The 129,782-nt window shown below is 53.6% G+C and overlaps 4 protein-coding genes and 1 long non-coding RNA gene across 9 annotated transcripts; all 5 read left to right on the top strand.

Moving 5' to 3' along the window:
• The first annotated feature begins 13,884 nt into the window (after nucleotides 1-13,884).
• PHLDA3 (pleckstrin homology like domain family A member 3) lies at nucleotides 13,885-19,894 on the top strand. Its single transcript, XM_042925926.1, has 2 exons — nucleotides 13,885-14,710; nucleotides 15,934-19,894. The coding sequence occupies exon 1, from the start codon at nucleotides 14,261-14,263 to the stop codon at nucleotides 14,636-14,638; it is 378 nt and encodes a 125-aa protein (XP_042781860.1). The 5' UTR covers nucleotides 13,885-14,260; the 3' UTR covers nucleotides 14,639-14,710; nucleotides 15,934-19,894.
• Nucleotides 19,895-44,796: 24,902 nt separating this feature from the next.
• Nucleotides 44,797-50,766, top strand: LOC122211756. The gene is made up of 3 exons (XR_006198813.1): nucleotides 44,797-44,892; nucleotides 47,818-47,902; nucleotides 50,712-50,766. It is a non-coding gene; the product is annotated as an uncharacterized LOC122211756 (long non-coding RNA).
• Nucleotides 50,767-54,260: 3,494 nt separating this feature from the next.
• Nucleotides 54,261-63,360, top strand: TNNI1 (troponin I1, slow skeletal type). Of its 2 annotated transcripts, XM_042925166.1 has the most exons (8): nucleotides 54,261-54,286; nucleotides 54,942-54,945; nucleotides 57,262-57,303; nucleotides 57,974-58,105; nucleotides 59,077-59,166; nucleotides 60,388-60,564; nucleotides 61,956-62,065; nucleotides 63,026-63,360. In XM_042925166.1, exons 1-7 carry the CDS (start codon nucleotides 54,276-54,278, stop codon nucleotides 62,061-62,063), a joined length of 564 nt encoding a protein of 187 aa, XP_042781100.1. In that variant the 5' UTR covers nucleotides 54,261-54,275; the 3' UTR covers nucleotides 62,064-62,065; nucleotides 63,026-63,360. The 2 variants fall into 2 exon arrangements, with proteins under 2 accessions (XP_042781100.1, XP_042781099.1); XM_042925165.1 differs by lacking the exons at nucleotides 54,261-54,286; nucleotides 54,942-54,945 and having other exon boundaries at nucleotides 57,079-57,303.
• Nucleotides 63,361-72,325: 8,965 nt separating this feature from the next.
• LAD1 (ladinin 1) lies at nucleotides 72,326-88,478 on the top strand. The gene is made up of 10 exons (XM_042925098.1): nucleotides 72,326-72,622; nucleotides 81,648-81,785; nucleotides 83,085-83,910; nucleotides 84,423-84,527; nucleotides 85,350-85,393; nucleotides 86,792-86,864; nucleotides 86,968-87,105; nucleotides 87,628-87,714; nucleotides 87,981-88,055; nucleotides 88,398-88,478. The coding sequence occupies exons 1-10, from the start codon at nucleotides 72,585-72,587 to the stop codon at nucleotides 88,401-88,403; spliced, it is 1,530 nt and encodes a 509-aa protein (XP_042781032.1). The 5' UTR covers nucleotides 72,326-72,584; the 3' UTR covers nucleotides 88,404-88,478.
• A 4,406-nt stretch (nucleotides 88,479-92,884) lies between these two features.
• Nucleotides 92,885-112,167, top strand: TNNT2 (troponin T2, cardiac type). Of its 4 annotated transcripts, XM_042925657.1 has the most exons (17): nucleotides 92,885-93,003; nucleotides 97,668-97,719; nucleotides 98,628-98,638; nucleotides 98,743-98,757; nucleotides 101,077-101,106; nucleotides 103,045-103,110; nucleotides 103,478-103,513; nucleotides 104,374-104,407; nucleotides 105,515-105,575; nucleotides 105,844-105,960; nucleotides 106,853-106,930; nucleotides 107,962-108,072; nucleotides 108,923-108,928; nucleotides 109,293-109,402; nucleotides 109,911-110,001; nucleotides 111,543-111,583; nucleotides 111,916-112,167. In XM_042925657.1, exons 2-17 carry the CDS (start codon nucleotides 97,682-97,684, stop codon nucleotides 111,959-111,961), a joined length of 891 nt encoding a protein of 296 aa, XP_042781591.1. In that variant the 5' UTR covers nucleotides 92,885-93,003; nucleotides 97,668-97,681; the 3' UTR covers nucleotides 111,962-112,167. The 4 variants fall into 4 exon arrangements, with proteins under 4 accessions (XP_042781591.1, XP_042781590.1, XP_042781589.1 ...); XM_042925655.1 differs by lacking the exon at nucleotides 101,077-101,106 and having other exon boundaries at nucleotides 92,886-93,003; nucleotides 97,672-97,719; XM_042925654.1 differs by lacking the exon at nucleotides 101,077-101,106 and having other exon boundaries at nucleotides 92,886-93,003.
• Nucleotides 112,168-129,782: the final 17,615 nt, after the last annotated feature.

Below are 129,782 nucleotides of genomic sequence, written 5' to 3'. Positions count from 1 at the left end.
GGTTCTTGGCCATCTTTTTGCTGTGTCTTCACATGGCGGAAAGGAGGAGGGAGCGCCCAGGCTTCTTTCATAAGGGCACTAATCCCACCCAGGAAGGCTCGGCCCTCATGACCTAACCACCTCGGAGGCTCCACCTCTGAATACCATCACCTTGGAGGTTAGCATTTCAACATAGGAATTTTGCGGGGGACACAGACATTTAGACTATGGCAGGCCCCCACAGGGCTTACCTTGTTGTAAATGAGCTCGTCTGAGGAGTTGCAGCGTCTCATCTGAAGGATGCCTGTCTGATGTTTTGGGGCTGGGCTTCCCTGCCCACACTGCGAATTTACAAAACACCAAGAAGCAGAGGCTTTAACAACAGACCTTGGATGTGTAATGTCCAGATGACCGGATCCAACAGTGGCCTTGACACACCCATCTCCTTGACCCTGGGAATAGTACCTAAACATGTATAAGACCAGTCAATGGTGCAGAACAGTGCAACATGCATGTAAAAGGGCTGGAGGAGAATGCCACCTGGGGTTGTGAGCTCCCCAGGCGAGGGCAAGGTCTCCTTCATCTTGATAACTTCTCTAGGTCCAAACCAGGATATAGCCAAAGGGAAGTTCTCAGGGAAGGGTTAGTGCATGGAGGGAGGATGAATGGACGGAATGGTTCTACAAACAGTGGGATCATGGTAGGCTCTGGAAAGGGCCTATAGGAATGGCCAGGATGGGAACTTTTAGGGCCCAAATCTGGAGATAGGTTGCCCTCTGCTGGCTGCTAGGGGTGGGTGCTGGCACCCCAGAACAAAGCCATCTGCCTAGCTAGCCTCTCCTACACTAGCTGTCAAACTGGGGGACAGTCGGTCTTCCAGAGCAGGCCCGTGGTGGGGAGGAGGCTGGACGCACCTCCTGGGAGTGAAACCGGAGTAAAGGCAGAGGCCTTAAGCAGAGGTGGCTGGCGCCGAAGCACCGTCTGGACAGCGTAGGATGGGGTGGCGCGGGAGAGCTCCGAGAGAAGGAAAGGGTCACCCGGAGGCGACGGTGCCTTGGGAAAAGGAGAGTCCACCAGCAGGGAGTGGGCCCTCTACCCTCGGGCGCAGCGCTGGCGCTGTGCCCGGAGACAGCAGGTGGCGCTGTGGGGTCGGGGCAATAGGCCTGCATTCCGCTTCCGCGTATCCCACACCCCTTCCCCCTTGGCCCTGGGGACCTTAATTTCTGCCGCGAGAGGGCGCTCGCCTCCAAACCCCAGATAATAGTCTCGGTCGGAAGATTTGCAAGCTACGGGGCACTGCGGTATATCCAACTGTGGAATTGACCCAAGGGCAGAGGGGGAGCAAGGTTATTTGTGCCTACTCAGGTATTTCTTTTCTCATATCTGTGATCTCTGAGCTATGCGTCCAGGGCGCCTTCAGGAGACCGATTTTGGTGGGAACAATGTCCTGGTTGGGGGTGTGGCCCTGATGTGGGCTCTTAGGGTGTGATGGGAAACAGCTGCCTGTCTTAATGGGAGGCCAGCCCAGCCCCCTGAGGCCTGCCTCCAGGAAGTGCCCTTGCAATCTGTTTGGGTCACCTGAGGGCCTAAGGATGCAGAAAGACCTGAAGGAGCCATGGGACAAGGGTGCAGGGAAGGGGGGGGGGGGGGGGGCGGTGGTTAGAGCTGCTGGTGGGTTTTGGGAGTAATCCCTGAATCAAGGGCACAGAAATCCTCTAGAAGAGGGCAGAATCCCAGTGAGGCCATGTCTTCCAGAACTAGATCAAGAAAGGGAGGTGGTCAAGATCGAAAGAGAACCCTCAGATCGTCACTCCTCCGGTTGCTCTCCCCTCCCCTAACCCCCTGGCCATGCTCCCCCCCCCCCCTTCCCCACAAACAAGAGAATCATTGGGGGAGGCTTTTAAAATGGATTCCCAGCCCCACCCTAGAGATTCTGATTCAGCTGGCCTGGGTGGGGCCTGAGAATCTGTATTTGGAATCTGTATTTGGTTAACCTCTCAGGTGAGGCCCCTGCCCCACCTGACAGCTGAAGCTGCCTCTGAATAGTTGTCATGATTGGAGAGGACTTCCCAAAGCTGCCTATTTCTGTCCCCCAGAGTCATCTAGAGCAGATCTAACTCCTCTCCAGTGTGACTGTGCTTCAGAGATTTCAAAACAGTGGCCCCACCTGCCCGAGTCTGTGCATCTCCAGGACAAAAATGCTCTGGCCTTTCTGAGGTTCCTGATCGAGGTACAAGGGAGCACCAGTGAGGCTATCTCAGCAGTTGAGACAGGAAAACCTGGAGGCACCTGGGTGGCTCAGTTGGTTAGGCGACCAACTTTGGCTCAGGTCATGATCTCACTGTTTGTGAGTTCAAGTCCCACATCGGGCTCTGTGCTGACAGCTCAGAGCCTGGAGCCTGCTTCAGATTCTGTGTCTCTCCCTCTCTCTGCCCCTCCCCTGCTCTCGTTCTGTCTGTCTGTCTGTCTCTCTAAAAATAAATAAACATTAAAAAATATAAAGAAAGAAAGAAAAGAAAAACCCAGCCAGGGGTTGGGGGCTGTCCAGGGGCCAGAGAAGCAGACTGGGGACTTGCCATAGGTCTGGGGGCCAAAGCAGAAGCAACTCCCTCTGAGAAAGACCCTTACCCTACCCGGGGCCTGGCTCCATCCAATCTAGACTGCCTCTTTTGGACCCTTTAGAGGTATCATTCATTCATCTCGCTCATTTACTATGTGCCATAGCCTATTTGGAGACCTTAAACGTATTCATTCATTTAATTCTCACAATAAGCCTGTGAAGTAGGTGCCATCATTATATCCACTTATGAATGATCTAACTGAAGCCAGGAACCAAAGAACAATTGAGGAACTGGGCTCAAGGTCAAATGGCAGAGCAGGATATAAACACAAGCAGCTGGGTCCCATCCCCTGCTCCTCCTTCTTTTAGAAGAAACTGCATGTGCCAGGAGGCACGAGGTGTGGTGTCAGAACAGTGAGTTAGGACCATAGCAATAGCTCCCATGTACCGAGCACGTACTATGTGCTGGCAGTGGTCTTAATGTCGTCTTAGTTGATTCCTACGTCAGCACTATGAAGGAGTTATATAATCCCTTTATCATAGAAGAGGAAACTGAGATGCAGTGAATTTTTAAGCGACTTGCACAAAATCACTGGCAAGCTCTGGAGCCAAGATTGGAACCAGCTGTGTCACTTTGAGCCGCCCTCCTCCCCTCTGGGTGTCAGCCTCTCACTCTGTGAAATGAAGATGTTGGCCTGAATTAATTCTAGTGAAGTGCCTCTCAGGCTTTAAGGTGCACGCGAATCTCCTGAGGATCTTGTTCAGATGCAGATTATAATTCAGTAGTTTGGGGTGGGGCCTGAGATTCTGTCACAAGCTCCCAGGGGAAGGTGGTGTTGCTGCTGATCCCGGGACCACACTTGAGCTGCCAGGTTCTAGGGGACCCACCCAGCTCTGATGTTCCAAGTTTATGGGCCTAGGAAGACTCGCCCCAAAGGCCATGGAAATTCAGGAAGTAGATTACGATAAATAAAGCCCTTAGTGGGCATTTTTCATGCCCAGACAAGCCCTTGGTGACTTTGCTGAAGCATCTGCCCTGAACCTTTTACAGTTCCACTCTGTTGACCTCAACCTGATTCCTCCAGAGGGTTCAAGGGCTTGGTGCTGGGCCGGGGCGGGGCGTTGATTCTCTCTAATCAAGGAGTGAAGGGAAGTCCCTGGACACCTTGCCTCATGGCCCTGCCTCCTGAGGACACCAACGGGTCCATGGTGGCCACACTGCTCTTTACAGACACTCCCCATCTTCTGGGCACATGATAGGGTTACACTTATCCTCTTCTGAAGTTAGATGTAGCCGTGTGGCTTGCTCTGGCCCCTAACTTAAGGTGAGAAGTAATTTGTGTCACCCGTGGGCAGAACTCTTTAGGACTCACTGTGGATGCCATTCTTTCCCTTTTCCCTGTCACAGAAAGTTATCATTTTTTCCATCTCTTGTATTTATTATGTGCCGTAGCTTATTTGAAGACCTTACATGTATTAATTCACTTAATCCTTACAGTAACCCTGAGACATAGGTGCTATCATTACGCCCATTTACAAATGACCAAACGTATCAAGATAGAGCCTCTGTCGATCTGGATCTGTGAGTGCCACAGTGAGCAGAGCCTCCCCTGAATTGGGGGAGGCTTTTATTGATTTAATTTTGTTTTATTATCATTATTATTATTAATGCTTATTTATTTTTGAGACAGAGAGAGAGAGAGCGTGAGCACGAGTTGGGGAGGGGCAGAGAGAAAGGGAGACACAGAATCCGAAGCAGTCTCCAGGCTCTGAGCTGTCAGCATAGAGTCTGACGTGGGGCTCGAACCCATGAACAACAAGATCATGATCTGAGCTGAAGTTGGACACTCAATCGACTAAGCCACCCAGGCACCCCTATTTTTTTAATTAAAAAAAGGTTTTTTTTAATGTTTATTTTAGAGAGAGAGAGAGAGACAGAGCATGAGCGGGGGAGGGGCAGAGAGAAAGGGAGACACAGAATCTAAAGCAGGCTCCAGGCTCCAAGCTGTCAGCACAGAGCCCGATGTGGGACTCGAACTCAGGAACTGTGAGATCATGACCTGAGCTGAAGTTGGAAGCTGAACTGACTGAGCCACCCAGGAATCCCTAGGGGGAAGCTTTTAAAATAGATTCCCAGCCCCATCCTAGAGATTCTGATTCAGCCGGACTGGGTGGGGCCTGAGAATGTGTGTTTGGAATCTGTACTGGGGATTTGGGGGGAATTTGTTAGTGACCCATAGCCTAGCCCATCCTGACTGATATGTGTACTCCTATCAGCTATGACATGGGGATAACACCTTCGGTAGACTGTATCCAGTACTGGGGGTCCGTATGTCTACAAAGTCAAGGTTGTGGCCTGTCAAAGAACTAATGCTTACCTCTTCAATAGGAGGGAAATCCTCTTCCTGAAGGTGGGAGGGGCTTCCCTAAGGATGTGAGCTCCACCTCCCCCTGTTTTACCAGTCCCCATTAAAAAGAGAAGTGTGATCCACTCATTCACCATTGTGTCCCGAGTGCCTAGCCCAGAGTGTGGCTTGGAAAACACTGAATTCACATCTGATAGGACTTACTGTGATGTTCCTTTCCATGAATCTCCCAGTAGATTATGTTCAAGAACATACCAGGAACTTCCCTCCCTTCCCTCAGCCCCTCTACACCCCTCTGCCCTGAGCCATTGGTTAACTTCTTGACCCCAGTCCCAGGCTGGACACCTCACTGCCTTCTCTGCCTGATCTTGATAATGGCACTACATAGGAACTTCTCAATGATCCAAGTAATACTCATGAAAATTCATAATCACTCACTATGAAACATTTGAAAATCAAGGGCAAGCAGGAAAAAAAAAAAACCCAGTATCTATAATCCCCTCTCACAGAAGGAACTGTTGACCCTGTGATATTACCTTTCCCTCCATCCTTTTCTCTTCTATGAGAACCCCCCACATCCGTGGCATAATTTTAGTGAGATCCCATGAATGGTTGCTCTTTAGGAGGAGAGAGAAGAGCCACCCACAGATGCAGAAAATGTCAGGGCTGGCAGGGGACTTATGAATTGTCCAACCAACCTCTGCCATTACTGATGACGACACCGTTTTAAAATAACCTGGGTGCAAATGTGTGTGAGGTCAAGACAAATGTCTGGCACAACCTCTGCCAAGCTCAGTGACCGTTGTCTATGGGGTTGGGGGCACAGGAAGGGCGATGAAAAGATACTGTACATATTTTGAATTTTTTTTTGCTACAAAAATGCATTCAAATATTAATTGCACTTGAAGCACATTATTCTTGTTAAAAAGAACAGGAAAACAGGGGCGCCTGGGTGGCGCAGTCGGTTAAGCGTCCGACTTCAGCCAGGTCATGATCTCGCGGTCCGTGAGTTTGAGCCCCGCGTCAGGCTCTGGGCTGATGGCTCGGAGCCTGGAGCCTGTTTCCGATTCTGTGTCTCCCTCTCTCTCTGCCCCTCCCCCGTTCATGCTCTGTCTCTCTCTGTCCCAAAAATAAATAAAAAACGTTGAAAAAAAAAAATTAAAAAAAAAAAAAAAAAGAACAGGAAACGAAAGCCATGAAATAGAAAGCAATTGATGTGTACAGTTTTGCCCAGCTCTTGCCGGCAGGTCTCAACCACTATATCCCTGGGCATCAGCCAGTCTTCTGCTGTCCTTGCTCTTCAGCCCATTGTTCCCAAGGACAAGGGTCACTCCAGGGCAGCCCCTTCGCTCCGACAGCATGGGCACCCAGATGCCGGAACGACGTGGGAAAAGGGAAGATTCTGCAGGCCCCAACCTGAAGCCCAGGCCCACAAGTCCAATCTCTGCCAGACCCAAGATGGGATCAAATGCCTTCAAGTCCAGACTCGGCCCCATCCGAGAGGGGGTTACTGGCCGCTCTCAAGACGAAAGGGATCCCTGGTGAATCAGGAAAGTTATTGGGCTGGAAAGTGGTTAAAGGGCTGAGCGTGGGAGGGGATTTCCACCGAGAGAGCCAGGCCCAGGAGCAAGCCTGGGCGGGTCGGCTGCAGGGTTGCTACCCACTTGATGTCTGTTGCAATGGTGCCCATAAAACCCAAATCGTTAGACTCGAAGCCTTGATCAGTTTTTTCTTCTGTTTCCCTTTAGAGAAACGGGGAGATCCGAGGAAACCCCAAAGCTCTAGAACAAAGGACTCTACACCAAAGGGGTGCAGGCAGGTCAGGATAAGTCTGGGGGAGAGGTCAGCTGGGGGAGGTGGGTCTCCCAGGGAGAGGAGGGCGGGGAGGGACCTGTGGACTGGAGGGTGTGTGCAGAAACCAGAGGGAGGAGGGGAGGGAGGAGCAGGGCTGTGGGCAAACCCATTTTCCTGTGTCATCTAAGTGATCAAGAGCTGCCTGACCAGCTGCATCTGAGAATGTGGAGGTTGAGAGGAAGTAGCAATGCTCTTTTTGTCTTACCTAAAGGGAAGACAACCAGTATAGATGTTCCATAGTTAGTTCCATGTACACTAACCAGGCTTTCTTGCAGATCTGACACAAGCTAGACAAGATGCGCAAGGAAACTGAGATGGACTTGTCCAAGGTGTCACAGAGCTGGGACTATCACACGGGTGCCCTGACTCCTGACTGAGTGCTCCTTCTTCTGCACGTGACATTCCCACACTTTCATATGCATCAGAATCATGCGGAAGGCTCATTAAAACACAGATTGCTGGGCCCCAAACCCAGAATTTCTGGTAGGTCTGGAGTCGAGCCTAGAATCTATATTTCTAGCAAGTTCGCAGGTGATGCTGATGCTGCTACCGCACTTTGAGAACCACTGCTCTAGACCCTGGATGTTCAAAGGAACTAGCAGCATCAATGTCACATAGAAGCTTCTAGAAATGCAAAATCGCAGATCCCATCCCGGACCTACTGAATCAGAATCCGCATTTGTAAGAGCCCCAGGTGATCTGTTTGCACATTAGAGTCTGAGAAGTACTTGTCTACACCGCACCACCTCTTCCTTACTAGGGGTCAAACCCAGGCAGCCTAGATGAGCCTTCCATTTCCAGTGACTAGGGGACAATGAGGCAGGTGCCTAGGGGCCTGTGGGGACACCTGCCTATTTCTGTGTTTTCCAGGGTAGGGAAAGGGCAAGGGAAGCGCAGATATAGGAGAGGCTGAGCCCCACGGCTCAGCCCCCCAGCTGCTCTGCTGTGGTGTACATGGCCCACTCCAGAAGGCCCCGCTGACCCTGGAGAAATCTTGTGGCCAGTGACTACCATTTACATCTCCAAACTGGCCCTTGCTTTCAAGCCAGCCCTGTGTTTTTGTTTTATTTTTAAAATATGTGCAATACATGTGTGCGTGTGACATCCAAACCATATACAAGCACAGCTTTGGAGATATTGTGGGCTGGGCTCCAGACCACTGCAATAAAGCATATGTTGCAATAAAGCGAATCAAATGAATTTTTTGATGTCCCGGTGCACATAAAAGTTGTGTTTAGGGGCGCCTGGGTGGTTCAGATGGTTGGGTGTCCGGCTTCGGCTCAGGTCATGACCTCGCGGTTCGTGGGTTCGAGCCCCGCGTCGGGCTCTGTACTGACAGCTCAGGGCCTGGAGGCTGCTTCGGATTCTGTGTCTCCCTCTCTCTCTCTCCCCCTCCCCCTTATGTCTGTCTGTCTGTCTGTCTCTCTCTCTCAAAAGTAAATAAACATTAAAACAATTTTTTAAATGTTGTGTTTACACTGTACTATATGTAGTCCATTAAGTGTGCAAACAGCATTATGTCCAAAAAGATACTGTACAGACCCCTCAATTCAAAAACATTTTATTGCTAAAACATACTATCATCTGAGCTTTCATTGAGCTGTAATCACTGATCACAGATCAGCATAACAAATACAATAATGACGGAAAAGTTTGAACTATTGCGAGAATTGCCAAAAGGTGACACAGAGACACAAAGTGAGGAAATGCTGTCAGGAAAATGGTGCAAATAGATTTGCTCGGTGCAGGTTGCTACCAACCTTCAACTGGTAAAAAGCACAATATCTGTGAAGTGCAATAAAACAGAGAATGCCTGTAGGAACATGCTTATAAAGTAACAAGCGTATTCATGCTGTTGATCCACATCCTGGAGATTCCATAGGCAACATATTGGTGTGAATCCTTCCAGATAAAACCTGTACCACAGAGAGACACACACTTTTTGTTCATTTGGGATCGTATTCTACACCTTCTGACGCTCACTGTACTGAAATGTTTTCCCTGCAAAACAACATATTTTAGATATCTCTCTCTGTTAAGAGCTGTAGATCTGTTTCATTATTGTTAACTGCTCCACTGTGTATGAACATCTGTGTATTGTGCATTTAACTGGATTTTTAAGAGAAGCCAAACATCGGGGTGCCTGGGTGGCTCAGTCGGTTAAGCGTCTGACTCCTGATCTCAGTTCAGGTCTTGGTCGGAGGGTCATGAGTTCAAGCCCTGCTGGGCATGAAGCCTGCTTTAAAAAAAGAGAGAGAGATTGGGGCACCTGGGTGGCTCAGTCGGTTGAACGTCTGACTTTGGCTCAGGTCATGATCTCGCGGTCTGTGAGTTTGAGCCCCAGCTTGGAGCCTGGGGCCTGCTTCCGATTCTGTGTCTCCCTCTCTCTCTGCCCCTCCCCCGCTCACACTCTGTCTCTCTGTCAAAAATAAATAAACATTAAAAAAAAGAGAGAGAGAGAAGCAAAACATGTATATAGTAAGAAAATAATAAATAAATAAAATCAAGCTGTACAGGATGATGACCAATGAAAAAGCAAAAGTCTTTATCTTCTCTCCTTGTCTTTTCCCAGAGGAACTACGGTTAACCATTTATTTTTGTTTGTTTAAATAACAGACTTGGTTTTTAGACCAGGTTTACATTTACAGAAAAATTGATCAGATAGTACTGAATTCCTACGTATCTCTCCTTGCCCCCGTAGTTTCCCCTGTTATTGACATCTTGCATTAGTGTGGTACATTTATTATAGCGAAGGAACTAATGTTAATATATTTACTACAACTAAAGTTCATAGTTTACATTAAGTTTACTCTTGGTGTTACACAGTTTTATGGGCTTAGACAAATGCATAATGTCGTGTATCCACCATTACAATGTCATCCAGAACAGTCTCTCCCTAAACATTCCCTATGACCATCTAGGGGTTATCATAATTCTTTTTTGAATGTTTATTTGTTTATTTTGAGAGAGAGGAAAGGGGCAGAGAGAGAGGAGAGAGAGAATTCCAAGCTGGCTCCTCCCTGTGAGCACAGAGCCCGACAAAGGGCTTGATCTCATGAACCCGTGGAGACCATGTCTTGAGCAGAAATCAAGAGTTGGACGCTCAACCGACTGAGCCATCCAGGCACCCCTTACCATAATTCTTTTAAATAATGTACTTAGACCTCTCTCTGTTAGTTCATTAACACTAGATAGCAGTTATTGACTCCTTGTAATGAAAGAAAAGGAAACTACTACAGTCTCCTTTCTCCAGCTCCCAATTTTTGTCAGTTCCATTACCATTTCGTTCACTCATTCAACAATGATTTACTGAGGCCCTACTGTGTACTGGGCAACATTCTAGGTGCTAGAGCCACAAGGAATGAAGAAAACAGGATAAAATTCCCTGCTGGCACAGAACTTACATTCTAGTAGAGGGGATAGATAACAAATAAGAAAAACATTAAGAATGTTAGATGGCGGTATGTGCTATAGAGAGAAAACCAGCAGGAGAGGGGCTTTACTCAGAGATGAAAGGCTCTGGTAGATTGCAGGAAAAGGAGTGACATGATCTTACTTCTGTTTTACAAGTTTTACAGTGTTTTTTTTTTAACTTTGTTTTTTAAGTCCCTTGTTTTAAAAGTTTATTTATTTATTTTGAGACAGAGAGAGAGAGAGAGAGAGAGAGAGAGGGCGAGAGCAGGGGAGGGGCTGAGAGAGAGGAGAGAGAATGACAAGCAGGCTCCGCACTGTCAGCGCAGAACCGGATGCTGGGCTCGAAATTCCAAACCGTGAGATCATGACCTGAGCTGAAACCAAGAGTCGGACATTTAACTGACTGAGCCACCCAGGCGCCCCAATTTTTATAGTGTTAATAGAAATTCTATTTTGTAAGTAGAATGATCTTTGATGCTTTTCCTATAGATTGAGTGGAACAATTGATGACCACTAAACAGAATTTATAAGATTAAGTAAATATTGTAGAAAACAAGAAGCCATGTTACTTTTTATGTCCCTCTGGGTCCCATTCTGGCCTCTGTCCCACCTTATTCCCATCTGCCATCCATCCTGTCCTGGGTCGCCACCAAGTGGATCCAGGGCTCCCTCCTCCCCACCAGGGATGGCTCAGACCTAGCTGGAGCATTTCTAGCACACTATTCCCTGGGGCCATTTTGTAGTCTAGCCCGTTCCAGCTGGACTCAGACTGCCTGACAGTGCAGATCAGCTTTCCTTTGGGCTGGGCAGAGGGCGGAGCCAGCTTTGGGCTGCAACCAGGGACATTCTGTCCAGCAGTCCCGTGTAGGGTAAACAAGCCCATAAGAATTGAGTGAGCATCTCCGGGGCCCAGCACTGCCCCCAACTGAGTGCCCCAGGAAGGCTAAGTTAGAGGTCCAATTCCCAGGGGCAGCATAGGGATACTCTGGCAAGAGGGGAGCACCAACATGAGCCTCCCCAGCCCAGCCCTGCTCCCCTGGCTCTAGAATGCTTATTGATCCTCCTGATGCACCAAGTTGGGTTACTTGGGCCCAAGCATCTCTCAAATGGGGCTACCAGGCAGAATGCCAATTCTGGGGAAGGATTTAGAATGAGTCACCTCCTCTCTTCCCAAGAGGTCATGAGATCGGAGGATAGGACTCCCAGTAAGACCTACACAGGACACCGAGGAGAGGTGGCGTCGGGAACTGGTTGTTTACTTGGTAAAGACCTTTCCAGCAATAGAGTATGCCATACTGAATTTCCGCCTCTGGCTTCCTCTTTACCCACTCACTCTTGCTATCCAGTGTTCCTGTCTTTTTTGCCCTTTCTCCTGTGTCCGAACACTTGGTACCACTCCACCCGGTACACCAAAGAGGAAAGTGTGGGTGGCTGGGTCATGTGTAAAAAAGGACCCCGGGTACTCAGATGATTATACAGAGGCAGGGTGGTGTCATCACAAGATCCTGGGTCCTCTTAGCTACCATGTGTTATCTTCCCAGCTTTGTCATCTACAGAGCTGGGTGACCTACTGTAGGTTGCCTGACCTCTCTGAGCTCACTTTCCTCATCAGGAAAACGAGCACAATAATAATAACAATACCGATTTATCAAGAGAATAAAAAACACGAGGAGCCCCTATAAAGTTTAAAAACGCGTACCTTTGTGAATTAACCTGAAACTGGAGAGTGAATCAGTGAGTTCCAGGCTCAGGGTAGGGAGAGGAGGAAGCGATAGAGACAAAACGGAGCGAAGAGCAGGTTAGCAGCCTGGTCTAGAGCCTTGTTTCCTCCTAGATAGAGCTTTGGATCATGGTGGGACTATGCCAGGTTGTTGGACTCGGGAGATTCTTATGGAGCAGGTGTGTGTGTGGGGGGGGTGTGGGCTGGCGAGAGAAGCCATGTGAGGGCATGGCTGGCAGACAGACTGAGACTTTGGGGGTCCCTAAGACAGGACTGTGGGTACTTTCGAGCTTTCTCTGTTGCTGCCCTCTGTGTCTCAAGAGACACCTATCTTGGCTGCTTCTCTTTCCTCGTGATGCTGGCCACTTCCTCTCCCCGGGGCGGGGGCGGGGGGGGGGGTACTCTGCAGGTTAGGGAGTTAGCTGTCCTGGGGCGTGGGTGCTCCTGCAGCACATGGGGCTGTAGAGCTGTGGTGGGACACTGACAGCTGCCTTCCTCCACCTCCTGACTTGGGGCACCCCTCCCCTCTACACTGGACCCTCTTTGTGCCCATCAAGCTCCACATCAATGGGCAGGAGGATGGAAACAGGGTGTGGGTACAAAGAGGTCTTATTACTGTCATTACTACATATTATTATTCCCATAATACTCTATTATTAACATGTCAATGAATAGGCCCTTATGAAACTGTGGGCCTGGAGGAGCTGACCAAGACCAGGCAGAATTAGGACCTAGAGGCCCCATCTTCCTGTGCCTGGCCTACTCTCCCGGTCCCCATCCTCCTCTGAAGGCAATAGAAGTGGGGGGAGCGGGGGGAATAACATTTCACTGGGACTCAGAGTTGCCAGGCCCGGATTTGGGGCTTTCACAAATGTTATCTAACTTATTCATCAGAGCTTCATGAACGAAGAATGAATAAATCTTTCCATTTGACAAATGAGGAAATTTTAGGAGGCTAATGGAGCTGCCCAAGGTGGGCGGGGACACAGCAGTCAAGGAGGAAGGGTTGAGGTCTGAACCCAACACTGCAGGGCTTTCAACTCAGCGCAAAGCCCTTAAGGCCAAAAAGGGAGGGAAGCCTTCTCCCTCCCCATCCCCCTTCAGCGAGGAATCCTGGGGAAGCGCGTTCTCTTAGGATGGCGGAGAGAGGCTGCTGGAATCCGCGGAGGGTCTGCAACAAACAGGCTAGCAGCTAACTCCAGGCATGGTCAGTCCACGTGGACTGGCCACGGGTGGCCCACGTGGGCTGAGCGACGGGCGTCTCCAAGTGTGTGCCACGAAGAACACTGCAGGAAGTGACCTCTCCAGATCACGATGGGGTCCCCTCTCCGCTACCACAGAGAGCCTGAGCGACCTCAGGTTTTCTCTCTGCTCAGTTCGCCCTGGCTTTTCTCTACCCTTCTCCCCGAGCTGGAGATGTGGGTAAGAGTAGGAGGGGTGGGTCGCCCACGCAGAGACAGCTGGGCAGCAGAAGGGGAGGGAACCCAACAGAGGCTTGATCCCTAGCCCCCACCCCCCACCCCAAGATCGTCCTCGTGCCAAAGGGGAGCCGGCCAAACTAGGAGAAGGGGCTCAGGCTGGGGGGCCAGGGCTCCCGCGGCCTGGGAAACGTCCAGCAGATGTCTGACGCCCACTATGCAAGTCCCAACGGGTGCACTGCGCGACCACAGAGCTACCCCCTCTCACCAGCAGCGACCCTCTCAAAGTAGGAGCCGCTCCCTACCCCCGCCCCTCCACGATCCCCTGCGTCCGAGGCCTGGAGGAGTTGTGGTTCCAAGAAGCGGCACACGGCAGGCCACGAGGTTACGGCTGCTGGGTAAGCAGCCCCCCTGTCGGTACCAGCCGTCCCCGCCCGGCGCCCAGCGCCTCCAGTGAGTGCCCGAGCCCCCGCCGCGGCCCCGCCCCCCGGAGCCCTGCCCCGCCGGGTGCGCGGCGCGGGGGGGGGGGGGGGGGGAGGGCCCGCCGGGGCAGGAATGCGCGGCGGGCGGCGCAGGAGGCGAGTGGAGGAACATGTAAGGGCACATCCCTCGAGCTGCCGCCCAGCGCGCAGGCAGAGCCCAGCGGAGCGAGCGGGCGAGCGTGGTGCCAGTGCGCAGCCGGGCTCTCGGACCGGGAAGCCACCGGGGCACCGGGCAGTGGCCGGGCGGGGCAGCTCGCGCGGGGCGGCGGAGGGGCCGGAGCCGGGCTGCGGACGCCGAGCGGACGGCGGTGGCCCGAGGACTGCGCGGCGGGCGCACCGGACAGCCGGGGCGCAGGTGGCAGGGCGCGCGGCCAGCCGGCCCCGGGCGCCAGAATCCGGCGCTGCCGAGCCGGGGAGGGCGCAGCGCCCACCGCAGCCTGCAGTTTTCCCGGGACGTCTGGGCGCCCATGACGGCGGCGGCGACTGTGCTCAAGGAGGGCGTGCTGGAGAAGCGCAGCGGCGGGCTGCTGCAGCTGTGGAAGCGGAAGCGCTGTGTGCTCACCGAGCGCGGGCTGCAGCTCTTCGAGGCCAAGGGCACCGGCGGCCGGCCCAAGGAGCTCAGCTTCGCCCGCATCAAGGCCGTGGAATGCGTGGAGAGCACCGGGCGCCACATCTATTTCACGCTGGTGACCGAGGGAGGCGGCGAGATCGACTTCCGCTGCCCCCTCGAGGATCCTGGCTGGAACGCCCAGATCACCCTGGGCCTGGTCAAGTTCAAGAACCAGCAGGCAATCCAGACTGTGCGGGCCAGGCAGAGCCTCGGGGCCGGGACCCTCGTGTCCTAAACCGCACAACTTGCCATCTTACCTTCATGCTCCGCACCCTCCCCACCACGTGGTGTACGGAGGTCAAGTCAGGTAGGCCCCTGGAGACTGAACCCTCCTTTCTCTCCTTCTCTTTCCCTTATGGAGAAAATGGGGGACTCCCACCAGCATTCCACGTCAAAGCTGAACGACCCTAGGGCCGACAGGGAGTAGGAGCTTAGGAGTCTGAGCAAGGGAGGCCAAGAGCTGGACTTTCCCCTGGGGCCCCAGGCAGGAGGGTCCTTTGTGCCCCAGGTGACAGAGAGAAAGATGGTGGGATGGGCCTCCCTACAGGTTGGTTCTGCCCTGGCTCTGGTGGAGGGAGGCTGGCCTGCGCATTCCCTTAAGGCTTTCCAGCAGAAAGACAGTCTCCTTCAGTTAGCAGAGTCATTGGGAACAGAACCCAGCTCCCAAGGTGGGCCCTTAGGGGGAGGGTTTGACTAGGCTGGGCCAGGGCTCCACTACCCATTCTTGACAGGGGATATCGGGTCCTAGGGCTGAGCTGCTGGCAGACCAGAGGTGTTGGAGGGTGGGCAGGCCAGGCCACCGATACCAAGGGGGAATGGGCCTGTCCGCCTGCCTCTGAGTGCCAGCCAATGCCCAGCTGGGCCAGAAGAGGAGAAGCTGGAGAAGGGGGTGGGGCATTGGGGCAGGGTGGGTGGAGGGGTGCAGGATGGGGTCATGATTTGTTATTTGTGATGTCTTAATCCTCCTTGAGCAGTAGGGCAGGGGGTGAGGGGCGGATTTGTGGTCAGGAAGGCCCAGGGGAGGGACCAGGAATAGAACCTAGAAGCCCTGGCTCCCAGCCCTGTGCCCTCTTCCCCAGATGCCACTCCCTCCCTGTGGGAACCACGAGTAGGGCCGAGGACGGAATTATACCACTCAGGTTTTCATTTCTCCGGTGGAAACCTATATCCCCTCTCATACCATCTCCCCCTCCAGCCCCGCAGTTCTCCACCTTGCCAGGGAGAGTCCCGGTGAGCCTGGAGCCCCACCCGGTGTCCTATACCCCTTTGACCCTCCTGTTGACTGTATTGAGGGTTAGCCGAGAGGGAGGGAGACCTGCTGTACTGAGAACTGGTCCATATTGATCCCTCAGGCCTCAGGGGGACTCGGAGGAAGCAGTTTCCTCCCCTGATCACAGTGTGTTGTACAAATACTATTTTCTAGCTTTCTCCTGATGTGGAGAAGGTCGGAAAGCTCTGCTGGAAAGCAGCTCATTGTGGATACTTACCTCAGTGTCTGCCCCTGCCCTGACTGCTCTTCTTTCTTGCCAGCTCTCCTGCCCCTTTTGGCTCCTGGGAGCGTGACTGTGCTCCATATGTCGAGGCGGAAGCCATGGTCACGTGGAGGAGACGCTGGAGCTGAAGGAATGGATGGGGCCCGGGGAGGAGGGCAGAAGGCCATGTGGGGCTGAGGATGAAGATTCAGCCCCTGGACACTCTCAGAGTCTCCGGACATTCCCAGCTCAGGGCTTTGCAGCCACAGCCTGACGTACAGATGGTGATGGAGAGCTGGCATCCAAGCACCCTCCCCTCGGCGGCCCCGTCATCTGGCTGCAGACTGTTGTTAGTCCCCAGCTTGTGCCGTGCCGCGAGGAGGACATTTCCCCATGGGGTGCCAAGCCAGTGCCTCAGGACTCAGGAGGCCAGCCTGGTACCCCGGGGAGGAACCAGCCTGGCATCACTTCTGGACTCACCTTGGTGGGGGGAGCTGATGGGCCCTGAGGCCCGCACTTGAGGGTCTCCTGCTGCTTAGGTCCTTCTGGGACCCCCACCCATCCAGGCCTTCTCTTTGCACACTTCGCCCCCCACCTCCTGCCCATCTTCCCCCCCACTGTGGTGCTAGGCCTGGAGGTGGTGGGGGTGGGGTGGGGGTTTGGCCATTACCATTTCATGCCTATCCCAAAATGAAGAGTCCCCGCAAAGGGCAGTGACCACACTGTTTGCTGAATGGAGTTCTTTGCCCACAAAGACCCAGTGCTTGGAGCATCCCTCTCCTACCCCCGCTTCTCCACTCCATAACCCATTCTGAGATCTCCGGCCTGGGTGGGGAGAGACACTGCAGCCGTAGGAGGCACGACCTCAGCGGTCCTAGGAAGGAGGGACCGTAAGGCCTGGACTGAGGGATGTTCTACTGGCCAACTCAGTCTATGTAGCTGCTTTTCCAGAAGGCCATGCCGCCCCTGCCATCCTGGGAGGTGGCTCCGCTTTCTGAGCAGAGTTGGTCTCCCTGTCATTTATATACTCAGGCTTCATACATTTATGCAGTAAGTATTCCTTGCTGGATGGTTTAAAAGGAATGATTATAGCACGGGAAAAGCTGAAGTACAGAGAAATAGCTGCCTGAGTTACACAGAAATTCATCGGGTAACCCTCGAGATCTTTCCATGTTGTGGTCAGCAGTTTACTCTGCCCTCCTTTCCTCCATTGCCCACCACGTCTGGCCTTCCCTGTGGCAAAGCAGTGGCCTACTTCAGAGTCTCCAGAAGGAACGAGGGGGCTGTGTGGCCCCCTTCAACAATTTGAAGTCTCTTTAATAACCTCTTTGTGCTTCTGACCTGTTTCGTTCCCCATCAGATTTCTCCTACTGTCCAGCCAAGACCACCCCATCCTATGTCCCAGTACCTTAGAGTCCTCGGGAGTACCTTGTTCATCTGCTACGAGCACGGCATCTCACAAGTGACAAAGAACTTACAGATTACAAGAGAGTTTTGACAAATATCTCATTTATTACCTCATTAGGCTGTATCCCTGTTTCATGGATAGCTTAGTCCCAGCATCGCAAACAAGCATCATCTTCCACGCCACCCCTGGTATGTGCTGAGCAAGATCTGGGCTCCCATAGCATGCTGTGGTCAATTGGTGATGTCTGTCATGGGCTTGGGGAGAAAGATGGTGACGATGGCCACACTTGGGTGGCTGGGGGGGGGGGAGGGGTTTGGCGAGAAGATGATGGGGTCTCCACCCCTTCTTTGTTGGAGCCATGTGAATGGGAAAGGGTTAGCATCTCTGTTCTATAAGACGGCCTCTAAAATAGAATCCTTGCTCTTCAAATCGAACTGAAAGGCTGCTGATGGTGGGGATTCAGGCATAAAGAAAGAAAAGAGGTATCCAGACCCTCAGAAGTGGGAGAGTGGGAGCAGGTGGGAGTGGATGCAGGCAAATACGTACTCCTAGATGCCTCTCCTCTGCCAGCGCTGTGCCTGGCACTGGTGATGCAGAGACGGGGAACACAATCTGACTCTGCCCCGAGAAGCCCTGAGTCTGGTAGAGAGCTAAAATGCCAACTGGTGCCTGTAGAGCTGGTGTGAGCATCCGGGGGAATGCTGGGCTCTGCCTCCTCTGCCCAGCACTGTGTTAGTCTCACTGGCGTTTGCCAGATCATTCTGAGAGCCTGGCTGCAAAGGACAGTGGGGGCACAGCCAGCATGGGGTGTCCAGGGGCAGGGGGCACACAGAGCAGAGGAAGAGGCAGGCTCTGGTTTCTGACACTCCCTGCCTTTCTGGAACACAGCCCTGTTGGTTCCACCTGTGCTTTCGTTCCTGCCCAAACCCAGCTTCAGTTTCTCCCCGTGCTGGGAGAGCCCCGGCCCCTCTGATGGGTGTGCTGCAGTTAGAACCCCTAGCACAGACCCTAGGATGTAGTAGGCCCTCAGGATACATTAATAGAGGTGGGGGTTGTTGCGATGGGGAAGATCACTTCCTACCACTTGTAAGAGAGTCCCATGGCTTCCCGAAGGCTCCAAGAAGTCATAGCACAGGGATTGGGACCTTACACCCTGAATTTATGTTTTTGTTTTTGTTGTTTTTAAAGATACGTGACCTTTGGGGAGTCTTTGTCTTCCTGCTGGGGAGGGAGACACCCTGCTTTGCGACTTCAGGGGTGTTTTCGCTGCTCTGGCAACTCTAGATTCTAAAAATGGATCATAGGCCCTCACCCTAGGAATGCTTGGCTGGACCACAGAGTAGGGTCAAGGCCTCTTTGGGGGCACAAACAGGCCCCGACAGTGCCAGCAGACATGCATGAGATGGAAAAACTGCTCGGTTGGGCCCGAGGATGCCGTGAGGCCAGGGAGGGGCTGCTGCTTTCTCTCCCCCTGCCCTGGCAGCCCCGGCCTCACCCCTGCCTGATGCGTGAGTCATCAATGGGAAAATGAGAAAGGGCAAGTCCCAGCCCAGCAACTGGGAGTCCTATGAGGCTAGGGGTGGGGAGACAGAGGGGAGAAGGGATGGGCTTGCTCAGGTCAGGGTGAGCTGAGGCTGGGGCTGAGGCTTTGGCAAGAGTGAGCCTGTTGCCAGGGTGAGAAGGAAGACGAGCGCAAGGAGCCAGAATTGGAGCCCACAGGCAGGCACTGTAGCAGGAGGGAGTGAGGCTAGATCTGTAGGGCATCCTGGTTACAAGTCTGTAATCTGGCCTTTCCCGGAAGTTAGGGCTGGAGAGGTGCCGTGGGCAGTTGTCCTACCAGGCCCAGGGACCCGGGTAAGACTGTGTGTCCCACTGTGCGCCAGGCTGCTGGTTGGGAGGCTGCATAGCCCTGGTTTGGCCTCCAGTCTCTGTTCCAGGCCGCATGCCACGGTCCCCTAGTGTGTTCTGTCCAGAATGCAATTCATTCTCCTGTTTCAAACCTCCAGGGGCTTGCCCACTGCGATGGAGGCAGTCCAGGCTCCTTGGAGGTGCTCTCTCCACAGTCAGGGCCCTTTGTAATGCACCTGTCTGCACGATCCCCACAGCCAGGGCCCCTGCGTGCAGCCGCCCCCATTCCAGGCTGGCAAAGGCTGTCTCACACTCCCAGGCCTTCGCACCCACCTCCTCCTGCACATTTTTGCAGTGCTGGCTCACCACCTCGGAGGGGCCTCCTCTACTCTGCCTAAGGTCCAGGCTGGGTAGCTGCTCTCTCCTCTGTGTGCTCATAGTTTTTCCATTACTCACCCTCCATTGCTGGCTTACTCGTCTGCCTGCTGTACTAGGTGGCCAGTGCCTGTCATTTGTGTACTCCTGCTATCTCACAGTATCTGGCACACAGCAGGTTCTTAATGATAATAATGGCAAACGGTATTAGTGCTTACTTTGTGCCCAGCATTGATCCAAGAACCGTACAATTATTGAATCGTGTCGTGCTTCAGCAACTCTGTGAGGTAGGTGTTCCTCATAACTCCCGTGTTTTGCGTTAAGAAACTGAGGCCCAGGGGCGCCTGGGTGGCTCCGTTGGTTAAGTGTCCGGCTCTTGATTTCAGCTCAGGTCATGATCTCACGGTTGTGGGATTGAGCCCTGGGCTCCACACCCAGCGCGGAGATTCTCTCTGCCTCTCCCTCTGCCCCTCCCCTGCTCACACCTACATGCTCATGCTCTCTCTCACTCTTTCTCTCTCAAAGAACAAGAAAGAAAGAAAGAAAGAAAGAAAGAAAGAAAGAAAGAAAGAAAGAAAGAAAGAAAGAAACTGAGGCCCAGAGAGGTTAAGTGCTTTGTTCAGAATCACACAGCAGCTATGAAGTGGGGGAACGAGGAGTCAACCAGGTCAGTAGGACTCTAGCATGTGCTTTTAACCCAATACCAGATGATTAGTCCTCACCTGATGAGTGAATGAATGAAGGAGTGAATGAGCCCACAGTGTCACTGGGAGAAAGTTGCTCGGGAGCTGGGGGAAAGGAGAAGTAAGCCCCGGGGAGTGGGGAGCACGTCCGTGTGCCAGGGCACGGAGGAGGCTTCGTGGAGAAGCTGGCCGCAGCCAGTCCTTGAAACAGTGGTGGGTCTCCCTACAGGAAAGGACACGGGGGTTGGGAGGGGGTGTCCTGGGGCAGGACTGGTCTGGAAGAGCGGAGAGACCCAGAGCGGGAAAGTACAGTGGGAATCTAGGGGAACAAATCATCTTTGGGCTGAGGGCCAGGCCTGTATTGGCCCCAAATGCCGTTTGTCTCATGACCTGGGCACAGGGCTGCCCCATCTGCAGGGACGAGGGCTGTGAGCTCAGTAGATGTGACCCTGTGTGGCAGCAGGCCTGGTCCCAGAGGCCCCCACGTAGGGTTCACACCAGCTAGGGTGACCGACCGTGCTGGTGTGCGTGGGGCTCTCCTAGTGTAAAAGCACTGAAAGCCCTATGTCCCCAGGAACTCCTCAGTCCTGGGCAATCTGGGGCAGGGGGTCACCCTACGCCCTGCCCCAGGGACAGCAAGTGCTGCCTCTCCCACCCTTTTATTTCACCGGTCAGCTCTGCCCACAGCTCTTGGCCCCAGCGAAGGGTCCAGAGCAACAGTGCTAGGGCCCAGAGGCGTCACCCGCCCAGACTCAGGCAGCATCGGAGTTTTCTGCCATCCTTGGAGGGCACACCAGGCCCCCAGCTCTAAGGAGAAAGGAGAGCCAGGTGTCCTCAGGGGCTCTTCAGTCAGCTCTGCTTCTACTGGTCCCCAACCTCAATGCAATTCAGTTCAACCCAACCTCAGCGCTTTGTGAAGCACCTAGTTTCTGCGGCACAGGCGTAGAAGCCTGGCCCATCTCGCGTGGTAATTGAGCCACAGAGAGTAGCCAGGGAACAGAGGGGACTGTTAGGTGGGGACAGTGCTGTGAGGGGTGGGTGGGGGATGCAGGTGGTCCTTGGAATGGAGGATAGGATTCTGACTATCAGAGAGAAGAGGGTAGGCAAGGCCTTCCAGGGGTAGGAATTATCTGTGCAAACGTGCCAGGCTGGAAACGGTGAGGTGGCTCAGGAAACGCGAGCAGGTTTGCACAGAACCTGGGCGTGCAAGAGCTGAGCACAGAGGAGTTGGGCCAACTTGGAGTCCCCTGACTGGCCAGGGCTCGGGACTTCTTTCATAGGCAGCGGGAGCCCATCACAAGGCTTCCATTCTTAACACACACACACACACACACACACACACACACCCCTTTACTTTTATTACAAAAATGTATTTGTTGGAGAGAAATGTGAAAGGACAGTACATTATAAAGAAGAAAACAAACATCATCTTTCATGTCCCCATCTCTCAGAGATCATCTTTGCTAACATTCTGGTGCATTTCTCTCTGCATTTACTTCTCTGAAAATAGATATGTGACATAGAATTATTATCCATGATATAATATGTAATTATTTTTTCACACATGGGGTCATACTGTGTGTGCTCCATTATAGCCTGATTTTTTATGTATAGTATATTGCGTTATGAGGCCATGATGTTAAGTAAGCATTTTAATGTCTGTATGTTACTCTATTGTATTTAGTATTAGTTGACAAACGAATCCCTTATTGTTGAACACCCATGTTCTTTTTGTGTTTTTCTATCATATACAAGGTGGTAGTAAACATTTGCATACCTAAATCTCTGTGTCTCTGCTGGTTTTTTCTCTTTTTCCTCCCTATTCTTTTTCTTATTCTTCCTCCTCCTTCTCCTCCTCCCCCCGTCTTTTTCTTATTAATAGAAGCCTAATTAGTTTTCTTTTTTAAAATGTTTTTTAAATGTTTATTTATTTTTGAGAGAGAGAGAGAGAGAGAGAGAGAGAGAGAGTGTTGACATGAGCAGGAGAAGAGCAGAGAGAAAGGAGGACAGAGGATCCAAACCCGATGTTGGATTCGAACTCACCTGAGATCATGATCTGAGCCGAAGTCTATGCTTAACTGCCTAACCGACTGGGCCACCCAGGCGCCCCTAACTGGCTTTCTTGAAGCGGAATGACTGGGTCTGCACTGGAGAGCAGGGGAGCTGTGGTGAGCACTGGGTTTTAGAATGGGTGTTGTGGTGGTCCTGGGGGAAGGGAGGGCCTGGGAGCAGGGAAATCCAGAGGTAATGAGGCCTGAAGAGCCATGGTGGGAATGGAAGGGGAAGGTGGAAGCCAATGAGGAGACAGTGACTAGTTAATAAATGCCCACTGTGGGGCAGAGACTTACTCCCGTGTCATCCACATGGAGGCATTCAGGCAGCAGCGAAACACTTAGGCTCTAATCTCAGACCTGAGTGTGAATTCCTGCCGTGTCTCTCATTAGCCGTGTTATTTGGCACCCCATTAACAAATGGGAATGATAATACCCTACTTCCTAGGATCATCATGAGAGTTAATTGCGGGAATGCCTGCAAAGTAGATAAGGCACATAGAAACTGCACAGTAAACTTTGCTACTGCAGTAGTGTGATTACAGTAGTGTGATAATCCTTCCAGCAACCTTGCTTGGCCTAATCCCCATTTGAGAAATTAACAATTTAAATTGCAATTAACAATTAACTGCAATTAACAACTTAAATTGGCAATGCTTGCCAGTGCTTTTACCTGATACCAATACCTAACCTTGATGGAGTGCAGCCTAATTGGGCTAGACCCACCTCCCTTCAGGATAAGTGTCCATCTTACAGACGACGAAATGGAAGTTCAGAGAAGTGAACATAGTGGCACAGTGTAAACTCAGGCCTCCCAACTCTGGGTCCCACAAAGTTCTCGTGAAGTCCTGGTGCCTCCCGGTGTTGGGACTTCCAGTTGGAAGGGAGGATGGAGAGGGGCACCTCTCATCGGTTGAGGGGCTGGCTCGGTCGGTTAAGCCTCCGACTCTTGATTTCAGTTCAGGTCATGATCTCCCGGTTTGTGAGTTCGAGCCCCGCGTCGGGCTCTCACTGATGGTGCAGAGCCTGCCTGGGATTCTCTCTCCCCCTTCCCCTCTCCCTGCTCTCCCCCAGCTCTGGAATGCTCTCTCTCTCTCAAAATAAAGAAGTAATAATAATAATAAAAAACCAAAACGTTAAAAGAAAACAAAAAGAAGTGAGGAAGGAGAGAGCAGGCGATGTTCCATCAAGATTCCTTTGTCATCGGAGGGTGCTGCACTTTCATTAACCGGGCTCCACTCCAGTGGCTCGGAGCCCTTCACACACATGAATGCCCCTTCCCCTGCCAGGGAAGAGAGGGCAAGTGGCACAACTTGTCTGAGTTAACAGAGCGTGTCGCTGACCAAGCCAGAAGGAGAGTGCGTGCGCGTCTGGCCCAGGCCAGCCCTGGGGAGCCCTTGGCTGGCTCCCCGTTGCGAGGGAGTTGAGCCTCTATGCTTACGAAGACAGTGGACAGAAACCTCGCTGGGAGAGCGCCTCTAAAGAGCTGACAGCATCTAATAATTAATTATACTTGACTGGGGTGGTCAGGGCTGCAGTTTGGAGTGTTTGGCTATTTATGCAAAAGGAGGCGTTAGACTCTGTGCTTACCCCACTTCCAAAACACGTACACCCAATGGCCCTTTCTCACAGTCCGGGTGGCCCACCCCACGGATCCAGCCCAGAATGGTCTATTTCTCTAGCAGGACAAAAGAGAACTCGCCCCTGGCAAGGTCTTTGGAAGCACCACCCCCCCCCCGCCCCGCCCCCATCTTCACCTCCTGGAATGTTCACCACTCCCCTCTGTGTTTCTCTTCAGGGCTCTGGCTCTCAAGGAACCGGCAGGTGTGATATTGTATTATCACTACAGGAAGAGCTTGGAATATTTCCTGATAGATAAGATGGTAAATGTAAGGCCCAGGGAAATAAAGCTTCCTCTGCATGGTTGAGCCACGGTTCCTGAGCAAACACCCAGTCTGGAATTGGACTGATGTTCCTACCCAGTTCTGCTGCAGCCCGTGGCATGCATGCATCTGGGCCACTTAAGAGTTTAGGGAGGGGACAGTCTCTCAGCTCTTTCTCCTGCGTCTCTACTGGGTACCGGGGAGCGGGGGGACTCCTCTCAGCTAGCCTACAAGTCCTTTTCTCTGTCAGCACCCGTACTGCCAGCACCTACTGCTGGGCTGAGATACCTTTAATGTAAAAGGCAGCGATAAGACCAGGGATGCCTGGGAGCAGGCAGGGGGACCTGGGTCTACCTCGCTTTGCCCAGTGTCTCCTGAGTTCCCAGATCCAGCCACGAGGTGCACCTGCACAGTCTGGTGAGAGGTATACCTCACCTCAGCACCCAATCACTTGTTCCTCTGCTCAGTTGCTTTTGAGCCTGGGCACAACCTAGCTGCTAGAACTGACTTGACACAGCCCCCTGATTCACTGTCCTGGGCTGGAAGGCACACGACGGCAGGGCCCTGTGTTTCCTCATTGTGCTTACCATTGGTGCTTCCGATGTTGCCTCCTCAGGCCAGTGGCTGGCATATAATAGGTGCCAGTGGCTGGCGTATAGTAGGTGCTCAGTAAAGGCTGTGGAAAGAGCAAATGTGAAGTTGTGTGTAAGTGGTTCTGTATGTGTGCATGTGTGTGTCTGTTTGTACTGCATTGAGGGCTTACTGGCTTTCAGGGCAAGCTCCTAGAATACTTCAAATAAATAGAGCCTGGAAGACATTGGGCAGAATCCACTGAGGGGACCCCTAAGTGGCTCTCAGTAAGAATGTTGGTAGCCTGGGCGCAGAAGACAGCCCTTCTGGATCCTTGTTCAGACTGGGCCATTACCCAGCCCTGTGACCTTGGGCAAGCCTTGTTTTCTTCACTTGTAAAACAAAGGAATAGAAGTAAATCAGTAGGTTCTAAATCCAGCAGATGGTCAGAATCCTGGCCCTACCTGCAACCCACTGAATCCAAATCTCTAGAGCTGGAGCCCAGGAATCAGTATTTTCACGAAGCTCCCTGACCCCACCCATAGTGATTCTGAAGTTGCCGGGTCGAGGGAATGATGCTCAATGACCTCTGACAGTTATCAAGAGCTCAGGATGCAGCAAACTCAGGGCTCTGTCCCTGCCCCTGCAGTTTGGGGCCCGGGAGCCTGGGGGAGGTTTACTGAGCAGAACCTGCTGAATGGTGTTACACACACACACACACACACACACACACACACACACACCCTGCAAGCTCATATACATCCACGTAGTCTCAGATGCCACAGTCCTGGGGAGTGCCATCTGGCAGCAAGGGTAATCTCATTTCTCCATTTCCTGTGTCTTCCTCAGACTCTAGCTTGGCTTGTGATTTTACTTTTCCCAATCCCACCCTTATCAGAAGAGTCCCTGGAACAGGGAGCCCACAGGGGCAATTGGCCTCTGGCCACGCTCTTACTGCCTGGGTCTCGGTTTTCATAAATGTAGAGTGGAAACAATAATCCTCCCTCCGCTGGGAATAATCTGCCGATGAATAAGGTCAAGAAGACAACGTAAGTGAGCATGTAGTGAGACGTAAGCACTCAGGCTATTCGCAGGGAGTGGATTGTTGATTCCCTTAGGCCCTGTCTCTCCAAGAGAGCGCTGTGTTCTTGAGCCTTCGTTCTGGACTTGGCCGAGCTGGTCCCTGATGTACCTTTGGGACCCAGTTTGGGAGTCCTGGTGGCAGGCAGACCCTGAAAAGGCCCCCAGTGGTCTCTGCCTCCGGATAAACTTCTATACATCCCTCCCCTTGAGAGCAGACTGGCTTAGTGACTTGCTCCTAGAGAATAGAATAAGATAGGGTGTCCCTTCTGTGATTAGGCTACATAGGATTGTGCCTTCCATCTTGTTCGTTCTGACCCTCTCCCTTGCTCATTTGCTGGAGCAAACTGCCATGTTGGAAAGGCCCGCGTGCTAGGAACTGGGGGTGGCCTCTGGCCAGCTGCTCAAAAGACACTGAGATCAAAAGATCTCACCAACACCCACTGAGTTTGGAAGGAGGTCCTTCTCCAGCCGAGCCTTCCAATGGGACTCTGCTCCTGGCTGACATCCTGCTTTCTGCCTTGTGAGGGGCAATGAAGCAGGGGACCCAGCCAGGCATTTCCGGATTCCTGAACTGTAGAAACTATGAGATGATAAATGGGTGTTGTTATATGCCACTTTATGCTGATTTGTTGCATAGCAATAGATAAATAATACAGAGGTCTTCTTCGGGAAGATTTCCCATGATTCTCTTCATACCCCCATCAGGGCCAGGTGCCCCTCCTCTGCTCACATTCATGAGAACCCTGCATACACTTTTACTGGTGTACCATTGGTTTACTGGTCTCCCTCTCTAGGTAGGGACCACATTCTCTTTACCTTTTATCTCTGGGGCCTGGCCCTCTGCCTGGCCCACAGTAAGAGTTCAGTAAATGCTTGCTGAGTGATTGAGATTCTAGAATCTCTATGCCTCCTTACCTCCCCACCCCTCTGCAGATTTGAGTTTGCTTTTTCAGAAAGGGGGTCAGGTCACCCCAAGATTCCTGACCAGTAGAAGACACCAGAGTGCTGTAGGAGGGCTGTAGGAGGGGACCGGGTGAACACAGAGAAGATGCTTACGGTTCAGTCCGGTGGTTTTGGAGACCACATGAGTCACCAGAGCGCTGAGAGCAGGGAGTGAGAAGCGAGGGGATCTACTTGGGCAATGCACCATCTCTAGCTGGCCTGCTTAGCACAGGACATCCTACCTTCCTACCTCAGAACATTCGGGGATATTTCCAGGCCGGAACGATGTCCTTGGTCAATTAAAAGTGCTATCCCAACGACAGGCAAAATAACTCCTAGAGAAAGAAATTCCCCAACACAAAATACAAAAGGGCTACTTTTGTAGCCGGGAGAGAACAACCAGTACTTTCCTGCTATAATAATTTGCCACAAACTTGGTGGCTTACAACCACAGAAACGTATTCTTCCATAGTCGTGGAGGCAGAAAGTCCAAAGTCAGTATTGGGCTGATACCGGGCTGAAACCAAGGTATTGGCAGGGGCGCGCTCCCTCTGGAGGCTCTGGGTCAGAACTGCTTCCTGGGCTTTTGCAGTTTCTGGTGGCTCCCCGTGTTCCTTGGCTTGCGGTGGCATCCCTCCAATCCCCGCCTCTGTGGTCACATTGCCTCCTCCTCTTCGGTCTGTAATCTCTATGTGCCTCCCTCTTACAAAGACCCGTGTGATAACATTTACAGCCTGCCCGCATGGTCCTGGATAATCTCCCCACATTAAGATCCTTCACGTATTCCCATTTACAATGTCTTTGCCATATAAGACAACATTCACAGGTTCCGGGGATTAGAATGTGCACATTTGGGGGTGGGGGGCATTACTGAGCCTACCCTGGAGGGTGTGCCTGGGAGAGACACTGAGGCGGAGAGCAGCACAGCATCATATTCTTGTCTAGAAATTGATGGCTGGGGTCTGAACTCTCAGATGAACTTCTCTGCCACTAACTCCTATCCCCGAATGAGGGAAGGCCCAGGACAGACTGGGCCAACTCTATGTTTGCCCGTCCTGGTATCTAGAGTCCAGTCCTGCCTTCTCCTGGATCCCCTGGTTCCTCTTTCCTGGCCGCCCCCCACCCCCCCTGCTGGCGCCTGCGTGGGAGGCCCTGGCTGCATGACAGGGGAGTCTGGCTACAGAGCAGCGACTCTTCCTTTTCTCTCCTGAGAGCACATCTTTCCCCAGCAGGGGCTTGGTAGCCTCATAGCGGGGGAGGCTGTAAATCCCCCCGCCCACCCACGGGAAACAGCTGGGTCCCAGGCACATCCTGTGGACTTAACCCTTTCCAGGACCGCTGACCACTCCCTGAGCCTGAGCTGCTCATGTGTGTAATGCTGGCAAATGGCCCCAGTATTGTTTATTGCGGGACTTACAACCGCCCATCTTGCCAGAAGCCAGGAAGGGGCAGGGTCTGGTTACCCCCTGGGGTGGCTGGTGCTGACCACAGCAGGAGGGGTGTTGCCTGGGGGCACATGAGCCTCCTCTTTGGTCATCACTAGCATCCAAAAGCCCTTTGTTCAGAACCAAACTATACCAGGCTCTGGGATGAACCCGGGACCAGCTGGAAATACCCATACTGGCCCCAGGGTGATTGCTGGAATCTGTTTACTTAGCTTTCTCCTCACCAGACTGTATGTGTCTAGGGAGTAGGGACTTTGTTTATCTTTGGCTGATAATAAATTCTTATAAATGGCCTGAATAATGCTGAACGTTTCCAGCTGTCCAAAATTATTCTCCTTCCCTACCTTTCCTGACATGGGATTCATTTGGGAAAGTCATTATGGTACGAAGGGTGTGAAAATGCTTCATAAAGTTAGGAAATTACACACCTCAGGGATTATTATTATTAGAGTCTTCGAGAAGTTGGAAGCAGACACACTTATCTGCAGGAGGGTGGGGAGGCCATCCATTAGCAAGTTGATGATGGTAATAATCTCTCTGCTATGTGTCCTGGTAAGAAAGTTTCATGGGACTTTCATAACTACTGCCTTATTTGATCTTTCCTACTGCCCAGAGCAGAGATGATCCTTCTCACTTGTGGATAAAGACATTGAGAATTCAGAGACAAATTTAGTAATTCGTTCCAAATCGCACAGTGATTGTGTGATGTTGGGGCCGGGATCAGAACCCAGGTCTGCGGGGCTGAGAATTGGCCAGGGCAGAGCAAGGAGATGCTGTAGGTGTCAGAGAAAAAGCAGGGCCGACAGGAGAGACAGCAGATAAAAATTGGAATCCAAGGCCCAGGATAAATGTCCGGTAGTTTTAAAATTCCTTCCCTGGGTGACCTAGGGGGGTAGCTGGGCAAATAGTAGTATTTTATTCAATGCTAAATGTGGGCCAGTACTCTGCTGGGTGCATCGTGTGAATTATGAATAACTCATCTAATAAAGATAGCAAAGGAACGGGGATGGAATGGAGGCTGTGAAGATAAAGGGTGGGAATTGAGGTTTTTCAGGAGGAGAAAGTGGCCTGGGGCAGAGTCATCATGATTAACAATACGCTTGCCCACCCAGAAGGCTGAAGAACAAATCCTGGCAGATGTGTAGGCCACTGTGGGCTGGGCGGGGAGGGGGGGGGGCGGGGGCGGTGGGGGGGAAGAGGTATTAAAACCTAGAGTCATGGGGCCCCTGGGTGGCACAGTCGGTTGAGCAACTCTTGATTTGGGCTCGCTCAGGTCATGATCCTAGGGTTGTGGGATTGAGCCCTGCATAGGGCTCTGAGCTGAGCATAGAGCCTGCTTAAGATTCTATCTCTGCCTCTGCCCCTCTCCCCCACTCGTGTGTGCGCGTGCTCTCTCTCTCTCTCTCCCCCTAAAAAATAAAATAAAATAAAACCTAGAGTCACAGCAGTCCAGAAGTGGGCTGGGGTGTGAGCCTGGGTACTCTGGCCTGGCCCTGATGGGCTCTAATTGGCCCCTCCCCCAAGTCTCAACAGAAAGACAATAGTCCCAGAGAGCCACCTCCTCGGGACAGGACAGGCGGGTGCCAGCCTGCCCAGCCGGACAAGGAGCCCTTGTGCAGGCCTCCGTTCCAGATCCTGCTCCACCCTCCTTGGCCCTGGGCGGTGGTCGGAAGTTTAGATCCTGGGGTAGGAGGAGGCTGGGAGCTCACAGTAAGGGCCAGCACCGGGGCTGGGGTCACCTGGAGGTCTCCAGGGAGCCAGGATGGGGTAGAAAGTTCCGGGTTTCCTTATTGGCAGCCCAGGGCAGCCTCTGGTGGAGCTTGAGGGGGTGGAACAGAGATGCCAGGTTTCCAGACCTTTCTCATTTGATCCACACAACAACCCTTTGGTGTGTAAATGGAAGGGATGATTTCTCCCATTTTACAGATGAGAAAACAGAAGTTCAAAGAGGTGGAAGCTTTATCTGGGGCCACCCAGGGAGTAAGAGGAAGCTCCTGGATTCCGGCCAGCACAGGGGAGTAGGGCTGGGAAGTGAGGTTTGAAGCGTTTACTCTAGGCTAAATGGATTCAGGCTCCTGTTAGCCAGTTCTCCACCTTTTCCATCCATTTTTCCATTGCATCGTCCCCCCCCTCCCCCTCCCCCCCCCCCCCCCCCCCGCCCTTCCCCCGCCCCTGGGAGCCTGGGCCAAGTCTGCAGCATTCCAGGAAGGGAGGCACAAGGTCCCAAATCTACTCAGCTTCGCCTTGAAATTCCACGCACCCTGGGCATTTGGCTGGAGCCCGGAATGCGCCTCATCTGAACAATTTGTCTTTCATGGTGCATTTGCATCAATCAGCCCATTGTTCCTTTCCCTTTTTCCTGGACCATTCGCGCCGCAGAGGCGCTCCTCGAGCACTCCGCGCCGGGAAATGCGCGGTGCGGGGATGGGCGCCCCCTAGTGGTCCAATCTGCACGCACACATCCTGATGCCTCAGCTCTGCTGGTAACGTCGCAGCCTCCTCAAACCTTCCAGGTGGCCACCCCAGGTCCCCACCCAGTTCCCAGGGCCCCTGGGTGGAGTAGGAGAGAGAGTTTATGGGAGGTGAGAAGGCACAACTCAGATGGGTCAGGCAGTTCATAAAAGGAGGGGTGCTGTTGTGAGAAAAAGGGACAGTCCGTGAATCCAGGGCCGGGCTTCAGCCCCCAGCTTCCCCCACACCTAGGTGGCCAAAGGTGATTCAGCTTTGGGCCTCAGGGCTCATCTATAAAATGAGAAGCCTGGCCTGGAGAACAGTGTACAATGGTGCTAAAATCCTGGGTGTGGAAGCCTGACATATGGGGTTTCAATCCTGGCTCAGCCCCTTGCTGGCCGGGTGCCAGGTGTTTCACCCTGATGAGCGTCAGTTTCTTGCTTTGTAAAATGGTGATAATGATAGAATCAATCCTCGTTAGCGGTGGATTCTGCGTTTGCAAATCAGCCTGCTTGCCAACATTTATTTGTAAGCCCCAAATCAATACTTGTGGTGCTTTAGTGGTCATTTGCAGACATGGGCAGAGTGGTAAAAAATGTGGATTGTCCAAAGCCCACGTTCCCAGCTGGGGCTGAGCAAGGTGACACTCTGACTTCTCCTCTTGGCTCTCAGACTGCAGACACACACTGTTCTTGCAGTCAATTCACTGCCATGTTTCTTGCATTTTTGTGTACTTTTTGTTGGTGATTTCACCGGTTTTCTTTAATTTCCTTAATGTTTATTTATTTCTGAGAGACAGAGAGAGAGACAGAGTGAAAGTGGGGGAGGGGCAGAGAGAGAGGGAGACATAGAACCTGAAGCAGGCTCCGGGCTCTGAGCTGTCAGCACAGAGCCTGACACGGGGCTTGAACTCATGAACCGTGAGATCACGACCTGAGCCGAGGTTGGACGCTTCACTGACGGAGCCACTCAGGTGCCCATGATTTCACTGTTTAAATTGGCCCCCAAGCATAGTGCTGGAGTGTTCTCTTCTGTCCCTAAGCACAAGGAGGCTGTGATGTGTCTTACAGAGAAAATACATGTGTTAGAAAGGCTTTGTTTGGGCACGAGTTCAAGTGCTGTTGGCCATGAGTTCAATGTTATTGAATATTTTTTTAATTTTTATTTACTTTTATTTTTATTTATTTTTTAAATAATTTAACTTTATTTTTTATTTTTAAAAATTTACACCCAAATTAGTATATAGTGAAGCAATGATTTCAGGAGTAGATTCCTTAGGGCCCCTTACCCATTTAGCCCATCCCCCCTCCCACAACCCCTCCAGCGACCCTCAGTTTGTTCTCCGTATTTATGAGTCTCTTCTGTTTTGGCCCCCTCCCTGTTTTTATATTATTTTTGTTTCCCTTCCCTTATGTTCATCTGTTTTGTCTCTTAAAGTCCTCCTATGAGTGAAGTCATACAGTTTTTGTCTTTCTCTGGCTGACTAATTTCACTTAGCATAATACCCTCCAGTTCCATCCACGTAGTTGCAAATGGCAAGATTTCGTTCTTTTTGATTGCCGAGTAATACTCCATTGTATACATATACCACATTTTCACTATCCATTCATCCATCGACGGACATTTGGGCTCTTTCCATACTTTGGCTATTGTTGATAGTGCTGCTATAAACATGGGGGTACATGTGCCCCTTCAGAACAACATACCTGTGTCCCTTGGATAAATGCCTAGTAGTGCAATTGCTGGGTTGTAGGGTAGTTCTATTTTTAGTTTTTTGAGGAACCTTCATACTATTTTCCAGAGTGGCGGCACCAGCTTGCACTGCCACCAACAATGCAAAAGAGATCCTCTTTCTCTGTATCCTTGCCAACATCTGTTGTTGCCTGAGTTGTTAATGTTGGCCATTCTGACAGGTGTGAGGTGGTATCTCATTGTGGTTTTGATTTGTATTTCCCTGATGATGAGTGATGTTGAGCATTTTTTCATGTGTCGGTTGGCCATCTGGATGTCTTCTTTGGTGAAGTGTCTATTCACGTCTTTTGCCCATGTCTTCACTGGATTATTTGTTTTTTGGGTGTTGAGTTTGAAAGTTCTTTGTAGATTTTGGATACTAACCCTTTATCTGATATGTCATTTGCAAATATCTTCTCCCATTCCGTCGGTTGCCTTTTAGTTTTGCTGATTGTTTCCTTCGCTGTGCAGAAGCTTTTTATTTTGATGAGGTCCCAGTAGTTCATTTTTGCTTTTGTTTCCCTTGCCTCCGGAGACATGTTGAGTAAGAAATTGCTGCCGGCAAGATCAAAGAGGTTTTTGCCTGCTTTCTCCTCAAGGATTTTGAAGGCTTCCTGTCTTACATTGAGGTCTTTCATCCACTTGGAGTTTATTTTTATGTATGGTGTAAGAAAGTGGTCCAGGTTCATTCTTCTGCATATCGCTGTCCAGTTTTCCCAGCACCACGTGCTGAAGAGACTGTCTTTATTCCATTGGATATTCTTTCCTGCTTTGTCAAAGATTAGTTGCCCAAACATTTGTAGGTCCATTTCTGGGTTCTCTATTCTATTCCATTGATCTGTCTGTTCTTGTGCCATAATGAACATATATGTGTGTGTGTGTGTATGTGTGTGTATGTGTGTGTATGTATAATATATATACACACATACATACATATACATATGTATTAACAAGGTGTCTTTAAACAGATGTACATATAAAACTAGATTCTGTATTGATTGGTTGATGAATATGCTGTGACCAGAGGCTCACAGGAACCTAACCCTGTATTTCCCCGGGAGCAGTGGTTCAGTATTTGCTAATTCAGTGTTTGGGTGACTTTATACAACATAACAATCCCGAGTAATAAGAAGCAACTGTTCTTACCTCATGGCCTTGCTCTGAGGTTTGAACATGTCATGTGTGCCCTTGCTGTTCTTATGGTTCTTCCGGTTCTGTGATGTGTGAGTCCGTGTGTGGATCTCCCGAAGCCCCTGAACCTAGTGGGGTCAGCCAACCAGGGGTGGGATCCCTCCATGTGCACACGCAGCAAGGTGGGAGGTTAGGCTCTGCTGCTCACGTCCAGAACGTCCAACAGGGACGCCTAATTCATTTGGTTTCACTGAAAGGTCCACATCGCTCTTGATGATTCCAGAAGACTTTCCGCAGACATTACCTCATTTGAAGCTCACGACAATACCGTGATGGCATTGTCATTCTTCCCATTTTGCAGAGCCTGACGTTCAGAGGCTAGGTACCTGGCCCAAGGTCACTGGAGTTATTTCGCTGTAGTCAGAAAACTTCCCATTCCACTGTCTTTCCACCACCAGGCTCTCTCCTATGAAAGCACGATGCTCTGGGGGCGGTAAGAGCCAGACCTTGCCACTGACATTTTAGTGTAATTAAGTGCACTGAGGTCCCCAAAGAAACTGGCCGAGAGTAAGTGGGAGATAAATATCTGAGCAACGCCTCTGACTCTGCAGCTGACCCAAATCACCCCGACTTCTCCTACCTCCCTTTGCCCGCAGCCCTGTGGGCTCTGAGTCACCTGCCCTGCTGTCACCATGGTTACCTTCCTACACATTATGTACAACACTGTTACACAGAAGCTTCCCTCGCCCATCTTGCCCACCCAACCTATCCCTCCCACATCCTCTCAATAAATTTAGTTTTAGTTCAAATTTCAGTTATTATTATTTTATTTTATTTTATTTTAGAGAGAGAGAAAGCGTGAGCGGAGGAGGGGCAGAGGGAGAGAGAGACTGCCAAGCAGGCTTCATGCCCAGTGAGGAGCCCAATGGGGGGGCTTGATCTCATGACCATGACAGCATGAGCTGAGCCAAAATCAAGAGTCGATTGCTTAAGCAACTGAGCCACCCAGGAGGCCCTCAAGAGTTTCAGTTAAATTAAAAATAATCTACATAGTTTTTGACCATGTAAATATTTTGCACCTCCACGCCACGTAGTATATTGTGATTAACATTTCCTTTTTACACAACTTGGTTCTCTGAAGTTTTGCCCTGTTTTAATTGCTTAGTGGGATGTGTGTGTCTGTGACTATATCAGCCTCCGGTTTTCTGATGGCAGAGTAAAGCTCAGTACATCCAGACCCACAAGGGAATCTGGGAATGGTCCTCCCCTCTCCTCCCCCTCCTTTTGTTCTTTTTCCTTTCATAACTTCCGAGCCTCCCCCACCCCAACTTCCTGCTCTGATCTGTGGTGGTTGTTAACTGGGTCTCATCCACAGCTGACAGTGATCTTGATACTTTCCTCCCCATCACCCTGGAAATTCCCTTGGCCTCTTCCCTATCCGTTCTGTTTCCTGAGCCCCATGCCATCCTCTCGTGGTTTGCTCCTTCATTTTGGTGACATGAACCATCTCCAGCAGCTTCCTGGGAAAAGAGGCAAGAGGATTTTGAGGCTTTGCGTATTTGAAAAGATCTTTCCTCTACCTTCACAGTTACCTGATAGTTTGGCTGGGTATCTACAGCATTCTACTTAGAAATTGTTTCCCCATAGAATTTTGAAGGCATTTTTTTTCTGTTGGATTCTAGTTTCCAGTATCGCCGTCAAGAGACCTACGCCGTTCAACTTTTCAGTCTTTGGTGTGTGACCCATTTTGTGTCTTTGGAAGCTTGAAATGCCCTTTGTCTCCTCTGCCTTAGGTCTTTGTTGCAATAGAGGTGGGTGCTTGGCGAGCCTTACTCCTTCCGTTCTGGGAGGTGTACGTAGGTGTGATTTCTTTGATAATCATCTCCTTCTAAATTCTCTCATCTGTCTTTCTGGAACTCCAAATAGTAAAATATTTGACCTCCTCGACGATCCTTTAATTCTCTTATCCTTTTTGATCTATTTCCCATCCTTTTTTTGTACTTTTAGGAAGATTTCTTCAACTTTCTCATCCAGCCCTCTATTGAGTGTTATATTGTTGCTAGCATATTTTATAATTTCCAAGAACTTTAGAAATGTTTTCTGAATGTTTCTTTTCCTTCTTACACAGCACTGTGTTCCTAGTTCATGGACAAAATAACTTCTTTCTATTAATTGCAGTTTTAAAAATTTTGTTCTGTTCCTTGCATTGCGTGGTTTTTCCAGATTGCTTTGAATCTGCTTGTTGTAGTTCTCTTTCCACTTAGACGTTGTCCTTAAATATCTGGTGATCCTTAAATGTCCGTGGATATATATGAATTTAAGACACTCAGAAGCTAGGGCACCTGGGTGGCTCAGTTGGTTGAACATCTGCCTCTTGATTTCAGCTCAGGTCATGATCTCTGGGTTGTGGGATCAAGCCTCTTGTTGGGCTCTGTGCTCAGCGTGGAGCCTGCTTGGGATTCTCTCTTTTTCTCTCTCTGTCTCTCTCCCCAGCTCCTGCATGCATGCTCTCTTTCTCTCTCTAAAAATTAAAAAAAAAAAAAGACACTCAAAAGCTGACTGGAAGCTCTATGTATCGGTGGGGCTGGTTTCTCATGGCTCCGACGCCAGGGTGATCAAGCTGCAACTTCGTGACCTTATGCAGGACTCTCAAATGTCAATGTCTTCTCTTGGGATGGTCTGTTTCCCTGGATCAGAATCTTCTAGTCTCCTGCTGGGGAGTACGAGGCTGGCTACCAGTGCTTCCGCTTCTGGAGCAGAAGTAGGAGGGAGTGGGTGCGTCTTACGCTTCCATTTGTCAACTTCCCTCAATCCCTTTGTTTTCAGTCAGATGTCCCTGTTCTCAGCTGTGCCTCTGTTCCTACGTCCCAAAGCTCTCTGGTCCAGTCTCCCTAGAGAGGACACCTTTCTTCTTCCACCAAGGCCTGAATCCTAGCATTTAGGTATTTGCACTGAAACCACTCCCACCAAGATAACCAAAGACTTCCCACTTGCCTGACACAGATGGTGGTGGTCTTCTAGGAAGTCGACCCCAGTGATCACCCCCGTGTCCTGGGACTCTCTCTTCCCTTGACTTCTATGCTAGCTAAATTTGTTCCGTCCACATTTCTTTTTCGCTCCTCAGAATTCCTTCCTCTGCCTCTCCGTCACATGTCCACTCCCCTCGGGGCTTCGTCCTCAGCTTTCTGCTCCTGCCTTTCCCTTCTCTTCTCTTCCCTTCCGCCTCCACATCTGCCCGTCTCATCCATGGCCATGGCTGTAACTACTGTGATAAATTGGTGATTCCCAGGCTGCCTTTCCAGCCACCATCTCCCCAGATGAGCTCTGGGGAGCTCTGTCCCAGATCAGCCAACCGACCAGCTACTGGATGTTGCCACATGTCTGTCCACTGAGTCTCGAGTACTACCTGTCCAGAATGTAACTTACTATCATCATGATCCCAAACCAGTTCTTTCTCTGTGATATATTTCCATTTTCAGTTTAAGGCACTGCGCCCATCCCATTGACTAAGCCAGAAAAATCCATCTAGATTCTTCTCCTTTCCCACCCCCGGCTGCCATTGCCCCCACCCCAACACACATCGACTCGGCTGGTGCTAAAGATTATCCTTCTAATTGCCCATTGCACCTGTCTCCTCTGCTCCATACTATCGTGGCTGTCTTAATTCAGGTCCTCCTCAGGAATCGCCCCTTATTATTATTATTATTTTGTATTTGTATGTTATTTATATTATATTTGTTTATTATTATTATTACCTCTGAATTGGGTCCCTGGGCCTCCAATTCCTCCACTCCGTAATCGTGTTTTTATGCTGCAGTCTTTCGTGAACTTTCCACAATTCACATCTGACTGCGTTACCCTGGTTTATAGCCCTTTAATGGACCTCAATTAAATGCATGAAGTCCAGGCTCCCTGGCACCTAACATGCAGATCGTGTTTTGTGACTTATCATCCCACATCTACTGCCAGCTTCATCTCCTCCTGCTGTCCCCAGCCTAGTCCTTCACACCCTAGCAAGAGCAAGCTGCCTGTCGTTCCCCATACCCCATGCCTTCTCATGTCATTATGGCATTCCTTGGGGCATAATGCCCTTTCTCCTTGGTTTCTGTGAACTATTATACTTCCTAAAAAACCTAGCTCGGGGTTACCTGGTCGGTGAAGCTTCTTTCGAGGCCCTTCTGAGAGAGTTCATCATACCTTGTCAGTCCTATGATGAAACGCATACATTGTTGTGTGTGTAACAAATATTTGGGGAGTTTTAAAAATCTATTCATGTGGGGGCGCCTGGGTGGCTCACTCGGTTAAGCGTCCGACTTCAGCTCAGGTCAAGATCTCGTGGTCCGTGAGTTCGAGCCCCACGTCGGGCTCTGGGCTGATGGCTCAGAGCCTGGAGCCTGCTTCCGATTCTGTGTCTCCCTCTCTCTCTGCCCCTCCCCCGTTCATGCTTTGTCTCTCTCTGTCTCAAAAATAAATAAACGTTAAAAAAATAAAAAAAAATCTATTCAAGTGGACAACAAAGCAGGAGATGAAGGCTATCTTCTCTCTGCATTTTAGTCTGAATCATGAAGAATTTGCAGTGATCAAGGCAGGGGAGGATAACAGGGAAGTTATGGCAAGTGTGCATTTTCACCCCAGGCTTAAACTCCCAAATTATTCTGAGCGGATTGCACGTGAATGTGGAGGTGTTGGGGAGAATAAATACTGTTTTGCCACAGGCTGTGAACTGTCTTGGCTCCCTGGGCTCCACAAGGCATTCTGAGAACCTCAATATCCTTAAATAGCAGAAATAGTAGTATGAATATTCTTCATCCTTCCATACCTGTATTCTATGCCTCCTGAGGAGTCAGGAAACGGTCCGATCACTCCCTGCTCCACACTGCCTTCTAGTGTTGGGTGTCTTGTCCTGCAGCTCCGTTTCCTCACCTCACCCCCCCCCCCCCCCCCCCCCCCCCCCCCCCCGCCATGCCCAGAGAGGAGCCAGGCCGGAGGTGCCCCTCCCTGGAAAGAGGATCTCTCTGTAAGTCCTTGGAGTCAGTTGTGTGTGCATTCCCCCCACCCCCGGCAATGTGGGTCCTTGAATGGGTTTTTGGAGGGTCTCTGAGCCCCTTGAAATCGGTGTCTGTGAAAGCTTATGACTTTCAAAATGTTGTATATGAATGTTATGGATTTCACAAGTTTTTAAAAAATGTTCTAAATGCCCCCCCCTCCCCAAAGTAAAGAACCACATAACCCCTTAGATCCTCCAGGAAGTTTCTAGACTGCAGGGAGACCTCGCTTTAAGAAAGAGAAACATTTTCAAAGCAGCTGTGTTGGGGTTACAGTAACTGTCCTGAAGAAACAAGTCTATCAGAGAAGCTGTATTTGGTGCTCTCTGAGCTGTAGTATGCAATGGACCCAGGTCACCTTGTGTGGACAAGGAGCCGGGAAGCCTCTGCCAGTGGTGGATACGGGCCTGGGGCTAGACACACTTTCAATTGTTTATCATCTGGGTGGAGGGGTGTGGGAAGAGATAGGGAAAGAAGGGATTCACAAATGATCTCATATACATAGTAGGTCACAAATAAATCACACACAGACACATACAGACACAGACACACAGACACACACACACACACACACACACACACACACACACACACACCTCCCTCTGGTGGCAAGGAGGAGAACTGCATCTCCAGCTCCATGAAATAGAACTTGAACTCCTGGGAATATGTCTGTCAGTGCCCCTTTCTTTCCTCATACAAAGAGACAGAGAACTGAAATAAATATCACAGTTGCACAAACCGTTTCATGCACTTTCTTATGACAATTTCCCTAACTTGTCATTTCAGGGACGTTTTATTGAACCACAAACCCACAAAATCCCCAGAGCTTACTAGCAATGGTCAATCCCACATTTAATAACTTGGATATTATGAACTTCTTGATTGATTGATTCCTGTCACTGGCTGTCATTTGACAAATTTAAAACCATACTTCATTTTTTTCTTGATCCTTTTTGGGTTTTTTTTTTTTAACTTATTTCATAGATAAAATAAGTGAATCAGGATAATAACAATAATAATCTAAAAACATAGAATAGTGGTTCCCAAATTTGGGGAGTTCAGGAACCCTTTACACTCTTTATTGAGAACCCTAAACAATTTCTGTTTAAGTAGGTCATAGCTATCAATATTTACCTTTCTAGAAATTAAAACTGAGACATTTAAAAAATATTGATTAATCCATTTAATAATTATAATAAGCCCACCTTACATGTTAACATAAATGAAGTATTTTAATAAATATAATGCTATAATCATATAAACAAGAATAAATATAAATAAAATAAATTATCATTATTTGTTTTCAATAGAATGTCTTATAATAAAATTCTAAAATGAAAGTACCTAATAAAAAGAGTGACATTATTATTTTACATTTTTACAAATCCTTTCAATGTTTGGCTTGACAGGAGACAGCTGCATTCTCATAGCTGCTTCTGTAGTCCATCTATTATAATATTTTGGTTGAAGCATTTACAAAATAGCCACCCCGACACAGATATGTAGTTAGAAGAGAGAGGTATTTTAATAGCCTTTTCAGAGAATTGTGGATATTCTTCTTTTTTTTTTTTTAGTGTTTATTTATTTTTGAGACACAGAGAGAGAGAGTAGCCAGGGGAGGGGCAGAGAGAGAGGGAGACACAGAACCCAAAGCAGGCTCCAGGCTCTGAGCTGTCAGCCCAGAGCCTGATGCGGGGCTCGAACCCACGAACCTTGAGATCATGACCTAAGCCGAAATGGGCTGCTCAACCAACTGAGCCACCCAGGCGCCGCAAATTGTGGATATTCTTCTTGGGCACTATATTAAAACTGACCGAAAGAGAGTTTTTTAAGGTTAGCTACCATGTGGAATTTGAAACCATATAATGAAGTTTCCATAGCCTGTTACATTGAAATCCAATGGCTTATGTCCCACTTTGAATGGATCTTTTGCCCATGCATGATTTTGTAGCACTACGTATTGGGCATTTGGAAAATATTGGAATTCTGATTTATGCAGATCTTCCAAATGTTAACACACTTCACAAATACAGTGATTTTTATTTTTTATTTTATTGTATTTTTTAAAGGTTTATTTATTTTTGAGAGACAGAGAGAGAGCATGAGCAGGGGAGGGTCAAAGAAGCGGGGTGGAGGGGGGAACAGAGGATCTGAAGCAGGCTCTGTGCTGACAGCAGCCAGCCGGATGCGGAGCTCGAACTTACGAACCATGAGATCATGACCTGAGCCGAAGTCAGACGCTTAACTGACTGAGCTACCCAGACGCCCCCTATACAATGATTTTTAAAAATCACTTTCTTTAATATCACTGCCGAGCTCACCAGAAAAATCTACCTGTTTGGGAAGCTCTCGCACTCACAAAGGCAGACGCAAATTTTGTAAGATTTGAACTTTGATCTGAAAGCTTGAATTTTATAATTGACAACAAATACACTGAGCTGTTTTCTTTGAAGCGACAGGCTCTTTTTTTTTTTTTTTTTGAGACAATATCTACCAATATTCCAGTTCAACTCACCATAGGTTTTCAGTTAGTTGTTCTCTCGAGTGAAAATGACTCGCCAGGGAAAAAGCAGTTAGCACATTCCATTCCACTTTGGCATACAGCTGATGAGCCCGCTGTATGCTCACCAGGTTTAATACAATACAATGAACACTTTCTCCTGTTTCCTCTGACTCTCCCCCCAGTGAACGTATGGTGGGGGAGAACACAATGACCACTGGTACAGTTCGGTGCCACTGCCCAATTCCTGCTTTGGCATCAGCAGTTTTCCCCACCTTTGCCTTTGCACCATTAGCACAAATGGCCAATGTGATGACAAAGGCAAGGGATGTACCCCCAAGAGTCAGCAGACCACACTTTGAGAAGCACTACCATGGTCAAGCACAGGGTGGCCTGTGATGGGGAAAGAGATGTCTTATAGGGCCCGGCATCACCTCCCCCTCTTGCTTTGACGGTGAGAATGAACTTCACTCCCACCCACACTGCTACCCCCAGTTTGGTTTCCTACCTCTGCCCCAGTGTGAAAAGGGGTGTGGGGGGCACCCATGGAAACCCAGCCTTGGGGTTTTAGAGAGGTTATTTCATCCTGGCTGGGGTCTTTTATTCTTATTTTTTTAATGTTTATTTTTGAGAGAAAGATGGAGTGTGAGCAGGGGAGGGGCAGGGAGAGAGGGAGACACAGAACTCGAAGGGGGCTCCAGGCTCTGAACTGTCAGCACAGAGCCCCACGCGGGGCTCAGACTCAGAAACCGCAAAATCATGACCTGAGCTGAAGTCAGATGCTTAACTGACTGAGCCACGCAGGCGCCCCCTGCCTGGGGTCTTAAAGGAACTTCACTGGAACCTCTGATCAGGAAAGGCCCCTTCCTGGTCAAGTCCTCCCCAAGATTCCCGCGACACAGTGATGGCGTGGGGGCAGGGCTGGAGTCTGCAGAAGGGGGTTTGGAGCCGAATGGAGAGGGGAGGGCGAAGCTGGCAGGCACCTAGGTGTTCACCAGGCATCGAGGCGGGGCCTTTGTGTTGGCGCCTCTTCCCCTGACGTTCCTGGCCCCAGCCTGGACATGGGGTGAGGAGGTGGTCATAGTTCAGGGTGACCTCTGAGAGGCTAAGTTTACCATCAACAAAGGCCCAGCTGTCCAGCTGTTGTTTCTATGTATGTCCGAGCACATTGTTGGAGGGGAGAGCAGTTTATCACCTATGTCAAGGTCAGTAAGTGGCTGTGGCTGCTTCTCCCAGGGGGAGGGTGTCCAGACACTTTGGGGTGCCAAGAACTTGAACAAGATGGCTTCCCAGCCAGCTCTTAACCTGCTCCCTTAGCCACGAGCACTCCAACCTTATTGGAGTGTTCCCAACCAGGGAACAAGCGAGGATTCTCCAGAGCCACGAAGGACTGTCTTTGGGCAGAAGGCTTCTCTCTCTGTGTTGTCCATTTGTCCATTCATTTATTCAGTGTTCATTTATTGAACACCTATTATGTGCCAGGCACTGTGCTGGGTGCTGAGGATACAAAAATGAGTAAGACATAGTATCAGCATTCAAGTTTGTCCAGAATATGTGTAATATGTGACTTCAACATCATGGGTTAGGTGCAGGGAACGAGGGACGCCCAGGGTCTATGGAGCCTGGACGAGGGCTGCTAATGCAGTTAGGGGTGGTCAGGGTAGACTGCCTGGAGGAGTCAGCGTGCTGCTGAGATTTGGAGGAGGGTAGGTGCAGTAGGTCTGGGGTGGGGTGGGAGAGAAAGGCCTTCTTTCGGAGAGGCCTCTGCTGCTCCAAGAGTTTTGACCAGCTCCGTGTGGCCGGAGCTAAGGGAGTGTGGAAGCCAGGGAAGCTTCAAGAGTGAGATCCTAGATGGCATGTAACTTGACCACAGGGTTTGCATTTCATCCTGAGGCCACTGATGGGGGAAACGGGAAGGGCCATGAGTGTTGCCTCGTTTCAGGAAGATGGTTCGGGCAGTGCGGGGAGCCCGGAGAGGCTGCCTCAAGCTGCACAAAGGCAATGGCCCAAGATGGCAGAGGCAGGTCGGAGACCCAGAGCAGCGAGCAGGACAGAACTCGGTGCTCAACCGATGGTGGAACTGGGGGGAGAAGAGGAGCAGTGGGTGACCCTGGGATTTGGGGGTGGGCTGAGTGGTGGTGGCTGTGCCATTTTCTGTGACATGAAGAACAGAAGGAGGGGTGGACGTGGGGTTCAGGTTGGGACCCGGGTGCGAGGAGGGGCTTGCAGACGGCCCAGCGAGCATGGTGAACAGGCAGTTGTGCACCCCGGTCTGATGCTGGGGTGGCCCTGGCACAAGACACAGATTTGGCACCAGGAAAGGACAGCAGGCTGAGATTCTGTCCCCACTGACTCACCGTCCCCTCTTAGCCCTAGGACTAAGTTCAGCCCTCTGACAAAGAAGAAAATAATGTCTTCTGCAGCATGGGAAGAAGGAATAGAGGGAAAGCAGTGAGAGAGGACCAGGACACAGGAAACTTGTGTCCAGGAGCCCAAGACTGGCTCTGCCAGGCCCAGGCCGTGGTGGGGGTAGGATCCGAGGCTTATTACAGTATCCCCAGTGCCTGGGACCCAAGGGCCTCCATCATGAATAGACGAATGATGAATAGATGGCAGCTGTGTGGGACCTCTAGAGTCCTCTGGGTCTGGAGCATGGTGGGGACTAGGGCAAAGGCAGGAGGCAGGGCAGGGCAATTCTGGGCCATGCCTTGTGTGAAGGGCTCTGCTGAGGGGTGGCACAGGTTGAAGTCGAGCCATTGACCCAGAGGGTTGTGTCTGCCCAGAGTGGGTGCCTTTGCTAATCCGTATAACTATAGTAGTTCTTAAATGTATGGTCTCTAGACCAGCAGTACCAGCATCACCCAAGAACTTGTTAGAAATGCTAATTTCCAGGCTCTACCCAAGACCCGCTGACTCAGAAACTCTGGGGGTGGGGCCCGGAATCTGCGTCTTACCAAGCCTGCAGGGGAATCTGATGCACTGTAAAAGTTGAAAACCATGGGGCTAGCAGAGGCCCGCTGACACCCACTTAGTCGGAGCCCCATCACCTGCCCCCGTCCCCAGACAACTTTCTCAGTGGGAAGGGAAACACCTGGAGAGAAGTGAAGCAATGCCTAGAACCAAGGCAGCTGCACTAACAGGAAGTCCTGTTCGGGAGAGGTACCTAGAACCTGGGAAGGCCTCCGGGAGGAGGTGGCTCCAAGCAGGGACTCCACCAACTGAGTGAAAGCAGAAGGGAGTAAGGTTTCTGCTTTGGAAGGCTGCGAGCCCAAAGGTGCAGAGGCGGAAACCCATGGAATGCGGGCTCGGAGGCAGGAATGGACTCACGTGGCCAGGATGGAGGTGCGGGCAAGCTGGGAATCGGGGGGCAGGACAGGCCCAGCTGGAGATGGTGCTGAGGGCTAATGGGGGGGGGGAGTGGGCAGGGGGAGGGGGAGGCAGAATTGGGCGAGAGACACAGTGAGCTGGCTTCCCGGTTCCAGCCTCGCTGACTGCTCACATGCCAGTGTGAAAAGAATTTGTTTCTCGAGTGGGGTCCACCCCTTGCTTTGCTAGCTCGCTCTCCGCCTCTGTCCCCCACTTCCCCTCCCAACCCCACAGAGTCAGCCCCAAACTCCACCTGCCTATTATGGGATTTCTGGAGCAGCAGCCCGTTTTTCAGGGACCTGTCAAGGCCAGGGCCGGCCCCAGGCTCTTGGGTGGAAGGCTTAGCTGGCAACATACCAGAGGTCTGGGGTGGGAATGGGCGTGGCTTTTTGTCCCCCTCCTCCATTGAAGCACTGGGCTGATAGGGGAACTGAGCAGAGGGGCTGAGGAGGACTCAGGGTGGCAATGCTGAGCTGGAAGAGAAGGGTGCTGAAGGGAGGACACAGTAGGTTTGGGCAGGGGTGTGGGAGGCAGTCAGAGGTGTGGGAAGGTGGTGGGGTAGGTGCAGAGCTGTGGAGGAGAGGGCGAGAGGAACACTAGTCGTTGAGCTGGAGGTCAGCCCCCTCTCTGCTCAGTGCTGGAGGCTGCTGGGCCTCTCCCAGCGAGGCCTCTCCCCAGCTTCCCGCTCGCCCAACTGTGCTGCTCCCATGCCTGGCCCCAGGCAGGCCTTCCCGGAGGGGAGGGTAGGGAAGAGCCTCCTCCTTACCGTTTCACAGCACTGGAAATAGTGGCTAATGCCATCTGTTGCTGCACAGCCAGACCGCTTACAATTAGGTAGAGAGAGAAGAGGGAATCAAAGCTTCACTTAATGGTTTTTAACGTTGCGATGAATTCTATGGGGCTTTGGGGGCCCCAAGCCTGGTTCATTCCAAATTCCTGGTAGAAGCCATCACGCTGGCTGAGTATAAGCATGGCTCCTAACTTATTAAGCACTTACCCTGCCAGATGGCAGGGTTAGGCCTGGGTAAGGAGCACAGAGAGGTCTCAGCTCTGCCTCTTCCTTGCTGTGGGACCTTGGGTGATTTGCTTAACCATTCTGAGTCCCCAGTTTCCTCATGGCTAAAACGGAGTTAATAATAGTACCTACCTCCTAATGTTACCTTGAGCCTTCAATGAGAATATACTGAGAGCTAACATTTGTGGGGCATTTGCTTTGTGCCAGACATTTGCAAAGTCCTCCAGACCCGTTACCTCATTGAGGCCTCCCAGCAACCCTCTGCGGTAGGCGCTATTATTATCCCATTTTACAGATAATGACATAGAGGCTGGGAAGGGCAAAATGGCTTAAGTCATACTAATGAGCGTTACTAGGGAGTTGTGTGTGGGTTCCCTGTACTAAGCTATGTCTCTAATGCCACAGGCCTTGATGGTGAGGTTAATGTGTGGCAGAAAATTGAGGGGTGATTACTCTTATGATTCTTTGTTCCTTCTGCTCTGGCGCCTTCTCAGCCCCCAGCCTTGCATTCTCTAAGAACTCAGCCACCGGAAACCCAGCCCTGGCTTAAGATGGGGTGGGTGGAGGAGGCGGGGAGGGGGCTAGCTGTCACCTCAGTGACGGTTGAGCAGTGTGGGGGAGGGCATGCAGGGGCAGGGCTGCCTGGAAGGCAGAGGCACTGAGCCTTGTCACTTGCTAATTTGGGCTCCTAGCTTCCCAGACAATGCCAGGGCAGTCGGGCTGACAGGTGTCGCCACTGAGGGGATGGGGCCCTGACTCCACAACTCACGGCCTTACAAGGCTTAGCTCCGCTGGCCAGACACTTCCTTCCTCGCCCTGTGTCCTCCCAAGCCCTGGGACATTGGGAGCCCATGGGACCAGAGGCTGGAATCCCCTCCTGGTCTTCTCCTGTCATCTCACCTACCCCCAACTGCTCCCTCTTCTTGGGTTGGCCCCTTTCTCCCTAGATCTGGCGAGTCCTGACTCCCATTCCCTCTCCTCCAGCAACTGTTTTCTTTTCCATTGAGCTCGGACCTCTTGGGAGATCTGAGAGGGCACGGACCACATGGGCCCAGCTTCTGGTCAAGGCTACCTCAGACTGTCCCTGAACTTTATTTATTTATTTTATTTTTTTATATTTATTTATTTCTGAGACAGAGACAGAGCATGAGCAGGGGAGGGACAGAGAGAGAGGGGGACACAGAATCAGAAGCAGGCTCCAGGCTCTGAGCTGTCAGCACAGAGCCCGACCTGGGGCTTGAACTCACAAACCCTGAGATCATGACCTGAGCCGAAGTCGGTCGCTCAACCGACTGAGCCACCCAGGCGCCCCTGTCCCTGAACTTTAAAAAGAGGCTAAGCGAAGGCCATCAGCTTCGCCCTAGGGAAGCGGAGTCCCCGTGGAAGCCAGGCTCACCCTTAGGTCACCGTGCACCGTAAAGTCAGTTTCCGAATGAGGAAGCCGAGGTTCAGAGAGGACACTGCAGCTGGGTCTGTCGCAGTGACCCTACAGGGGGTTCCAGTCTAAAAGGCCTGCAGCGGCATTATGTGAATGTCGGGGTGGGAGGGCCAAGGCTAGACTCACCGGCTCAGTATAGAAGCTGGACAAAGTACGTGAACAAGATCAGGCTGAGCATGTCACACAAAACTGGTCACAGAATGGATCACAGGAGGGCAAGGGCTACCTCTGGAGACCAAATGAGAGAACAGAGAGCAAGCAGATGAAGGTCCTGGCAGGTTAGGGCTGGGGCCTCCAGGTGCGGCCAGATGGTGGGTTCTTCAGCTCACATGGACCTCCGAGCGGCCAGGAGAAGGCCTGAAATGAAGGCCAGGCCTGGCTGTAGAAGCCACATATCTGCCCAATGTGAGTTGAGGGCACTTATGGGCCTCTGGCGAATGTTAGGGTCAAGGGTGGGGCCAGGGTTATATTAGAGGTAAAAGGAGGGATGGTGGGATGAGGACCGGGGTATACTCAAGGGGACAGACATGCTTTAAGTGCAATGTGACGGGAGCATTGGGCTGGCCATTAGGAGACCTGGCCCGCTCACCATGTGACCCCTTCTCTCTGGGCCTCTGTTTCCTCAAGGGCACAGTGATTGCACTGGACAATCTTCCTGCTCTGACATCCTGTGAACTTCTGAGCAAGTTCAGAGCTGACCTCTGGGAAGACCAGGCCTTTATGGGCTGGCCAGGAATGTGTGAGGGTCTGTTCCAGGCTGTCATGCCCAGACGACACTGGACCTGGGCTTATTCTTCTCACGGAGCCCCTCATCCCCCCAAGCCCACGGCTTTTCTGGCATGCCCCAAGCACAGCCTGAACCATGAAGTCCTGGGGGCCCAGGAAGGCATTACAGAGTGTATTAGTTTCTTATTGTTGCTATCACAAATTGCCACAGCTTTAGTGATTCAAAATAACACAAGTTTATTGTCTTATAGTTCTGGAGGGCAGAAGTTCAAAATCAGTCTCGCTGATCTAACAGAGAAGGTGTCAGCCGGCCTGCTTCCCTCTTGAGGCTTGGAGGTGAGAATCTGTTTCCTCGACTTTTCCAGCGGTTAGAGGCTGCCTGCATTCCTTGACTCATGGCCATGTCTTTCGTCTTCAAAGCCAGCAGCATAGTCTCTTCTTTTTTGATCTTTCTTCCTTCTTCAGGTGTCCTACTACTGAGCCTGATCCTAATGCCTCAGTCTAATAAGGACCCATGTGATTAGATTGGGCCCACGTGGATAATCCAGGATAATTCTCCATCTTCAACTCTTAATTTTATCAGATTTGCAAAGTACTTTTTGCCATATAAGGTGAAAGATTCACATCTTTTTCATTAGTACATGGGCAACTTTGAGGGGTCACCATTCAGCCTACCATGGGGAATTCTGCCTGGGGCTCCCGTGGGGCCAGGAGGACTGTTTCTTTCTCTGTGTTTGAGGAGGGTCCTCCCTACCAGGTGAGTGTCTGTGTCAGACATGGCCTCAGAGCTCCTGGGATGGCTGCTTCTGCTCCACAGGCAGAATGGCAGGTGGGCGACCTGGCCCCTGGGCAGATATGCACTGAGAAGGGGGTGACCGTTCATGAGGGTGACAATAAGCGAGGAGGGCAGGAGAAAGGCTGCAGAGGCACATTGGCAGGGGCAGAAGGTGGGACCCAGGGCCTATGCCATCCAGCACTGGCCCCTCAGCTGGGTGTGGGCAGCTCCTAGCCAGAGATCGCCAGCCTTGCAGGCGGGCTCTGGAGGCAGAGGCCTCCGGAGTGGTCCACACACAAAGGAAGACTGGGGCAGGTGCCAGGACAATAGAGCATAACAGTCCCATTTTTGAAGGCCACCTGTGAACACACAGCAGGAAAGAGGCCCTAGAGAAGCTGACAGGTTGGGGTGGACCTGAGGGCGGAGAGCTGGACCACATGGCGTGGAGGAATGGTGTCAAAGCATTCAGGACGCTGGGGTCCGGATGCGGTATCCCGGCCCCACTCTGTCTCACAGGGACTGAGGATGATAACACCCCAGAGTCCACGATTCATCGTGGTCCCTGAAGACCCTCTTTTGTTCTTCCATTCGTCAATCTGTTTTCTTTGTTTTTCCTTCCCAAAAAGCAGAATAATCCATGCAGATAATTCATTTTTGGGGGTGTGTCTTAAGTTCTTGTAAGAAAGTTCTTGGATAGGGGCGTGCCTGGGTAGCTCAGTCGGTTAAGCGACCAACTTCGGCTAAGGTCATGATCTCACAGTTTGTGAGTTCGATCCACACGTCGGGCTCTGTGCTGACAGTTCAGAACCTGGAGCCTGCTTCAGATTCTGTGTCTCCCTCGCTCTCTGTCCCTCCCCTGCTCACATTCTGTCTGTCTCTTTCTCAAAAATAAACATTTTTTTTTAAATGTACAAAAAAAAAAAAAAGAAAGAGAAAGTTCTTGGATAATTTACAAACATAATAAGCCAATGCAATAAACTCCAGTAGACTCATCCCAGCCTTCAAATCACTTCTCTGACCTCCAGCTGCTCCTTGGCTGATACCTGCCCTTATTTTCCATTCTAGCCCCTCCACTCAGAGTCCCATGCCCCCAACCCCTATGACTTTCTAGACCCTGTCCCTTCTCTCTTGGCAGCATTCCAGCATGGGGACTTTCCCAAATTGACCTGACCAGAGCTGAATTAGAGCAGCCTCTGTTGGGCACCAGAATGGCAATGTCCAGAGGGCGGAGCCTTTCACCCCTCTGTAGGCTCTGTGGGTGTGTCTCCTTAGGATACTCCTGTTCACCAGCTCTCTCCCCCACCAAACATGGAGCATGGTAGAGCTCCCTAACTTCCTGCCACGTGTGAGGCTCTCGCTGGCCTGCAAGAGGGGTCAGTATCCTGCTTGTCCTGTCCCGGCCTGGGATCCTAGCCCAGGAGATGACCGACAATAATAGCCACAGGATTAACATAGTAGGCATTGTCTTTCTCTGACTATAGGGTGGGTATTATGTGTTCATCAACTGTCCTAAAAATACCCAGTAAACAGGTGCAACCTCTATGGCACCAGCCCCCTGGACTCTGGAGACAGAGGGTAAGGCAGGGGAGAAGGTGAGTGAGTCTGAGTTCCAGGCATGGGTTGAGGGGAGCCATTTGGAACCCAGGAAAGCTGGATTCCTGGAAACCTGCTTGGAGAGGGGTGCAGAGCATCTGCGGACCCTCAGACTTCCATATGCTGGAAGCGCGGGCCCCGCTGCTCCTGCCACCTCAGCTCAGTCCCAGGAACGCTCATTGGATTCCGCCTGCTGCACTGTTTACGTCACCCCTTACATCACCCCCAAGCCCAGGCATCCTCCTCGGGCACGTGTACCAGAGCCACACAAGAGCCCCCAAATCCAGTCTTTAGCCCTCTTAGGCTTTTGGAGCATGGGCTCCAGAAGTGTGATCTCCACATTTCCCTGTGAGAGATGTAGGTCAGCGAGACAGTTCCCCTCCCCCACCCCTGCTCATCCCCCCCCCCCCCAGGCCTCCTGGCACCCTGCCCCCCACCAGAGCCCCTTGCTCTGCTATAGTCTCCTCGCTGCTCAGTGCCTCATCTGGTCTGGCCACTCATTCTCTCCCTTCTTTGGCTTGTGTCCCCCTAGGTGGGTGCTGGTTTTACTCAGCTGGTCACCTCTGTGTGCGCAGGATCTGGGTGCACTCCTGAGCCTGTACATGCGTGTCTTCAGCGTATGCCTGATGTGTGTGCTGCGGCGTGTGTCTGCTCTGTGAGGGGTGTGTGTGTGGTGGGAGGGGGTGGGAGGAGGGGCAGCATGTCTGTTCTATTTTTACTGGCCAGTTGCTGTCGCTCATAGTTTTCATAGCCTCCCCTCTGCTCTGCCCCTCACAGTCTGCGGTCCACAGCGAGACACGGGCCAGCCCAGCTCACAGAGACCGAACGAGGTAAGTGTCTGCAGCCCTGAACTTTGGATCGAGGTCGAGCCCAGAGAGAAAAACTGGGGCTTGAGTTTCAGGAGACACCCAGGGCCTGGGGATGGAGGGAGACATGTCTTGCTTGTGCAACTGGGTTGGCTGGTGGAACGGCCCCCAAATGTTCCCGCAGGGTTTCATCCTGTGCAATGACATCTCTCCTGTAAAACTGTGATTGGAGGTAAAATCCCCCCTGCCCATTTTAAGGCTAGAGCCAAGAGCAGAATTTCCCACAAGGTTGCTCAAGGGGCCCCAGGGCAGAGCCTAGCAGATTCTGTTTCACACCAGGCTGTCCAGCGGGCCCCAGGAGGGAGAGGGCACCGAGGGGAAGGGGGTGGCATTGGGAATCAGGGAACGGGGGTGGCAAAGCTGCATTTGGAGGTTTAGGAGGAGCCTGGTGAGCAATACAAGTAGGCAATGCCTGCAGCAGAAAAGAAAGAAGGTACTCCGGTGTGTGGAGCTCTGGGCGAGCCTGGAACACGGGACCCCAGCCTCTGCTGACTGAGGAAACCATCTTGTCTCTTTGTTCTTTGTCTTTGAGGGACGTGCTCAGTTCCCTTTGCCCACCTGTCTGTAGAGTAGGGCAAGAAGAGGTGAGGGCAGACTGCCAACACTGCTTGGCGAGGGTCCCACCCCTGTCCACTGCTCCTGGCTCTGAGGAGTGGAAGTAGTTGGGGTAGGGGGGCTCTAGAAGGGAAGGCCAATGGTGACAGCATTTGGGGTTGGGGCGTGAGAGTCTGAACGCATAACAGAGGGCTCCTTCTATTTGGATCCGTGGCTGGGGGTGGGGTGAGGGCTAAAGGCACCACCAGCCACCAGGTTTGGGAGACTGTCCCACAGCCGTCCTGAGATTAGGCTTTCCTGTTAAGAGCTCAAGATGGGGGTGTGGGAGTAACGATGCTTGCTAATAGTCAAAGAGGACTGGGGTGCCCTTGAACTGGGGTCCAAGGTCAGGGAATGGGGAGCAGAGGGAAGCACATGAGCCTAACCAGAAACTTGTGTCCCCGATGATCAGGCGTGCAAAGGGATCGGTCCCGTCCCTAAAGACACACACACAATCACTTATACACTTACACTTACGCGGACGCTCACACACTCAGCCTCATAGTCTAGTTGATATTCCTGTCCCACCCCACGGGGCCTCAGGGAAAGGGAAGCCCAGCTCTGAGTCAACCCCTGGCCATCTTTTGCTCCCTCCCTCCCTCCAGCGGTGGATTTTCTAATTATCTCCTTGCTTGCTACTTGTGGGGGTGAAGGAATGCTGGCTCTCCAGCCTCACATTTGCTGCTGCTATCTGCATCCTGACTCTGCTTATCAGGTTTCTGCTTGTCTCCCGTAGGACCTGTCAAGGGGTCCCGTCTGGTGGGTATCAGAGCACAGGCTGGGGACCCCTTGGCCTGGCATTCGTCAATGGGGCAAGCTGGGCAGCAGGGGGGGGAGAGGGGGCAGACCCTGGAGCTTGGCAGGGGGCCCGGACTGGCCTGGGCAAGTAAGGCCCCATGCTGGTGACAGTGGGGCTGTCTGAGGGAGGTGTGAACATGGCCAGATGCCCACCAAGGGTGAGCCACATCCCTACTCAGCTGAGACCTGGTGCCCTCTGCAGACTGGCATTATGGGAGGCAATGATGATGGATGGACAGACCTGGAGGTGTTTCTTTACCAGCTAGTGTTTCTTTTTGGACTTCCTCGGGAGTCTTCAGAGGAGAGGAGCCCTCAGAATAAACAGCTGGTGATAAAATCTAATTTCAGCCAAATATCTCTGGAATTTATGGATTGGCTCCTACCTCTCCCTCTGTGCCCCAGGGTGACAGCTGAGACTCTGGGGTCACACTCCCTTTCCCCCTCCTCCACCCTAGGCCTCACCCTCCCCAGGCAGCAGGGGCAGAGGTGGGGGGCCCAGAGGGCTTTCTGACAGGGTGGGGAGTTTCAGGACAGGTGGCCAAGTCCCACTCGTGGGGTGGGGGAGGAGGCTTCGTGGGCACAAAGGGAAAGGAGAGAATTAAGGCAGAGCCAGAAGGTGGCTCTGGAATGAAGTTACTGGTAGCTACTTTCCAAGTGTCCTTTAGATTTTGCCCTGCCCCCTACCAAACCAGGTTCTTGGACCAGATTCGAACTCCCGATCCTGTGCTCCATGGCCCCCGATGCACACACGCCGGTTTCCTCCTCACTTCACAACCCAGCTCGGGATTCCTGTCCTGCCTTGCACACCTGCTCCCACCCAAGTTGCCCTTCTTTCCCCGATGTTTTGCACAATCCCCACCCTCTACTGGAATGCTCTTTGTCCAGGCCCAGGCAAGATGGTGAGTCAGGTCTGGCTTTGGAGTATCCCCCTCGTGTAGCCTTGAGGACCCCCTTCTTGGCCTGGGTCCCCCAACTGTTGGGACTGAAGGGAGCCCCAGGATAACCCAGTCAAGGAGCTTCAAACTGTGCTGCACAGTCAGAGGTCCTCAAGAAGGCCTTGGGGCTCGTATGTAACCCGCTTCAACCTGGGCCGTTTACTCTTATTGATTACATTTGTGTTCCTTCCAAGTAAAATTTGGTTTGAACGAAGGCTTTAAAGGCTTTTTTAAGTGGACAATTTATCTAACCTTGATTTTTGCAGAGGGGAAAACTGGCCTGGAGAGGGTCAGGATAAAGAACAGAGTAGAACGCAGGAGCTGCCCTGCCTCCTGGCTTGACCCCCTCCAGGGCCCCCTCGCCGCCCTACCCCAGGGGTGCAGGTTGCACTGCCCTCTATGGGAGTAGCATGCCCGGGCCCAATTACATTGCACAATGTCGACAGCGCCCTCTGGAGTTGTGCTCTATGGCGGCTACCTGTATTCTGTCTTCACTCGGTGCCACTCATCTTTCAGACGCTTCCCCTCTCTGAGAACTTCATGCCCACGCTCATCCACAGGACAGACTCTCAACTCAGCACGTTGTTTAGGGCCCCGTGACCTCACTCTTCAAACAGAGTTCCATGGATTCCATTCTGTTCCCCACAGGGGTTGGTAAACTTTTTCTGGAAAGGGCTTGATAATAAGTATGTTAGGCTCTGCAGGTCACAAAACTTCCTGTTGCATATTCTTTATTTTCCAACCCTTTAAGCAAAAAGAGTTTGGGGGCCAGATTTGGCCTGTGGGCTGTAATTTGCCGATCCCCGCCCTACGTGCCCGGCCAACAGAGCCACTTTGGGTTCTGATATTGCTTCTTTGCTCTTCTAAGACTTCTCTCTCTTGTGAGTGAATGAGTAAGTGGACGAGTGAATGAATGAACGAATGAATGAATGAATGAATGAAATAAAGAATAAATGGACAAGTATTTATCCTATTCTGACCTGTTGGAATCCATTATGTCTGATTTCTTCTTCCTGTTGTCGGACACTCCCAGGCTGGGCTGCTGACACAGCCCCAAGGCTCAGCTGGGTTGGGAGGCAGCAGTCGTAACTTTCCCACACTGATGATTGCTTTGTGCCCGTAGGTGCTGCCCCCCCACCGCCACCACCATGCCTGAAGTGTAAGTAGCCCCGCCCCCACTGACACTCCGGGAAAGCAAGGCCCATTGCTACAGATTTCAGCCCCATAGTTGAGGTGCCATCTGTCCAACCCCTGAAGCAGTTCCCCAGGAGATCAGATTCTAAAGCAGAACCAGTCCTGAGTGCCTAGGTCCCCAGTGTTACTGTGCATCGTCCTAGCCTTTGAGCAGAACTCATGCTCCAGGTTGCTTAGGGGAGAGCTTTGAGGCCTGTTTCAGAGTTTGTCTCTGCACCGATCAGATGAATTGCATGTGCCAGGCCATGATTTGACGTTGGCCCAACAGATGAACAAAGCATTGGAAATTTGCCCACAAAGCCAGAGACAGAAGGTTTCACGTTGCTGGAACCCTGTGTTGAGGCTTCCCTGAACTTCCACCCCTCCTCCCTGGCTTACAATGACTAGTATCTCCCCGCGAGAACCTCCAGTAGCCCAGGGAGCCATTGGATTTTTATTCCGTTCTGCTGGTCCCCTTGCCTGATGCCTGATTTCCTTCCGGTGTGTGATTGTCACCACACCACCCCTTGTCTACATGGCTCCAAGCTTGTCTACATGGCTCTGCTGTTGCATATGTAATATGAATGGTTCACGCTCTGTCTTCTGTTCTCTCCTGTCCTTCCTGTGGTGGATGCCTGAAGCGAGGTAAGTGAGATTTGGGGTATCTTTGTTTTGGTTAGGTCTTGAGACTGGTAAAGGTGGCATAAGCAGTGTGTGTGGCAGGGGGCGGGGGGCGGGGCGGGTGGCCAGTGGCTAAGAAAGTCCCCGGAGAATAGAAATCTTGGGTGAAGATTCCGGGCAGCGGCTTCTTTGGGCCCAGGGTGGTGCCCCCGTGCACAGTCTCCCTGGAAGGTCGTCCTGGGGCTAGCTAGGGCCACGGCACAGCTGGGGGTGATTCTGCACCCATTCCTTGCTGTGCACCCTCGCCGAGCACGGAGCAAGTTCTTCCTCACTTGTTCTGCTCACTTGTCCAGCCCTGGGGGACCATCTTGTTTTTTGCAGAGCTGGTCCTATGCAAAGCCATATTTGAAGAGTAACAAGGCATCATCACTGGGCTATTCTACCCCTGCCCGGTGACCAAACATTGAGGGAGGAGCACAGAGATGTCCTTCCACTCCCCTCAGGTCTTAGGTAACTCTGAAACAATCCAGATTTATCAGGCTGCTGAGAACACAGCCTGTGTATTCAGCCCTGGGTTAGGAACTTCAGGGATAGGGCTGTGGACTCTGAACTGGCAAGGGTGGGAATTAGTAGCACCGATGGAGGGGGCATTTGGCACAGAGATTCTCAATGAGATTCTCTGTACACCATTTTTCAATAGCCATATGAATTTCTTTTTTTCTTTTTAATGTTTATTTATTTATTTTGAGAGAGAGAGAGCAAGAGCAGGGGAAGGGCAGAGAGAGAGGGAGAGAGAGAGAATCCCAAGCAGGCTCTGCGTTGTGAGGGCAGAGCCTGATACGGGTTCCATCTCCTGAACAGCGAGAGCATGACTTGAGCTGTAATCAAGCATCAGACGCTTAACTGACTGAGCCACCCCGGCGCCCCACCATATGAATGTCTAAGTTTTGCTGAGGCTCGTATTAAAGTGAGTCACCACTGATTGATGATGCAGCGAGGTGTCCCATAAGCTCACCAAACAGCGGGGGAACGATATTGCAACAAAACGTTTCCATGAGTACATTACAGTGTCTAAACCGTGAGTGGTAGTGATTATAGCCACGGGCCGTTTCTCCCACGAGCACACCAATCTGAGACGCAGTCCAAACCTCGCTTGAGAAGGTGAAGGGACAAACAGAACTGCTCTCGACAGTCGGATTAGAAGTCACACATTCCACGCACAAAATGCAAGGTCATTTTTCTCCCATTTTCTCCCGCAAATCCTGCTCACTTCTACTTTACACGCTAGCCTAACAAACCAGAGCTACGCTCTCCCGGCCCGCAGCGCAGTATAGTCTACGCTGCTCGCTGGTAACAATGAGAATCGACAACCTGTGGTCAAGAAGAGATACAAATGCTCAGGAGGCCTCAAGCCTCATCAGTTAGGAACTGCACAGGCCACCTCACCTTCGCCTCCCCCGAGGGGAACGCTGCCGTAGAGCTAAGACTTGTGAGAACATGTCCAGTTGGCAGGAATATATCAAGCATTTTTTAAATAAGAAAATAAGGTTTTAAAAAAAAATTTGTTTTAACGTTTATTTATTTTTGAGAGAGAGAGAGACAGAGCATGAGCGGGGGAGGGGCAGAGAGAGAGGGAGACACAGAATCTGAAACAGGCTCCAGGCTCTGAGCCGTCAGCACAGAGCCTGACGTGGGGCTCGAATTCATGGACCGTGAGATCATGACTTGAGCCAAAGTCGGACGCTTAACCGACTGAGCCACCCGGGCGCCCCAAGAAAACGAGGTTTTTATACCTGAGGAAGATGAATACGGCTGATGTTGACATTAAAAAAGCTGTGATGGCTAAAAAGATATACTTCTTCACGTATGAAATTCACAGCTTGTTCCTCTGACATAACAGATCACCAAGGTGTTGGTACATTACTATGTAGAGCACTAACAGGTGCCTCTCTTTCATGCCTTCCAAAGGATTTGCACGTCCACGATGTCGTTCTGTCTGTAATAACTCTGTGGACTGAGGAAGGTGGGTGTCAGCATCCTTATTTACAGACGAAGAAGGAGGTGCCCACAGAGGTCATGTGACCCACGTAGGCTCCCACCAGCGTTAGAACCAGGATTGAAAGCAGGGGCTTCAGCCTCTAAGTCAAGGTAGCTGACTACAGCATTCTCTGAATTTGAGGGGCTCAGTCACAGAGGTGAGGGACCTGTTAAGGGACCCTATGGCGAGGATTCTGGGTAATGATGGTGAACCTGGCTGGCACGCACGCATCCTGGCCTAGACCACATTTCCGGTTTTGCAGCCTCTACCTCACCACCTGTCTCTCCCCTTCTCACCCTCAGAGAAAGCCCAAGATCACTGCCTCCCGCAAACTGTTGCTGAAGGTGAGGCTTCGTGCTGGCTCTGGGGGACATCCAGTGGGAGACGGAGGAAGGCATGTGGTGCAGACTCTGTGGGGGTGTGGAGGGTCGTGGAGGGTGAAGAGGAAGGAGGCCAAAGTGAGGGTGATGAGGGGGCAGAGGGGACTCAGCCACTGCCTGAGACTGGTGGTCAGTGAGAGGGAACCTGAATCTATGGAGTCCTGGCACCTGCCCAGATTCCTGAGAGGAGGCAGTGACCAGCTTCAGGGTGGCAATCCCCTGGTGGCAGGCAGAGGGCCTTGCTTTATTTTGGCAAGAGTTTCTGTCTTTGGAGCTCTGTGGCCCAGAACAGACCAGAAGTGGGTAAGAGGGAGACTGAGGGAAAAACAAGTTCCGGGGTCCAAGAAATGCTGCGTGCGGTCTCTCAGTGCTTGCTCTCACATGGTCCTGCCTGCAGCCAGCCCACACACCTGCACACCCCGTGGGACTATCTTGTTCGTACTCTCCCAGGGCTGCCTGGGCTGCGCTCTGACCAGTATGAGAACACGTTGCTTGTAGAGTCAGAGGCAAGAGCAGAGCCTTCCCCTCTGGCCCTGATGCTGGGGGCGGGGGCGGGGGGGGGGATGCGGAGGGAGAGGATGTGGGGAATCCGAGGGCCCCAGGCCCCGGGGTCAGGAGGCTCTGTCCCATCTAGAGCCTGATGCTGGCCAAGGCCAAGGAGTGCTGGGAGCAGGAGCACGAGGAGCGGGAGGCTGAGAAGGCACGCTACCTGGCCGAGCGCATCCCCACGCTGCAGACCCGTGGCCTGTCCCTCAGTGCGCTGCAGGTGAGTCTGCGCGGCTGACCCCAGGGCCCAGCTGGCAGGAGCCTGAGCTAACACTGGCTCCAAGCTCGGTTCATTTACAAGTGGCTCTTCCCTTACAAGGTCTCATGTCATCTCATAGACCCCTGGGAGGTGGTGCTGGTAGATCCCATGTCACAAGTGCAGGAAGGGAGACTCAGAGCGGGGAGGAGCAGCTTTTTGGGCGGGGCCAGGCCAGGGCTGGGGCCCCACATCAGACCAGTGCCAGGGCCTGGAAGGTGTGCAGTGGGGTGGGAGTGGGGGGGATCTTGGGGGGGCCCATTTCTCCCCTTCTCCTGCAAATAGGTTTTTAATGTTTGTAAAACACTGATACCTGTTTACATGCCGGTGGCTGCAGAGAAAAGAGACTGGAAGGAAATATACCAAAATGTCACCAATGGTCATCTTCTACTGGTGACATCACTCGTTATTTTTTTTAATTTTTTAAATGTTTATTTTTGGGGTGGGGAGAGAGAGAGAGAGTGAGAGAGCAGGGGAAGGGCAGAGAGAGAGAGAGACACAGAATCTGAAGCAGGCCCCAGGCTCTGACCTGTCAGTGCAGAGTCCAACACGGGGCTCGAACCCACAAACCACAAGATCATGACCTGAGCCGAAATCAGACATTTAATCGACTGAGCCACCCAGGCACCCCACTCGTTATTTTTATTATGTTCTTTTTGTTTAACACATAGTTTTCAAATTTTCTTAATTGTATTAACTGATTTTTATAAGAAAACTTTTTAAAGAAAACAGTTACATGCAGAAAGGAAAACAAAGGGCTTACACACTGAGCTATCAGAAGCCACGAACCTCAGAGAAAAGGGGATGGTCAGGTCCTTTCCAGAATGTAAATCTTGCAAAGGTGCTGGGCATGGAGGCAGAAAAGAAAGGCTAGGGTCCCCAAAGCTCCTGTCCCCTCTTTTCTGTTTGTGCTTGATTAACCTTTCTTCCTCCAGGACCTCTGCCGGGACCTGCACGCCAAGGTGGAGGTGGTGGATGAGGAGAGATATGACATTGAGGCCAAATGCCTCCACAACACCAGGGAGGTGAGCCTGTAGGAGGAGAGGGCAGGCTGGGTGCGTGGTGGGGCGATGTCCAATGTCCGGGGCAGGTGGGGGGGGGGGGCAAGGATGCTGCAGCCGTGGACTAGGTAGGTCCCCCTTCTCCTGCAGGGTCTGGGAAGTGGCCACTTGGGAAGCTCTGGTCTCTTCACTCCAGCCCCTAGGACTGGAGATGGGCAGAGAGGATAATCACACAGATGAAAAGCACAAACTTCCTCCCAACCGGCCACACGGGCTCCTCAGCCTAAGAGGAGCTGCCCTCTTTGTTCACCCACACAAACAATCATATGCTTGTTAATAACATCTTCCCTTTGTGAATGGCTTTCATGTGCATTGCACCCTTTGATCCTCCCTACGCCCCCCGTGGATGAAGTAGGTGCTATTATCTGCACGTTACAAAGAGGGACGCTGAGGTTCAGAGAGGCTGAGAAATTTGGTCCAGGTCACACAGTGGTGATTGTGGGACCAGGTCTGGTCGCTGCCCCCCCGCCCCCACGCCCACCCACTGCAGTGCCCTGTGCTCCCTCGGTGTGGGGCGTGGGAGCATTAGCTCAGTCCAGACCCTGCTCCAGTGTGATGGGGCAGAACTCAGAAGGGCAGGACTCCTGATGCTGTAGTGAGCTGCTCCTGGGTGCTTGTTCAAACAGGGAGGAGAGGACGTAGTGGGATGGGACACCACTTTGTTTCTTCCTACTTCTCCCATCAGGAATGATGGTTTGTGGCATCACTAATCTTCCCAGAATTCCCTCTAGAGATAGCACCCTGGAGTGGAGTTCATCCGCCCCACTGGACCAAGGCTGTGCCCTCAATGAACTGCTTTGAAGGCTCACTGGGAGGGGCTACTTAGAAGCAGAAATGGGGCCACAGGAATAGGAGGCAGCAGCCCCCCCCCCCCCCCAAACAGGGCTTCCAAACCAGACTTGTGCTGAGTTTGGTGGGACTGCCCTATCTATTCACCCTACCCTGACAGAGAGGGCTAATGCGCTTTATCTGTCCATTTACTCTTTCATTCATTCGTCAACAAACACATTGTGGCTATTTGCAAAGTGATGAGTGGGTCTGAGTGTCCCAGAGGGTCTGGCCTGGAAGCTGGAGAATTTGGGGGGTGGTTTTGGCTGGAACTGTCGAAGTCTGAGGTCCTCAGAAAGGGTGCCCTGGGGGTGCACGCAGTCTCTCCAGTGAACCCTCGCTTCTTCTCACCTGCAGATTAAGGACCTGAAGCTGAAGGTACTGGACCTCCGTGGGAAATTCAAGCGTCCACCACTGCGTCGGGTCCGGGTCTCAGCTGATGCCATGCTCCGGGCCCTACTGGGCTCCAAGCACAAGGTGTCTATGGATCTGCGGGCCAACCTGAAGTCAGTGAAGAAGGAAGACACAGAGAAGGTGAGGAGCCCTCTTCTCAGAACCTTTCACTCCCTGTGCCATCAGCCTTTACCAGTCACTCCATCACATAGACTCAGGCAGGAGCTCCTGTTGGAGGCCAGGCAGCCTGTTAGAACATTCTAGAACCCTCTGGGAGACCAGTGATGAAGTCTTATTCTGTTTTGGAAGAAAGAAGACTTGCTCCCTTCCCTCAGGCTGCTCTCAATCTGAGGAGGAAACTGGGACATGAAGAAAGCCAGACCAAGCAATAAAGTAAAAACTCTACCCAGTGTGAAGAGACTGTGGAGTTAGGATGACAAGGGAGACAGTGACCTCTGTCGCTACTGGGGAAAAAGACAGCAGATCATTGTGGTCATAGGACCCATGAGCACAGAAATTAGAAAACTGAGTTCAATCACTCATTCAGGAACAAATCACTCAAAGCTGATTGAGCTCAATATATGTGCCCAGAATCGATGGGCTCTAGAAGGAACACGGATGAAAGACATGGTCTCTGGCCCTAGAAGCTTCATAAAGAGAAGAGATGGCCAGGCAATATGCTGATAAAATGGGACATGAGCCAATTTATGAGGAGGTAGGTTAGAAGGGGTGGCCTTGAGCTGCCTTGAGCACCAGACCAGGAAGTTGGTGTAGGTCTGGAGGCAATGTTGGGCTGTGAGTTCACTGGGGTGGGAACTAGCCCCAATCATCCAGAACTTCCAGCTGACACAGCCTCCTCCTTCCTGTGGAGCTTGATATGTGTCTGTCTCTGAATGTGTCCTTGGACCTCACCAGCTGGGTAGGGCTGTCAGCATTTCCTCTTCTTGAAGAGACTGACTTTCTTTCCTTCTTCTTTTTTTTAATGTTTCAATGTGTTTATTTGTGTTTATTTATTTTGGGAGACAGAGAGAGCATGCATGCACATGTGTGAGCAGGGGAGGGGCAGAGAGAGAGGGAGAGAATCCCAAGCAGGCTCCACATGGGGGCTCCCACATGGGGCTTGATCCCATGAACCGTGACATGACCTGAGCCGAAATCAAGAATCAGGCGCTTAACCAACTGAGTCACCCAGGGGCCCCGAGGAGTCTGACTTTCTTTCCTTTTCTTTTTTTTTTTTAAATGTTTATTTATTTTTGAGAGAGACAGAGACAGAGAGCAATCAGGGCGGGGCCGGAGAGAGAGGGAAACACAGAATCCGAAACAGGCTCCAGCTGTCGGCACAGAGCCCGACGCGGGGCTCGAACTCACAGACTGCGAGAACATGACCTGAGCCGAAGTTGGACACTTAACCCACTGAGCCAGCCAGGCGCCCCTGGAGTCTGACTTTCTAGCACCTAGTTTCTTTTATGTCTGGAGGGCCTGGCTGCCCTCTGGCTTGCTAAGTCTCTGATGTGTGTGTGGCCTGCCCACAGGAGAGGCCCGTGGAGGTGGGCGACTGGAGGAAGAACGTGGAAGCCATGTCTGGGATGGAAGGCCGGAAGAAGATGTTTGATGCCGCCAAGTCTCCCACCTCACAGTAGAGGTACCTAGAGACCAGCTCCCTTCTTCTTGGGCCCACCAGAATCTAACAGATAACAGGGGCTCCAGAACGATGGCTGGTGGGTTGGGCCCAGCGTGGTGCATCGAGGAGAGTCAGCTCTGCTCCAATCAGCCCTGGCTCTAGCAACCTAAGGCCTTGGGCACATCATTTCTGCTTTGGGGCGTTGTTTGTTACCCTCATCTATAAAACTGGAGGCTGTAGCAGATCAGTGTTCTCCAAGCGTGGTCCTCAGACCAGTGGTATCAGTACCACCTGCTAATGATCTGGCCCCACCCCTGAGCCATTGAATCAGCAACTCTGGGGTGGGCCAGCCCTGTAGGTATTCTCCTGCAAGACCTTGAGAGCCACTGGGTGAGACGATCCCTGGGGGCCCCCAGCCCTGACTTGCTGAGCATCTAAGCTTTTTAAAATACCTCCTGGCAAAGTACCCCAAATCACAGTCTCTGGTTCCAGGGGGGATTCTATTCAGAGAAGACGAGCCCCCCCACCCCGCCCCCTTCTCTGAGGAAGTTGCTGGAGAAAGCAGCAAAGTTAGGCCTCATAAAATCCCCATGGGAGTGCCAAGGGGATGTGCAGTAGGGCAGAGGTCTGCTAAATAGCCCTGGCAGGGCAGGCTTTCCAGAGCTCTGAGCTCCCTGAGGAAGTGATGGGCAAGGGTTAGTAGATGCAGGAGAAGGGCGTGTCAGAAGGCTGATGTGCAAGTAAGAGCCCAGAAGCAGAAATTAACCAGTGGTGGAGGAGGAGCTACAGTGGGGAGGAGCAGTGATTGGGCTTCAGGAAGGAGAGGGGAGGGAGCTTGGGCCCTGGGCTGCCAAGCTGAGGCTTCATAGGCGCCCCTCTGGATGGTGGTCCAGCCCTGGGTGTGCTAGGGGTGAGAAGTTCCAGAACTGTATCTCCTGCGGGTAAATCTGTAAAATGGCTTCTGCCTCTTTGTCCCTACAGGCCGGCTTGCTGCACTGTGCTCTGAGCTTCTGCTTCTCCCTCCTACCTCCAGCCTGCCTCACCCGCCTCTCTGCATCCCACCCTGCATTTCGGAACATCCCATCCTGCTCCCACCTCTCCCCTCCAGCCTGAGTGCCCACCTCTGGAAGTGGGATTAAACAGACACCCAAGAGGACAAACACACCAGTGTCTGAAGAGTTCACCCTAGCAGGGTATAGACCCTGGCTAGCCGTGGTACAGCCAAGCTGAGGAGGAAGAGGTGTGAGAGCATCTTCCCTCTGGCCCCGTGCTGCATCCCACCACTGCTTCTATGACATGTAGGGTGCCCCCAGGCATCACAGCTTCTCCATTAAAAACCAGGGTTCTGGTCATTTCTGTAGCTCTGGCTGTGAGTGCTCAGAAGAAAAGGAAAGACAGGGAGTCTGAAGAGATGGCTGTTCTGGGCTCGAGGCATGAGCTCAGGGTCCGAATGGAGGTCTAAGGAGTTGGCGGCTGCCTGCTAAGGTCCCTCTGGGACCCCTTTTGCGCAGCCCCAGTGACATCAAACAGCACCCCGTCACCATCCAGGACACTCAGATTACCCAGGCCCTAGCCTCTGGAACAGCCCCAGCCCCACCTAATGACTCCAGCCAGCAGAATGGGCTTCTGCATTCAAAGCCCCTTGCCCTGCTTGATTTCACAGTTCCCTTTCTCTGAAAACCTGAATTATCTCTCCCTGGAAGCTGCTGGATATTCCTGAGTATTCTGGGCTGAGAGGTCAGGGTGCTTTCAGCCCCTTACCTGGTCCTACAGGCCTGGGCAAGAGTTACTCAGCGCCCTGGCCCAGGCAGGAGGGACAACTCGCAGTTCTAAGTCTGGCCACTAGGTGGCTCCTTCCCCATCGCCATCCCTGGGGCTGCCCTTTACATCTGATCCCTGCTCCCTCCACCTTCATCCACTTTCCTCCCAGTTTCTCTTCACACTCCTGGACTGGTCATATCCTCCATATCCACTTGCCTCGGGGTGGGCCGACCAGTGGTCTGCCCTCTAGGTGAGGTCCTTTCTCCATTCCACTGATATCTGGACCCAAAGCCTGATGAGGGGTGTGAGCCTGCTGGGGTGGAATCAGGGGAGGGGACAGCCTCCCCCGCTGCCCTCCCACATACCAAGGAGAGTGGCTCCTATGGAACAGAGACCAAAGTTCTGGGTAGAGCAGAGCCTGGCTTTTCAGAGCGGTGTCCTGGTGACTCCTGAATTAAGCCTACAAAGAAAGTGGCTGTCCCCGACCGGGGCCCTTTGACTTTTTGATCAATTCAGCCCTGGTCCCAGAGAGGCTGAGCTGTCTGAGGAGTCCCCCTTCCTCCCACCCTGTGAGTCCCTGTTCTGCCCTCTGCTCCCAGGGTATTATCTGCCACAAATGCCAGAAGCTGAGTACAAAGTGCAGGGCCAGCTACTTCCTGGGGCAGGCCCTCGGACCCAGATCTGCTCAGCCTGCCAGCCCCTTGAAGGACCAGCAGCTTGGGATGCGTTTAGGGAAGGCAACACTCTGCCTGGGGTTCTTGCGACAGCCAGCTCAGTAGGCAGAAAAGCAGATGTGTGCAAAGAGCACAGCTCCTACCATACTCAGAAAGCCTTAGGCGTGGACACACCCAGTCTCTCTCATACGCACACACGAAGCTGAAGAACCTGATGGGGCCGGTCTGTACACAGAGGATGGGGTTGGGCTTCGTGCCAGGGCAGCCACAGAAACCCACCCTTCCCTGCCTCAGAGGGCTCCTCCCGGCTGGCCTGGGTCCAGAGCATGGTCTCCTTGCTTTGCCTCTTCTCAGCCCTTTGAGAGAGCCTGGCCCCAAGTTCCAAAGCCAAACATCAGTTCCACCAGTCGACTGTTAACCTGGGGCCCTGGCAGACTGGGGTCTCCACCCTGCCCTACAGAGGCAGGAGACCAGCCCCAGGTCTGACTCAAAACAAACACCTCGGTGCAGAGAGCCCTTGGGGCCAACTCAACACGCCCAAGGTGGGTGCCCTCTGGGAAAGGGCCACGGACATCCAAAGGCTTTCCGGAGGTCATCATTTGGTTTTTCCTGCTTCCCTGCACGGCTGAACCTAATCCACCTCCCGTGAGGGTGGACCAAGGGCAAAGAGGCAAAACGCTTCCAGAGAGCCAAAACCACGGGAACTGAGTGGGTGAGGGAAGAGGCAGGCGCCGTCACAGGGCTGCTTTGGGTGGGACAGCAACCTTGGGAGGGGGCTGCTCATTTCGTTGTAGCTGTGAACAGGGCCTGGGTGGGAGGCATGGTATCCGGAGAGCCACGATTCCACCCCTTTCCCCACGGAGGGCCAGCACGACCCGGACCAGATACAGGGGGAGCTGAGCTGGGACCTGGGCCTCCCACTGAAAACAGATCCCACATGCAGCTCATTTACTAAGTGCCAGGCACCACACTGTACACACCTTCACACTTGACCTTCACAACAGCTCTATGAGAAAGGTGCTATTCCTGGGGCATAGAGAGGCTAGCGTCTTCCCGTGGTCGCACAGGTAGGAGCCAGGATTCAACCCAGGCAGTCTGTGAGAGCCCGTATGCTTAGTCACTATTTTAATAAGAATAAATATGATGTTCAATGCTTTATCAGAATTATATCATTACATTCTCCCAAAATGCTAACAAATAGATCCTCTCGTCTTAGATTGGTGGGTGAGGACGTGGAGGCTTGGAGAGGTGAGGTAATTCACCCCAAGTCACAGGGTTTGATAGCTGCAGACCGGCAACTGGAGCCTCGGTCAACCTGCCTTTGGGGTAATGCTTCCTGGGGCCTGACTTACCACAAAGAGCCCAAGCAGCCACCTTCCGGAAGGGACACGGCGGGGGGGGGGGGGGGGGGGGGTCAGGGACCCACCCTATGCACCTGAGGAATCCCAAAATCCCTACCAAAAGGGAAGGCATTCAAATGAGATACAAATGTCCCCCAACTGAGCCAAGGCGAGGTCTTCCTCCAACACTAGGGCCAGAACTGGGGGAGCAGGGAGGGGCGATTTCTTGGGGGAGGCCTGTGGTTAAGCTGGGTAAACGTCTCCCCTGCAGCTCGAGATGGACCTGCTGCGCCTCTCTCTCCTTGGTAGGAAGGGCCAGGGCAGAATGCCACCTGCGAACGCCCTTGCCTGCCCCAGAGTCCTCGGGAGGCCAGCGGCTGCCTCTCCCTCCCCACGAGTGCCCTATCTCCATGGGGGCAGGAGGCCAGGCCCCCTGTCTGTCTGGAGCCCACCTCCAGCAGGTTGATCAGGGCAGGCCCAACGTCCAGGGCTGCCGGGGCTAAAGTGCCCTGCTGAAGGAGGGAGCTGAGTTAAACATTAGCCCCAGAGGCCCCCCACGAAGTAAGTCAGACTCCCCGCAGGGATCTGGGCTGGGCAGCCAGGGGGGCGGTTCCGTTCCAGCTGGGTGACCAAACTACTGAAGGCTGGGACAGGTTACTGGGACCGGTGCAGGCGGCAGCCTCCTCTCATGACCGCATCAGTGCTCTCTCCTCAAAACTCCCCAAAGCTTGCCAGCCTGAGGCTCCTTCACTGGAGCTGAGGAACAAGGGTATTCTCTTACTCCCCAGACACACTCCTAAGCTGGCCAGTGAGTCCCTTTGGCGGAGCAGTGTGAGTCTCTATAACCCCCTGGCACCGGCACAGAGAACTGCAGTCAACATCTGGAGGCCCAGAGAAGGAAAGTGACTTGTTCAAGGTCACAGACATAATTGGGGATGAAAACACAGGTCCTTGGACCCCCAGTCTACTGAGAAAACTGGATGTGGGTGGAGGTTTGCTATCCCAGCCAGAGGCAGAGGCCTGGTGACCTGAGTGGGTGGCCCACCTCTGGCCTGGCTCAGCACCCGTCTGGCTCCAGTGCCAACAACTACCCCTGTCACCGGCCAGCACAGGCTGGGTGAGCCCGACCCTCTAGGTTTCGGAGAGAAGCGTGGCCTCATCTGCGTGTTCCAAACTGGGAGCCCCTGGGGGAGGAGTGTGTGTGTGAACATTCCCGGCTGTTCATTTGAAGGTGAGCCAGGTACGTGTGCACACAGCATGCAGTGGCTTGCCTGTCACAGAGTGGGGTGGACGCCCGCGTGTCCCTCGTACTGGTGCTTCGCGGATGCAACTCTCCTCATGAGCTCTTTGTGACCCAAATTTCCACTGCCCCACTGTGCTGCTGAGGAAGCCAGGGCCCCTGGGGTGAAGTTTCCACAAAGCTAACTGTACTCAGTGACAAGGACGGACCTATGCATGCCTTCGCCTTACTATTTTAGTATTAAAATATTCTTTACTTATGGAGCAGAGGATGGTGGGTGGTAATTGTCTTTTAATGTTCTTTCTTTGCAAAATAAAATGGTAGCAACACCATTTGGGGATTCGTATTTAAAAAGTGTTATGAATTTGTAAAAACCCAAAGCCAGGGAACCACTGCTCTCTGTGTGTGTGTGTGTGTGTGTGTGTGTGTGTGTGTGTGTGTGTGTGATTACTTCACTTATTTGTTTTCTGCCTTCCCGGAGAGTGGTCTGGCAGTTGTTTAGCGGGTATATATGAATGAGAATAAAACTGAAATGTCAGGGTGTGACTTACAAATCTGATGGTTTGGGGCCAGGGGATCCCCCTAAATCTCCACTCTGGCCTCTTTAGAGAAGGGGAAGCTGCCCTAGGAGCTTTGTCGATAGGGGTTGAGGGTGGGGATTCCAGACATCAGTTCTGGCAGAGGAGGAGAGAGATGACCCCTTCCCCCACTGCTGGCTGGGAAGTCTTGAGAACCCCTTGCCTTTGACCTCGGAATTCCCCATGTGACATGCCCTACCTTCGCGGACTCTCCCCAGAGGAAGTGACCGGCACATGCCTGCGGTTTTTAATGTCTGTACATTGAAGAGCTATGAAATGAACACCCCTATGCCAACCACTCACGTTAAGATGGAGGGGATTGCAAATACTTTCAAAGGCCCTTCCTCTCCACAAAGATAAACACTATCCTCAACTCTGTGTTTACTATTCTCTTGGTTCTCTTCACAGTGCTGCTCCGCATTTCGGAATTGCTACACAAGACATCGTTTACTTTTGCATTTGCAGGGGGTGGGGCGTGTAAACCCGACAGAAATGCACGCTTCTTGCTTTTTCCACTGCGAGGTGAGGGTTGTAAAATTCACTCCTGTGGATACACTTAGCTGTAGCTCATCTCCAGTGCTGTGAAATGACCAAAATGCCATCGCTTACTCATCCGTGGTCCCGTTGATGACACTGAGGTGGTTTCCAGATTTTTGCTACTATAAACGGTGCTGCCTGGAATGCTCATGAGCCTCTCTTCTGCCGCTCCTGCTCGAGAGTTTCTCTCCCCAGGTGTGCAATTGCTGGGCCGCCAAGAATGATATCTTCGCTTTTGCTGGTCTGTACCACATGCACCCTCACCGGCAACTGTGGTAATTGCTGATGCGTGATATCCTGGTTTTGCCCCATCCTGGAGGCCAACGGATACTTAGAGTCCCCCCACCTCCACCCCGATCTCAGCTTCTCCCCGACCCAGCTCCCAAAGTTACGCTCGGCAGGGTTTTCAGACTATTTGAGTTTTCCTGTTCTTCTTCCCAAAGCCAGTGAGTGCAACTCTCCAATCCTTTACCAAGCACCCACTACACTAGGCATAGAGTTGAGGGGAAACTGAGGTGAAGAAGGCATTTGCTCTCTTCTCAAGACACTCACAAGACACTCAGGTTGCCAGCACATGGGCACAGATATCTTGAACATTAACACGTCCCTCCCCCGCCTGTCCTCAGGGATCCCTCCATCCTCCCGCCTGCCCCGCCAAAGAAAACAGGCGAAGCTGTCTTCTGAGCACCCACACTCCCGCAGCCAGCCATCTTTGGACAGCTCCCCCTGGCTTTCTCCAGGGACCTGAAATTCTAAGGAGTAGAGGCCAGGGATGCTGTTGACCATCTTATAATGCAGGGACAGTCCCCACCACAGAGAATTATCAGGTCCAAAATGTCAATAATGCGGAGGCTGAAAAACCCCCAGTGGTCTAAAGTCACCCTCCTCCCTAAGCCTCCTCCTCCCCCTGCGTCCCAGTCTCATCCATGGCACCTGCATTCACCCAGCCCCTCAGGCTAGGGAGGTGAGAGTTCTGGATTTCTCCTGGATTTCTCCTACTTCACCACCTGCCATCAGCCAACTCAGTCTTGACAATTCAACTTTCCAAGGCTCTTGCTCTCCAACACCTCTCCTCTCCCTCTCCCTTGGGGAGAGGCCCTTGCTCAAGCCCCTTTCATTTCTTTTGTGGACTGTAAAGAATGGCCTCCTCCTTCCAATCTGACCTCATGACCTTTCCCATTCAGAGGCCATGAACCCTTTTGCTTATATTCCACACGAAAAGGTAACTCCTGAGCACCACACACTGGGACCTCGCCAGCTGCCCCCCATCTTTCCCGTCAGCCTTGGAAGGCATTCGAAGCTTCAGGCATATGAGTCGTCTCTCTGTTCCATAAGCACCTTCCACTTTTGCCCCTACGTCTTCCACTGTGTCTGGTAGTTGGATGCTCGACTGCCTTTTCTGGAAGTTGAGTTCCACTTAACTTTCAAGGCCCGACCAGATGTTCTGTCCTCTTTAGGACTTCCCAATCCCTCTATTAATCTCTCCTGATGACATAATTTCCATTTTTTACGAAGGTCTCTCTGGCAAGAGGCCTGGGTGTGCGGACGTTTGTGGAAATGTGTGTGCGTCCCCATTGCTAGAGTGAGAATGTCTGGAGGTCAGGAACTGAATCCTTATCATCTTTGTGTCACTGAAATCAAAGCCACTTGTTGATTGTAGTGGGTAGAATTACGTCTCCCCGCAAGATACGTTTAATTCCTATCCCCTGGTGCCCAAGAATGTGACCTTATTGGGAAATGGGGTCTTTGTGGATGTAATTAAGTCAACATGAAGTCATACTGCATGAGGTGGGCCCCCGTATAATGGCTGATGCCTTATTTATTTAAGTTTTATTTAGTTATTTTGAGAGAGAGAGAACTTGAGTGTGCACGGGGGAGGAGCAGAGAGAGAGTGAGGGAGAGAAAGAGAGAGAGAGAGAAAGAATCCCAAGCAGGTTCCACGTTCTGGGCTGAGCACTGAGTCCAATGCACAGCTCGATCCCATGACCGGGGAGATCACGACCTGTGTCAAAATCAAGAGTCAGATGCTTAACCACTGGAGACACCCAGGCGCCCCATGACTGGTGCCTTTATTAGAAGAGGGCACTGTGGACACAGACACCTAGACATAGGGAGAATTCCATGTGACCATAAAGGCAGAGTTTGGAACGACACAACTGTAAGCCAAGGAACTCCCAGGATGGCCAGCCACCGCCAGAAGCTAGGAAGAAGCAAGGAGTGATTCTCCCCTCAGGGCCTGAGGAGGCAGTTTGTCTGCCAACAGCTTCATCTTGGACTTCTACCCTCCAGAACTGTGAGGAAATAAATTTCTGTTGTTCGAAGCCCCTGAATTTGTGGCACTTTGTCCCAAGCAGCTCGAGGAAACCACTATGCTGGCACAGCACCAAGCAGAGTGCCTGGCACATAGAAAGTGCCTAGTAAAATATACAATACCCGCCCCCAAAGAACTCTCTGGACTTTAAGATGTACCTAATTCACTTTTCCTTACTTCTAGAGTCATCTGCGTACCGACCTTCCGTGTCTTTGGGTTTTTTTTGTTTTTTTTTTTTTACATCCATAGAGAGGGTTTTGGATTTTGGACTGACAGATACCTGACTGTCCCCTGGCTTCATGAAGTGTCCCTGGAAGGGCCAGGCATCAAATGACTAGGAGTATTTTTCTTCCTAAGTTGAGAACCACTGGCAAACCCTGGAAGGAAAGTTCCCTTCCCTAGGCCCCCAGGGAGACAGCAGGCTGACAGACAGAAGTGTCAGACCTTGTATCGAAGTATCCAGGGACACAGCTTACGACCATCCCCTCCCTGTCTTTCCTTGGTCGAGCAAACAGCTCTGGGTCCTTCCTTGGCTTCTGTTCAGAACTCTCTGGGGCCTTGTCAACCTTAACGCTGCTCCCCAACACTCCGTGATGGACTCATTTGATCCCCGCAATCTGGAAGGAAGCAAAGTGTCATTATTTCCACGACATAGAAGTGATTTGGCCCAAGTCGCATGGCTCATAAATGGCAGAATCAGAGCTCAAAGCCAAGTCTCCAGGCTCCCAGTTCAACACTCACTCCTTAAACTTCACTCCTCACCTCCTATGCCAGGAAGGAAGGCTCCCCAGAGGAGGGGGTGTTTGGGGGGAAGGAGATGCTTAGCTATGTCTCTGTTTCCAGGTTTCTGCTCAGCAGCTGGCTTGCTGGTCACTGTGAGATCTCAGAGCTGGAGGGCACCGTAGAGACAGTCAGTCCTGGGTCAGCGCCAAAGGGAGGCCAGGCTGGGGAGCAAGGTCGGAGTGCTGGCAGTTGACTCTCCTCCATCTTCTTTTCCTGGCACCTGGGGCTGCTTCTCGTCCCTCTCAGACCAGGAACAGCTGCTGCTGACCTTGCAGTTCTGATCCATCAGGGGTGATAAGACTCTCTGTGCTCAGTGACTGGCCCTCTCTCTGCCCACCTGCTGCTGGTTCCTGGCTAGAAAGCACCGACACCCACCAGCTCAGATGGGCCCTTTAAGGGACCCAGGGGGTGCTGGTGGTGCCTGAGTTGCCTTCAAGTGGCTCCAAAATTCCAGTCCTGGTTATCGGGTTCACTCCTTCCGGGGGAAAAGCTGATCTGCCTCTGCCCTGTTCCACACCCTGCCCCTCCAGCCCAAAGTCCAGTATCAGCAAAGCAAGGACAGTACCTTTGACATCATTGTGTTTTCAGAGCTGTGGGCGCTCAAATGTTTGCTGAATTGAATCTTCTTAAATCTCATTTTGTGGAGATGCTGGCTTTACAGGGGGCGCGTTTGGCAGTTTTGGATGCGGCATAGCGAAAGCACGACCCAGCTCATCTCGGGGTGGGGGTGGGGGGGTGCTATTAGGGGCGGGGTGGGTGCCAAGGGCCCGGGAGGCACCCAGGGCTGCAGACCCGAGGTTACGGTGCCTGCTCTAACTTTCCCGCTCGGCGTCTGCTCGTAAGTTTCACGGGGCTAAGTCGGTTTACCGCCCGTATGCTCGGCCTGACCCTGATCTTCGGGTCCCCTCCAGCCGCCCCAGTCCCAGCCACCCCGGGCCCCGCGAGGCCCCTGCGAGAGAGGAGGCGGCCCAGCGCCGAGCTGGTCCGACTGGTTCTGAGCAGGAAGTCCCCCGCCCTCGCCGCGGGCGGCCGATCGACCCCGGGCCGGCCTGTGCGTCCGTGGGTCCGTCCGGCGGCCTGTCCGACAGCTGGCCGGCGCTGGCAGGCGCGCGGTCGGGCCGGCCGGGGCGGAGATCAATGCGGCTTTGTCGGGGCCGCCCACACCCCGGAGAGGCGGCTCGCGGCGGCGGGCCGGGCGGGCCGAGATAAGCGGCCATGTGACCCTACCTGGGCCGGGCGGCGGGGGAGGGGCGCGCAGGTGAGGCGGCGGCCGCCGGGCCCTGCACGCGCACACGGCGGCCCGCGGGCTCAGCGGCATGGCTGTCAGCAGGAAGGACTGGTCCGCGCTGTCCAGGTGAGCGCCGCGGCGGGCCCCGGGGAGCCGCACCGGGGTCTCCTCCGCGCGCCGGCCCCTCACCCCCCACCCCTTCCCGCCCGGGAGGCGGGCTCTGAGCCTTGATCCTGCTGGCCCTGCTGCTCCGTAAGGGGGGACGGCCCCGGGGGCACACTGGGGAACTCTTAAGTGACAGGGCGGTGTTCTCGCTCCCCGACGGTTTCCTTTCCTCCTCTTGGGGACTGTGGCCGCACACGGGGTGCTTGGGGGAGGCTGGGCCCGACCTGGAGAGCCCCCTTCAAACACGACCCCCTGCGGGGACGCGTTGGGGGTTTGGGTAGGTGTTTAAGAGTTACCGCCGCCGAGCCTCATTTCCAGACAAGCCTCCCTTGCTGCCACGTTTCTCTGGTAGAGACTGGGAGAGGGGGGCCCTGGGGAGGGGTCCCTCAGCCCCTCTTGCCGAGGAGGAGTGGGGGCACCACTTCCTCGGAGGGTGGGAAGTAGAAGGATCAGTGGATTGAGAGACCAGGGCGCAAAAGACACCGTCCCCGGCCCCCCCCCCCCCGCCCCAATGAAGCTCAGATTCTGAGTTTGGCATTTTCGGGTGGTGTCTGGGCTGGATCACCTAGGATAGTTGCTGTTCCCCTTTGTGCCTCGTTCCTTATTTGTAGGGAAGTCCCTCAAAGGGTCAGGAAACTGGGTATCTAATCTCTGCCTGCTGGGCATCCTGTGACGGTTAGATAAGACTGGGGTGTTGGGGGGTTGTCCTGGAGGCAGCGCCCCTCACTGTGGCTGGTGACCCCCGGTGACTCCTCTCGGAGCTACCCTGCACCTCTGCTCAGAAGTGTCCACATGAGCATGTTCACCTCCTTATCCCCAGCAGCATCTGTCACATACACCCATTTTGCCCTTGAGGAAACTGAGGCCCACGTAGTAGCTCTGAGCTGGATTCCTACTCCTTTGATCCCGTAGGCTTCAGCCAAGGAGAAATTGGCTTTTTTGACCCTCCCAGGTGGGCATTTGGATCCTGAGGCCAAGGCAGTCTCTGCAGGGGCAGACCAGCACCCTCCCCAGGCTTTCCCCATTAAGGCTGCTTTCAGGCATTCTCTAGTGCTCTAGAGTCTCCTTCCCCTCCCTCCAGAAGGGTCCCAGAGCTTCTCCAGCATCTCAGTCTCATCTCCCCAGGGCTGGGAGCCCACCTCCTCAGACCCTCAAGACCTCACACTGCTCTGAAGCACAGTGGCCAGGTAACCCCCCAGGTGGAGGGGCCCAAGGGATCTAGAAAGGGGATAAAGTAAGCCCCGAGAATGGAAGGAACTCAGTGCCCTGGAAAACAGGAACCTAGGCTGCCAGGGAGGTTGGACACACCCCAGGGAAGGTCTGTGCTGAGGGTGGAGCTTGGGGGTCCAGACCTTGGACTCTGTGTGTGGGTCAGTGTACATGGGGGTTGATGTGGGAGTGTCTTTTCTCCTAGGTGTGGGCATATCTGTGCCTATGGATGTGTGCCTGTATGTGTACATGCAGGTGTATGTGTGGGCGAGCATGTTTATGGCCTGTGCGGTGTGGAGGCATCTGTGTGGGTAGTAGGTTCTTATGTGGCTGAGTTTGGGCCTTAGGAGTCTGAGTCTGTTTGGTGTGAATGTTTACGGGAGACCTCCGTATAGGGCATTGGGTTAAAAATGCAAACCACACACAACTTCCTCAGGAGCTCACAGACGGTGGGTTGTATGTGATTTTGTGTCTGAGAGCATGCCTGGATCCGTATGGGGTGTGCGTGTGTGGTGGGTGGGCAGCTGGGGCATGAGAACTTTACAACTGGGAGCAGGGTCTGGTCTTAGCTTGTCCACTGCTCAGATGGACTTGTGGCTGCTGGGGTAGGGCCGAGTTCCCACGGGATGTCCAGGGTCAGTGCCAGGCACGCCCTGGAGAACCAGTCCTGCCACAGGAGCCCCTGGCCGGCCCTCCCTGCTGGCCCCAGCCCTCACAGAGCCCCGTGGGCAGACACAGCTGCTGCCAACAGTCACCCTGATGAGGCACCTGGAACAGAGGACCGCTCCTTCCCTGCTCCCTTCGTGAACAAGCCTCAGCGGGCAGGAGGGAAAGGGCTGTGAGTCACTGTCAACCGAGTCTCCCAGGCTGGGGAGGACTATGGTGAGGGTGTGACCCGTGTGGCTCCAGCCAGGGCCCAGGTGGGGAGCTGAGGGCCGGCCTGCAGCCTAGCCTCGGTGTGAAGTAGGAATTCAGATGCTCCAGCCCTGGGCTGGGGGCAGCGGTGAGCTGGCTGGCAGGGCGCCCTGGTTAGTGGCCTCGTCCTTTCCTCCCTTGGCTGGCTGGGTGACGGTAGAGGCTGGGCGGGGCCTGTCTGCAGGGGGTGAGGGGTGGGTCTGAGAGTGCCTGGGACTGAGTAGCCAGCGGTTAATCATTTCCCTACCTGGGCCTTGAGCAGACCTCCCACCTCCCAGCACTGCCCTCCCCTGACACCTCTCCCTAGGCCATCAGGGCTTGAGGGGACTTCAGTGACCACCTGTGGTGACCCCTCATTGTGCAGAAGGGGAACCAGAGACCTGTCTCCCTCAGGGGTTGAAGACTGGCCCAAAGTCCCACAGCCAGTCAGAGCTGGGCCTCCCAGCTCCCTCTTTCCTTCAGAGGTTTGCAAATCCTGCTCCTTGGGCCCAAAGTCCCACAGCCAGTCAGAGCTGGGCCTCCCAGCTCCCTCTTTCCTTCAGAGGTTTGCAAATCCTGCTCCTTGAGGTCCGGGGTTCTACAGATGCTTCTGGGGCAGCCTTCCCCCCCTCCCTTCCTCTACTTTAACCAGAGCCACTGAGCCTTGATCTGTTTTTCAAGCTTGTTTTGAGGTCCCCTGCAGGGCAGGGGCGAAGGGGTTTCTTCCTTAGATCTAACTTCTGTCTGGTCTGCAGCAGCTGATAGCGGTGTGAGTGCTGTATTGGGAAGGGTAGCAGCCCTACATGGAGGCAAAGACAGGGGTGTTGTCTCTGAATGAAGGCCAGGAGGCAGAGGAAAGGATTGTGGCGAAGGTGGGTGTGGTGGGGCAGCCTCCTAGGGCTATGGCATCAGCTGGTGAGGTGACTGGGACTCCTGGATGGTGGGACCCAGGTTCCATCCTGGGCCTGGCTCTGGTCAATGTGTTGGCCACCGGGCTTTCCCAAACCTTTGCTCTCCCATGACCTCTGGCCTGTCCTGGGGTGGGGAAGTGCACCAGGTCAGAGGCCCTCCCAGCCTCCCCTGCTCCTTCCTCTGAATATATACTCCGTTGGGCTCTTAAGAAGGTGGGGCCTCACTCTGGCTGAGGGATAGCCCTCCCAGGACATCCTTTATCAGCATTTGGTATTGTGGTTAAGGGTACGGGCTTGTGAGAGGCTGACCTAGGATGGAATCTTCTTCTTCTTCTTCTTCTTCTTCTTATTATTATTATTATTGTTATATTATTAGTTGTGGCATCTTGGGAAATTTACTAGCCCCAGTGACTTTCCATTTCCTCATCTGTGAAATGGGGATAACACCACCTTTCCTCACAGGGCTGTTGTGAGGTTTAATGTCAATGTTATTTGTAAAATACTTAGAACAGTGCCTGGCATTATAGTAAGCACTTCTATGTTACTGCCGTTACTTCTTGGTTCCTTCATTTATTGAGCTATTTACCATATTCCACAAATAGTTGTGTGCTGCTAAACGTTCTAAGGCCCTTCGTTACCATTTATTTATTACGGGGGTTTCGACAACTATACCTGCTGAGGCCCCTCCTGGATACTGACACCTGCCCGTCCTTCCCCCCAGTTCTATCCGTTTCCTCATCTGATAGCAAGTCATTGGCAATAGCATTTCTCCCCCGGGGTGGGGTGGTGGTGAAGGTGGTGAAGGTGAAGTGATTCGTGTTTTGCCAGGGGTTGAAGGCAGCCCCATGATTCGTGAGCAGCAGGGGAGTGACCAAGCCACCTTGGGTGCACTGTGGGGTCATGGCCTAAAACTGGTGGACATTCAAGGACACCTGGGCCCCACCTCCTGTAGTTCCAGCCCTGGAGACCCCTTAGGGTTAGGGCTGGCCTGGGGAGGGGTGGGGGGGTGGGTGAGTCATTTCTGAGGAGACCAGGCTCTGGCAGATCACACTCCATATATGGCCCCACTGGAGAATAAACAAATAAGCTGCTTCCCCCAGGGCTGAGAGGAGCGTGTGGGAACGGGGTTGCTCAGGACCAAGGAATCCTGGAGGCTCCAGCCCAGCCCAGCTGGGTGTGGTCAGGGGAGAAGAGCTTCCGGCTTTGTGGGGCACTTTCCCGTGGATGGATCCTTCAGCTTTGGAGGACGAGAGCTGGTTCCAAAGTGTTCATGGGGGGAGGGAATAAGTCCCGAGAAGGAGAGAGCTGAAAACATGGCCTCAGATGAGAGCCCGATGAAGTTGGCATTTCCACGTCTGATGGAGAAGGGCTGCAATCAAAGCCTTATGGCCTTGACCTCAGAACTTAAACAAGATTCCCATAGGCCTTCACATGACCCCTGTAGGCTATGTGTATCTGAAGATTGATCATTCATTTACCACACACGAATTGATGATCTCTCGTGAACCAACTTCAGCTGAGGAATGGGAGGGCATCAGAGCCTGGCTCGTAAGAGATGGGCAGGTTGCCTTTGGGGGAGCTGAGGATTTGTCCCTGCTTTGTTCTCTTCCTTGTCAAGACAGAGGCTTTCGGTTCTCAGGGAGGAGGAGAGGCCTGCACATCTGAGAGTCGACGGTCACACTTGTTCATTCCACATTCACTGGCGCTTGTGTGCCAGGAGCCGTGGTGCATGCTGGAGATGAGAGGTACCCTGGCCTGTGGTCTCTCCTCTCCCTGCAGGACAACAGCCTCAGACCTTCCTTCCTAACTTCTCATACCTTCTCCACTCCCCTTCATTTGCCTGGCTTTAAAAAGAAAACAAAACTTGATGTGTGTCTATTGTATATAAATTACACCTCAATTAAAAAACCACTCCTGGGGGCACCTGGGTGGCTCAGTCGGTTGAGCATCCAACTTCAGCTCAAGTCATGATCTTGCTGTTCATGAGTTCAAGTCCCTCCTCGGCTCTGTGCTGACAGCTCAGAGCCTGGAGCCTGCTTTGGATTCTGTGTCTCCCTCTTTCTCTGCCCCTCTCATGCTCTGTCTCTCTCTCTCAAAAATAAATAAATGTAAAAAAAAAAAAAAAAAAAAAAAGTCATTCCTTGAGTCCACATTCTGCTCTAGCACTGTCCCATTTTATTTGCTTTTCTCTGAGGAAAGTTTCTCCAAAGAGTTGCTGGCTCTCACCGGTCCCTCGGTTTTGACTCCCATTCTTCCCTTGCTGGTCCAGCCTGGCTCCGGCCCAATCCGTCGAGCTGCCTTCCTGTGGACCAGACACTTCTGTTCTCTCTACTCTGTGCTGGTCTTCTTGTCCCCACCACCCCCTGCCCCTGTGGTCTTGGACAGGACCTCATTCCTCCCTTCAGGTTCACATTCCGCCCTCCAGTCTCCTTGGTCTCCTTTTCTTCTCCTCACCCCAAACAAGCCGGAAATGGAATTTTCCTCCCCCCACCAGCTCCCTAAACTGCTTCCTCTCCTGATCTTTCCCATCGTACTAACAGCATCAGGAATTGCTCAGGCCAGAAATCTAGTTTTCCTTGTTTCTTCTTTTTTTCTCCTCTCCATCCACAATCCCCCTTTGGCTCTGTCTCCAAGATGTGTTCCCAGTCCATCCCTTTTTCCTTCTCTCTGTCGCTACCAAGTTCACCACCGCCAGCATAGCTCTCACCTGGGCGATTGCAGGAGCCTCCTGATGGGTGCCCCTGTTTCCCTTCTCCCTCTGCCACCCTCAATTCTTCTTCCTTCAGCAGCCAGAGATAATAATAATAATAATAAATTCTGTCATGTCATTCCTCTATGTAAAACTCTCCAGTGGCTCTCCAGCACACTTGAGTACAACCCACATTCTTTCCCTGGTCTATGAAGGCCTTTTCTCTGGCCTCTCCTCCCTGTCCAAGGTCCCTGCGGGCCACACTCTCGCTCTGGGTCTCCCTTCCCCCAAACAGCCAGCTGTCACACCCAGGGCTTGGCACTTGCTGTGCCCTCTTCCTGGGCCACCTTGCCTCCAGATCCGGCTCCTCTGGCTTCTTCTCAGAGGGCCCTCTCCTCCCAGTCATCGTCTCTCACTTAACCCTTACCTGGTTCTCTTGTCCTGTGTCCCTTGCTGACGTCGCTTTGTCCATGTGCTCATTTCCTTGCTCACTGACCGCACCCCGGCCCCCTGCACTATGTGCTCCGTGGCCGGAAGAACTCTGTCCGTCTTCTCTGCTGCACGCCGATCCCTGGAAGTATGCCTGGCACGTCGTCAGTGCTCAAAAATTACTTGGTGAATGTTGGATCAGCACGATGTTGGACTTAGAAAACCAGATCGGAGCCATCGTGTGGCTCCTTCTCCTCATTTTAGTAAAGAAAACCGAGGAAGAGGAAAGAGGGGGATGTGCACCAGGGGAGAAGGAGTAGACTCAGCCTTACAAGAGGCGGCCTTGAGGAATCTTTCCTTGGAGGCTCCATAGGTGCTTTTCATATCCGATTCTGTTTGCAAAATTTGTGGGTTTGCATGATTTTTTTCCCCCAGAAAACACGTCTGTTCCTTCAGTTGAGTCTTGGTTGCATGGCAATACTCTGCAAGAGGGGAGAAGGTCTAGAAGGTATAGGGCTGGGCAGAGGGATAGGCTGGGAGAGACACCTGATAGTGGCAAAAGGAAGGCCTTACAGTAACTCTGGGAGGGAAGAAGAAGGCCTTTTCCAGACTCTTCCTATCTGTAGGGCCCCAGATAGCACTGGGGGAGTCATAGGAAGGCTCCAGAGAGGGCTTGCTCTGCTGACTCTCAGGGCATGCTACTCTCAGCCCAAACTTTCTCCCAGGGCTCTGGGTGAAGCACATCTTCTTGCTCCGCCAACCCCCCTACCTCTAACCTCTAGGCTTGCTCAGGCCCTCCTTTCTGCCTGGACTGCCAGATTCTCTCCAGCCCCCTGTCACCTCTATTAAAATCCTGTTCACCCCCCTAGGTCCAGCCCAGGTTCGTTTAGTCTTGTCCGTGAGCCTTTCTTGGTAATCTTGGCCTGCACTAATCATTCTCTCCCCTGCAGAGCAATTTCTTTGCTTTGGTTGAGGGAGTTATTGGTGGACACGCTTTTCTTTCTCACTCGATAGTGGGTACCTTTAGGGCAGGGACATTGCCTTGTTCTGTGAACCCCCGCCCGTTGCTGACTTGCTGGTTCACTGCAGTTGCTTAGAGACGTATTTGCTCTTCGCTTGGGATGGAAGGGTGGTTGGATGGAAGATGGGGTGGGCTGGCAGCGAGGTGCGGGGGATGGTAGGGCAGGTGGCTAAAGATGATTGGTGGGTGGGTGGGTGGGATTGGGCAGGGAAGTGGGGGGTGACTGGGTGGATGGCTGTTTGGATTGACAGGTGGCTAGATGGGCAGGTGGTGAGTGCGGAAGGAGGTGGGTGGGTGGGTGGGTGGGTGACTGGCTGTGGGAGTGCCTGATTGGTCCTGTGAATGCAGGGTGACTGGGGGCGGGAACCCAAAGTAGAGTGTATGGAGTCCCCTTGCTCCCTGACAAGTGAAAGCTGGGTCTAGAAGGTGAGAGAGGCCAAAGAACTCCTGAGAAGGGAAGTGGATATTGGAACCTTTTCCAGGCGTAATTGTGAGTCTCCCCATTCTGAACGGCTGAGAAATCCTGCGGGATAAAATTCATCCATTGATGAATATTATCCAAGAATCCAGGACCCAAAAGAAAAAGGAACTTGTCAAGTTTATCTCCCTCCTTCAGGCAGAACCGTGCCCACCCTCCCATGTTCCTAGTCACCCCTAGAGAGGGAGGCCCCACCTTCCTACTCTGGATTCCAGAGTCAAGTCCAACCCAGTGTTTGTCATCCTGGGTGGTTTTGTCCCCCAGGGGACATGGCAAAGACAGGAGACATTTTTGGTTGTCACAAGTGGGGGGTGGTGCTAAGGTATCTCTAGTGGGTAGAGGTTAGGGATGCTGTTCAACATCCTAAATTCAGCACAGCCCCTGCACATGAAGTTACCCAGCTGAAATCTCAGTGGTACCCAGGATAGGAAACTCTGGTCTGATCCAAATCCTTGTAGTACCTTTATTTGAAACTTAATTGACATGTAATGTGAGCCACAAATACGAACCATGTTAAAACTGTAAATTTTCTATGAGACACACTAAAAAAGTGAAAAGAAATAGATGATTAATTTTCATAATAGGTCTCATTTATCCCAGGGTATCCAAAATATTATTTCAACGTGTAATCAATATATGGAATTATTTTTATTTTTTAAATGTTTATTTCTGAGAGAGAGAGAGAGAAAGAGGGAGTACAGGGGATGGGCAGGGAGTGAGGGAGACAGAGGATCCGAAACAGGCTCTGCACTGATGCGGGGCTCGAACTCATGAACCGAGAGATTAGTACCTGAGCTGAAGTCAGATGCTTAACCGACTGACCCACCCAGGTGCCCCAATAAGCAGAATTATTAACAAGATACTCTACATTCTGTTTGTCATATTACGTCTTGGGACTACCTGCGTGTGTTACAATTCCGGCACATCTCAGTTCAGCCCAGCCATGTTTCTTTCTTTTTTAATTTAATTTAATTTTATTATTATTTTTTTAAATGTTTATTTATTTTTTAGACAGACACAGAGCATGAATGGGGGAGGGTCAGAGAGAGGGAGACACAGAATCCGAAACAGGCTCCAGGTTCTGGGCTGTCAGCACAGAGCCCGACGCGGGGCTCGAACTCACGGACCCGGGGATCATGACCTGAGCTGAAGTCGGACACTTGACCGACTGAGCCACCAGGTGCCCCAGCCCAGCCATCTTTCAAGTGCGCCATAACCACCTACAGACGGCCCAGGCCTAGAGGGTATTTGTTCTCTTCTCCCAGCCCCGTAGGGGTCTGCCCTGGGAACAGGTATCCGGGGACCCAGGAGTCTTGCCTGGGCTGCACTGATCCTCTCCACCCCCCCTCCCCCAGCCTGGCCAGGCAGTGGACTCTAGAAGATGAGGAGGAGCAGGAGCGAGAGCGCCGGCGGCGACACCGCAATCTGAGCTCCACCACGGACGAGGAAGCTCCCAAGCTCACCCAGAATGGACACACACCGGCTGCCCAGAGGTGCTCGGGTCAGGGTGGGGGACGAGGCACCATTTCCCTGTCCCAGGTGACCCGGATGGACTTAGCTGCCCCAGACAGACCAAGTACTGGGGGTGCCCGGGGAATGAGATGAAGGGTCCGCAGATGTCCTTCAAGCTCCTCACCTTCCCTAGACCCTCCTCCACGCTGCCCGCCTCCACCCTCTTTGGAACCAGAATCACTATACGCTGATGCTATCCGTGAGCCGATACTTTGCTGCACATTTGGTGGATAGAAGTCATTTAATCCTTACAGTATCCCCGGGAGAGAGGTATCATTAACCCATTTTACAGATGGAGAAACTGGGTCAAAGAGCACACACAGGTGACTTGCTGAGATTGCGCACCTAAGGTTGGCAGAGCCGGACTCGCCATCCGGATCGGTCAGGCTCTGTGGGCTCAACTCTTTCCACAACCCAGGCTGTCTCCCCTGGAACCCGGAACCTCCATAATTCACTTCTGAGGGGAGGGATGCGGTGGCTACTCTTGCCGCCTGGATTTTAGGGTTATGAGGGAATGGAAGTCCCCTGTGGGCCAGGACTGTGCTGGGCAATCACGTGGAATGAGTCTCGTTTCACCCAACAGGCCTGGTTTGCAGATTTGGACGCTGAGGCCTAGACAGTGAATTCACTTGCCCCAATTCACATGGAAAGCAGGGTGGTGAGGAAGGAAAACAATCTCCTTTTGCTGGAGGCCAAGTGCTACGGGTTTAGGACAGTCCTCTCATGTTGCTCGTGTTCCCTTGGGTCCCCAAGAGAAGGGGGAACAGGGTGTGCGCCCCGAGCTGCCCCAGTGCCCGTGGCCGCCACCGTGGCTAACGGGAGTGCAGGATGGCGTGTCAGAGCTTAGCGCTGTCCCCTCAGCTCCACCACTGATCATCTGTGCGACCTTTGACAAGTCCCCGAACGTCTCTGGTCTTGATCTAAGCTCTCAGGGGGCGAGCACTGCATTTATTCCTTTTGACTTCCGCCACCCGGCACGGGGCCCAGCGCAGACAAACTTGTTCAGTCAGTGTTTGTTGACTGGGTCTCAACATGCAGAGTTGGACCTTATAGGGGTATATAAACTTTTTAAAAACGTGGTGTGCATTGTTCAAATGACTTAGTGGAAACCCAATATGTAAAGGTGGTTAAAAGTGATCTTTCTTTAAGCGATGGGGGGTGGGGTGCCTCCCCGGTGGCCCTGGAAGCATCCCCATTGGGTCAGGTACACCCCAGGGTGTCTCCCGTCTCTGATAGCCTCTGATACTTATCTCCCACCCCTTCTCCATCTTCTGGCCTAGACTGCCTGGCATGGAGGAAGCCGAGGTGCCCAAGCCGCAGACCTCAGCCTCTAAAGATGAGGACAGCCAGGCCACCCTCAGGACACGGCAGGAGCGGAGGCAGAGGCGGCAGGCAGTGGAGGCTGCACAGGCCCCTGTCCGGCGGGAGGCAGAGGAGGGAAGGGACAGCTCCGGCCCAGAGCAGGCCAAGCCGCAGCCCCTCATGCCCAAGAAGGAGGCGGAGCTGCCTCCTCGCCGGAGACTGAGCCGGGAGCAGCGGGGCCCTTGGGCCAGGGAGGAGGAGAGCTTGGCGGGCCAAGAGGCAGAAGGCGGGAAGAAGGGGGTCTCAGAGAAGCCCCCTATCTCAGAGAAGTCCTCCGTCCCAGAGAAGACATTAGCCCCTGGAAAGAGACTGGTCTCAGAGGAGTTCTCCATCTCGGAGAAGGCCCCGGGACCTGAGAAAACTTCTGTGTCAGAGAAAAGAGCCATCTCAGAGAAGAAGGCCATTCTAGAAAAAACAAGTGGCTCTGAGAAGTTGCCGGCCCCAGGGAAGACATCAGACTCAGAAAGGAGACTGGTTTCTGAGAAAGCATTGCTCTTTGAGAAGTCTCTGGTGTCCGAGAAGACCTCAGCGGCAGAGACAAAGCTGGCTCCAAAGAGGCTGGCAGCCTTGGGACAGCCCCAGGCAGGGGGGCGGCTGGCTTCTGGGGGAGGCCAGCCCACCACCACAGAGCAGAGGGGAAGTGCCCTCTCTGAGAAGAGCCCCCCGTCCTTGGCGGAGCTGGGAGAACAGGGCGTGCCAGACTCTCCGACTGTGACTTCCCGCCTCCCGCCCATCACACTCCAGGTTGGCAGTGCCCCCGCCCCTCCCATCCCTGCACGTGCCCCTCTCATCCTGCCCTGGGTGGTCTCTGGCTCCCTTGCTGTCTCCTGTCCTCTCACCGTGGGGCTGGATTTGGCAATTTCCTCTCTCCCTACCTGCTTCCAATCACTGTCAGAATAGGGGACGCTTGAGGCAAGGGCAGGCAGTTGGCAGCCGAAAAGGGCATCAGCTGTGTTGCCAGGGAGCACCTGCCACCCTGAACCCCCTCGTGATCCAGGGCCTGGATTTCAGGACACCAGCAGACTCTGGGGAAACCTCACGTCCTTCCAGAAGTTCTGCTGGAAAGTTCTGCCTGGTGGCCTGGCCCCACGGAACTGTGTCCACCGTCCCCACAGCAGAGGCAGAGGGGCAGGACTGTTTTCTTCTCCTCTTCCTCCTGCAGCTCTTGGGATGAGCCAGGCCACATGGGGTCCCCGTGGCAGCTTGGGCTTCAGGCTCCCCCGACCTCCCGTATGACACTCCCCCACTCCATCCAGGTGAAAGTCCCCAGCAAGGAGGAAGAGGTGGACACACCCTCACCCACTCAGGCCACCTACAGCAGCTCCCTCAAACGCTCCAGCCCCAGGACCATCTCCTTTCGGGTGAGAGCCCAGGGTACCTTTGTCTCCAGTCCCCTGGAGGGCAACCTGGGGAAACCAGCATCTATCCCAGCATTGGGGCCTTAGGTTAGATATCAAGCAGATCCTTTGGATAGAGAGGGGTTTTGGATTCCCATGGGTAGCCAAGAGCAGATGACTTGGGTTAAGTGAGGGAGAGCCAGTTAATGACCCAGAGCGTTGGTGTGGATGAGACTGAGCAGCCCCACCTAGTGGACAAGGCCAGAGCTGCAGGAAGAGGGCACAGGGCAGGCCCCACCCCTGCCTTCAGCAGTTCCTGATCCCACCCAGGAGGCTTGAGCCCCGGGGAAGGGTAGGAGCCAAGAGCAGTGGGGCTCTCCAAGCGCTCCCTACTCTGCCTCTGCCCCAGTGGTACAAGTGGTATGGACTGGGGACTCTCTTCTCAAATTCTGATAATTTACTCTTAGTTCCTTGGTTCACTGGGTGGTTCACTTATTTTTGACTGACTGTGCTTTGTGCCCCTGATGTGTGCCAGGCCCTGGGGAGGAAGCTGGATGCCTGATATTGATCAGGGCTGTTCCCTGCCTGGCAGGGCTCATGGGCAGTAGGGAGGCAGACAGGAAAACAGATGGTTGAACTGGTGGTGGTGGTGGGGCCAGGGAGGGGCTTCTGACCCGGCCTGGTGGGTGGAGGCAGGTGTCTCCCAGACAAGAGGAGGATCTTTAACAGAGGTTTGGTTGGGGGTTGGAGGAAGAGGAAGTGTTCAGAGAGCTGAGCCCTTGCCTCGAGGAGGGCCATGGCCTCCTGGGGACTGTCACTCATCAGAGACTATCCTTCTTGTTTCAGATGAACTCCAGGAAAGACAACTCAGAAACAACCTTAACACGCAGGTCAGGGGCCTGGAGGCTCTGGCTTTGTCTGATCTGGTCATGTTCAGTCTGTGTTTGCTGCGCGACTGCCACCCGTATTCCTTGTGCCAGGCTGTGCCATAGAGCACCCGAGGGGAAGGTGCAGTCCTCGGCCAGGGCTCCAGACCCTGCGGGGAGACTGGACCAACATGAGGGACCGAGGCCCAGCAAGATGGAACAGGGATGGGGGGGCGGGGAACGGGGAAGGCTTCTTAGAGGAGGCGGGGCTTGGGTGGGGCTCTGAAGGTGGAGGAGGTTGGGGTGGGGAGGGGGAGGAGGGCCTTCCAGGAGGAGGACCATGAACAGCGCAGGGAAGGGGAAGCCACGACTTTCAGCAGACCCAACGCAGGGGGGCCCGCAAGTCTCCATGCGCCATAAGCATCGCCGTGCCCCATAATTTTGATGCGAGTAGTTTGAGGACTGTGTTTTGAAAGAAGGAAGCTGAAATGGGGTCTGGAAAGCAGCTGTGCTCGAGCACGAGGAATCCTGTGCACTCGTGCTGTGTCCACCTGCCCCTAAACATTCGTAGAGGCCAACTATCCCAGGCGAGGCGTGGGGTGACGGTGGTGGCACGGGGTGCACGTATGAATGAGGCACGGCTGCTTCTGTTCGGCACCTCACATCAGACTATTAAACTTGCGAGAGCCGCCTCCCCCGCCCCGGCGGGGAGGTGCAGGGACAGGAATGGAACCCCAAAGTGGCTGCAGCCGCCCCGCCTGCGGGAGCTGGAGAGCTCATCACGGAGCACTCGACTCCTGACTGGGACTTGAGATGGAGGGAACAGCACAAGTAAAAGCACAGAGTATGAAAAGCGTGAGGTTTCTAGTTAACTGGCACATAAGCCCGCGGAGAAAGGGGTCGGGGGGTGGCGTGGATGCTGGTGTCCGGGAGGAGTCAGGGACCAGACCGTGAGAGCCTTGTATGCTGTGTCAGGGAGTTTGGTCCCTGCCCTGTGGCCTGCGAGGTTTGAGCTGTTGAGGACAGGCTGGGCTTTGTCTGGGGTAGGAGTGGTCTGGTGGCAGTGGGGGAGAGCTCAGGGTGGCCGGCAGAGGGGGTCGGGGAAGGGGACTGCAGTGCTGCGGAAGGTAGAGGGGAAGGAGATTCGGGAGATGTGTGTGAGGTCCAGTGACAAGAATCGGGGGGGGGAATGGCAGATATTTCTGACCCTGGGGGTGTCCTGCTGAGTGGGGATGTTTCTGGGGAGGTGACGAAAGTCCCTGGACTTTCCTGTAGTTTTTCACTTTGGCCAAGTCATTCTCGCCTCGTTCAGTGATGGGGGCCATCTTCTCTTTGCCAAAAGGGTAGGTGGGTACGGCTCGGGGCCCAGGCAGGCCCGGCGCAGCCGTCTCACCTGTTTTGTCCCGTCCTCCTGTCCTGCAGCGCCAGCATGAGGCTCCCGGCCAGCACAGTCAAGTTAGGCGAGAAGTTGGAGAGATACCACACCGCTGTTCAGGTGGGCAGGGCTCTCATGGAGGGGCCGGGGCACCTGATGAGCGTGGTAAGTGTGGTCTGTGCACGTCACCCTCGTGGGCCAGCCATCGGTGTTCTCTTTCCAGAGGTCGGAATCGGTCAAGTCTCCAGGCTCCTCCCGCACCGAGTTCTTTGTGGCTCCCATGGGCGTAGCCAGCAAGCGCCAGCTCTTCGAGAAGGAGCTGGTGGGCCAGAGCCGAGCAGACCCAGCCTCCAGCCGGAAGGTGAGGGGCTCAGGCCCAGCTGGGTGTCTTCAGGCTGATTAGGCCTGAGACCTCCAAATGCAGAACTTGACCCTGGCAATACTAGAAAGCTCCGTGTTTTCTGGGGCGCCTGGGTGGCTCAGTTGGTTGAGCGTCCGACTTTGGCTCAGGTCGTGATCTCACGATTCATCAGCTTGGGCCCCACGTCGGGCTCGCTGCTCTCAGCACAGAGCCCGCGTCAGGTCCACGGTCCCCCTCTCTCTGCCCCTCCCCCACTTGCGCTCTCTCAAAAAGAAAGCTCCACGTTTTCTCATGTCCGTTTTGGCAGAAACGGCTGTTGACTCGAGTTGCTGTTCATAAGCCCGTCTCCCAAGCTGTGTGCAGCATTCCCTGGGGGACCGTCGGGGGCCTTCCGGGGCGTATGTGGCACGTGCTAGGTGGATAGGGGAGTGAGGCAGAGTCATGTCCCTGTGCCAGGACCTCTGAAAATGCCATCCCGTTGCCAGCTGCCCCGAGCCCTGAGATGCAAGGCTTTCTTTTCAGGAGAACATGAGGCTCTCAGGGGCTGTGACATCAAGGCTCAACCTGTGGATCAGCAGGACCCAGGAATCTGGAGATCAGAACCCCCAGGTACCTCGTCCCTCCCCGAGATCTCGTGCTACAGGCCTTTGTGGTAGAATGACCCGGGTGAGAGAAGGGACAGCCCTGAGAGAAACAGAGCTCCAGCAGTGGAGACCATGGGGAGTGAGGAGGGTAAGCCTGTGGGCCAGGAGGCAGAAGAGAGGAGTGGGTCTGGGGTCTTCCCTCTCAGGAAGGGGAGGAACCTGGGGTTCCCGAGTCCCTCTGCGGTCAGCCTTGGTTCCCCCCCTGCCCCAAACCCTGATGTCCCAAACCAGGAGGTGCGGAAACAACCGGCAGCCACCAGGAGGACCCAGTTGGGAAAGAAAGAAGATTCCTTCCTGGAGGCAGAGGTGAGAGGAGCAGAGAGGGGCCGGGCCTGGGGAGACTCCACCCCTCACCCCCACGTACACACTAATTGGCCTCCAGCTGCACAGTCTAGTACTCGGGATACCCTGGTTCTGCTCTCAAGCTTGTTTGACCCAAACTTGAGAATGCTGATTGAACCCCGATCTGGCTTTGCTTTCCCTGCAGCTTTGCAAAGCCCCTCCCCGCCCCCAACATCAACCAGCAGGTTTGGGGTCTCTGGTATGAGTGGGCCTTGGGCAAAGGGATGCCTTCCTGTCCGGAGGCCCCCTTTCCCTCCCAGCTCTAGGAACCTCCTTGTCTTTTCTGACAGACCTTTGCCCCCACAGGTGTGACGAGCCCTCTGCCGGGACAGACCTGCAAGGTCTGCATCTCAGGGGCCCTCCCTCAGGCCGGGCCCTGTCTCCAGCAGCATTCCTGTCTCTCATTGCCCCTGCCCCCTTTCTGGCTCTGGACCTGGGGCCGGGAGTGTCGGGGAGGCTCAACCAGCTCCTGCCCAGCCCAGCATCCGGGGGCAGGTGTCCCCCGGCACCTTCTCACCCCACTGAGGGCGCAGCAGATCCCGGGACCCAGTGTCAGCACAGCGTTGGTTCTCGTCAGCACCGTGTGACCTCCACACCCCGTCCGGAGATAGTTCCCGCTCACGTCCAGGGTCAGGGCGGTACTGTCTCTGAAGAACCTCAGGGTCACCTCTGTGATCTGCTCCCAGCAGGTGCCTCCACGTGCCTGTGGTGTCCCTCGCTGAGGCCTGGATTTACGCACCTTAGCCCCCGGGCCTGCTTCCAGCTTGCTGAGGCCCATCGGCTGGGTTGTAAAGGAGTTGCACTGTCTTCTATGTGCCCCCCTTCCCGCTTTGTTTTCCTCTCATTTCCTTGGCCTGCGGCTCTGGCCGGGAGCTCAGTGCCTTTTTGTGCGCCCCTTCACCCTCTTTCTGAAAAAGCTGTTCTCAGGAAAGATCTGATACACTCGCTCACTCTCAGGTGTAAGTGACTAATAATACCTTAAAAATGGATTCCTTCCTGGAAGATGTGCTTTTTAACCAGGTTCATCATTGTTGTGACTGGACTGAGGGGAGGGGTCAGTTGCCATTCTCCCTGCAGCCCCTCTTTTCCTCACATTCAGGCGGGCTGCTGCCCTATCCTAGCATAGGAACTTGGTGGAGGGCAGAACTGCCACCTACAATACCAGGCCTGCTGCCACACTTCCCCAAACACATTCTCCCCAAAGCATCATGGCCCATGTGGGCCTGGAGACTGCTGAGCTTTCTGAGAATCTAGGACAAACCCAACTTGGTCAGTCCGGTGCCCTATCCAACCCTTTAATGCTGTAATTGAAAAATATGTGTGTGTGTGTGTGTGTATACACACATGCATGTGTACACACACATATCTCACACGTATACACTATGTACTATATACACACACACATATGCACATACATATATACTTATATACTATACACGCACACATACACACACATATACACACACCCACACGTTTACTTAGTTTTTCATTTGAACTTCATTAGAACTCTTCTTCCAGACTGCTCTGGTTTTACCCAGAACCAGCTGGGGAGGTGGGGGAGAATAAGTGCAGAGCCCTGCCCGCTTCCCCTTTGTCCTCTGCCTGCAGACATACCTGGAAAACTCCAGGGTTTCTCAGGACACCGCCCTTAAGGCCATCATCAGGCCCCAGTTCCCAAAGCTTGTGGGACAGAAGCAGCCAGCCAGGGACCACCAGCCTTGTCCCAGCCTTTGTGATTGTGAGTGAGGGCTCCTATCTTGGGTCCTGTGGACTGGGGGACAGAAGGCCCTCAGGGCCCCATCTGTTCAGACCTCCCAGTGACCCCAGACTGGCCCATTTTCAGCTGCTGGGTCTCCTGTGGCTGGTCCTGTGCCTGCACTGAGCTAGGGACAGTGGGACGTGGAGGCACTGCCCTGCACCCCACTGCCTCCCCCTGGGGTTGGGGGATGAAGGCGGACTGCGGAGGGGCTTGGGACCCCCAGGCCCCTTCACTTCCTGGGAGGGAAGACCCCAGCCCCACTCCTCTCTTCTGTCTCCCGGCCCAGAGGCTTAGCCCTCCTCACTCCCCATGGTCTCCACTGTTGGACGAAACCAGGGGCAGGGGGAGGAGTGTGATGAGCTTTGCCCAGAGACTCAAAGGACCTGCTGGGAACTCAGGGTTCAAACAGGGACCTAAAGACTTATGATGGTCTATTCTAAACTTTGGAAAGTCCCCTGGCGGGCGAATTTGTCCAGCAGACAAGAACTGTCCTCGCATAGACTTTTCTTGGGAGAGGCTCCCAGAAACCTTCTAGAGTAGAGGCCTGAGTGGGGCCCGAGGGGGATGGCTTGGTCCTGGGTGTCTGGGGTGTCCTGGCAGCTGCACACCCTCTCTGGGGGTGACCATCAAGGACAGGCTGCAGGACAGAGTGTTGAGGGACACGACCTCGTGACTCTTTGTCCCTAGCATTCATGGATTCCCCCCCGCCACAAAGGCCCTGACCTCATTCCTGTCAGGGGGCCAGCCCCCCAACAAGGAGACAAATCTATGCACAAGATAATTTCAGCTGGGGACGGGTGTGAGGACGAAATGCAGCACGGCGGTGACTGGCTGGCTGAGTGGACAGGGGAGGCCTCTTGGAGGAGGTGACATCGAGTACCCTCTGCAGACAGAGCAGGTCCCCCCACGCATCCCCCCACCACTCCTTGCCCTGTCTGCTTGCCTGCCCTCATGGCTTTGGGACCTTACACATGGCCCACTCTCTCGTGGGCCCTTGAATCTGCAAGCAGTGTTCCAGTATACGCTTCTTCCAGTGCAATTCTGCGTGGGGACCAGCCTTTGTCTCCCCTTCCTTGCTACCACTAGCACTGTATATCTACCTGCAGGGACAGGGACATCCACGACAGGTCGGGAACAGCCCTGTCGTATCAAGATGTGGCTGCCGGAAAGTGGCTAGACTTTCTCACTGACTCACTGCCTCTCCGTTCTCCGAATTAAATCCCTGCTTTAGAACGGTTTGTGAGAACCTCACATAGTCCATGAACAGTGAGAACCTACTGGATTTTTCCCATGGGGATCTGTGGCAATTGAGGTGCCCAGGTCCCTCTCCCAGGCATCTGTGCAAACAAATTATGGCCCGTTTGAAGGACTGTTGGGCTTACGAGGAACAGTAAACCACTTAAAGTGGCTCGAGTTAAGGGAAAATTTAAGACCAACAATTCTTAAATTCTAAAAGATTCCAGGCCAGGGCACAAAGCAAGGCTGGGCCGTTGTGGGCTAGACAGGAAAGAGGATGATAATACTTTTCTTCCATCTCTCTCCGGACAGCCTGGTTGCTCACCGTTCCTCTGTCAGTCTGCTCCCACCACCTGCCTCTTCTCTGCCTCTTCTCTGCCTCCCTGGGGTCCTTCTCCCCCAGGATGCTGACCGGCAGGCACCTGGCCCCAGCTTGCCGTGCCACGGATCTCCCTGCAGCATGGAGGACCACATGGCAGGGATCAGCCTGGAGGTGGGGGAATCAGGCCCTTGGGCTCAGAGGCCACTGGGGACCATGGAGGGGACAGTCTCAGCTGAGTTGATGGGGCAGGAGTGCGATAGAGTGGATGAGCAGCGAGTGGAAGTCCTGCACGCAGGGGATGCAGAAATGACGGCTGTTGGTGCCGCATAGTGGCTCCCAGGGCAGCAGGACTGAGAGGAGAGTCAAGGACTGGGAAGCATGGGTGTGTGGTCAGGCAGGGGTGGAGGAGGGAGGGGGAGACTGGCTTTCTTCACCCACAGAGAAACAGACAAGAGTGTACATCCCTGATGGTCAGGGGCTGGAAGGGCCGGGGGGCACACGGGAGGAGTGGGCCTGGCCCAGAGGAGGGGCGTTCCTTCTTCAGAGGTAGGACACAGGACTTGACCCAGAGACACTGAGGGGGGGAGTCAGCTCAGCTGCTGCCAGACTTGCCTTCCCCCTCCATTTCATTTCCATCACGTACTGGGCTGCAAGATGCCCTGGGCACTGTGCTAGGGGTTGTGGGCATATCCATGCAAGCAAACCACAAAAAACCCAGGGCCCTGATCTACGTATCTCACAGTCTAGTAGGTTTAGCCAATCACAGTCCTGTACTGCTTTATCTTAAAGCCCTGGGCGTGGGGGGGCGGGGGAACGCGCTTCAGCGGTCCTCACAGCCCCCTCGAACAACCCAGCTGCCTGTCTGAGGACAACCATCATTCTTGACTGGAGGTTCTACCTTGTGTCTGACATTCTGTATCAGTTTTAGTCCTTTCCCAGTGAGGAGGACTTGCCACCTGGCTCTGGGGGTCATGGAAAAGACCCACTTTGCAGATGTCCTTACTGAGGCCTGCTGAGCCTGCATCCTGTACAAGGCCACTCGGCCCATTAGAAGCAGCCAGTAGCTTGGAAGACGTCTTTACCCACAGCATCACTTTACGTGCAGCTGCAGATAAGCCCTTCCCCCTGCCCGCCAGACCCCTGGCCCAGAGACTCATGAAGTGTCTTAGAGGTTGCCATCTGCCCCCCAGTACTGCTCCCAGCCTGCCTTCTCAGGCCTGGGCCTCTGGCACCTGCTTTATCAGGATTCTTAAGAGGGACAGCTGGTTTATGTTACATGCCTGCTCCCTCCTCTGTTCCCTGCATATCTGTTCTGGTTTTAAATAGCTTATCTGAGCAGCTGGACAACCACATGGGCTTATATGGCGTGGGGTGCATGTTCCTTTAGTCCTGTCCCTGGCACCTGCCAAAATAGCAGCCAACACCCCCCGCGCCCCCGCTGTGTCTCCCGCTGCACATTCCTCCCACCGCAGGGCTTGGCTTACAAGGCCCCAGCCCACAGGCCCGCTTAAAGCCCTCTCCATCCCCTGCCCTCACCCAGTCCCTGCTGAGGCAGAGCAGATACCTCGGGATCTGTCGGCAGCTCCTGGTTTGAGGTAAGACCCGGGTGCGGCTCGAGATGGGGAGAGCAGAGAGGAGAGGAAAGATGTCCTGCAGCCTGGCACTTGTATCCAGAGTCTGCCTGCGTCCTCGGGGAGTGGACGTCAGAGTCCCTAGCGGCCCACGTTCCCTCTGAGAAGAGGCCACGCTTTACAGGGGTGTCACAGGGATGAGGTTCCAAGACTAGCACAGTAGGGCAGTATGTTAGAAATGTTAGACTTGGATTTGAGTCCCAGATCTGCCACTAAAGATACTGTATCGCTGGCAGGTCTTGGGTAAGTGCCTTTCCCTCCCTGGGCCTCAATTTCCTCATCTGTAGAGTGGGGGAGACAATTGCTAGGTCTCTGTCTGCTCTACAGACAGTGAAGCTCTAACCAACAGGAACTCCCCCAGATTGCTCAGTCCCGCCCCTCACCTCCAGGCCCAGGGCCCCCTAAACCTTTCCAGGCAGGTCCTTCTTGACTCCCAGAGAGCAGAGCAAGACTGCAGTCATGTCAATCAGAATAGTCCCGGTGGTGAAATTCACATCTCCAGGAATTCAGAAACTGTCTTGTAAGCGCTGAGGAGGAGCCCACGTCCGGAGGTAGGCAGGGACCGGGGGAGCACCTCTGTGAACAGACATGTGACGTTCATCTGCCTTCCACCAGGACCACCCTCCTCCCCAGAGAGAAAGCCCTGCGAAGTAGCATTTGGGGGGGCTGATGGGGGAGAGACCCCAGTGAGAGATCCTTCTATGGGGTGTGAACCCAGCTCCAGGGGTTAGAGTCCAGCTGCCCCCTGGCCCCCCGTGGACCCTTGACCCACCCCATCCCAACATGCCCTGTAGGGACAGACCTCGCTCAGGGTCTGGGAGTGGCAGAGAAAGGATATTCCCTTGACTTCCAGCTTCTCCTGGGCCGAATGAGGAAACATCTAGGGAAGGGGTGGCCTAGCGTGTAAGGAGTGTCAATGCACATTCCAGGCCTACTGCAGCTGGGAAGCCATCTGACCTCCAGAATTCCTCCTCTGACCCATGTCTCGTAGGGCAAGCCCTCTCCGGGCAGAAGAGGAATCTGAGAGGATCGGGTTGCCTGCTGGCCCCCCTCAACCCTGTCCCCTAGCTCTCCTGGTGGGCTGACAGCTGCAGGCTTGGGAGGATTCCAGCTGGATGTTGGGGACAAGGGCTGAGGGATGGGGCCCACATTCCTCAGAAACTCAGAGACTTGTTTCTGTGAGACTAGAACTTGAAGCTCATCTATTTTATAGATAGGTTAGGAGAAGCCTAGAGAGATGAAATGAGTTAGCTACGGTCACACCGCAAGAACTGGGGTTAAACCCAGGTTGTCTTTTTTTAAGTAATCTTTAGGCCCAGTGCGGGGCTTGAACTCATGACCCTGAGATCAAGAGTCTCAGGCTCTACAGACTGAGCCAGCCAGGTGCCCCTGAACCCAGACCTTTTGACCTCACGGCCAGTGTTCTTTCTGCCCTGTACTGTTTTTGCTTTACTCCCCAAGAAAGGTGACCCTGATCTCTTGGCTGTAAGGGAGTTTGGCTAGAAAGCTGTCTGTGGAAGCAGGTGAGGGTTTGGGTGTGAGGACACAGCTGCTCCAGGTCATTCTCACTCCTGGCCCTGCCAGGTTCCTGATTATGTCTCATTCCAGAGCCCCGGCCTCGGCCTATCGCCTTCCCCTTCATCAGTCTTGCCTTCGGGCAATTGGCTTGCCTGCTGTCCTCTTGGTTGAAAGCCCTCCCCTACTCTCCATGGTCAGTGTGCTATTTTTGGGAGTTGGATGGTGCTCCCAGGAGCAGGGAGAGGGCTCCAAGCTGCTCTTTCTTCCTCTGAGCCCAGAGCCCTGCCAGCAAGAGGGAGGGCGAGAGAGGGGAGAAAGCTAGAGGCCACATGCCCCAGGCTGGCATGCGTAGCCCCTGTGAGAAACTTCTCTGTCCTCCCTGAGGTGACAGATTCCTCCCAGGATTCTCTTCCTGCCTACTGTCCTGGGGCTTGGGGCAGTGCATATCTGGGGTGAGGGGGCTATTCTCTTTGGCCACTCTCATCTGAAGACCCATTTTGGAGATGCTCTGGCGTTTGGGTCTTTCTTTAGCAGAATGAGGTTCCATCCCCGGCATGATACTGTATGCATCTGACATCTCTTCCCACCCGCCTCCATCCAAATGGAGCCAAAAAGTGGCTCAGAGTTTCTGTCCAAAGCTTCTGTGTAAACCCTCCCTCACTTGCCCCCACCCTGCGCCAGCAGAGGGAGCTAGAGAGGGGCCTGCCTCGCTACAGCCATGCTTGTCCTGAACCCGGCAGGACCCCGGGATATTGGGAGCAGGTTCAGATAAGTAGCCAGCCGGCCGGCGGCTGAAGCGGGCATTGGGTCTGAAGGGTTCTCTACTCAGAGGGGGAGTTGGGTGCAGAGAATCCTTCAAATCCCTCAGCCCGAAAGCAGCTGACGTCACCCCACCCCATCAGAACAGGGACTCACTGGATGTCATCAGGTGGGTGCCTGGGGCGCCACTCCAGTAGGATGTGCAGGGAGAGGCGGAGAGGGCAGTGAGCGGTGCCCTCCCTCTGCCCCTGTCACCTGTGGCTTGAGTCAGAAGTTGGTGGCTGGATGCAGGTGGGACAGCAGACAGGGGCCCAGGAGAAGCCTCACTGAGGGTGGCCGTGTCCTTTGTTCTGATTCTACTCCTGCCTCACTGTAGGCTCACCCTCACATCACCTTATCCCTTTTCTCGCTCAGGAAGATTGAGAGCTCTCATGCTGTACAACTCTGCGGGGCCGCCGTTCACGCTTCAGCCAATGTGAATGGTGCCCCCGGGGCTGTACACGCATGTGGCCCGGGAGGGTTGGGTTATAACGGTTATTAGTCAGAGGTCTGCTCTGGGCCAGGCACTTTATACGAGCTCTGAGCCTCCCAGAGGAGGAGCCATTTCACAGAAGAGCTGAGGTGTAGGGAGGTTAAGTGACCTTTCCAAGGTCACAGGCAAACGTGAGGTGGAGCCAGGATTCAAAACCAGATTTGTCTCCCGTCTCCCTGTGGCTTCTCCCTGCAATTGCACGGAAACAAAACCTCACACTGCCTAATGCCTTCCAATTTCCTTAATGTCGATTTACTCCTCATAAAGATCCTTGGGTAGCCAGGATGTGTACGGTCTATCTCCAGGGTACAGAGAAAGAACTGCCCTTCAGAGACGTTAAACAAAGACTTGCCCAAACGCACTCAGCAAGATGATGGAAGAGGGTTGGAATATCGATTGTCCGTTCCTATCCCAGTTAAGGGTGCATCTCAAAATGAGCTCTCCAGGCAGACATTATTTAATTGGAATTTTTTTTTAATTTTTTTTAACGTTTATTTATTTTTGAACCAGAGAGAGACAGAGCATGAATGGGGGAGGGTCACAGAGAGAGGGAGACACAGAATCTGAAACAGGCTCCAAGCTGTCAGCACAGAGCCCGACGCGGGGCTTGAACCCACGGACCGTGAGATCATGACCTGAGCCGAAGTCGGACGCCTAACCGACCAAGCCACCCAGGCGCCCCTTAATTGGAATTTTTATTGATCAGTAGTAGATTAACATGCAATCCTAAGAAGTGATACAGTTCCCTTGCACACTTTGCCCAGTTCCCCTCAATGGTATATTTGCACATCTATGGTACAGGTCACAACTAGGATATGGGCATTTGCTAGAAGCCATAATCTGACGCAGATTTCCCCGGCTCTACTCGGACCAGGTGTGTGTGTGTGTGTGTGTGTGTGTGTGTGTGTGTGAAATTCAGTATGGCTTTAATCTGTGTCGGTTCATGTGTTCATCACCACACTCCAGACACTAAAATGTTCCAAAACCACAAAAATCCTGTGCACCTTTTTAAAAATTGTTAAGTCACCTCTACACCCAATGTGGGGCTTGAACTCATGATCCCAAGGTAAGAGTCACATGCTCCTCCAACTGAGCCAGCCAGGTGCCCCTCCTGTGTGCTTTGGGTCAGCACGCCCACCTGTCCTCCCCTTCCACCCCCTACAACCACCGATCTCTTCTCCATTTCTGTAACTTTGCCATTTCAAGAACGTCATATAAATGATATCATATCACTTGGCCTTTTCCTCCTCGGTGAGAGTAATTCCCTAGAGATTCATCCAAGGTGTCCTGGGTATCATGCCTTGTTCCTTTCCATCACCAAGAAGTACTCCACGCTATGGATGTGCCACAGTCCATGTACCCACTCTCCCAGGGGAACGTTCTGCAGTGATGAGCAAACTACAGGGGGACGCGTTGCACAGCTTTGCTGCCCTGAATGCTTGGCAAGGTCGTGGGCAGGAAAGGTTGAGCAACTATAGAAACATTGTTTTGAGAGTTACAATGATTTGCACCAGAGCAGGGAAGTTCCAAACAGTTTATCTGTTGCAGAACAATGAGTGAAATGGACATCGTCAGTTGCCCTTGAGGTGAATGGGTGAAATGGACATTGGACCCGTTGCCCTTGAGGTGATGTGGGATTGTTATCCCCCCTTGACAGAAGGAGAAGCAGGCTCCTGGCTGCAGGTCACAGGCTGATGAGGGGCAGGGCTAGCATCACCTCCCCATGTCTCAGGCAGTAGCCTGAGGCTAAGCTCTTCTCAGAGCTGAGGAGGGCTCGGATTCCCCTTCTGCCCATACTGACATTTTTCTCTTTCCGGAGGGAGAGCGGAGACCATGTCTGACGTGGAAGAGGTGGGGGAAGAGTACGAGGAGTGAGTATCTGGAGCATCCTGTCTGGGGTGCTGACCCCTCCCTACCCTGCCCTACCCCCCCCCCCCCCCCCATGAGCCACCTGGGATAGGGAGGGGAGTGGCTGTGCCGGTTCTGGGGAAGTGTTCTGCTGCGGACCCCGGGTTGGCCACAGGCTGGGAGACTTCTGGAAATAGAGATGCTCGGGTCTCAGGGTCAGCTGGGGGTCCTGTCTGGCTCAGAGACTAGGAGGCAGAGGAGCTTCGAAGCTGTGTCTCCTGAAAACAGATCCAGAGCCGTTCAGTGACTGTCTCGAGGCTGCAGAGCTGCTCATGCCCCATGAAACCCAAATCAGAGCTCACTGTTAGCACTTCATCTTGGAACCATACTCCTCCTGGAGTGCCCCGCCCACCGCCCTGCCTGGGAAACCCTGGGGGTGGGACACTGGCAGCCGGTCTCACAATGATCTCCTGGGAGTGGTGCTCACCAGGGAGCCTGCAGAGGCATCAGGATGCAGAATGCCTGCCCTCAAAGTGTGTGCTCTCCTGTGGATGTTAAGATGTTACATGTTGGAAACAATTAGCCAAGAGGGGTTACCTGGGTAGGATTTGGATAGCGAAGGGCAAGAGCGGGGGAAGGGCATTCTAGGGGATAGCTTGGCAACGCTCAGAGCGGGGAGAGAGTGGTAAGCGGGCAGACGCTGGAGAGAGCAAGCTGGCCCAGGCAGAGGTTTGCTGGGGACAGTGGTGGGTAACCCTGGAGGAGAAGGCTGAGTCAGGTTAGGGGGTGCCTTTATAGGTGGGCAGAGGGGGGGTGAGCCTCATTAGGCAATGAGGGAAATAAAGAGCGGAGTCATCTTCGGGAAAAGGCCAGTGTGTGCGTGTGGTGTGTGTGAGATGTGCTATTGACAACGTGTCCTTCTGCCCGGCAGGGAGCAGGAAGGTAAGCACACGCCTGTGTACTCATGTGGATGGAGGGCAGCGTGGTTGGAAACTGACCCGCCTCTTGTCTCCTCTCTTATGGCCGTGGTCTTCTCTCCTGAGCAGAAGAAGCCGCAGAAGGTATGGAGCTCGGGCAGAGGGAGGGCCGGGAAGGGGAGATCCCAGGAATCCAATATTCTGGGGGCCCTGGGAAAACAGCTTGTCTGTGCCCGCCCCTCACTCCCAGCTGAGCAAAGACCCTTCAGCAGCCATGGCCCCTGGATGGGAATCGTTCCAGCCTCGGTTGCTCAGGTCTCAGGCAAAAGGTTTAAACCTGTCTCCTTTGTCTGTCATTTTTTTCAAACAGAATCACCCCTTTTTCTAATTAATTACGTGTGATTTTTTTTTCTCTATTTGTTTTACCATGAAAAGTTTTAAATGCATGTAACAGTAGCAAAATAGAATAACGCCCTCCCCTCCCTCACCATGCACCCATCACCCGGCTTCAGCAGTCCTCAGCTATGGCCAATCTTTTTTCACCTATGCTTCATCTCCCCTCAGTTATTTTTATAAAAGTTTGTTTTATTTTATTATTATTATTTTTTAATGTTTATTTTTGAGAGAGAGAGAGAGAGAGAGAGAGAGACAGAGCATGAGTCGGGGAGGGGCAGAGAGACAGGGAGACACAGAGTCCGAAGCAGACTCCAGGCTCAGAGTTGTCAGCACAGAGTCTGACACGGGGCTCGAACTCATGAGCCATGAGATCATGACCTGAGCCGAAATCAAAAGTCAGTTAACCGCTTAACCCAGGGAGCCGTGCAGGCACCCTTCCCCTCAGTTATTTTAGAGCAGACATCACAAATCATCCCCAGACATCATATATTTCATGCTTAAATAGTTCAGTAGGTACTTAAGCCCTAAAAGATAAGCGCTACTTAAAAAGAGAAGACGTAACCATTGCACCATTATCACACCTAAATGCATTCAATTTAATAATATTTCAGAATGAGATTATAAAACTGTTCAGTTATCTGAAACATTTTATTTAAACACGAAGACATCATTACACCTTGGAAAGTCCCTTCTGACCCATAGACCCGTTCCTACTCTGATCTGTTCTCACATTTCTCCTCAGCTTTGTGCCTCATATCTCACGCGAGAACACCCTAACCTTTCTCCCTTCCTGAGTGCTTGACACACCGACGTGATTACGAGGCCTCACTCCAGTCCCCACCCAGGCCCCAAGTGGCCCAGAGGAGCCCTCAGACCCCTCAGGCTTCTGCAGGCCTGGCAGCTTGCATCCTGCCCCTTAGAGGCTCAGCAAATTCTCACAACTCTCATTTAAGGCTGCTCCAGGGTGCCTGGCCAAAGAGTAGACACATGAGAAACTCACAGGGGAAACCGAGAGGGGCCATGGGCGTCGCTTTGGTTTTCCAGGAACACCAGATACTTTAGAAGCTATTTGAACTATGTTGTGAATTTAAAAAATCTAGCTGGCTCCACTTTTCTGCTGCGTGACCCGCATAAACTCTCGATGTGGTAGGTTTTCCTTCGCTTTGGAGGCTTGGCCAGCTTGTGAATTTTAGGGGGCGATATTTGAGATACAGACCTTTGGATCTGGGGCTCATCTGCCTGCTACACACAGTGGGATTTGGCTGTGAATTAGCAAAACGGTTCTGCACTGTGATGGTGGACTGAGCTCCATGTATCACCTTGCTCGAAGGGACTCTACCCGCCTCCCTCATAGCTAAGTCCCTGGCTATACATGACCAAGAAAGAGCAAGGTCTACATGGATGACCACTCAGCCTGCAGAATGGACGATGCCCTGTCTCTTCTTCCAGTAGAGAAAGGGTGCACTCTGCTGTGAGCTGTTTCTTTGGGCAGGTGTTTGCATACCATGGGCTGGTCTGTTTCCTCAGTGTGATAATGCCGTGCCTTCCTTAGATGGGGCTGCTTCCTTGAAAGACACCAACAAAACTGCCCTGTGCCAGGCTCTCCACTGGGGCTCTCAGAACTGTGAGTCCTGGAAATTGGAGATGTTTTGTGGGATACCTGAGGGGCTCATTCAGGGTAGGAACACGGGAGAAGTTTGACAGCCGGGAATTGTTCCCACTCTCTGCTCTTCGGGGCCTCTGTCCTCGTGTCTAGAGAGGGAGGAGATGGCCCGATACCGTCATTTACGGAGTGCTTCCCACTGCCAGGCAGCTGGTGGGTGCTCTATGCCTGCTAGATCATGGCGGAGACCTGAGGATCATTCTTTCCATTATACTGACAAGGCGCCTGGGAATCGATTTGCCTCAGTTGCTAGAAGTAGTGATTCAGGACTTGGAACCGGAGCTTAATTCCAAAGCCCGTGCCCAGAACCGTGCGCTGTCTCCCTGCTCCTGTCCCCGTCCTTCTGCTCCCAGACTAACCTGTCTCGCTTCTCCCCTTTGCCGCGGCCACTCCCTGACCCTCAGAAGAGGAGGACTGGAGAGAGGACGAAGACGGTAGTACAGCTTTTACTTTCCTGTGCTTTCTGCTCCCTGCTGTCCTGAGCCTGGCTGCCGTGGACGGGCCCTGTTCTGTGGCAGAGCGGGGTGGGCCGGGCGGGGGGGAGGGACAGGTGTGGAGTGGGTCAGTCACCTCCTCTCAGCCTCACAAGGGCCAGGCCGCTGCTCCTTTCCTCTGGTTTCTGATCTTTCTCCTGGGCTGGGCGGTGGGAAGAACCCAGGCTGGCTTGTCCCCTGGCCTGCTCCGAATGTGGCCACAGAAGGCGACTAATGTCTGGAATGAGTGGCCTTTCTCTGCCCCCGCTGCTGATGCTGGGCCCTCCCTCTGAAGTGGACAGGACCCAGGCAGGGTGGCCAGGGTGTGAGGGACCTGGCGACAGAGCGATCTGAAGAGCAGCTGGGGGAACTGGAAATAGCCAGGGCAGAAAGGACATGACGTCAGCCTTCAAATGTGCGCTGCTGTGGGGTGGGGGTGGGGGGCCGGGACTTGTTTCCAGCCCCTAGGGGTGGGACTAGGGCAAGGGAGACAGACTTGGGCTGAAGTTGAGAAAGAACTTTCTAATAGTGATGTCTCAAGATGTAGTGAGGAGGCCGGGAGCGCCTCATTGAGCGTGTTGCATGGGCAGGGGGTATTCTACAGAGAATTGACACATTAGATGGGGTGGGGACAGGGGTTAACAAGATGGCCTGAAGAGGACCCCACACCTGGTCATAGTCTTGCTGGCCAGCCTTCTATTCTTGCCCCTTCTGGAAGGATCTTCTTTGAGGTAAGGCTCCTGTGGGGATCAAAGAAGAGGCATCCCCGGGCCCAGACTAGGAAAAGAAGAGAACAGAGTGACTGGGGGCCAACATTTCTTTCGTGATGGCCTCTCTCTGTCCCTTCCTGAGGCTTTCTCCTCTCCCTCTGCCAGGAGGCCACCACTTGTCAGCCCATCAGCCAGTGAACATGACCAGATGCCTCCTACGGGCAGAGCCATGAGCCTGGCGTCATCCTGTCTGATCTGTCTACTCCAAGTGCCTGACTTGGGTGGGGTCCATATCCTGCCAAGCAAAGGGATGAAAATAGAAGAATCCTACCAACTCTCTGGGCAGTACAAATGTCTACACAGTGGGCACCTCATCTACCCTCCCACTGTCTTGCTGTTTGGGTTTCTTTGGGATACAGATGAAGGGTCCCTAGAGTTACCGAGTCAAGGACAGGAGCTTCCCCAACACCTCATCTTAAGCAGGATACATCCTGTGGTGTCAGATCACTGGGTGGAACATTGGGGGTGGAAAGTTGGGGAACAGGGTGGAGTTGTATTGCCAGGGAGGCTGTTGGGCAAAGGTGCTGAGTGAGGCAGAAATAGCTAGCCACCAGACCTTCCCACCCCCCACAATGAGTGTTTCTGGGCCTGCAAGCCCTTCTCTGCTGGTACCAACAGCACCCCCCCCCCCGCACCCTAACACGCTCCTACCCCAGACTTCTGGCCCTCCCAGTGGCCTTCACATACAGAACAGGTCTCCATGCTCAGAAAGGCCTGCTTGCAATTCCCAAACTCCCAGAGAGACAGGTCTAGAACAAAAGCACTCTCCACAAGCTTGATCATGCCCTTCTGTCATGGTTTACCAGGGTCTGTTGTCACTACTGAACTTTGCTAGAATATGGCAAAGGCAGCCATAGGCAGTATATAAATGAGTGGATGTGGCTGTGTTCCAATAAAACTTTATTTACAGAAGCAGTCTGGGGGCCAGATTTGGCCCTTGGGTCATAGTTTGCCAACTTCTGGTTTAAACCAAGAACGGAGCAGCCCCTTGTCATTCATATTGGTGACTCCAACATTCCTCTGGATCCTGGATGTTGCTGACCTCCATCCCCACCCCTCTCTGATCTGGGTTCTGCCTGCTAGCCTAAGTAAGGCCTGGGTGTTCACTGTTTCTGGCTCACTTCTCCAGAGCAGGAAGAGGCAGCAGAAGAAGAGGCTGAAGGTGAGGCTGAGACTGAGGAGACCAATGTAGAAGGTAAGGCCCTGTCTGGGGTGAGGGGGGGCTTGCTCATGGTGTTGGGGGCGGGGTGGCAGGAGCCCCCAGAGGCACTCCTATGACCGTGAGAAATCCACCTGGAACCTGCTTTCCAACCTATGCAATAGTACATCCTGCCTGGGCTGGGATTCAGCCCCCAGTTGTTCGATCAATGAACCTTGACTGTGAGCTCCTTTCGTGTCAGGCAGAGCCTTGGGCCCGGGGGCATGTGTGCCAATAGACATCCCCTGAGCCCAGGAGCCAGCAGGGTGCACTTTGGTTAGGACCTGTCTGTGGGGGAGACTCTGGAAGGGGGGGACTTGGGTCTAGAACAAGGATCTTTGCTAATTTCTCCCGTTCTGTTTAGGAGACGGACAAGAAGAGGAGGCTAAAGAAACTGAAGGTGAGGACTGTTGGACATCAAGAGAGAGGTATTGGGGCATCGAGGGAGCCTCTCCAAGCAGCTTTAGGGGAGACTGACCACAGGGCTCCCTCCAGGGAGGTGGGCGAGGAGGGGTTCAGGGGAGGAGAGGACAGAGTTGATGACCATGCAGGTTTGGGGTCTTGGCCTTCAAACCTCTGTCCCCCTCGTTCCAGAGAAGCTGTCTGGGTGGTGCCTGTGGGAGAGGGGACCAGTGTCCAGTCCCCAATCTGGACAGGGCCCCAGAAGTCGCCTACACATACAAGGCTCCTGGAGCTCAGGCAAAACCACTCGTAAGGTGTGGTGTCTATAGGATGAAATCCCAAGATGTAGATGGCCCATGTGGGGGGGTCACTGCAGTGGTCATTGTCATGTTGCAGCCTTTACCAAGGGTGCATTGGCTCTGGAGGGGAGGGGCAGCCAGCTGGGTCTTGAAATCATGCCCCCTGGCATGGTCCCCTGGAGGCCAGGAAGTCCAGGGAGCAACCAAGTAGGCCCGGAGGGGACTCTCGGGCCAGGATATCCCGGGGACAGTGCCCAGAACCGGTGAATGAGAGAAGGCTTTGGAGTTTCACTCTGGGAGGGTGTTCTTCCTGTCAGGACCCAGCTGTCCCCTGAGATGACCCCCTGGGAGCCACTATGGGAGAAGGAGTGTGGGGTCTGTGGCTCTGCTGCTTTAATTCTTCGCGATGCTCCTGGAACCGGGGATCCCCAGGGCTGGAAGGAACTCATTGTGCAGATGGAGAAACAGAGGCGCATGGGTGCCCAGCTTATCAGGGGCAGAGCTGGGACCAGATCTGGGGCCTTCTGACCCTGTGGCTGTGTGCTTCTCTCCTCCCCAGATGGCCCAGTGGAGGAGTCCAAACCAAAGCCCAGGTGAGCGGGACACACTTGTGGTGAAGCCCTGGGAGGAGAAGGCCAGTGAGGAAGGACAGGAGTGCAGTGTGATACAGTGGGCATGGGCCGGGGGGTGCAGCAGGCACCTGTATGGTTGTACAGGTTGTGTACTGCACAAGAGTCGGCCCGAGGAGTGGGGGGGCTGCAATCCACCTCACGCTCCATTACCAATTGCGTACCCCGGCATGGAAAGCACTGTGTTCACCCAGAGGTGAAGGGGTGGACTAGTTGTGGCCCTGGATGGATAGCCTCTCCTGTCTCACGGCACGGCTGAAGTGGGACCTGAAGGAAGAGGGACGGAAATCTGGGGGAGCCAAGCAGTGACAGCGTGCCAGCCTGGCTGGCTTCAAAGTGTCACAAAGGGGCGGGGCAGGACGGCCTGGTGCCGCAAAATGAAACCACCTGGAAGCCGCCGGGGTGGGTGTCAGGTGGAGAGGGGGCCAGGGAGGCTCTCCCTTTCGGTGACGCCAAACCTGTCGCAGATGCCGCCTCAGCACAGTCGCAGGCTGCTCCCCAAGTTGGGACCCCCCCCACCCCAACACCAGCCCCAGAGACAATCCCAGCCCCGTTCATTTGTCCCGCACCTTTCCCTTTCCCGGCCACTTGTACGGATGGCAGTATCTCATTTCGGCCCCTCACTGAGGGCAAACGGGGAAACTGAGGAGCCCACTGGACCTGGTGTCACAAAGCAAGTATGTGTTGGGGCGGGGACCAAACCCCAGGATGCCAGGGGTTCACGGGCCAGCCGTGGGAATTCGGAGTCGAACTCACGCGCCATAGCTTCTGTGACGTCCCCGTTGCATGGTCCGGAGTGAGTCATTCCCTGAGCCTCCGTTTTCTTCAGTGAGATTGGGGGGTCTCTGCGTCAGGGGTGTATCAGGGGGATAAAACGAGAGGGCGCACGTGAAAGGGCTGCGGTGTGCCCACGTGCCGAGAGGTGCTGTCGTTGGCGGGGAGCTGTCATTGTTGCCGCCCGGCCGAGTGTCTGCAGGAAGGAGAAGGGCCCCTCCTGTGCTGGCCACCCAGAGCCCCTTGGGTCCGGGATGGGGTTGACATTCACGGATTCCCTCCTCTTCTCTCCAACAGGCCATTCATGCCCAACCTGGTGCCACCCAAGATCCCCGATGGGGAGAGAGTAGACTTTGATGTGAGTGTGCCTGCGGGGGTAACGGGCCTGGGCTGGGAGAGAGAGGCCGTGTGAGCTGGGGGGCCGGCAGGTGGAGGGCGCAGGCAGGATGGTGCTCGGCACAGGCCCGGCAGGGCCTCATCCTGGGTTCGGGCCACGGTGGCCCCTTCCCCGGCCAGGCCCCCGCCCTGCCCATCCCTCCTGCATCGCGGAGGGTGGCATCTACCCAACCACTTCTTCCCTGGACCCATGGGCCTGGCAGCCTCTGAGCCCGGCTGTGCCTTCGCAGGATATCCACCGGAAGCGCATGGAGAAGGATCTGAATGAGCTACAGACGCTGATCGAGGCTCACTTTGAGAACAGGAAGAAAGAGGAAGAGGAGCTCATTTCCCTCAAAGACAGGATTGTGCGTGTCCAGCCTCCTGTGGCAATGCCCCCAGAGACCCCGCTCCGTCCACCCTCTTTGTTAGGCCCCACCTCCTCTGGACCGCCTTCGGGGTGGGGGGGGCCCTTACTCTGCTGCACATGGGCTCTCCATCAGGATCCCAGCGGCCAGGAGCCACTCTTGAGGCCCTGCACTGTGGTTTCTTGGGTCCCTGCCTTCTGTCCCCACCAGACCGGACCATTCTTGGCAGCCAGAGCTGCTGATGGTCTCCGGGTGCCCCAGGCCTTGGCTGGGGGGCGACGAGTCAAATCCCTGTTGTCCCACCTCTGCCCCCCACTCCCTCCCGCTGGGAGCTCCCCCCACGAATGCAGGGAAGATGAGTGTGGCCTCTACAGTCCCGAATCATAACCAGGGGGGGTTATTTTGACTCGTTTGTTTTTCGCTCCACCAGACTCGCTGCTGTGTTTGTGGCACCGCTGTGCGGCCCTGGCTGGCAGCTGAGGGTCTGGCCATCTGTCCGTGAACACAAGAGCAGCTGCTGGGGCTGGGGCCGGGGCGGGGCCAGGGGCACAGCACTCGTGGGAGACAGGAAAAGTCCGCCTGACGTTTTTCAAATCGTTGAGGACAACCCCACGATGAGTAATGCTCCTCGTGGGGCATCCGCACACGCCTGCTGTGGGCTATCTTTATTCAGCCAGGGCATTCTGAGCTGGTGCACCTGTCAAGGCGCTCTGTGTCCAGGGAACTGGCAGAGTAGAAGCCCTTGGAGGAAGGGCACTCACTGCCCTGAGCTCCCGAGGGGAAAATCCCCTGTGCGTTTTCTTGCCACCTCTTTCCCTGGTTGGTCCCTGTACCTTTGGGGACACCTCCTCCATATGCACGCACTGGGCAGGCTGTGCCCCTCTCCCCATAGGAGAAGCGACGGGCTGAGCGGGCCGAGCAGCAGCGCATCCGGAATGAGCGGGAGAAGGAACGTCAGGCTCGCCTGGCAGTGAGTGACCCCTAGTCCACGGCCCACAGAAGCCCCCAGCGGGCCCCCAGCTCCTTCCAGGCCCCCAGGCCCCTCCCTAGTCATTCACATTGATTCAGTCAACGAGCCCCTGGTGAGTGCTGGGCACTGTTTGGAATCTCATAATAAGCAGTAACTGAGACCGAAATGTCTGGGTTTTCATGAACTTAATATTTTACAAGACTCTCTGTCCAGCAGTTCCACTTCTGGGTATTTACCAGAAGAAGATGCAAACACTGATTCAAAAAGGCATCTGCGCTCCATTCACTGTGGCATTGTTTACAGGAGCTAAGACACGGAGGCAACATGTGTCTGCCGATGAAGGAAGGCATAAAAATATGTGTGTGTGCATGCTCATGCACACGCAGCGCCCCCCCGCCCCGCACTGGAATATTAGCCATAAAAAAGGAAGGGAATCTTGCCATTTGTGAAAACACGGATGGACCTGGAGAGAGCATTATGCTAAGTGAAACAATTCAGAGAAAGAAAAATACTGTCTAGTTTCACTTATATGTGGAATCTGAAACACAGCCAAACCAAAGCAAAACCAAAACGTCAAGCTCATAGATGCAGAGAACAGATTGGTGGTTGCCAGAGGCGGTGGGGGGGGGGGGGTAGGAAGGGGCCAAAAGGTACAAACTTCCATTATAAGGCAGCGAAGTCCTCTCCTGCCGTGTCCCTTCCCTGGTGCAGGCTCCCTGGGAACAGGGGGTCCCTTGGCCCTTTTCCTGTGCTGCTGCTGGAGGTTCTTCCAGAACAGCAGGCCTCCTGGGGTGGGGGTGGGGGGCTCCTTGCCTGAGGGGATGGTGAGATCATTCTTCACTCATTCATAAACAAGTCTTCGCTGCTCCTGTGTGTCAGGCCCCGTGCTGGGGGGCCCCTCAGGAAGCTTCTTGCGTGATGGAGAGAAAAGTTCTACTCACATGACCCATAAAGACCCCAGACCTCAGCCCAGCCTCAGGGGTTCATACCCTCACCCCTGATTTTCTCTCTTACTCCCCGCTGAAAATCAGGAAGAGAGAGCCCGACGGGAGGAGGAGGAGAACAGGAGAAAGGCTGAGGACGAGGCCCGGAAGAAGAAGGCTTTGTCCAACATGATGCACTTTGGGGGTTACATCCAGAAGGTAGGTCGGGCAGCAGCAGTGGTCTTCAGGGAGTCCTGGTATATGGGGAGGAAGGGGGTGTCCACAGACTTCAAGCTGGATCCCAGGAAGAAATTCCTACCTGTAAGTGAAAGGCCAAGGCCGCCTCCTGCCCACGCCCTGAGCTGGCGCTCTGCCTGCTGTGGCTTCCCCTAGGAGGGTCTTGCTGGAGGGGGGGCTGCAGGCAGCGGCCTCGAGTGTCAGCAGTGCCCCGGGAGCCCCCAGGGTTGATGGTGTGTCTGGAAGAGCCTTGTGCCCAGAGTGAGAGCTCTGGTTGGAGACTCAGACCTGCCACTTACAGTTGTGTGGCCTCAGGCAACCTCAGAGCCTCAGTTTCCTCATCTGTAAAATGGGCTTAATATCGTCTGCCCTGCCTGCTCTGAGATCAGATGGGCTAACATGGTGAGCATCTGTGTATCCCGCAGATGTGAGATGGTTTATTCCTGCAAACCTCCTCCATTCCTCATTTTTGTGTCCCACTCCTGCTCGACACTCCATTCTCAAGGGAGAAGAGGAAATATGAAACTGATTTTCTCTGTGCAGTGGAGGGATCAGAACATTTTCTTAGATTTCCACAGTCCCCCAGCTCAGAGCTAGCCCGGCCTGCCTGCCTCTGTCGCCACAGTGACCACACCAGCCAGACTTATGGCATGGCCCTGCTCTCAGAATAGTCCTAGTGAACAAGGTTGCCTGCAATGAGCGTCTGAATCACCTTCTCCTTCTCCCCCTTGTGTCTCTCTGCCTTTGCCGTGCCCTGCCCTCTCTCTCTATCTCTGCCCTGGTCTCGGTCTTTCTCTCTGGGTCTTTCTCTCATGGTGTCCTGGCTTTGCAGGCCCAGGTGGGTACCAAAACCTCTAACCCTTGTCCTCCTCATCGTTTTTGGGGGCTCGCTGGGAGGGGAATGCTGAGTGTGGAGAATGGGTTGGGCGGGAGGAGGGAGCCGGGAGAGAGATGGAAGAATTTGGAGAGGCAAAGAAATAATGGACTGAAGAGGTCCTCCTTGCCCCTGCCTCAGTTTCTCCGGGGTGGGGGGAGGCGGGGAGGAAATCCAGGCAGCTGATAGTGTGGGTGTTTCAGGAAGAAGAGGATAAGAACCTGGTCCTTCTGCAGGCTTTGCCTTGCTCCCCATTGGGTTTTGGGAGGGTTAGGGGAAAGGAGGGGGTGTTCCCTAGTTAACTCCCCCTGCTTGTCACTCTCTCCAGACGGAGCGGAAAAGCGGGAAGAGGCAGACGGAGCGGGAAAAGAAGAAGAAGATTCTGGCCGAGAGGAGGAAGGTGCTGGCCATTGACCACCTGAATGAAGATCAGCTGAGGTGGGGACTGGTGGTGCTCAGCCGACTGCGTGCACCTGCGCCAGCACGGGGGTCGGGGCATAGGGCAACTCTCATCGTGCACCACCAGGGGGCGCTGTTGCCTCACATATTCCGCCCCCCGCCCCCGCCAGGAATGTTTTGGTGCCACTGGAGTTGGGTGTGAGCCAGTCAAGCCATCTTTGTGCTTTGCCAATAGAGAAAGAGAACTGAGCAGGCGTCTAGCCCCTCTGAGCTTCTTACCCACCTGCACCCAGGTGGCGGGAAGGGGGATTGAATGATGCCCTACCCGCGCTGCGCCACCCCCCACCCCACATCCGGTCCTAAGCACCAGGTGCTGCTGTCTCTGCCTCCTGCTGAGTCAGGTGGGCTGGGGGTCCCCTTAGCAGGCCTGGAGGTGGGAAGGAGGGCTGGTGCCCTTGGAGGCTGGGTCAGATCCGGGATGAAGGTAGATGAGGGCCATTCCTTATTGTTCCTATCCCGCCCTGCATCCCCACTCTGGCCCCTGCAGGGAGAAGGCCAAGGAACTATGGCAGAGCATCTATAACCTGGAGGCAGAGAAGTTCGACCTGCAGGAGAAGTTCAAGCAGCAGAAATATGAAGTGAGCCTGCTCACCGGCCCCTCCCCCATCCCACACTCCTGTTTTGGATTGGGTCCCACATGGTTGCTGTCCATCAGGCCCCTTTCCCCTATCCCTGTCACCTCCTACCCTTGCCAACTCACACACACACCTGCCCTGGGGGTCTTGTCTCTGGCAGTGTTCAGCGTCCACCACTGGGCTGTTGCTTGCTGGAGAAGTCTGATGGTTCACTCGCTGGGGCCGAGCAAAGGCACGTTCCTGGCGTGCCAGCCCTGGGGGTCTCCCTCCCTTCTGTCCCCGAAGGCCTTGAGGCAGCAGCTCGGATGCCCTGGGTCAGGTGGGAGGACCAGGATGCACAAAGCCAGGCCTCTGGGTGGAGAGAGGGAGGCCTCGCCAGAGACGCAGCCACTTTCTCTCTCCCCATGTACCCTAGAGGCCCTGGTGTGGGCACAGCCGGCTGAGCCTCAAACTCACAGCTTTGAGGGGTCCCAGGTGCACGTACAGCGGCAAGAACTGGCTCAGTGAACGCCGGGCCCGCACACTTCCCCAGCACGGCCTCTCTGCCTAGAGGAGTTCAGCTTCCCTTTCCGGGCCCACTTTGCTGCTTTTCTTTTGTGCACGGGCCCCTCTTCTGAGCACAGCTCAGGCCCGGATGGCTACAGGGTCCCCTCCCACCCCCCAGTGCTGAGAGAGGCAATTTTGTGTGGTGGCACTGAGCGTGGACTTTGGAGCCACACTGCCTGGGTCCTATTTCTAGCCCTGCCCCTCACTAGCTGTGTGACCTTGGGCAAGTTACTCCTGCTTCCCTCTTTCCATTTCTCGTCTAAGTGACAAGGATGACCCCAGGACCTATTTCACAGGGTTATTGTGAGGCTTATAGAGATCATCGCAGTAATAAAAATAGTAGTAAAGTCTTCTGGGAATTGTTCTGAGCACTTGCCATGTGTTAAGTTATACCTCACAGTCATCCTGGGGGTTAATACTCGGGAAAGTGCTCATAGCGGAACAGAAAGTGGTGGGTACCCACTAAGTGCTCAGTAGGTATTAGCTGCTGTTACAGCCCCTATAGACCTGGGCCTTCCACTTTGCCTCTGGTTCCACATTTAACTCTGCACCTGGCCTACCGGGCTCAGATCTGGCCCAAGTACAGGGTGGTGAACTGCAGGCCTAGCACACGGGGGTGCCGTACCTCATGAACAACTGGGCAAGAGTGCCTGACAGGGGGCCTCAGGCCGGGCTGGGGCTGTTCAGAGGGCTTCCTGAGGCCCAGCCTGGCACCCGATTCTCAGAAAGCCTCCTTAGGCCTCTCGTCCTGAGCCCTCTGTGCCTCGGGGACCCCTCAGTGAGAGACCAGTAGGGCGGCCAGGAAGCCTCTCTCCTTGGCTTCTGCCTGTGGGACCTGGGCCCCTCTGGATGCCCGCCTGTTCTGACTTTCAGGGTATCGCTGCTCTGCTCCCCCTCCCCCCACCCTCTACCGCTGTGCTCAGCTGGCTTCCCCTTCGCCCCCAGCCACCTGAGACCTGAGCCAAATCAGCTCCAAAGTCACTCTTTCTCACTTACAGATCAATGTTCTCCGAAACAGGATCAACGATAACCAGAAAGTGTAAGTTTCTAGGTCCTTCCTTTCTTTACCCGGCCCTGCCCCCTCCATCCGTGTGTCCCCGCCATCCCACTCCTCCTCTGAGGGCTCTGGCTCCCACCCCTTCCTCCTCCCCTTCAGGGCGCGGGCTCCTGCTTGGTCACTGCCCAGTGGGGGATTTGTACAGGGCCGGGAGGTCTCACTCCAGCCCGAGGCTGCTGCCCTGCTCTATCTCTGGAAGCGGCTCCGGGCTGCCTCTCTCCACCCTTAGCATCGCTCACCTCCGCCCCCTCCCTGTGGAGGCCTGCTGCCCAGCCCTGTGTCCCCCTTCTGACTGGGCCCTGCTCCTTCTGCAGCTCCAAGACCCGTGGGAAGGCCAAAGTGACCGGGCGCTGGAAGTAGGGGCAGCAGTGTCCTTCACCAAAGATCCTCGCCGTGTCCCCGCCCTGCTTGCCCCCCAGCTTCTGGGCCCCCCCCCCTCCGACCCCCGGGCACTGCAGGTCGACTCAAGTCTGGAAACCAGGAGCTGGCCCGGCTGGAAGCTGCTGTTGGTGCCTGTACCCCCACATGCCCACGCGTGCCAGTAATAAAAGCCAACACACATCGCATGGCTTTCCTGTCAGCTCCCTTTCAGAGGGAGGGAAACTGAGGCGAGAGCCTGTCTCACAGGGAGACCCTAGGGGACATGGCCCCTCATAACTGCCACACTGAAAGGAGCCGCCTCCCCCCTGCTTCCGGAGGGGAGAGGGCGGCTGGCCCTGGGGAATGCAGGGCCCTCTCAGGGCCTGGGCCTCACAGACAGCAGAAGGGCTTGTGGCGCGAGCTGCTCTGAGTCACCGCGAGGCACACTGGGGGAAAGCGAGGAGCTGGGGGACAACCTTCCCGTGTGTGTGAGTCACTCCTTGGGAACAATGGAAGCCTCTTTGGATGGGCCTGTTTTCTTTCTCTTCCTGGCCAGGGACTAGGAAGCAGGCGTCTGTCTGAGGGGCAGGGAGCCCTTGAGGAAGGAAAGAGGGCCGGTTTTGTCAGGTAGCTTTTCAGGCAGCGATGAGCCTCTGGGAGGTGTGGGCTGGTCTGGGCGCTTGGCTTGCTTCCTTCCTGTGCAAACCGGGGACCCCAGGGTCCCTGAATCAGAAAAGACAGCATGGCGGCCTTGAGCCCAGTTGGCAGAAGGGAAACGATGTGGGATGAGAGCCACCTGACTCAACAGCTCCCTAGGGCACCCCCTTGCCTGGGGCACCCCCACGCCTCTGCTTCGGCTGCTCTCTTTGCCTGGAAGGCCTTCCCCCAATTCTCCACATGTCATCCACCCAAGGGAGCCCAGCCCCACTGTCCCTGGGAAGGCTTCCCATACTTTCCAGGCAGAGTGATTCATTACTCCTTGCTCTGAGCACCTCGGACCCTGATGTAACTGCCACCACAGTGACACCTCCCATACTACACCGTGTTCCCTGTGTGCCCGTAGCATCACACTCGGACTCTCAAGAAACAATCTAGACCCACTTATCCTGTGCCATGTGCCAAGCACTGCGATAGATGCCAAGACGTAGAGATGAGAAGGATATGGTTCCTGAGCCAACAAGGACCTTAGTTAGCCTGGAGTCTTGGCCTCATTTCTTATTCATTCACTCACTCATCCATCCATGCATCCATCCATCCGTCCATCCATCCATCCAATAAATGTCTCCTGAGAACCAGATATGTGCTAGGCACTGTGTTAGGCCTAGCCCAGTGGGAGAGAGGCCGCAAACAGAAGATTCCAGCTCAGTGTCACCGCAGGCAGGACAGTGGGTGCTGGGGAAGCCCAGACAAGAGCCACCCCACCTGGCATTGGTGAGCAGGAGGGCTTTCTGAAGGAGAGGGTTTCTACATGGAGTCTCAGTGGATGAGAAGAAAGTCAAGGACAGGGGCCAGGGATGGGAAGACAGAACAGCATATACAAAGCCCTAGAAGCAAGAGCTGGCTTAGTGTGTTTGAAGAGCCCCGGTTATCACAGAATCCAAGATCTTCTGGTGGGGAACAAGAAGGACCTCTGTAAGTGCCCAAAGGGCAGGAGGCAGGGCCTTAGGCCCACAGAGGGCTCCCATCATCGTCTCTGGGAGATCCACTGTGGCTCCGCCCTCCCTGCTACCAGAGACAGGGGCACTGAATCTAGAACTGAAAGGCTAGAATTTTCCAACTGCCAAATCTCCATGCGGGCTCCACCTCCTATGTCTCAGCCTCTTCTTGAGCCACAAGAGGGAATGATGGTGCAGGCCTGGGTCCTGCTTCCTGCACCCCCCCTCTCCCAACGGGGTCCTCGTGATCATGCCTCTGACCTCGCAGGCGTGGTCTCTCCTTTAAAGGCCATGCACCGACAGGGACATCGAGGCGGCCTTGCCGTCTTACTCTGAGTCTCCCTGAGGTCAGGTTCCACTTATCCCTTTTGTCCTGAAGTCACCTGGTGTGAGGGAAGACCCTGTGAGTGCCCTAGACGCTGTCCCCAGGCAGGGCGTACCATGCTCCGACTCTGTGGCACCCGGTCCAGGTCCCCATCGGTCACCTTAACAGCAACAGCGCAGGTTGATCCAGAGTGCTGCCTCTAAATGGGAGCCCTGAAGACACCTGGTGTGCACGGGGCCTGGAGTGTTCGTCCATAACCGAAGAGTCTGGGCAGGTGGCCCGGTTCTGTCCTGTTCACCAAGGAGAGAGCAAGCGAGTGCCAGGGTGCAGGGGCATACCTGGGTCATCAGCCCAAGGCAGGGGCGTGGGCTTCCAGCCTAGTCGTCCCGTGCTTTCCCCATGACACAGCTCGGGAACGGAGGGACCACGGACGTATGCACAGAAGCACAATGTGATGGGCTCACGAGTGAGTGGGAAGGTGCGTCAGACAGGCACGCACACCTTGCCCTCGGTTTATTCATTACTTCTGTCACTCTTGTGCTTACTGGGCAGCGGAAGCCACGCCAAACACTGAGGGCACGAGTATGCCAGGAGCTGGCCTGGGCCTCCTGACCACTCAGGAGCTCGGTGAGGCTGCAGCAGGGTGGCCTGTGACCCCAGACACCCAGGTTCCCCCTGCGCCCACCGTCCCCTGCAACCCCCAGGCACTACCCTCTCCACGAGGGTCCCATCTCCCCCTGCTTTGGGCACACCCCTCACCTCACGGATCTCTCGCACCCTGTGTACACCCATAGGTCAGGGAAAATGACCTCTAAGCTCAGCTCGGCCCTCCGTCAGAGGGGTGGAGACCCTCCCTCCCCCCTGCCATCCTCCTATCACAGATTTTCTGTCCAAACAAGCTCTTGTCGTGTCATGCATTCACATGATAAACCCACTGTTGAGGAGGAAGAGCTAAGAGAGGAGGATGGACGCCCCAGGGGCCACTTGCCTTGGAATCCAGCTCTTCCTGCCGGAGACTCCGTGCTCTGAATCAAGATCCTCATTTTCTCCCATCAAATTCTGGCCCGGCCACTTCCCAGCTCTGCGGCTTTGGGCCAGTGACTTCCCCTCTCTATGCCTGAGTTCCCTTCTGTTGAAAAACGGGGATTGTTAGGAAGGTTGAATGCGATCACGTGTGCAGTGCCTGTGTGAGTTAAGTGGGTAGTAAATGTCAGCTGTTGATACTCTTATTTTGGTTGTAACTCCTTACCAGCCCCTTTCGGGGGCTCAGGAAGCTGATTCACCAAGGCTGGGTCCTAGCCAGCTCCTCCCTTCTGTGGGGTTACAAGGAGCCCCTGCAAACCCGTCTTCCCTCTGGGTTCCAGAGTCAGGCCTTCTCCCTGAGCAGATCACTGGGGGCCCGGGACGGCGAGAGCCTGCTGGGGCCGACTGTCCCTCCCAGGTCTGTGCCACTGCTGGATGGACGTGGCCAGCTTGCTCCCGGTGGATCCACCCCTGACGGTGCAGCCTGGTTTCTGGAAAAGGTGAGGCAGCACCCCTCCTGGAGTCGGGGGCTGCCTCTTGTCTGTGCTGGGCTCAAGGACAGGCCTCCTGGGGGAGGGGTGGCGGGCTCTTCAACGGGCCCGAGTTGGGGGCTGGGGGCTGGCCAGAAGCGCAGGCTAGACCAGGCTGGCATCCATGTCCCCACAGGATGGCTGTGGGTACTCATCCTTCTGGGCTGAAAAGTCCAACCCGCCCTGTTGGCCCTATGGGGAGGAAGATTGGGAACTGGGGGGAGAATGCCGCTGATTGGGGGTAAACTTACCCTTTCTCCTACATAACATCCCCTCGTGTGTTTCTCACCCTGTCCTACGTGCCAGGCACTGTGCTGGCTACGTGACACATATTCTCTTGGGCCAACCTACCCATCATCCACGGCCCTGAGGTCCCATCCTTATGTTCAGATGAGGAAACAGCTTCGAAGCGTTGAGCAACATGCCAAGGGCCGTTCAGTTAGTAAGTGGCAAAGCTGGGATTTGAACCCAAGCTTATGGCTTCAGGGCCAAGACTCTTCCCAGCACAAGGACTCTGCAGGCTGAGGACCATCTCAGATCTCCCAGAGGGCAGGGCCTGAGCCACAGCTGGGGCTTCCCGTGAGCCGGCTGGAGGTGGGCCCAGGGGCCAGGGCACAGGGCATGAGTGCAGGGGTTCAGCACCCTCTGCCCTTCCCCCCCCCTCCCCCCCACGCAGCTGCTCATGGCAACGTCTCTGTGCTGTGTCTGTCAGACTGCAAGTCGGGCTGTTCTGCCCCACGGGAAGCCCCGGGACCTGATAGGAGGAGAGACGCCTTCTCCAACACGGGAGGGGGCTTTGCTCAGAGCTGGAAGAACACAGGCAGCCTCCTTCTCCCGGTGGGTGATTACCGCCCATGCCCTGTCCACAGGTGCTTAGGGGGACTTAGAAAGCACCTGTCATTGCTTTGCCAGTGGGTCACTTCTCAACCATGCCGAGAGGGTGGACAGAGGCCTGGCCTAAAAATATCAGCAGTGGGGCTGGTCCAGCTGCTGTCGGGGTGGCAGGGCTGATCCAGGGAGCCCCGCAGCTCCCCCCACCTTAGTCTACATGCAATCTTACGATGCAGCCAGATGGAACTAGCTGTTTTGTGACCCTCAAATATCCCACGTTCTCCCACCTCTGCAATGCTCTGTCTTACCACTAGAATGCCCTCGTTCCCTCTCTGCCTACCCGACTTTTCCCCACCCCTCAGGATCTGGCTCAAGTGGCTGTTTCTCCAAGAAGTCCTGAGCCCCCACGGTTTCCTTGGACAATGCCCCTCCCCCACCCCCAGGCTGCCTTGAGAACCCCACACTAAGGCCCATTCATCCTGGGCTTGTGATTCATAGAAACCAGGTCTGGGTACCCAGCCCCGCCCTCTCTCCCCAGCGGGAGCCTGTTCATCCCGGTTCTCAGCCCCCACCCCAACAGCTACAGGGATTTCAATTGCTCTCAACTGAAGACTCAGGAGAAAATGTTTCCACCTTGTGCAAAGCACCCAGCCCCCAGGGGGTAGCCCTGCCCCGTGGCCCTGCACTCAGCGCTGCGTTGGCCACACGGGCCACACCTTCAGCACACCCGAAGCAGTTTCCCCTGTAAAGTCAGGCCTGGGCGACGCAAATCTGAAAGAGGCGGTGGGGTTGGAGCTGCTCTTCAGGAACGTGGAGGGCGGGGCTGCAGAGGTGGTGAGATTCCCAGGCTGGCTCCAGGGCTGAGATTGTGCTGGGCTTGCGGAAGGCGGGTCAGGGAGACCTGTTGAGCATGAGCTGCCTCACCCCTCCCTGGTCCCCACCCACCCCTGCCTTGCCAATTCTCCAAAGAAGCCAGCCACCTGGGGTGCAGGTTGGTGAGGATGAAGGAGTGGGGAGGTCACTTCGTGGCTGCTTGGGGGTAGGGACAAGCAGACTTTTCCCCTCTGATCTTGACATGGAGACCCCTCTGACCCCACCTGTCTCACCTACTGGGGCCCAGGGGAGGTGGTGAATGGCGGACTCTACTGGGAGAGACTGGACATAATTTATAAGCTGGCTACATGATCGTACTAATGAACGATATTAGCCTCCACATATTAGGCACCTACTGTGTGCCAGTCAACGTGCAATGTAATTTATGTGCACTCTGATTACAGTGATGTGCAAAGTAAGGATATAAATAGTTCCATTTTATATGTGAGGAAACTGAGGCTCAAAGAAGTTGGGTGACCCACCCAAGGTCATATGCCTCCCCCCCCCGCCCCCCCCGGTGCCCCTGCATGGTATACTTTCTACCAAATAAAATTGAATATCTGATGGAAACAAAGAAAAGCATATTTTAAAGAAATCATTTCTGTATTTTAGCTAAGGAATATTTGAACAGTTCTGACTATATAATGCAAAGTATGTATGCATCAATCCTTATAAGAAAATTTGTGTGAAATACTGTTGAGATCTGTCTATTGTAGTTTTTTTGGTCACTGGCTCGGGCAGTCTGGGATGATGAGTGTACGATCATACCACTCTTCCACATTGCTCAGAAAAAATGACTTGCCAGTGAACACTGGCCTCATCCCAGTCAGTTTCACTGTTGATTTCCTCACCTCTCCCCGTCTAGACTGGGAGCTTCATGAGGCCTGGCTTGTTTTCCATAGATCCCTGTGCCCCTTCATACGGGTTGAATGAATGCAGGAGGAAATCATTCTCACTCAGCAGATTTTGCACAGGATTTGATCATTTGATGGTTAAATATTGACAGAAAGGGAAAAGACGGTAAAATAGTTACATTATCATTGCGTTGCCTTTTATAGTTGTCAAAGCACTGTGGATCAAAACAAAAACAACGGAACCTGGGAAAAAAGTCTGATCTTGAAAGGTTCAGACGTCTACCTCACTCAAGTGCTATCAATGTTAGCACTGACTGAGTCTGCTTGATAGGGTTCATTCATTCATTCGTTCAGTCATTCCATAAATCCAACACAAATTTATTGAGTACACATCCTGGCAGGCGCCCTCCTGGAACATGGTAAGTGGCAAACCAGATGGGCGTGGCCTGGGAGAGACCCTCCCGGATGGTTCTGTTAGTCCCCCTTCTGGGTCCTTCTGAGTTAACAGACAACGGGGCAGAAGAGCTGAAGCCTCGACACAGGGCGATGGTGTGACGCCTATGGGAACCCAATACGAATAGGCTCCTTCCCTTTCCTTGGCACCACCCCAGAGTGACAGGGATCCGTGTGGAAAGGGGCGTGTGAGAGAGCCCCAGCCCTGCTCCCCCACATCTGGTCTGTGCTGGGCAGGCAGGGGATAGGCGGGGATGGGGATGGGGATGTGAACTGGATGTGAGGTTGGGATTTGAAGTGGATGGGGATAAAGGCTTAGTAACTACAAAGGGCTGTTGAAAGAAACAAAAGTGGCTGTTAAGTTTTGGAATCTTTTTTTTTTAATTAAAAAAATTTGTTTAAATACTTATTTATTTTTGAGAGACAGAGTGAGACAAAGTGAGAGTGGGGGAGGGGCAGAGAAAGAGGGAGACACAGGATCGGAAGCAGGCTCCAGGCTCTGAGCTGTCAGCACAGAGCCCGACGCGGGGCTCGAACCCACAGACCGTGAGATCATGACCTGAGCCTAAGTCGGACGCTCAATCGACTGAGCCACCCAGGTGCCCCAAGTTTTGGAATCTTTACTGGAACCCACCCTCCAGCGGAAAGGGGCTTCCCTAGAGCACAGGTGGTAGCAGTTATTGAAAGAAAAATGATATTTCATTATCAAAACTCCCTTCCTGTAGGTCTTTACTCGGCCTCTGCAGAGGGGCCATCCCTGGCCATTAGAGCAAACTTTGTCGCAACCTCCCTTCCACCCTGCGCTTCTGGCCCCTTTTCCCCTTATCTTGTTTTTGGTCTGTCTCTTTCCTGTAAGCTCTGGGAAGACCTGCAGTTTGTCTGTTTTTGGTTCACTGCTGAATCCTCACTGCCAAGGGTATGACTGGAATGCGGGGACACTCCATAACTGCTGAAAGAGTGAATGCATGACCATTTATCCCCAAGGAGTCAAGACTGACTCACAAAGGCCAGGTAACATACACACGGTGTCCTAAAAAGGCCAGAGATAATCTCGCTGATTGGAAAGGTCAACAGAGAGATTTGGGGGCTCTGGGGCAGGGACATTTGGATATTTGACCCTGAAGAAATTGACACTCTGAAAAGTCACAGAAGTTTCAGCCGCTGGAGATGAAGAGTCCAGGACTGTAGCGCCCTGAATGAATGAGTGGGGAAACCACCAGTTGGAAAGGTGTGTTCCTGAGAAAGATCTTAGGCTGCCTTCCACGCCTGAGTGGTACCGGTGTCCTGGCCATCAACAACCCATTCTGCATCTTTCTTGGCCAGAGGGTGGGGTGGGGGATGGTGGAGAGCAGGGAGAGGGAGGGAGAGGTCACAGGTGCCCTAGAACCTGTTGTCTTCTGGAAGGTGTGTAAAGGGCACAGACTCTGAAGCCAGACTCCCTGGATTGCATCCCCATTCTACCATGGACTCACTGAGTGACCCTGGCCAAGTCACTCTCTCAGTTTTTTTACCTGTAAAGTGGGGATGATATTGGCAACTGTCTCATTGGATTTTGGAGGATGAAACAGGCTTATATAAATATAAGAGCTCAGAATAGTGCTTATCACTCGGCTTATCACAAGCCTGTGAGTGTTTGCTGTTGTCTCCGGGATATTGTGGAGACCGAAAGGCTCTCTTTTCCCCCAGTGCATCTCCCTAGTCTTTTCTGTCTCTGTGGTGTCCACTCCCCCTACTCCTTCCCCTCAGGTTCCCCGACTTTAGGTCCCTGGTCCCGAGGGTTAGGACAGGCCTTGGCCAACCCCTCTTTCCTGCCTTCTCCTTCCTTAAGCCGAGTCTGGGACCCACGGGTCATGGGAAGATGGGCCTGGCTGGGTGAGTCAGCCCATCCTGCCTCGCCTGCAGCCACCAGTGACGGGAGGCCAAGGGAAGGTGCTGATAACACTCCCGTCTCCTGCCAGGACCTCAGAGGTCTCTTCTGTATAGTGGGGAGACACGCAACCCATGTGGTCACGCTCCTCTTCTGACAAATTATCATGCTCACCCTGTGGTCCCTAGGCCCTGCACCAGAATTATTGTCAACCCCCCTTGTGTGGCCCCAGGCGTGGGGGATGGGGGGAACTCACTAGCTGCTCAACCTTGGTGTCTACCCTCCAGCCCTGACGGTGCCTCTTGCCCCACACCGAACGTTAAAACCTGAGCCCCAGACTCCACTGGCTTCCTTTTCCCACCATCCTGCTCTGCTTTCAGCTTCTTCCCACTTTCTTAGTGCTCTTCAGCCCCAGCTCTGCTCTCTGGTAACTGTTCCCTTGAGTCTCCCCTCTCTTGGAGGGTCTACCCTTCCAGAAAGCCTTCCTGCACTGGCTAGGACCTTGCTACTTACTCAAAGTGTGGTCCACAGACCAGAAACAACAGCATCCACCAGAATTTCAGAATCTGCGTTTTAACAGGATCCTTAGGGATCCGCATGCGCATTACTGTTTGAGAGTTGCTGAGCTAGGTGCCCTTCCAACCCCTGGAAATATGGAGACTCTGGGAATCTGGGTCAGCTGGTATCGGGCTGGTTGGAGACAGGAGAGAGCATTTCATTCTGTAAATGATGACACAGGCCCTGCTCTCCTCTTCCATCTTGAATCCTATTTTTCTTTAAAAAAATTTTTTTTTAATGATTATTTATTTTTGAGAGCCAGAGAGAGCCAGAGAATGAGCAGGGGAGGGGCAGAGAGAGAGGGAGACACAGAATCCGAAGCAGGTTCCAGGCTCTGAGCTGCCAGCTCAGAGCCCGATGCGGGGCTTGAACCCGTGAACTGTGAGATCGTGACCTGAGCTGAAGCTGGACGCTTAACCCACTGAGCCACCCAGGCGCCCCTGAATCCTATTTTTCTCGTGATCTTCCCACCAGCCTCTCCACTGGCTGAAGGCCCGCCATGGCAGAGTTACCCCTGGCCCTTGGCCAGCTGACACAGAGGTCTCTCCCAGGCCATGTCCGTCTGATTTGCCATTTACCACGCTCAAGACGGGCCTCTGTCTGGGACTCCAGAATCTCCCTTCCAAAGTGAGCTTCGTCAGTCTGGGGTGTCACTCAGACTGGCTGTCCGGAACACAGGTGTTCTGTCCAGAAGTGTTTCTTCCATGAAACAAGTTTGGGAGGGGCTTCATGTCACCCCCACTTCCTCTCTTTGTCCTCTCTCTGCTGTGACACACATTAGCACATTGAAGCTTTGGGGAAATCTGTTTAGCTTCATGTAGCCCAGAGTTTCCGAAACTTAGACTTCTTTTGGCACCTACGAACATCCTGTGGGAAAGGAATCCCTTTGGGAAGTGCTAACCTAATTCCCTTCCACACACCTCCCCCCCCCCCCCCCCCCCCCCCACCGACTGAAGTTTTAACGTGAGGCTCTCTGGTGCTAAGGAGTCCTTTGCCCCCATTTTCTGAGGTGAGAAACTGAGTCTGGTGGTCCCGTGGAGCTTCCTGCAGGGGGGTCGGGTGGGGCTCCTCTCTTAACGGCCCTCTGGGCAGTGGCCAAGTGGGTGTCACCTCACCCAGAGTCTATGCGGACAAGTTGTTCCCACCAGCTTTTGTTTTGAGTCTCAAATGTTAGTATTCTCCCCAGTCCACCAGCCTAGTCTGGAGCTGGTGTCCTGTCCCCGCCAGCAGGGAGAAGGCTGTTCCCACGGACCTGCCATTATAAAAGAAGGTGTGACTGCCACCTGAGGGAGAGAAGGGGCTGGAAGCGCTTTTGCAAATCCAGCAGCTGGCCTGGGCTTCTGCAAGAAAGCTCTACGCCTTGCCCAGCTGGAGAATGTGTGACAGCAGCTGGAAGAGGTTTCCAGCCAAACCCTGGCCTGGGCTTTTGCTGACACTGTGATTCGATGGAACGTAGAACAGGCAGGGCCAGTTCTGACAGCCTGACTCACCAGCTTCGTGGGCCTCCTGCCTCCTGCCACCGGCACGGTGTGGCTGAGGAGGCTGGGGCGGGGAGGGTGTGGGAATCCGTGTAGGAATGCCAGAGTGTGGGCTCCCGTGCTCCCACCAGGGAGCTGGGGAAGGCTGGGGCCATGGTCTGGAGTTCATGGAGACCCTGGGGAACAGGGGACAAGGGGAAAGGAGTCTTGGAGAGCGCTGATGCTCTGGGAGTCGCCACATATCAGCACAGGGTGGCAGAACTGCATGGGGCCCTGGACGCCTCATTTTAGCAGAAGGGAAACGGGTGAAGAGGCTTTCCCAAAGCCATACGTTGGGTCCGTGTCGGAGCTGAGATTTCCTGACAGTTATACTGAGACATCACTTTCTGTGGCTTCTGACCACTTCCCCACCTAGAACTAAAGGACCAAATTTGATACCAAATAAATTGATTGGGAATACATTGACACCAAAGCTGGATCTACCCACACTGGAGAATTCCATTTCCAAATACCAACAGGCGCACGCCCAGTTTTCTTGCTCCTTACGAGATCTAGATCCCTGGGGAAGCTCAGAGTAGGATCCACCACCAGCCTGGGTTCCCCGAAGTCAAAAAAGACCTCTGCATGAGTTTTCAAGGAATGGGGGATCAGAGAGGCCAGGAACCCAGTGATTTCCGGGCTGGATGGCAGAGTGGACTAGACACGTATGCCCCAAATTGGAGACGTCCCGGCCCACTGGCCTCGATCCCACTCAGGCCACATTTGATGTCCTGGGTCCCATTCAGAGCCCCAGTTCTTAAGTGGGATGATGACAACCTGCGATGTGTTCACAGAAGGCTGAACGAGACAGCGAGGGGGATGCTAAATCACGCCCTAGAAGGAAAGTCTGAAGAATCTGAGAAGGGTTAGCCTGGCTATGAGACAACTCGGAGGCACAAGATGACTGCATTCAGATATTGAGAGAACTGTCTCGAGGAAGAGAGATGGGATCCCTTCTCCATGGCCCCAGTGGGTGAAGACAAGGGCCGGTGAGCAGAAGCCAAGGGAGAGGTGCATCTAACAGCCAGGACAGCTTCCAGTGGTCTTTCCCTGGAGGTGCTCAGGGGGTGCTTGGTCAATTTGGAGGCTGAGGTTATGGACTTTAAGATCAGATAGTGGGGAGGGAGGCCTGGGAGGCTACTAAGATCAGTGCAACACAAGAGGAACCCATGTCCACGCATGCTGGAGCAAATGCTTTCTGCTGGGAGCTGTGCTCAGTCTTGAGAAAGGGCACAAAACCGAGTAAGTCGCTGTCCTTGCCCACAAGGAACTCCACGTTCCACAGAGGGCGAAAATAGAGCCGCGCAGAAGTCAAGACCCGATCGGGGCCTCCACGCAGGTGCAAACATGCAGGTCCCATGGAGAGAAGGCCATGTGAGTTGGGCCTCAAAGGATAAACAGGGTTTTGACGGGCAGAGCTAGGGGCAGGGCACACTGGGCAGAAGAAACAGCACAAAGACAGTGGGATTAAACAGGCACATCATGTTTGGGGAGATGCCTCGCTTGGGTGGAGTACAGGGAGTAAGTGAATGGGAAAGAGCCAGAGACACACAGGGTGGATTGGGGCCAGGTGGAGAAAGCCTTGGGTGACAGCCTAAGACATCCAGCTGCAGAAAATTGGGAGCCGGCAGACGTTTTGACACAGGAGAAGGATTTCGTCAGCATCACTTCGGTGGTTGCGCTGGTGACGGCACACTCTGGTGGCTGGGAGGCAGGTGGGGGGAGCGAGAGGCGGAGAGGCCAGTTGGAGGCACTGGCATCTCGAAATGCTCAGGGCCAGGCTTGAAGGTGGCCCCGTTTAAGGCACAGGTAGTGGGTATGGAGATGAGGTGACACCTCGGAGCTGTCGGGACTTGGTGCCTGAATGAGAAAGGAAGTATTAGACACGTGGCCAGGGTTTCTTGCCTGGGTGGCTAGGTAGGTGGTGATTTCATTAACCTTTGTCCAAAGCAAGCAACCCAAAATATGTGTGGCTCAGGTTGGTTTTAAACTTCGTGGAGCTCGGAGCAGAGACGGCAAGGCCCAGGGAGGTGCTGGGAAGCTCTCAGGGCAGCCACAAGAGGTCCGAGGTTTGCTATGTGGGCTCTCCCCTCTTGGTGCCTCAGTTTCCTCTGAATGAGCAGCAGAGGCAGACACAATGTCCCCGCTTTATAGCCTTTATTTCAGTTTAGTTAAACCTGCCATATCGTGCAACGACTGCCGTGCAATGTTGCAGTCACCTAGAGACCCCCAGGCCATTCCCCTCATTTCCCTGAAGACTCTGGCTCCAGTCCGCCATCACTTCCTCAATATGAGTTCTGTTTTTTTTTTTTTTTAAGTTGTATGTATATATTTTTATTTAGAGAGAGAGCAAGGGAGAGGGGGAGAGGGAGAGAGAGACAGACTCTTAAGCAGGCTCCATACTCAGCACGGAACCTGACGCGGGGCTCAATCCCATGACCTGAGCCAAAACAGAGAGTCGGATGCTCAACCCACTGGGCCACCCAGGTGCCCAGGATCACTATCCTTTAGATCAATGAAATAAGCAAGAGTAGAAAATTAGAAAATAAAAAGAAAATAGCTAGAAACGCCCAAATATTTGAAATTAAGGAACACATGGGTCAAAGAAATTTGCAAGAGAGTTTGGAAAATATTTTTAATTAATGGATAATGAATCTATGGAACGTCAGAATTTACAGGATATGGGCGAAGAAGTTCTTAGAGGGCATTTTAAATGCTTGAAATGTCTAACATCAATGACGTAAGGTTCCACTCTATGAATCTAGAAAAGTAAAGCAAACTAAATTCAAAGTAAGTGGAAGAAAGGAAACAACAAAGAACAGAAATGGATGAAATAGAAAAATGTTAAAGAAAGTTGAGAAAGTCACATGTTGGTTTTCTGACAAGCTGAACTCGAGAATATAAAAGCAGATTACCAATATCAGAAATGAAAGAGGACAAAACGATTGATCCTACAGACATTAAATTTTTCTAAACAGGCAAAAGCAAACTACCATAAAAAAAAGTCTTGGGGTCACCTGGGTGGCTCAGTTGGTTGAACATCCAGCTCTTGATTTTGGCTCAGGTTGTGATTCTTGGGTTGTGGGATTGAGCCCCACATCAGGCTCTGTGCTGCTCTGTGAGAGAGAGATTCTCTCTCTCTCTCTTTCTCTCTCTCCTCTCTCTCTCTCAAATTAAAAAAAAAAAAAGTCTCAACAGTGGCTGCCTCTTCGGAGGAAGGGGGATTGCCAGGGAAAATGTGTAAGGGAACTTTCTGAGGAGATGATCATGTTCCATATTTGGTAGTGGTTGGGGCTGCACAGGTGGGCGTATTTGTCCCAATGGGTGGAATGATACACTTAAGATCTGTGCATTGCACTGTATCTGAATTTCACCTAAAGGTGGGAGGGGGAGAAAAGAGAGGAAGGGGAGGGCAGGATGTGGAGGAGCTGGAGGAAGAGGAGGAGAAAAAGGTGAAAGAGAAGAAGGAAAAGAAGGAAATAAAAGAACACAAAGCCAGTGTCTCATTCCTCATCTCTTGTGGCTTGTCAGCATCTTTTCACACAGCTGGTCCCTCCCTGCATCCAGTCACACTCCCTTCACTTGGCTTCCAGACACCCCAGTCCCCTGGTTTGCCTCCCACCTCCCCGGCCGTTCTTTCTCTTTGGCTGATTTTCCACGGTCCTTGCACCTCTCCTCTTTTCTGTGTGCACTCACTCCCTTGGTCATCTCATCTAGCCTGACGGTTTAAAAGCTCGCACATCTTTGCTCAAAGACGTCTGGTGTCTGGCTCCAGTTATTCTAGACCCTCTTTAGGATGTGGGGCACTGGGCATCAATTCGTCCCCTGCCGAGTCCTGGCCACCAACGCTGGGGCTATGGGAAAGGTCCTACTTAATCACACCGTCGCACTAACACTTACCAAAGACTCTGCTCTGTGCCCACATGGTGCCAGGTGTGGTCACAGATCCTTCGGTCAGCCATGTGGCCGTGTGTGCTCGTGAACGCGTGTGTAGGGTATCGAGCCTCTGCTCTGTGCCGGGTACTGAGGGGATCCCTGCCCTCCAGGAGCTTACAGTCTAGTGGGGGAAGAGATGACGGATTACAACAATTACCCAGGGCGGTGAGGGTTATGCTAGACTCCAGCAGGGCACTGTGGGAGCACCAGAAGGCAGACCTGGTCCAGGGGGGAGGTGAGGGCCGTGCAGGCCTGGACTGCAGTTCAAGAGAGCCGAGCTCTAGACCTAGTTCTGTACTGGAGCTGCTTTGTGACCCTGCCTGGGTCTCAGTTTCCTCAGCTGCAAAGCAAGGGGGCTGGACTAGACCAGAGATTGTCCAACGGCTCCTCGGAGCCTGGGGTTCAAAGGACCCCCTCTCCCCCCAGGAACAAAGGGGGTGGGCGGTCGGAGGTCCTGCCCTCAACCTCCTTCACCCGGGCTGCGTTGATCTTACCTGTTTGGTGTTTCGACCTGCCACGTTAGATGTCTTTCACCTAAAGGATTCTGTGGCTGAAAACTGTGAAAATCACTTCAGGGAAACCCTGAAGACCCTTCCAGCTCTGACAGCCTGAGTCCCTGGTAGGGGCCAGTTCTAAAGGGTGGGTTCCGGAGGCTGGATGGTGAGTCCAGGGTGCCGCCTCAGTCCCGCTCCCTGACAACCTGCCTCCCAGGGGGCCACGGCTTCCCCTCTCCGGTCCTGCCAGGTTGTCTAGCCACCAATGAGCTCTGGTTTGTTGAGGTCAAGAATCAAGTCTCTGCCCCCAGGAGGGCCCCAACTCAGGCAGGCACGGGGGCAGGCAGGGCCGGCCGTGGGCTGGCAAAAGAAAAACAGAAGGAGAGTCTGGGCAAGAATCAGATTCAGAACGGGCCAGTTGTCTGGGAAATGGCTTTTATCAGCTTGAAGGAACTGGCAGGGAGGGGGCGGCTGTCTCCTAGTTTTGTCTTGAGAACCTTTTTGGAAGGCAAGAATTTTTTTTTAACCTAGATGTTTCTCGAATTAAAAAAAAAAGGCGGGGGGGGGGGTTGGTGAGCAGTATGTGTCCAGGGCACAGGTGCTTGTTCCAGACGCAGACCCGGGTTACAGAAGGTTCAGAGGGGGCACTATGGTCAAAGGATGGTCACTAGAGGGCAGTTGAGAAGTCAACCTAACTGTCGGAATGGGGGTCTATATGCAGTTATAGCGAAGGGGGAAGAGCAGGAGTCCCCGCCTCAGACTTGGTTCAAATTCCGAATCCATCACTTACTAGCTGTATGACCTTGAATGCATAACCGAGCCTCTCCGAACCATAGTTTCATGATCTGTTAAGTGCGAATGGTTAAACACGCTTTGTGGCATCGATATGATTAAACGTAATTAACACGTGGTCACTTCTCTCTAGGTCTGTACCTGTGCCCTATAGCCCAGCTGTCCTCCAGGAAAACTTGGGGCCCCAGAATGCAGGAATGTGAGCCTGGGAGGATCCAGAACTACACACATGGGTTCAAGTGTGGGCCCCATTGGCCTTGGATGTCTGATTGAAGCCTCCTTTCTCTCTCTCTCTCTCTTTTTTTTAACTTTTGTATTTTATTTTTTTATTTTTTAAAAATACATTTATTTATTTTGAAAGAGACAGAGAGAGTGCTTGCGCGTGGGGGAGGGGCAGAGAGGAAGAGAGAAAATCCTCAGCAGGCTCTGTACTGTCAGCACAGAGCCAGATGTAGGGCTTGATCCCAGGAATTGTGAAATCATGACCCGAGCCGAGATCAAGAGTCAGACGCTTAATCAACGGAGCCACCCAGGCGTCCCTTGAAGCTTCCTTTCTGAGTGAGGTGTAGAGAGCAGGATTTAATGGCTTTGTGTAGAGGGGGTGTAAATGCAGCCCAGAGATTTAGAACCACTTGCTAAATATGGAAATTGTTTGAATTAATTCATCAGTCACGACACTTCTTAATGGTTGACTAATGGTTCTAGAACATGAAGTCCTTTCTTATATGGAATGTCTCTGCTGATCTGCCACTAGGGAGGCTCATCAGCTTTGACACACTCCCCCAAGAGGGCTGACATGCTTCCCAGTGACTTGTACTCTGCTGAAGGAGTGGCAGGTGCCTGCAGGACGCCCAGTTGGGGTGGGGCATGCCTGTTGGGGTCATTGAGCCATCTGGGGGGTCATGAGCCTCATATTCTAACCCACCAAACCAGCTAGCCCCAGACTAGATGATCCTCACAATGGTTCCCGGTATCCGATAGTCCACAAATCAGAACCTTCTATTTATCAGCCTATCTACACAGCCACCCCCGCTCGTGAGAGGTGCCATCTTGGCATGCCTCAAGGCAGCGTCAGCTTCTGTGTCACTGGGTTGAATTGTGCACAGTATCACCTTTGTATCAGGGCTGTCTTATCACATTCTAAGGCCCGGACAGCTGAGAAGGTTCACCTGAGTCGACCAGAGTATACATGTGGGCGGGGACAGACACTAGGGTCTCAGCTGTGGTTCTGCACACACTTCGTTGAGTGACTCCGGGACAGACACTTTCTCTCTCAATCTACACATTGGAATGTAATACCCTGAGTTCTGCTTGTCTCACTAGATCGAGGTAAAGCTCAGCACAGAAGACGGATACTCTAAGGCTTTAAAAGGTGACGAGGTTATTTTCGAACTCCTCAAGTAAAAAGACTATTGTTAGTACTCATAACTTCTGTTCACCCTTTCTCCAACTGTGCTGGACAACGCAGAGCACTGCATTGTCAGACGTGATGTGCAGAGACTGCTTTGTCCCTGGAGTAACTTGGGCTACTGGGGGGATCCGGGCCCTGGGCCAGGCCAACTGCAAAGGGACAGGAGGAAATGACTTCAAGGCTCAGGGACAGATAGATGGCGCAACCTGGCTCCGCCCCCAGGACCCTCGGGCGTTTCCCTCGGCACCAGCTGGGCTTCCAGTTTCTCCTGGTGTCTCCCAGGGTGGTCCTGCCCTCTGCTCCTGGACCCCCAAGGACTTCCCATTCTCACAGGCTAGTCCTCTGAGGGGCCAGAAAGGCCTGTCACCCTCTTGTCCAGGGATCGCTGACCGAAGACCTTTGTAGCCCTTTGCCACTCCCACACGTTAGATGCACCCACATCCCACATCAAGTCAATTTTCTTTGCTGTTATTTTTTAAATGTTTATTTTATTTTTGAGAAAGAGAGAAACAGAGTGCAAGCAGGGGAGGGGCAGGGAGTGAGGGAGACACGGGATCCGAAGCAGGCTCCAGGCTCTGAGCTGTCAGCACAGAGTCCGACGCGGGGCTCGAACCCACGAACCGCGGGATCATGACTTGAGCCGAAGTCAGAGGCCTGACGGAGCCCCCAGGCACCCCTCTTCACCGTTAGCTATGATTTCCC

Source organism: Panthera leo, chromosome F3 (genome assembly GCF_018350215.1).
Source record: "Panthera leo isolate Ple1 chromosome F3, P.leo_Ple1_pat1.1, whole genome shotgun sequence".
In the NCBI taxonomy this organism is placed as follows: Eukaryota; Metazoa; Chordata; class Mammalia; order Carnivora; family Felidae; genus Panthera; species Panthera leo.
This window is presented reverse-complemented; position numbering and strand designations above follow the sequence as displayed.

Excerpts from the sequence above, each read along its gene's own strand:
- PHLDA3 (XM_042925926.1), top strand. The coding sequence starts at position 14,261 with ATGACGGCGGCGGCGACTGTGCTCAAGGAGGGCGTGCTGGAGAAGCGC.
- TNNI1 (XM_042925165.1), top strand. The coding sequence starts at position 57,160 with ATGATGGTGAACCTGGCTGGCACGCACGCATCCTGGCCTAGACCACAT. Across the intron at positions 59,167-60,387 it reads GCCTCCACAACACCAGGGAG|ATTAAGGACCTGAAGCTGAA; the intron begins GTGAGCCTGTAG and ends TCTCACCTGCAG. Across the intron at positions 60,565-61,955 it reads AGAAGGAAGACACAGAGAAG|GAGAGGCCCGTGGAGGTGGG; the intron begins GTGAGGAGCCCT and ends GCCTGCCCACAG.
- LAD1 (XM_042925098.1), top strand. The coding sequence starts at position 72,585 with ATGGCTGTCAGCAGGAAGGACTGGTCCGCGCTGTCCAG. Across the intron at positions 72,623-81,647 it reads GACTGGTCCGCGCTGTCCAG|CCTGGCCAGGCAGTGGACTC; the intron begins GTGAGCGCCGCG and ends CCCCTCCCCCAG. Across the intron at positions 87,715-87,980 it reads CTGGAGATCAGAACCCCCAG|GAGGTGCGGAAACAACCGGC; the intron begins GTACCTCGTCCC and ends GTCCCAAACCAG.
- TNNT2 (XM_042925657.1), top strand. The coding sequence starts at position 97,682 with ATGTCTGACGTGGAAGAGGTGGGGGAAGAGTACGAGGA. Across the intron at positions 110,002-111,542 it reads TCAAGCAGCAGAAATATGAA|ATCAATGTTCTCCGAAACAG; the intron begins GTGAGCCTGCTC and ends TCTCACTTACAG. Across the intron at positions 111,584-111,915 it reads ATCAACGATAACCAGAAAGT|CTCCAAGACCCGTGGGAAGG; the intron begins GTAAGTTTCTAG and ends CTCCTTCTGCAG.